This window comes from Sporisorium graminicola, chromosome SGRAM_6 (genome assembly GCF_005498985.1).
Source record: "Sporisorium graminicola strain CBS 10092 chromosome SGRAM_6, whole genome shotgun sequence".
NCBI classification, from domain to species: Eukaryota; Fungi; Basidiomycota; class Ustilaginomycetes; order Ustilaginales; family Ustilaginaceae; genus Sporisorium; species Sporisorium graminicola.
The window spans coordinates 814208-948087 of record NC_043736.1 but is presented as its reverse complement, the minus strand read 5'-3'; the positions used below and the strand labels follow the sequence as shown (position 1 = coordinate 948087).

At 55.9% G+C, this 133880-nt stretch overlaps 40 protein-coding genes across 40 annotated transcripts; 23 read left to right on the top strand and 17 right to left on the bottom strand.

Annotated features, from left to right (window-relative positions):
* Nucleotides 1-151: 151 nt before the first annotated feature.
* EX895_005453 (uncharacterized protein) lies at nt 152-1030 on the top strand (the record flags this gene model as incomplete). Its single annotated transcript, XM_029886045.1, has 1 exon — nt 152-1030. The coding sequence occupies one exon, from the start codon at nt 152-154 to the stop codon at nt 1028-1030; it is 879 nt and encodes a 292-aa protein (XP_029737897.1).
* A 174-nt stretch (nt 1031-1204) lies between these two features.
* On the top strand, nt 1205-1549 carry EX895_005452 (uncharacterized protein; the record flags this gene model as incomplete). Its single annotated transcript, XM_029886044.1, has 1 exon — nt 1205-1549. One exon carries the CDS (start codon nt 1205-1207, stop codon nt 1547-1549), a length of 345 nt encoding a protein of 114 aa, XP_029737896.1.
* A 6403-nt stretch (nt 1550-7952) lies between these two features.
* Nucleotides 7953-8719, top strand: EX895_005451 (uncharacterized protein; the record flags this gene model as incomplete). Its single annotated transcript, XM_029886043.1, has 2 exons — nt 7953-8393; nt 8492-8719. The coding sequence occupies 2 exons, from the start codon at nt 7953-7955 to the stop codon at nt 8717-8719; spliced, it is 669 nt and encodes a 222-aa protein (XP_029737895.1).
* Nucleotides 8720-15527: 6808 nt separating this feature from the next.
* On the top strand, nt 15528-16532 carry EX895_005450 (uncharacterized protein; the record flags this gene model as incomplete). The annotated part of the gene is made up of 2 exons (XM_029886042.1): nt 15528-15677; nt 15774-16532. The coding sequence occupies 2 exons, from the start codon at nt 15528-15530 to the stop codon at nt 16530-16532; spliced, it is 909 nt and encodes a 302-aa protein (XP_029737894.1).
* Nucleotides 16533-19832: 3300 nt separating this feature from the next.
* EX895_005449 (uncharacterized protein) lies at nt 19833-21375 on the bottom strand (the record flags this gene model as incomplete). Its single annotated transcript, XM_029886041.1, has 2 exons — nt 19833-19843; nt 20154-21375. The coding sequence occupies 2 exons, from the start codon at nt 21373-21375 to the stop codon at nt 19833-19835; spliced, it is 1233 nt and encodes a 410-aa protein (XP_029737893.1).
* A 3904-nt stretch (nt 21376-25279) lies between these two features.
* On the top strand, nt 25280-25684 carry EX895_005448 (uncharacterized protein; the record flags this gene model as incomplete). The annotated part of the gene is made up of 1 exon (XM_029886040.1): nt 25280-25684. The coding sequence occupies one exon, from the start codon at nt 25280-25282 to the stop codon at nt 25682-25684; it is 405 nt and encodes a 134-aa protein (XP_029737892.1).
* Nucleotides 25685-28723: 3039 nt separating this feature from the next.
* EX895_005447 (uncharacterized protein) lies at nt 28724-29749 on the bottom strand (the record flags this gene model as incomplete). Its single annotated transcript, XM_029886039.1, has 1 exon — nt 28724-29749. The coding sequence occupies one exon, from the start codon at nt 29747-29749 to the stop codon at nt 28724-28726; it is 1026 nt and encodes a 341-aa protein (XP_029737891.1).
* A 587-nt stretch (nt 29750-30336) lies between these two features.
* Nucleotides 30337-36093, bottom strand: EX895_005446 (uncharacterized protein; the record flags this gene model as incomplete). The annotated part of the gene is made up of 1 exon (XM_029886038.1): nt 30337-36093. One exon carries the CDS (start codon nt 36091-36093, stop codon nt 30337-30339), a length of 5757 nt encoding a protein of 1918 aa, XP_029737890.1.
* A 2066-nt stretch (nt 36094-38159) lies between these two features.
* On the top strand, nt 38160-39374 carry EX895_005445 (uncharacterized protein; the record flags this gene model as incomplete). Its single annotated transcript, XM_029886037.1, has 1 exon — nt 38160-39374. The coding sequence occupies one exon, from the start codon at nt 38160-38162 to the stop codon at nt 39372-39374; it is 1215 nt and encodes a 404-aa protein (XP_029737889.1).
* Nucleotides 39375-41380: 2006 nt separating this feature from the next.
* EX895_005444 (uncharacterized protein) lies at nt 41381-43039 on the top strand (the record flags this gene model as incomplete). The annotated part of the gene is made up of 1 exon (XM_029886036.1): nt 41381-43039. One exon carries the CDS (start codon nt 41381-41383, stop codon nt 43037-43039), a length of 1659 nt encoding a protein of 552 aa, XP_029737888.1.
* A 200-nt stretch (nt 43040-43239) lies between these two features.
* On the bottom strand, nt 43240-44627 carry EX895_005443 (uncharacterized protein; the record flags this gene model as incomplete). Its single annotated transcript, XM_029886035.1, has 4 exons — nt 43240-43630; nt 43710-44007; nt 44091-44340; nt 44475-44627. The coding sequence occupies 4 exons, from the start codon at nt 44625-44627 to the stop codon at nt 43240-43242; spliced, it is 1092 nt and encodes a 363-aa protein (XP_029737887.1).
* Nucleotides 44628-47548: 2921 nt separating this feature from the next.
* Nucleotides 47549-52208, top strand: EX895_005442 (uncharacterized protein; the record flags this gene model as incomplete). The annotated part of the gene is made up of 2 exons (XM_029886034.1): nt 47549-51662; nt 51796-52208. The coding sequence occupies 2 exons, from the start codon at nt 47549-47551 to the stop codon at nt 52206-52208; spliced, it is 4527 nt and encodes a 1508-aa protein (XP_029737886.1).
* Nucleotides 52209-52351: 143 nt separating this feature from the next.
* Nucleotides 52352-55192, bottom strand: EX895_005441 (uncharacterized protein; the record flags this gene model as incomplete). Its single annotated transcript, XM_029886033.1, has 1 exon — nt 52352-55192. One exon carries the CDS (start codon nt 55190-55192, stop codon nt 52352-52354), a length of 2841 nt encoding a protein of 946 aa, XP_029737885.1.
* A 391-nt stretch (nt 55193-55583) lies between these two features.
* EX895_005440 (uncharacterized protein) lies at nt 55584-56875 on the top strand (the record flags this gene model as incomplete). The annotated part of the gene is made up of 2 exons (XM_029886032.1): nt 55584-56516; nt 56606-56875. The coding sequence occupies 2 exons, from the start codon at nt 55584-55586 to the stop codon at nt 56873-56875; spliced, it is 1203 nt and encodes a 400-aa protein (XP_029737884.1).
* Nucleotides 56876-57389: 514 nt separating this feature from the next.
* EX895_005439 (uncharacterized protein) lies at nt 57390-58377 on the top strand (the record flags this gene model as incomplete). The annotated part of the gene is made up of 2 exons (XM_029886031.1): nt 57390-58285; nt 58347-58377. 2 exons carry the CDS (start codon nt 57390-57392, stop codon nt 58375-58377), a joined length of 927 nt encoding a protein of 308 aa, XP_029737883.1.
* Nucleotides 58378-58888: 511 nt separating this feature from the next.
* Nucleotides 58889-61537, bottom strand: EX895_005438 (uncharacterized protein; the record flags this gene model as incomplete). The annotated part of the gene is made up of 1 exon (XM_029886030.1): nt 58889-61537. One exon carries the CDS (start codon nt 61535-61537, stop codon nt 58889-58891), a length of 2649 nt encoding a protein of 882 aa, XP_029737882.1.
* A 924-nt stretch (nt 61538-62461) lies between these two features.
* EX895_005437 (uncharacterized protein) lies at nt 62462-69202 on the bottom strand (the record flags this gene model as incomplete). The annotated part of the gene is made up of 1 exon (XM_029886029.1): nt 62462-69202. One exon carries the CDS (start codon nt 69200-69202, stop codon nt 62462-62464), a length of 6741 nt encoding a protein of 2246 aa, XP_029737881.1.
* Nucleotides 69203-72624: 3422 nt separating this feature from the next.
* EX895_005436 (uncharacterized protein) lies at nt 72625-74253 on the top strand (the record flags this gene model as incomplete). The annotated part of the gene is made up of 1 exon (XM_029886028.1): nt 72625-74253. The coding sequence occupies one exon, from the start codon at nt 72625-72627 to the stop codon at nt 74251-74253; it is 1629 nt and encodes a 542-aa protein (XP_029737880.1).
* A 1646-nt stretch (nt 74254-75899) lies between these two features.
* EX895_005435 (uncharacterized protein) lies at nt 75900-77695 on the top strand (the record flags this gene model as incomplete). Its single annotated transcript, XM_029886027.1, has 2 exons — nt 75900-77053; nt 77236-77695. 2 exons carry the CDS (start codon nt 75900-75902, stop codon nt 77693-77695), a joined length of 1614 nt encoding a protein of 537 aa, XP_029737879.1.
* Nucleotides 77696-82528: 4833 nt separating this feature from the next.
* On the top strand, nt 82529-84682 carry EX895_005434 (uncharacterized protein; the record flags this gene model as incomplete). The annotated part of the gene is made up of 1 exon (XM_029886026.1): nt 82529-84682. The coding sequence occupies one exon, from the start codon at nt 82529-82531 to the stop codon at nt 84680-84682; it is 2154 nt and encodes a 717-aa protein (XP_029737878.1).
* Nucleotides 84683-85047: 365 nt separating this feature from the next.
* On the top strand, nt 85048-85941 carry EX895_005433 (uncharacterized protein; the record flags this gene model as incomplete). The annotated part of the gene is made up of 1 exon (XM_029886025.1): nt 85048-85941. One exon carries the CDS (start codon nt 85048-85050, stop codon nt 85939-85941), a length of 894 nt encoding a protein of 297 aa, XP_029737877.1.
* Nucleotides 85942-86113: 172 nt separating this feature from the next.
* Nucleotides 86114-87229, bottom strand: EX895_005432 (uncharacterized protein; the record flags this gene model as incomplete). Its single annotated transcript, XM_029886024.1, has 1 exon — nt 86114-87229. The coding sequence occupies one exon, from the start codon at nt 87227-87229 to the stop codon at nt 86114-86116; it is 1116 nt and encodes a 371-aa protein (XP_029737876.1).
* Nucleotides 87230-87794: 565 nt separating this feature from the next.
* EX895_005431 (uncharacterized protein) lies at nt 87795-88339 on the top strand (the record flags this gene model as incomplete). The annotated part of the gene is made up of 2 exons (XM_029886023.1): nt 87795-87810; nt 87897-88339. 2 exons carry the CDS (start codon nt 87795-87797, stop codon nt 88337-88339), a joined length of 459 nt encoding a protein of 152 aa, XP_029737875.1.
* A 529-nt stretch (nt 88340-88868) lies between these two features.
* On the bottom strand, nt 88869-90985 carry EX895_005430 (uncharacterized protein; the record flags this gene model as incomplete). The annotated part of the gene is made up of 4 exons (XM_029886022.1): nt 88869-89752; nt 89839-89870; nt 89968-90015; nt 90093-90985. 4 exons carry the CDS (start codon nt 90983-90985, stop codon nt 88869-88871), a joined length of 1857 nt encoding a protein of 618 aa, XP_029737874.1.
* Nucleotides 90986-97867: 6882 nt separating this feature from the next.
* Nucleotides 97868-99106, top strand: EX895_005429 (uncharacterized protein; the record flags this gene model as incomplete). Its single annotated transcript, XM_029886021.1, has 1 exon — nt 97868-99106. The coding sequence occupies one exon, from the start codon at nt 97868-97870 to the stop codon at nt 99104-99106; it is 1239 nt and encodes a 412-aa protein (XP_029737873.1).
* A 369-nt stretch (nt 99107-99475) lies between these two features.
* On the bottom strand, nt 99476-100345 carry EX895_005428 (uncharacterized protein; the record flags this gene model as incomplete). The annotated part of the gene is made up of 1 exon (XM_029886020.1): nt 99476-100345. The coding sequence occupies one exon, from the start codon at nt 100343-100345 to the stop codon at nt 99476-99478; it is 870 nt and encodes a 289-aa protein (XP_029737872.1).
* Nucleotides 100346-100933: 588 nt separating this feature from the next.
* Nucleotides 100934-101275, top strand: EX895_005427 (uncharacterized protein; the record flags this gene model as incomplete). The annotated part of the gene is made up of 1 exon (XM_029886019.1): nt 100934-101275. One exon carries the CDS (start codon nt 100934-100936, stop codon nt 101273-101275), a length of 342 nt encoding a protein of 113 aa, XP_029737871.1.
* Nucleotides 101276-101999: 724 nt separating this feature from the next.
* On the bottom strand, nt 102000-103589 carry EX895_005426 (uncharacterized protein; the record flags this gene model as incomplete). The annotated part of the gene is made up of 1 exon (XM_029886018.1): nt 102000-103589. The coding sequence occupies one exon, from the start codon at nt 103587-103589 to the stop codon at nt 102000-102002; it is 1590 nt and encodes a 529-aa protein (XP_029737870.1).
* Nucleotides 103590-103869: 280 nt separating this feature from the next.
* EX895_005425 (uncharacterized protein) lies at nt 103870-105888 on the bottom strand (the record flags this gene model as incomplete). Its single annotated transcript, XM_029886017.1, has 1 exon — nt 103870-105888. One exon carries the CDS (start codon nt 105886-105888, stop codon nt 103870-103872), a length of 2019 nt encoding a protein of 672 aa, XP_029737869.1.
* Nucleotides 105889-107667: 1779 nt separating this feature from the next.
* On the top strand, nt 107668-108288 carry EX895_005424 (uncharacterized protein; the record flags this gene model as incomplete). Its single annotated transcript, XM_029886016.1, has 1 exon — nt 107668-108288. The coding sequence occupies one exon, from the start codon at nt 107668-107670 to the stop codon at nt 108286-108288; it is 621 nt and encodes a 206-aa protein (XP_029737868.1).
* A 152-nt stretch (nt 108289-108440) lies between these two features.
* EX895_005423 (uncharacterized protein) lies at nt 108441-108856 on the bottom strand (the record flags this gene model as incomplete). The annotated part of the gene is made up of 2 exons (XM_029886015.1): nt 108441-108591; nt 108672-108856. 2 exons carry the CDS (start codon nt 108854-108856, stop codon nt 108441-108443), a joined length of 336 nt encoding a protein of 111 aa, XP_029737867.1.
* A 601-nt stretch (nt 108857-109457) lies between these two features.
* On the top strand, nt 109458-110113 carry EX895_005422 (uncharacterized protein; the record flags this gene model as incomplete). Its single annotated transcript, XM_029886014.1, has 2 exons — nt 109458-110011; nt 110095-110113. 2 exons carry the CDS (start codon nt 109458-109460, stop codon nt 110111-110113), a joined length of 573 nt encoding a protein of 190 aa, XP_029737866.1.
* A 737-nt stretch (nt 110114-110850) lies between these two features.
* On the bottom strand, nt 110851-112032 carry EX895_005421 (uncharacterized protein; the record flags this gene model as incomplete). Its single annotated transcript, XM_029886013.1, has 1 exon — nt 110851-112032. One exon carries the CDS (start codon nt 112030-112032, stop codon nt 110851-110853), a length of 1182 nt encoding a protein of 393 aa, XP_029737865.1.
* Nucleotides 112033-113820: 1788 nt separating this feature from the next.
* On the top strand, nt 113821-116301 carry EX895_005420 (uncharacterized protein; the record flags this gene model as incomplete). The annotated part of the gene is made up of 1 exon (XM_029886012.1): nt 113821-116301. The coding sequence occupies one exon, from the start codon at nt 113821-113823 to the stop codon at nt 116299-116301; it is 2481 nt and encodes an 826-aa protein (XP_029737864.1).
* A 3399-nt stretch (nt 116302-119700) lies between these two features.
* Nucleotides 119701-121959, top strand: EX895_005419 (uncharacterized protein; the record flags this gene model as incomplete). Its single annotated transcript, XM_029886011.1, has 1 exon — nt 119701-121959. One exon carries the CDS (start codon nt 119701-119703, stop codon nt 121957-121959), a length of 2259 nt encoding a protein of 752 aa, XP_029737863.1.
* A 339-nt stretch (nt 121960-122298) lies between these two features.
* EX895_005418 (uncharacterized protein) lies at nt 122299-123033 on the bottom strand (the record flags this gene model as incomplete). The annotated part of the gene is made up of 2 exons (XM_029886010.1): nt 122299-122414; nt 122484-123033. The coding sequence occupies 2 exons, from the start codon at nt 123031-123033 to the stop codon at nt 122299-122301; spliced, it is 666 nt and encodes a 221-aa protein (XP_029737862.1).
* Nucleotides 123034-123947: 914 nt separating this feature from the next.
* On the bottom strand, nt 123948-125078 carry EX895_005417 (uncharacterized protein; the record flags this gene model as incomplete). Its single annotated transcript, XM_029886009.1, has 1 exon — nt 123948-125078. The coding sequence occupies one exon, from the start codon at nt 125076-125078 to the stop codon at nt 123948-123950; it is 1131 nt and encodes a 376-aa protein (XP_029737861.1).
* A 444-nt stretch (nt 125079-125522) lies between these two features.
* Nucleotides 125523-127543, top strand: EX895_005416 (uncharacterized protein; the record flags this gene model as incomplete). The annotated part of the gene is made up of 2 exons (XM_029886008.1): nt 125523-127277; nt 127388-127543. 2 exons carry the CDS (start codon nt 125523-125525, stop codon nt 127541-127543), a joined length of 1911 nt encoding a protein of 636 aa, XP_029737860.1.
* Nucleotides 127544-129336: 1793 nt separating this feature from the next.
* EX895_005415 (uncharacterized protein) lies at nt 129337-130482 on the top strand (the record flags this gene model as incomplete). Its single annotated transcript, XM_029886007.1, has 1 exon — nt 129337-130482. The coding sequence occupies one exon, from the start codon at nt 129337-129339 to the stop codon at nt 130480-130482; it is 1146 nt and encodes a 381-aa protein (XP_029737859.1).
* A 250-nt stretch (nt 130483-130732) lies between these two features.
* Nucleotides 130733-133513, bottom strand: EX895_005414 (uncharacterized protein; the record flags this gene model as incomplete). The annotated part of the gene is made up of 1 exon (XM_029886006.1): nt 130733-133513. The coding sequence occupies one exon, from the start codon at nt 133511-133513 to the stop codon at nt 130733-130735; it is 2781 nt and encodes a 926-aa protein (XP_029737858.1).
* Nucleotides 133514-133880: the final 367 nt, after the last annotated feature.

Sequence of the window (133880 nt, the reverse complement as noted above, 5' to 3'; positions counted from 1 at the left end):
CCAATCCAATCCACATCCCATCTTTGCAGCGAAAGCATTCATAAGAGGTTTGCAATTGGTAACTGACGGCCTTGTCCGTTGACTTCAGCATCTTCAACCCACCGTCAGATCCACCAACGACAACCCGTCTCGCCACCACACCTCACACCTGATGCCCTCGATCATGAGACCACCTACCGGAATAAACGACGAAATGCTCGATGCCGAACGGCTTCGACAGATCGCGCGTCGCAAAGAGCAGAATCGCAAAGCGCAACGGCGACGCCGCGAACGCAAAGAGGAGTACACCATGCAGCTGGAGGCGCAACTGGCAGCCTTGAACCGTCGATCTCAGGCCCAAGAGGAAGAGTCTCATTACCTCAGGGAGGCGCTTGCCCGCATGCGAACCCAGAAGCTGACGCTCGCCGAACAGAATGCTCGGATTCGCCAGGCTGTACCCTCGATGCAGTTTCCGCATCCTCTGCCTCAGCGCGCTTCCATCGACCTCGGCGTTGACCACTTTGCACGTCTCAACTGCAACCGCTCTCAAAGCACCACAGCTACCGTGATGGCCCCCTTTACCTCCAACCATAACGTCGCTGCGCCGTGTGCCACCTCGTCTCAGCAGCCTATGGCTTCTGCCCATGCGCCATTTGAACCTACCATTGCTCCTGGTACTACGAGCCACCTTCCGATTTCGGTGGCGTCTACTCTTGCAGGTGCATCTTCTCTTGCCGGCGGAATGGCAGTGCCACAGCCCGAGCCTATCGAGGATATCGCCATGTCTCGATCGGACGATGCCATCCACACGAGTTCCACGACGCCCGTGACGCAGCAACGTGACGACTTTGTCACCAGCCCTTTTGATCTGAGAGTCAATTTCTCCTGTCACGACAGTGGACAGACCGAGTTGACCATGCCACCCGAATTTTCCGAGGCCGAGGGCGGTTCCGCCACCAAGATTCGACGTGTGTCCGACTCTGGCAGGGTAACCCGGGCAAGTGTTCCCACTTCTCCGGCTCCTTCGGCAGAAATTGCGCTCATTTCATGAAGGACCATGGCGCCGGTCACGACCTCATTTGCTGCTGAGACCAACGTGACACCGTTGCCCACTTCTCTCGACGACGTGATGGCAAGTTGCCTCGAAAGCATCCACTTTCTGCCTCAGGCTATCGCCGGCGCCCATTCCACGCAAAAGACCCACTTCGACCACACTTTTTCGTGGATGGCATCGCAAAATAACCCCTCTAGTCAGCTGGCTCTCTCCGACTACCGCAATCCGGCCTTGTCGAGCATCTCGAAGTCTCTCTGTCTCACGCCAGGCACGCTCGGTCTCGAAAACGCAGTGGCGGGGAGCAATGCTCGTGGAGACGGATGGTCCATTTCGCCCTGGATCAATATGGCTCCGACGCCTTCGGCGGGCATGGCGTCCGACGTTAAACAGACGTCCTCTCCGTCGTATGCCGACAGCCAACGTCTCAAGACGGGCATGGCCTTTGATAACAAAAAGTCGCTCGCCTCTCGTCGTGGATTCTCAGGCAGTCTGCAGCTCGAGACGCGCGTAACATGATCTTTTGCGCTTGGCCACCTCTCTGGGCTGGTAGTTGACCTTCTCGAAACTCGCTAGCATCCCTCGGGTCCTCCACTCTTGAAGCATGGTCTCGTCTCGCTCTTGTACCAGCATTGCCACGGACACTCATTTGTTGCTTTGCACTGTTGCGCACAAGCACTGCTGCTTTCTTTATAGCGAAACCATGATGCGCCTGTGTTGACCAAGGCGTCACCACCGTGTCTGACAGATTCCAACTTCTACTTCTTCGATACACTTCGTCGCCAGCCAATCTCGAAGGTTCTCTGCCAGGCGACTGTGCCGCCGACGGCATCCCTATAGGTGCCCAGGCAGGTTGCACATCCGACAGATAGCTGTGGTTAGGACCGAGATTAAGACTCGCCGTACCTAGCCTCGAATCAGGCGACACCGCTGATGTGGAGGTGCTAGGTATGTTTTCCGATTGTAGACTGTATGCTGGCTCATTCTGATGAGGTTCGTGATGCCCACAATGGTGAGGTATACTCACTTGATAGGAACACCCGTTGACCGGCTGGTTAGCACCGCGAGTCGGACTGCTCACCTCGACAACTCCCAAGGGTGGTGATGGCTGTCCTGATTTCTGACTTGCTCCCTTCATACACCTTCCGTTCCTGCCCGCCTGTTCTAGTCGTGAAAGGAAGAGCTTGAGGATCACAGCCTCGCGCTCGCACATTTCGTCCTTGGCGATGAACCAACCGCTGTGGTACTCTTCCAGATAGTATTCCAGATGAGACTTGAATCGCGCCGAGTCGGGCCCGTTTGGATCCATCACCAGTCCCAGTCCACAGATGAGAAGCGATTGAAACCACCTCTGCGTCCATATGTGCACACGCCAAGCAAGCTGCGAAGCTGCGCTGGTCACCGTTGCGTTGAGATCACTTACGCTGTCCCGCACGACCTCGGCCTGATGCAGAGCTGCATGCAGACACGCTTTCCGGCAAGCGGCAAATCCACCTTCGTTGCCAGTATCGGCCCGCAGCAGATACAGCCGAAGCAGTGCCACGCGTAGACCGTCAATGATGGTGTGGATCAGGTAACGATGCGTCACTAAGAATTCGTGGGTAGAGTCAAGCGACTTGTCGCAACGGATCCCGCCCCGCGTGAGGTCAGCCATGTAGTAAGACGGTAGTGAATTCTGAAAGTCAACAACCTGGTGATCCAGTGTCAGAACGCTTTCGAAACTTATAGGGCAGTCGAGTGTCTGTAGCATTGAGGCAATATGGCCTTCGATCTTCCCCAGCTTGAACCTGAAAAAGATCAAGGTATGCGCTGTCGGAAACTGCATAGGATATTATGGTGGCGCTGCAGCATGTGTTGGCACTGGTCGGTCTGCAGTGGTTTGGTGGTTGAGCGGTTGCGTATCGCAGAAGCGGTCGTCAATCAGTGCTGGCCGTAACGCTGCAATAGCCATTCCTCGATCAATGCAGTAGACAGTAGCCCATGCCCTTCTGCGAAATTCCACGTCCTCGTCCGAAAGCCCAAGTTTGGTCCCGTCTCGATGAAGACCCAGCGAAAAAGCTGTGCGAACCAACATAGCACCCTCGGCCATCGCTTCGCCGTGATGACGGTCCAAGTTGAGAAAGTGGCATGATAGGATCCATGCCAGGATCTGGTCAACATCCTCGCGGCCCATAAACGAGCTCATCAGCAGCGCTTGTCTCCCTGCGTAATGGAATTGTCTGGCAATCTGCGATTCTGACTGCTGTTCGGGGAACAGCACATGTTGTACAGAGAGTGTGGCAATCGCACATACCGCGCAGAGCGCGGCAAATATGTTGATGCTTTGGACGGTGATCTGAGGCTCTGCATTCCAAAAGTTATCCAGAGCATTGCGCACACGAATGTGCGGCATCGGCTGATGGATCCAATCGATCGCCTCAAAGTAATGTCGGATCAAAACCTTGCAGTGCTCGCGACTGATCAACGCGCTAAGAAGCTCGGACGAAGCCGGGGAACGTTGCCCATACTTGCTCATGACCTCATCAATGTCAGAGGAAGCTCACGTGTTGCGCACGGGCAGATCTGCTGGTGTGATTTCGGGAGGACTGCCTGGAAGACAGTCCAGGATTGACGTGATGTGACTCGTAGGACCGCCGTTGTACAAACCCGTCTCAGGATTCAGTCTTGCGCGAGCGTTGTCACGTTCCCTCGTCTGGCGGCGGGTTCGAGAAGTTGAAGATCGATAGGTAAGACTTGCTGTTGGGCCGTGGGGCGCTAGGGAAGATTCAATCCTGCGCGCCATCTCGGGATGATAGGCTTCTAGAAGCTGCTCTATGCGAGCCAGTCTTGACTTGATTTCGTTGTTCTCGCAAGGCGGCGTGCGGAACTCGCATTGCTCCGGGACGTTGCGAGCAACGCAATGCTGACATGGATGTTGGCGATTACACTTTTTCTTGCGACGTTGGCATTCAACACAAGCATAGCAGATGCGATTACTTCCTGCATTCCCATTGAGAACTACTGGAGGACGCGCTGTCGTTGCCCCCGAGGCCTCTTCGCTGTTGATAGCCGGAAAGGGTGGTCTGGCGTGCCTTGTTGAGCTGTCATGTGTTGGATCGACCACTTTTCTCTATTTCGGACCCATGCTGCGACGGGCTCAACGGCCACAAGGAGCCGCTAAAAGTTGGTTCAGTCAGAGCGAGTCAGAGCGTGTATCAAGAAAGGCAAGGATGAAAGAGCTGTAGGCGAGTTTGCGGAAGACAAGGTGAGCTGTAAGGATCGAGTGTCGGATTGGCTCACGCGCGCATTTCAGTCGCGCAGCTTCAATTGATCAGTGTCCCTGACCTTGCTCTCCTTGCCTGGACTGGCGCGACAATAGGGTGTTAGGGTGAGAAGCACAGTCACCCGCAGTAAGCCGCTATTTGTACTTAACCGACATCTTGACACTAATACAGTAATCTCGCGCGGGGGCGCAGGTGTTGAACAGGAGGACGTAACACCATTTTGTAACAAGTGTTGTCTCCATCTCAACTACAGCTTCCTTGCAAACCACGCCAACCATGCAAACCACGCCAATCACACAAACCCCTAACACGCACCACCACCACATTCACGACGACAGCTAGACTTCCCCACCCTTGGCCATTGCCACCCAAATTTTCTTTGATGTCTAGCTTGGCCAGCTGGACGGTCGGAAACCAAGACATTGAGGCATGCCATCGCATTACCAGTTATGTAGATAGCTTGCTTGTCATCAATCAGCAGCCGATCTCTGCCCAGCCACTTTCACCAGAGCACCACAGCCTTCTCATTTGCTTCACAATCGTCTCACTTGATGTTTTCAACTCAACCAATGGCTTATTAGTGTTCTCAAGCTCGTTCTCAACTGTCAAGGACCGGCTGCCTGACTTCCGAGCTCGTAGATAAACTTGACTTGGCTTCGAGGTCGAAAACAGACTCACTGCAAAGATCTCCGGTTTCATCCAATCAACACAGACAGCACCTGGAACTTGGACCACATACTTGCGCACTGTATCTGCCACAGTCACACAGTATAACGGGATAAAGGAAAGGGGTTTTTTTCTGTTTCCTTTTTTTTTTTTTTTTTTTTTTTGGCGAACACCGTTGTTAGGACGAGTGTGTAAGTATTCCGGTTCCTGCGACGATATGCATAATGCGAACGGTGTGAAAAACTGGGTGGGCCCTGCATAAGGTTAAAGTGCTACCTAATGTGCATGCGCGAATGCCACAGACGTTGTTGAAGGAGTGTAAATGTTTTAAGTGACAGATGGATCAAGTGAGATCCCTGTTTGATAGCACTCCGTTAAGCGATGGCTATGATGTAAGGTCCTGGGTCCTGGGTTTGTATGGCGAGCATGAGCACAAGTCCATCACAGCCTACTCTGACCGTCGACCGTTGACTCCCCCTTGGATAGCGGCCAGCAGGGGCGGTCACCAGGCCAAGGGCGGCCATGCCCATACTCTCTACCTAGCTGTGCTGCACTGAAAAGTGGGAATTGGCTGCTAGGCACAGTAGCGGCGTGGGGGAGTGGCGGCCGGCTGTCACCTACCAAAAATGGTGTTGCAGCCGTACTGTGTGAGATCTCGCACATTTGGCAGGGCGGCTGGGGCCGTCGCCAGCCATCGACGGCCACAAACTATGGGTAGGATCAGTCGAATTCGACAGCAAGACCCCGCTGCGTACGAGCTCGGCCCGCCTCGAATCCGAGGCACTTTAGCCTTCGAGCTCAGCTGACTAACGGTTTTGTTCACACGCAATTCAGTCCTGACCGAGGTTCTAAACGATGCGTTGAAGCAAGTTTGTACTGTCGGCGATCTGAACTTCCGCAGAGACACGGTGTCGCCAGCATCATTCGACTAGAAGGACGGGCCTAAATTTCCTGGTCGCCGGCGCGTGCAGACCGGCCCTCCGACCTGTCATCGACTTCGTCGCTGCTGGCGACGCTCGAGCGCAACAGGATCGAGAAAGCTTGGAATCTGGTTCTGTCCACCATCAAGGCAACGCTGTCAAGGACCTGCTCGCCGAAGCATCGCTGAAGGAGAAAAATCTTCCTCGCTCGCTCGAGGCGCTTGATCAGACCTAATTGAGACAGCTCGTCCCTTCGAGACCACCCTTCCATCGCCCTCTCCATAATCGCAAATCCACCTTGATGGAATGCCTTTGGGAGTTGCGTCGCTGTTCTGTGCAACGAACTGACGAATCAACGGTCAAGCTGTGCATATGCCTCGTATACCCTCTTTGCTGCCGACATGTACTTGATCTCTCGGTCGAGGAGCTGACCAAGCACGTCTGTTGTGGCAGCGGCAGTGAAGTTGCTCGGAGCCTCATGTTCCGCCATCGCGCTAACAGTTTGGTTTGAGGCATCGTACAGCAGAAGCGATGAGGTTCGTGCGACACTATGCTGCTTCTTGAAAAGCTTCTGCGGGAAGACTGTATGCCGCCTGCAAGCTTCTTTAGCCACAGCTCTCGCATGTCTCTTCCTGTTTGTTCCTCGACGGTGCCGTTGTTTCGTCGATGCTCCTTGAGACTCTGAAGGCTTTGCAGTGGTTGGCGATCGAGCCGAAGTCTCCGACAGACGAATCTTTTCGGCCCCAATCTATGTGACAGCCACTTATGTAGAACGCTGAACAGAATTTTCGAAGGTAAACTCACCCGATAGCCTTGACCGCGATGCCTGTAGCTGAAGTACTGCGATCGATTGCTAGTCCCTTCCGTATGGACGCCGCTTGCATGAAGGGCACTGAGGACTGCCGCAAAGATGATTGCAACATTCTCTGAGCCGTTCGTAGGTTCAGAAGGCTATACCTACGTTCGAATGGACTCGATGAGTTCGAACACCCCCGGAACCGCTTCGACTTCTTGTGGAGAGACCATGAGCTCGGTGTACAATGGTGTGGCTGAGCAAACGGCAGAGTTGTCAGCATCCATGGTGACAGCAAGTGTGGCGTCCAAGGCAGTTTCCCATCATTACCATCGTCCATCCAACACGCTATGGTTGTTCAGATTGTGCTCACCTTTCCTTATCAAGGTACCGATCATCGCAATGCTTTGCAACCTAGAATCATCCATGCCATCAAAGAAGAGTCCGGATAACGAAAAATGGGCCTTCTGGGATTCTTTAGAGTCTATCCATACTACAATCGCAGCTCCACGACTTGAACACCAACACAGCTCTACGAGGTGCTAGACCAGGAGCTCGACCTGTTCTTCCCAGAAGAAGTATCAAATGACTTGCAAGCGTTGGAAAATGCTCACAAAACCTTCCCACGTCACTTCCGCAAACCGATTATACCATCATACTATAATGAAGATGAACAGTGCGAAGTCCAGCAGGAAGAGTGGGATGCCTACCCCATGGCAGTCGTCGTCGATGTTGAACAGCCACGATACGTTAAATTCTTTCTGGTGGAATGGTTCGATCTGTACCGGCGCGCTTGCTGGTGTCGTATGAAAGCTGGCGATACGCATAGCAAGAAGCAAATCGAGTTTGCAACGCGTCTTATTAACAACGACGAGGAAGACCTAACCGACGACGAAGGTAAGAACCCTCTTTATATTCGGCGCTCGTGACTGATCACTGTCCCTTTTCTCACCGTCGACGGTAACAGCGTAAGTCTACACTGGTCTCGTGGTCACCAGCACGAAGCCACACGACTCAGCAGCTCACCCCGCAGCAACACAGCAGTCGACGGCTACTCCAATCTTTCCGCGCATTTGGCGCATCTTCCGAGCTTACAGCAAAGCAGAGCGTTTGGTCAGCACAGATTCGACCTGCTTGTCCGCAGCTACCAGTCTTTACGTGATTCGAAACGTGTCGACCGGTCTCCTCTTCCAAGACCCCCACCTCTCTAGCTCGATTGCCTTTACCGTTGCGTCGCTCTTCCACCGCGTTCAGCTCGTCATTCGCTCTTTCGACCCATCATGCCTCCCTCATCTCGACACAGCGCGCATTCTTCGCACCATCCTCATGCCGGTTCAAGGGATCTGCACCACTCTGCTGGCGGCCCACCACCTCCTCAACAAGGCGGTCCTGGCATGGGCCCTGGACCCGGCAACGGTCCCATGCATCACCCTCATTCACCCTACGCTCAGACCATGCCACCGCCGCCCGGTTTGCCTCCACACGCCATGAACGGTGTCAACGGACCTCCTTCGGCCCACGGTGGACCACCACCTCGTATGGTCATGGCAGATGGACCGGGCGGCGCCGGTGGCCCACCGCCTCCGCCGCCTCACATTCCTCGATCCTCATCAGCTCAGAGTCGCATCATGGAAGCTGGCGGTGCGCCTGCTGGCCCTCCTGCTTCGTCGTCTCCAGCGGTGCAGAAACTGTCGCTCGCTAACGAGGCTGCTTGGGTCTCAGTTGGTTCAGCCGCAGAAACCATGGAGGACTGTTACCGCGCTCTCTCGGCCTACGAGGCTGCTCTTCGACACAACCCGTACTCTGTGTCTGCTCTCAGCCCATCGCTGGCGTCCATCGCACCTTGGACAATTTTGAAAAGGCCCTCGACTACTTTCAGCGCGTGCTCAACATTGTGCCCGAGAACGGCGGCACCTGGGGTTCTATGGGCCACTGCTACTTGATGACGGACGATCAGAACAGCAATGACGATGGGCAAGACGACGTACATCTGGCATTAGGACATAAATATGCCGCGTGGTTTCTAGGAAGAAAACCTGCGAAATAGTGTCGCTAGCGAGGCATTCTTGCGACTAGGATCAAGGCAAACGAGGTCGGCTTTGCCTGCGCAAACGTTTCGCAGGCTAATGGACTTCGAAGACTATGTCGAAGACTATGTAGTCACAGCGGAATCGGATAGGCTAAGTCCTCCTCTGGTACCTCCCACGAGCGAAACTGTGCTCGAGAGGGATCGAATTGAGTGAGAACTCGCCAGTCGTTCGACCACTGTCTCATTGGCAGCAGAGAGGTGTCACCCTACTCAGTCCAGGAAGGTAAAAACAATGATAGTTTTTCCGAAGTGTGTTGCACACATAATACCAGTACTACCGACTCTCTTCCGGGTCGATGGCGGCTCAGCTGTTTTCCTGGTGCTTGATTGAGGCCGCACTCGCATAAGCACGCTCAAACCCATCACCTTCGTCAACGAGTTTTGCGGTAGCGTTGGCAGGTTTATGCATTACTGCATTCCTGTGAGTCCAGGACTTGCACGGTGATGCAGGGTAATGCGTCTGAGGGTGATGCGTCTGACTTTCGATGGTATCATCCATCTGAGCCGGTCGCATCTTAACTTGACGTGTCTGCAGATATGGTGTTTTGGCGGAGCACACTGGGAGCAATTCGGTGCTCGCCACACTTGCACCGAACGGCGTGCTAGGGCCAGACCAAGCAACTGTCTCCTCTATATCAGCATTGGTTTTACACCACGACCACCGAACCGCGCAGCATGGATCCGGCACCCATTACTCCCACCGAAAAAAATTCCGCCTCCACGCTTGGGGTTTGCTAGTGTTCAAGGCCGTGCTCGGCTTCGTGATTCTCAGAGATGGGCTCAACAATGCAGTCAAGCTCCCAGCATTTATTGTGTTGGATATGCTGCCGGCAGCCCTGTTGCTCATCATCGCTTATCGCAATATCAGCTTCGAGTGAGCTGTGGCCTTGCGCTATACATTGCCCTTGGAAGAATTCCGCAGCATGATCAGATTTCGTCCCATCTTGGATGCTAACGAGACCCACTTTCTTGTCAAAAATCTCTCCAATTCCTTTGCTCTGATGACGGCGGTTGTCACGAGCCCGGCTTCATCAACGTGGTTCCTTGGATGGACATTCAGGCTTATGACTCTCGGTCTCGGGCTCGGTATCCTCTACACATTGCTGGTAATGAGTCTGGCAATGAAAAATGGTCACAGGACGGCAAGACTGGCAAAGGACAGTGGTTTCCCACTGTCCCGAAGGTGGAGCCAACGTTGCTGTGTCTGTCTTGGTAGCAGTAGTGCCAGAAAGGAGGAAGTATGAGTCAGAAAGGGACCACCGAGGCATTTACGAGCTGGTCGTACTATATAGAAAAGACAGCCCTAAGTACAGGGACAAGACCGAGGGTGTGCCCATTAGGCAGCCATTACGTGTTCTTCGTCGGTGTAGACCAATGAGGTTCGACTCCGGCCGAACGATAAATAGAAGTGGCCGGCCTTCGACGTTTCACACGGTTGAGCGTTGCCAAGATAGCCTCACTGGGCCCCGGAACCGAAGCCCGGGACAAGCTTGTTTGGTACGAGATAAGCTTTATTAGATGCAGCAACGCACCGAGCCATGCACGATTGCCCAGTATATCGCGCACGGCGGCAACATGTAACAGACATCATTGTCGAAGGTACAGCTGCAGGTCATCCCCTACCTGGATCGACAGGGTTGTTCTGGGGCTGGTAGACCGGATGAAAATCGGTGATTGCTTTCGTTTCCCCGTCGTTCAAAGGAATCACGACATTCTGCTGGGTAGTCTCTCCCTTTTTCCTGACCTCGAACTTGGTGCCGTCGAGGTGGCAAATGGCTGACTTGGTTGGCTTTTGCATAGGCTCTGATCTTGTCAAATGCCGAAGCTGAGTTGCTGCCGGTTGGCTGCGTGAGACAAGAAGCTGCTCCACTGCAGCTGGGTGGTTGCGTAGCCAGTCCATTGCATCCTCCCTGACCTCTGCAGCTGAGATCCAATCAATTTGACGCTCCAGCAGCTTGGCTGAAACCCCCAGCATGGAGTTGACCTGCGTGGCATACTGGCTGGAGCGTAAGAATCCTTGTAGCTGCTGACTAGCTGCCTGTAACCGCACAGCCTCTGGCGCCGGTTCCAACCTCAGTTGAGAGATGTTGGCAACGATGTTGTCCAGGCTGACCATCAACTTACGTGCTTCCACCTCTGCATTGATGTGGGCACGGACACGCTGGTTGCTCATTCCGTTGTTGCACCTTTTGCACTTGATGCGAAAAGTATCCACACTCCCATTTATATCATAGGTGCCATAGTGGTGGCATCCTTGGCACCGAAAGTGCATGTTGATGAGCGCAAACAGGATCCTCGCATGTGCAGGTGTCCTGAAGTGCTCAAGCCGCTGCTCCAGGTCCATTACGGCCTGGCTCTGCTTCCAGCAGACAGTGGAGCTGTCAAGCGGTGTTGGCTTGCGGCCTGAAATCCAGCCCATGGCATTGTACAGATCCCTCACTGCTGTGCGCTGCACCAATGTAGATGGCTTGCCACGATTGCCACGGAAGAGCTCCTTCTTCTGTGCCACCGCAAGTAATGCATTGGTGTTGCGGAAGATGGCTTCCCTAGGAAATATGTGCGTAAGCAGCTGCTCATCACCTGCCTCTGCTGAGAAAAGATAGGCCGCATCCAAGGACTTGCTTGCTTCTGCTGCCTTTTGCGCTTGCATGAAAGAGGAGCTTGAATGGTGAGCTCAAGATGTAACCCTTCCCCCAGTGTGGCGGGTGCACGCCGGATATCCGGAAACCTTTGGCTGCACCGGCAGCACCAGCTTTGAGCAGGTGTGTAACCTTGCTGTACCCCTTGAAGTGAGACAGACCCTTACTGCAGTGATTCTACTTGAGCTCCACACTCCCCAAAGCCATGTCCAACTTGCATCCCCAGTGAATATTGCTTGTACCGTCCCTTCCTTGTCTTTGGCGCTATCACTGTGAGCTACCGTGTGTACACTGTGCAGTCAATGTCATAGATATTTGTGTTCTACAGTGGATGCGCTTCAATGCCTGCTGGATCGGTGAATCGGTCTATGGGCACCTTGATGCCAAAGGCAGATATGCGCACACTCTGGCATCCGATGTCTTGCAGCGCCTCTATCAGGATTGAGATGTCCACACGCAACCCTCCCCACGTTAGTGTGGTGGGATGTGGTGAGGCCAGGAGTGTAGCTGACTGCGGTGCTTGTCTGAGACGCTCCATCAGCACCACAATACCATTGTCCGGCATGTCTTGATCCTCAATGGCCCACTGATTGTGTGGTGATGGAGTCGATGGCGATGGCAGCTCTTGCAGGGTAGCATCGTCTGGATTGGAACTGGGACTGTGTGAGCGAGATGCGGTGGGCTTGGCAGCGGTAATGCCTCCTCTTGGGGATCAAAGATTGCGCCTTCTGTCTCACCTGCTAGCTGTGTCTCCTCTGGCGTTGTGAGTAAGTCGATCGGGATCCCAACCCTACCCTAGGCGGACGGTGTCGTTCCGTTGTTATAGCTAATTTACGGGGGGTCACCTTATGACTTTGACTGTACTCACCCAAGAGGGGGGCAACTACTAGCGGTCCAGACCTCTCTCTCCTCTGTGAAGGCTCCTAGCGACACAGTGGCGCTGCGAGAATTCCGAATCGTCGACAGTGCTGGAAGTGGCTTCGATGCATCGCTTGGACCTTCGGCCGCCTGCATTCGGTTCTGGTTTTCAGTCTCCGGCCACGCACGGCAGTCCAACCATGACGGCCAGTCAAATGGCCGCTCCGCCTGTGATGGCTGTTCGAGTGACGGCCGGCCTACAGCAGCCGGCCACCAGCTCGACCGTCCCCAGCCAAAAAGTTGGATTGGGCCGTTAGGCACTAGAGCAGTGTCTGAATTTCCAAAAATGTCACGCGTCCCGGTCATCCAAAATTTCACACCTTAACGGCACTACAGCAGTCTTATTGCAAGCGGCATATTTTTCAATTTGAGATGTTTACAATTTCGGTAGGGTGGCCGCGGCCGTGTCCACCGCAAACCGCCCCGGGTCAACGGCTAGGGCTAGGTTCTCGTGACTGATGGCTGTTTGACGGCTCAATTCTGCATAAATAGTCGACCAGTGAGCGAGCCCTACTCGTCTCCAGCCATCCATCCATGCTGCTGATTTCTCTTACTTCCAGGCTGCAGCTTTCTCTTTGGCCAGCTTCATTGTCGCTCATCCATTCGACCTTGTCGTGTTGATCGACCACCTTTGGGAACAATATCCTTGGGAATCAAGCAGGATGGTGATGTTGAATGCCGCTCCGGCCGTGTTCTAACTCAAACAGCCAGGTGGTGGGAAAATGCATATACGTTTCTGTATGATCCCTTTACAGTCGCTGTCGATACGAAACCTGAGCTTGTCGAGGATCCCTTTGGTGACTGCTTTGTAAGGAAACTCTTACATTCTGATTATCAAACATCCTGCTCATACAACGAGAAACGGCGACGCATCGAAACGATTAGCTTAGCATGGTTCACAGATTCTTCTGATTCCTAAATTGAAAGGGCCTCGAGAACTGCTCTATCCAGGTCGAGCCTGGTATTACCAGACCTGCCTCCCGCTGCCGAACTGACCTCCGCATACGCGGGGCAGGTGCCCTGGATGGTGCGGTCACTGAACTTGACTATGCTGTGCACTCCTTTGCAAACCAGGTCGCCCGGCAGCGGTTAGCCCAGGTACCCCCTCCCTTGCCCCGCTTGACCGTCTCAAGACCCAAGACATCCTATCAAGCCACCTGTCTGTGGAGGCTGCTGAGAAGGTCCGAAGGTACCAAGGCCACACCCATGGCGATTTTGTCCCCATGCTCCTCTCCTCTGATGGCTTCCCACCTTCCCAGCTCACCAATGCCTGGTCCTTTTGGTTCCACAAGGCTCCCAATCTCGCCCGCATTTTCCGCCTCCAGTCCTCCAGCCTCGTCCGCTTCCGATTCGCTTACCCCCTTCTGCGCTAAGGGAATCTTTGTAGATCTTTCTTTGCTCGACATCTCAGAACAATAGGGTTGCAATTCCATCGCAGGGATTGAGAGTAGCCACCTAGACTGGACGTAAGCGCCATATAAGGTGGCCGTGACGGTCAATTCGACTCTATACATACGACTATGATTGAGACCCCTGAATAGCAACGTTCGTGGGGGTGTCTCCTGCCTTCAGCAACATATGATCGAACACGTGTTCGTGAGCAAACCTGTCTTTTCTTACTGTGACCAACTACCTCTGGAGGTCTTCCAATGCCCAAGCTTTGCTGCAAAGGACAACTTTGACTTGTCCCGCCCGCAAACATGCTCCATGTCAGCATCTTTCTCAGTGAGATATTGGCGCCACCGCTCCACATCCTCCTGCAGCTTGGTGCATTGCTCAAGCCCTTCGCCTTTTTGGACCCTAGTTCCGGGCAGAAAGATTCAAATCATAGCCGGTTGGCCCGTCAGCCTCGTTCTCGGTTATCAAAGCAGTTCATAGATTGAGCTGAAATTTTGGACGACCGAACGCCAGTCAAGAAATATGATTAACGGTAGTGTGGGACGAATTCATGCGTCCCGATGCATGATCTCCGAGACGTCATGGTCAAACTTCTTGGTCGATCAGCCGTGCGCGCTCTGCCCTGGCGTTCAAGTGAGGTTACAATAATAACAGACGCGCTCGCGGAATGGCAGTTTCCGCGATGTTTGAATGGACGGGGTTGTCGCTGTTCCACCACCACTTTACTATTATATGGCCGCGTCTCCTTCAGTTCATGGTCTCCAGTCCCCTGGCTTTCAACATCGCGCTTCAGCATGGCTGCTCGAGTTTTCACCCCGATCATCAATGCCCGTGGCACCTTGACGCCTCTTGGCGTTTCGCGCAGCAGCGCCCGTGTTGCTTCAGCTGCGTCAAAAGCTCTGACTCGTTTCTACCTTATGGAAGAAGTGGAACATGTCGATCAGGAGCTGTCGAGCTGGAGGGGGGCCAAGGCAGGGACTGTAGTCAACTGCACGGCGGCCGGAAATACGCTGGCGGTTGCGGCCGTGCTGTGCGGTACCGACCTAGGACTCATTACCAACCTTCACGATTTGAGGCCGATGTTGCCAAACCGCTGCTCACTTTTTGACACTTGCATATTTTAAAGTGTTCTGGGTCGTGCACCCACGCAGGAGATGAACGAGATCACCAGCAAGGTGGGAGTCACCGGTGTCGCAATCAGTCGAAAAGCAGGGTGTTGCCAGCTCGACTGCAGGGCGTTTGCTACGTGTAGGCGACTGAATTCCTGGTGAATCTGGCTGTCAATCGAAAGCGACGTACGGCCGCCGGAACTACGTAAAAGAAGACAACAAAGGCGTGTGTAGGCATTCAGTCGCTCCAGATGTCCCGCTGGATTTCCGCTTTCATCGTTGCTGTGTTGTACAACTCTGTACGACACCACGAGAGATTAGGAAGTAAGCTCAGCAGCCGCGTAGAAGGCGCTTGCCGTGAATTTCGTTGCGGCTTGTACCCAGAGCCCTAGGCTACCACCAAATTTAAGGCATTGGCAGGTAAGAGCCCTCTACACCGCATTCGCTGAACCCTGGGCGTCCTAGAACAAGCTCTGTGCAAGACAGTCAGTCGCCATGAGCAATTACTCGAGGAACAGAAACAATCTCCTGGCACGGCGGTGACTGTTGGGCCCTGGCGTGCATTCAGACTTACCACAATTCTCTTTTTCTATCTCTATCGCAGAAAAGGTGTTCGGGCACAGACATCATATATATATCGCAGCCTCTTCGGGTCTGGCAGATGTCTCGCCTTTGTATCCACCTGAAGACCCCTCCTTCACCATGACTGACTTTGACAGCGCTGCTGCTGCTTTTACGCCCATGTTCAGCACTAGCGCAAAGGACACAACAGCCTTTCATACCTCGTCTGCACCCCTTGATTTCCCCTGTCTTCCCGCTTCCCTCCTTGACCAAGCACCAGAGTATGAATATGTAAGCAATTTCCATCTTGCCTGGCAATGTAACCAGCATGCACCTCTGCTGACTTGCCTCTTTTCCACATCTCTGCCACACCTTCCTTGCAACTAGTCGGTGCACACACGCATGAACGTTTTTAAAACCTGCAACTACAGCTCCTACATTCCCTCATTCACCGCTACCGCAAATAACACATTCCTGCTCGCCCCTCGCAATAGCACGCTGCCCATGGAGTCAACTAGCGACTTTGATGATGCTGTTCTGGCCGCCAACGTTTCCGGTTTGACATCCTTGACCGGTCCCTTGGTGGCTGCTTTGGCTGATGCAGGTCCTCCAGTGCTTCATCCAGGATACGCAGCCAACATGACACAGCAACATCGACAGGGCCAGAGGCTCTCCCTCGAAGACGACGACATGTACGAGGCGCAATCCGGATCATCTCGTGCAGTGCAAGGATCTCGAGATGCCTTCGGGGCCAACAACCCTCCATATGGCCATATTAAGCCCGCTCTCCACGCACATTGCAGCTTCACCACCATGGCCGCCACAGCAGGCTTCTCTGCGTCCCATTTCAACCCCGAGCTACGTCGGCTTTCGACAGGAGCGGGTCCAGGTCCAAACCGAGGTCCCAGCCGCGATCCCGTTGTGCCAAGGCAGAACGTGGGACGTGCGCGTCTCATGAGTTGGAAGAGCGGCCGTGCCGACGCGGGCGAACAGAAGCGACCGTGGAGCTCTCCCGACTCCAGAGATGTCCAAATTCACTTCTGCTCTGTCGAACCTAACATAAATCTCCTGCCTGGTGCAGAATCTGGGGCTTCGCACGACGGTGAAAATAATGCACGTGGCACAAACTTCAACACCGACGCGTAAAGGGGCAAAGTTGTGGTTATCTAATGATTGCGCATGTCAAAGCACGCATGGCTATCTCTGCTACTTTTTGGAATTTCTATTCGATGTTCGACAGATTACACGCAGAAATTTGGTAACTTGCGATCATGGTGTGATAGATGGATCGCCTCTTAGTTTGCTCGCACGCGCTTCGTTGCAGGCCGAAGTGACAAGCGATGCACTGAAGCAACTTCGCGCACTGTCGACGATTTGGAATCATCCCAGCGACACTGTGTCGCTCGGCTCCTTCATGGTGGGGGGACAGGCTAAGCCGCTAGATCTCCGATTGCAGACAGGCTCACCACCATGTCGTCGGCCTCTTTCCCACTGCTCAAGACAGTCGATCTTAATAAGATCGAGAAAGATTGGAAAGTGGTTCCGTCAACTAAACGCATCGTCAAGGCATCATCACCAAGGACCTGCTCGCTCCAAGCGCTCGATAAGAGCTGATTGATATAGCTCGGCGCCTCGTATCCACCCTTCCATCGCCCTCTCCATGATCGCAAAGTCTGCTTGATGGAACGCCTTTGTTTCAGGCGACGGCGGAGTCCCTACGCTATTCTGTGCAACGAGCTTGACGAAGCAGCACCCGAGCTGTGCATAGGCCTCGTACACTCTTTTTGTTGCCGATCGATGTTCGTTCTCCCGATCGAGGAGCTGGCAAAGCACGTCTCTAATAGCAGCGGTGGTGAAGTTGCTCGGAGCCTCATGATCCGCCGCCGTGCTGGCAGGTCGTACTGAGACATCGTACAGCAGAAGCGACGAGGTTCGTACAACAATATGCTGCTTCTTGAAAAGCTTCTGCAGGAAGACTGTATGCCGCCTGCAAGCTTCTTGAGCTGCAGCTCTCGCATGTCTCTTCCTGTTTGTTCCTCGACGGTGCCATTGGTTCGTCGATGCTCCTTGCGCCTAACCGTGTTCTTGGGTCGAGGTATCAATCTTGCTTTGTGCACCGGACTGTGATATCGGCTCTTCTTGTTCAATTCCCCCGCTAAAATGTCCGTTAGAAAAGTCGTAGAAATATTACCCCAAACCTCTAAACCCTAACAAGAGAAACAACAAAATGTAAAATAAATGGAAACGAAAACAAAAATCTGAGCACAATCTCGGGATTCTGAAAGCCGGAACGGTAATCACATGCTCCTATCTCGCTTTTTGCAACTTCGTCGTTATTGCTGACGCGGGAAGAATGGAAAGCGGCTCCTACCTTAATGGCGTTGCGAAGGTGGGAACCGACAATTGCGCTACGGTTCTCTATCACGGTTGCTGCGGTTTGGGCCATACAACTACCGCCTCAGTTAAGATACATGCGGCAAATCCGCAAAATGAGGCTTACTGATAAGAGGCAGAAGCTTGACTTGGCGAATGCGAAAGCGGACAAGAGTCACCATGCACTGAACTTCCTACTTGGTGAACGAACGCGACTATGTTTGCGCATATGACTGAGATGACTCTTGTCGCATGTGGTGCGGCGGCGCCTTCAAGAGGCTTCATCACATCGTATTCATCAGCAGGGTGTAAAGAACAACGCCCCATCTGTTGTTGCGCTTTTTGAGCAAGGAGAAGCGACAGTCAAACTCGTTGTCCGTCTCGACGTTGTTGGTATCTTCGTCTGGAAGGGTGAACCGGCAATTAATAGGGACCTTTCATCTTTGCGACAGCACGAGTGAGATCGAGTTTGGTTTGACTGCTGCACTACTGATTTTTGCTCCCTGTTTTCCAGTTTCAAGATTGATTTTCGTGTATCAATATGCTGCTATACCAATATTCTGATTTGGACCCCTACGGCTCATAGTGAATTTATGTTTGAGGATGGCTAGATTGAACTCGGAAGATTTTGTGCGCATCACGTCACCAAACGCTAGCTCACAGGTATCACACATTGTTAGCACTTGGGTAGAATGGATCCTGAAGGAAAGAGTAATTGTGACCGTAGCTGGTGTGTTTGTGAGCCAAAGACCGCAACCGCAAGATGCTGAGAATCAAACGCAAGCTGCCGGTCAATAGAGGCGGGGGCGGGCTAGATGGCCATGGTTTACCCAAGAACTTTGGGTTGGGTCGTTGGACACATGAACAGTCTTTGTCTTTGGGCCATCTTTCGTACTTTGGCCCTGCGAACAGACCGACTCAGGAAGCTGGAGGCCGCCAGACTTTAGAGCAAGGCCGAGGCCCTAAGGGAGCCCTGTTAAAATGGCGAAGTTGTTCGGTAATTCAGAGCGACTTGCTCCTTTTCTTCACCCAATTTTATGCCGCAGACGACAATGATTGCTTCCTCCTCATCAGCAAAAGGTTTGCGGACGGTGACGACCCTTGCGCTGCATGGTGCGGTCGGCGTCATGCTGCCCCCTTGGGGTCTGTCGACACTCGAGGCATTGTTCCTTGAACCTATTCGCGTCAACCCACCAGCCTGAATTGTATTCTGCTTGGCCTGCTCTTTATCACCAACATCCGCTTAACACCTTTCGCAGGACACTTTTGCGTCTTCTACCCCGGTATCAAAGCATTGCTACTCACGCGAAACTGGTTCTCAAGTTTCCCGAGATCGCAGTCACAAGCCCTCACCGACGCAGCCATCAAGCCTCAATTCAAGCTCAAACGTCTTCCCATCGGCCTCGACATTTTTGCCGATACCTCTTCGCACGACTTTGTCGCAACCTTGGACGGATGGGATCGGAACTGTCAAACTCACCCTACTCTCGATCGCTCGACTACATGCGTATGACACACTACTTTACCTTGGTTCCTCCAAACGTACTATGATGGCAGTTGGGTGGCTTTCGGAGGATCAGGAGTCGATTTTCACCGAGATCTCGATGCTAGCAAGATACACGATCGGAATGAGCTTCGAATGGGATGACAAGTGGATGATTTTCGTCGGGCGATTCGTTGCCCCAGCCAAGAAGTCATCCAGCTCAACAGTCTGCTGCCCCGACAAACGCAGTGGTGAGGGGAATGCTGGAGCCAGGAGAAACCCTCTACTGCATATCTATCTCTCGCTACGTACGCAGGGCAAGTCAACGCACACCATCCCGCCGTGGCTCACCATGTCCAATCCTGGCTACGGATCTCTGCCTTCCACTCGCGCTCCAACTGGGAGAAAGCCGAGAAACTTCGCGTCCACTACTTCGAAGAGGAACGCAAAGACTATCTTGCAAAGACGGAAGAGAAGAGCAACTCGGCCAAAACAGAAGAGAAACCCATCAGAAAAGCTGCTTTCTTGCGCCAATTCTGAACTTCAAGCGAAAGAAAAGGTACAAAAGAAGAGACTTGGATGTAAAAGAGTTATTGAGAGACTGAAGAGTGGGAGGTAAGGCGGAAAAAGGGTTTCGAGAGGTTCGGTGCCAACGGTTGAGAGTGCAAGCACAAAAACATTATGAGCGCCGAAAGCTCTATGATTGCTGCGAGATTTGTCTAAAGCGAGTCTGCGGAAAGAATAAAGAGGCGACGCTGATCGAGACAGAACAGCAGGACTGATAGAGAGTCGGCGAGGGAAAGGACTGTCGGAATTAGAAGGACCGAGATGGAGAAATGGGGGAAGTTGCGATCCAAGGGGAAGGTTCCTTCAACTGCAGAAAAGCGGTCCGTCTAGAGGTGCTTACTTACTGCATCGGTTGAAAGCACCAACACCCTTGATGCCTATGTCCCCCAGCAGGTTGGAAATTTGCGAGGGTAAGAAGCCGAGCACGGCGTTTCCAGCATCGCAGAAGAGTTCTTCGAGCGTCGCACCAGTGGTTTTGGCATCGAGCAACGAGGAGAGCTGCTTGTAAGCGCCATCGGTGGTGGGCAGGGGGATAAAGGCGCCCTTGCCGACACTCCAACCGGGGATGGTAGGCTTTGGGATCAAGACGATACCGGCCCAGGCAAGGATCTCGGGAGTCGACATGGGCACAATACGCTTGCTCCATCCCTTGGGGAATCGCTCGTTGATAAACCAGTCCCTGATCATCTGCTCGTCAAACTTGATGAACGAACCACGGAGCACCTCGTGAACGAAACCACTCTCACCGTAAGCGACAAGCATGCGCCAAGGGTTGAAGTCGAACTGGGGGTTGTTCTCGCGGCCATCCTGCCAGGCACGGAAACGCGAGTTGGAGAGCGACCAAATGTCAATGTTGCCGTTACCGTACGTGTTGGTTTCGTTGATGAACTTCTCCACCAGAGTAGGGTCAGCGTCCCAGCTGTTACCCCAATAGTGGTCTTTGCGCGTAACCGAACCATCGCCTTCTAGGATACCGTGGTGGTTCAGACCGTCGCCGAGTCCGTATCGGTCACCGATAGAGAGCTTCATCTGCAGAAGATCACCCATGCCGATGAATGAGATAGCGGCCAGGATCCCTGCAAGATCGGGACTGAGGTTGAGACCGTTGAAGGTGCCCACGATCAGCTCAATGGGGTTGATTATACCGTTGCGGGGCAGGTAGCCGTGGTTGGCGATCGTATTGAGACCAGGGCAAGGTCCACGCTTTGCACCCTTGGGGGGAGGCTGGTAAGGATGGGCCTCATTTTCAGCAGGAGGCAGGATGCCGCCATCGCGGCGAATGCCGAACGATTCATAAATGTGCTCAGGCGTGATGTCGCTGATCTTGGTGGCGAGCAAATCCTCGACGATAGGTACGTTGGCCGAGAGCTCAGCGACCTTGTTCTTGATGTCGGTGATGAGGTTAGTGATATCGGCCGGGTTGGCGGCCAGCAGACGCTTCTCCAAGAAGGAGGGACCACCGTTGGGACCAGGAGCCAGCAGAGCCCCGATGTTCGGCAGAGCCATGGAAGGCACTACCACGAACGCAGCCGAAAGCAACAGGGGCAGATTGAAGGAGAACCTCATGTTGTTGATAATGCCGTGTGTGGTCAAACGCTACGAGCTCGGAGGGTGTGTACAAAGGGTGGAAGGTGAGAGCAAAGGAGTTTAAGGAAGCGAGTGGAAGGCTTGAGATGAACGAAGGAGACTGGACGACAAAAAAGAGAGCTGATTATATACGCGATTGGGGTTTTGTTGCTGCGATCCATAGCACACAGGCATAGTCCAGCGTCATGGAAGTTCAAAAGGGTGGATCCCAGCCTGCTCACGGGTCGGGCCAAGCTAATCGAGCAGGTAAGCTTGCTGGCTTGGAACTCACTGGAATTGCCTGGAGAAGAGTGTCTAGGCACCCTTCGATTAGCACTGGTTGATGCTCTACCCAGCCAGATAAACAGACTTGCACCGCACAAGCTCATTCGAGACCCACAAAAGGAGTAGAAATGTACGACTTTACCAAGATACATCTGCGCCGACGAACAACGCTCTCGGTCTGGGATCTTGCAGCAAGACTTCTTTGGAGAGACGAAGCGCTTCGAAGCGGGTTCCGAGAGGCTCAGACGAGATGCAAGTCCGCGTTGCTGATCTTCAACTTACACTAACGATTCTACCGAACTTTCGCTGGCCAACGTGCCGAGCGGTGCAGAACAGAAAAGCAGAAGCGTCAACAGAGCACAGAAGACATTGTTTATCTCGCAAACGATATTGTTTATTTCCGAAAGCAATTCACGCTCGAGAATCGCAGGCTGAATGAGTATGTTGCAAGAGGGCGATGAGGCGTAGTTCAATTTGCAGCGGGACCCAAGAGACACTCTTGCCATGATTGCCGACTTACGCAAGCTCAGTGAGGGCTAGTTGCGAAAAGGGCATATCTAGGGAGAAGAGGAGCAGGCGTACAGATCTTTGGTGGCTAAACTCCCATTTTTAATGGACTGCAGGTTCGATCCAGGGTCTTGCGAGACAGAGGGCACAGAGGCTGTTCTGGTTTTCTAATCTTTACTGAGGAAGGATCCTATGGCGTACCAGTGCAGCCATCGCAGGAGAACTTGGCGGCGCAGAGTGCTAGTCAAACAAAGCGGTGCTATGGCCGCACACCACGATGGCGGCAAGGTTTGGTGTACTAGTCCTATGACGCAGCAAACGACGCCCAGCTGAAAGCACACCATCGACCAGAGGCGCATGGTGTGCTTGCTAATCAAACGGTAGGGATGGGGCAATTGAAACGCCTTTCGTTGCCAAATGGAACCATGGGGCCACCTTCCAACTGCATCGAGCTCGGTCCCCTGCTTGCACCAACTGTCGCAACTGCGCGAAGAGCGAGGTTGCAGCCGACGCCTCACCGCCGCCAACCTTGGCCTACGGGACATATTAAAACTTGCTTATCTGTCTGTCCGAAATCCGAGTAAAGTCCATCACGGGTAGCCAAACAGACCGAGATTGGTTTGTCACAATGTTGATCGATTCTGTAGGCGCTCGTGAGACGCGAAATGGAGCACACGGCGGGAACCGTTGGAACGGAGTTAGTTACAAGATACTGTCTTGTTCCAGTACTTCGGAAGAGAAAAGGAAATCTCCGAGAAGGGACGGCGTTGGTTCATGCAAGAGATAATTGCCAAGAGGCGAACGCTTGAGCACGTTCGCAACAGTTGGCTCAGCGACGTAAATTTCCCAACTACGGAACTGGCGAGGCTAGGAGCAGACGTTGGCAACATCCAACGGGAAGCCAGCAATTGCCAAGGGACACGGCGGAATGCCGATAAAAGGGAAAGGCAGGTCGATCGTTTAGCATCGCGAGGTCTAGGTTGCGCGGTTCGTAGCGCCACAAGCCTGGCTAAAGCGAGCTGGCTCGTCGAGCTGCAAGGACGATGGAAGGGTGCTGTGAGACAGAGAGAAAAGGCAATGTTGTTGTTTGACAGATGTCAGCGCAGATTGGTGGGAAGATCTACAAGACGCACAAAATTGCCGATCCAGAGACCCTTGGTCGCCGCCTGTCAAACAAGCAACCAGGCGACCGGCGATAGGACAGCCGGGACGATCCACGCTTACAGTCGCAAGAAATCACCCGTGAAGGGGCGCAACAGTATGCCAACAAGCCTGTCCGGTCGTACTAAAAAGGTGAACCGTCTGCAAACTCGCTAGGTCTGCTGCAGGTTAGGGTCTAGCTTGGTTTTTATTATTATTATTGTCTCTAATGGACAGAACCGCCTAAGACGTCAAGAAGTGACATATACCATCCGCATAGGTGGACCAGGCGCGACGTCAGACCGTCAGTGCCAGAAAGACTCGCTTGCTGCGATGTACCTACGCCAAGGTCCAAAAAAGTCACACACTATCGCCTAGCGGGTGCACGCCTTTGCTTGTTCGTCAAACGGTTGCGATAGGCGCAGCACTTGTCGCAATGCCTGCTTTGTGATTCGTCAGGGAACGTTCCAGAATTTTGCGGTAAAACTATTGTTGTTCGGTCTTGCTTTCACACGTGCTAGTGTGGTTGAGAGAGAGAACGATTACTAAATGTTATTCCGGGTTACATCGCATCAGGCCGCCGGTAATGCTCGCAGCTCGGCTCTCTTTTGGCCTGGACTTGTCAGAATGGTTTGTGTTTGTCTCATTGCATTGGCTGAGGTGCCAGCTCAAGGGCACTTGCAGTTCACACCAGAGGGGCTGGGCCTGGTTCGTTCTTCGCTTGGATGGTGCCGATCGTGCTCAACAGCGACCGCGGAGTCGCCGTGGCTCAGAATTGGATCCGGTCAAATCGGGTTCGCATTTCGGTGTGTGCAAGCCCCCACTTGAGCGGTCGTCCTAGCCGCTCCTCTTCTGTCCAACTCGAGATGAGATAATAGTGAAGAACACATGTAACACTCTTCTTTGTCGTGCAACACTATCTCCTTGACATTCTTTGCATCAGCAGTAACATCTTGACAAACAACAACATGTCGATTCCAGCACAACAGAAAGCTCCCGTCGGAGGCACGCAAAGAATTGTCACAGGCCATACAACGCACAAGGTTTTGCCAATATTGACAAGGAAAGCAAAATCGAGCGTCTGGCTGTCACTCCTGAACACGCTGCTTTTACTGTACGTCGTCCCTAGCCCCATTAGCTTTCATTGCATTAGCAGCCTTGCTGACTTGTTGTTCTTTCCTTTAACAAGTCATGTGGAGCACCAACCAATGGTCCATCGACAACTAGACCTCCCAAAGATGGTGCCGACAAACCCGTCTTCTCGGGCAAGTCGCACAGCGACAACGGCTCTGTTGTCCGATTCGTCGACACCCCTCCTGACGCAGAGAGCCCCATGCACCGCACATAGACTCTCGATCACGGTGTCTTCACCTTCGGCGAGGTTGTGCTCAAACTCGACTCGGCCAAAAAGACAGACCAGGCGACAGGATTTCAACAGCCTAGCCCAAGCCCTAGCCCCTAGGCGCAGGGCAGTCGCCGGGGGACCCTGCCAAAAAGGCAGCAATTTTGAAAATTGAGATTTACAACGGCCGCTCTGGAGAAGGCTGCTTTTGTTCCTCTATGGTCTGAAATTCTGCTCACAGCCGTGGACCTCTACTACGAAACCATTAGATCTGGACCGCTGATTCTGTTGATTACGGGCGCAGACGGTCGCGACCAGGTCTGGCGGCCCCTGGCAGAGCACTTGGCAGCGAAGTATACGGTGGTTAACTACGACAGACGAGGTTACTCTCAGAGTATTATCTCGGGCGCTCAAGATTACGAAAACCGTTTGGCAACGGATGCAGACGACGCAGCAGCACTCATCGCGCACTTGAGCCCAGACCTCGGGGCTACCGTCGTCGGCAATTCCTCTGGTGCCATCGTGGGCCTCAATGTACTGCTCAGGCACCCTGAACGTGCTCAAGCTCGTTTCCCATGAGCCTCCAGCGTTTGGCGCGCTTCCAGCCCCTTATCAAGACAAGGTGTAGGAATGGTCAACAGCCTCTACGATCTCTACAGAAAATCTGGCCCAATTGCTGCCATGGAGGCTTTCACCGGTGGTCTAGCTATCGGTGATGAGGGTGCACTGATGCGATCGCTCATGCATCCCGGTCATTCCGATGAGATCCGAGCCAACACTCAATTCTGGTTTGAATTCGAGCTGCGACAGTACCCCAGCTCCAAGGACGACTTGGACCGTGTCGTGGCACTCAAAGACAAATTCGTGCCAGCAGCTGGAGCAGCATCTGGAGACGAAGTCGGTGTTGGGCCGGTCGCTAGCCTCGCTCATGCCGCGGGAAAGCCAATCTTGCGTCTAGCCGGTGGCCATCTCGGTCACATGAGCGATCCTAAGGCTTGGGCCAAAGACCTTTTGGACGGACTCAGCAAGCAGTAATCGACCAGATCCAATCCCGACAGCCCGGACCCTGAGTGACACTCCTCACGTTGACACCGTCGTACAACTTCGGAAAGCTTGTTAGAAAGCGCAACGCAAACTTCCGAGAATTGTACGATAGACCCGTAGATCAGCAACTAGCCTGTTGATTGATTTACTTAGTCAATATGGTTCAATGAGTCGTTTAAGGCTCGATTTTCAAGTACAGGTCTGCGTCTCGGAGAGAACTGTTTGCGGATGATGTAGAGCTTAGGGTTGTGCGTGGAGAGGTAGCGCGAGCGAATGTGTCACTCGCGTTGGTACCAAGACCATACACGCAGGTTTGCCATCGATGCGTCACAAGCACGAGGCGTTGCAATCTTCTTGCGACCCGTGTTTCCATAAACTGCGGTAGGAACATGGCGTGCTCAGCGCATGCAGCCGGTCGTAAAAGAGCTCTGGCACTATGTGAATGGCGTCCTAGAAAACCGAAACGTCAACTGTGCACACTTAAGGTCATCGAATACGATCGAATCTCTTTTCCTATCTTCAACGTCAAGTTTCTTGCGTTCTTGTTTTTCTCGATGGGATGGGCGGCCAGCGGCGAGCATAGCCGGCTGTGGGGCCTCTGGAAACCTCCTCATCGCAGTCGAAACGATTGGTGAAGCCTCGGTCTCCTAACATCGGATGCAGCATCTTTCAGATCCATCTATTCGTGTGAGACATGCAAGAGGAGGAAAGTGAAATGCGATCGATCGACTGTCTGTCACAACTGCCAAAGAAGAGGTGGACTATGCGTTTATCTCCAGTTGCCGCCCGCACAAGCGTCAGGCGAGGACCCGAGCTTTGCCAACCGCATCGCACATTTCGGAAAGGTGATCCGCGCCGCCGGTCTGGATGCAAGCTGGGCGTGCAAGGCAGACGACCAACTTCACCACCCGCACCATCCGCACCACCGGTCACTCTGGCCATCTCTGACGTTCTCGAGCCTCGCACCGAATTCCCCTGCGTCGACGTCGGAGTCCATGATCGATTCGACCACCATCCCACCCATGTCCCCTCCTTCAACGCTTGGTACAGACAGCACTGGAAGAATGGCCTGGCCTCTCGTCACTGCGTGCAGTAACTCGACCTCTTGTTTTCGTTCCTTTGCCTTGCTTTTTACTTTGGATACGACGAACACCTCGACAATTCGTCAAGCACTGCACTTTCTGATTCCGATGATTAGGTCTTCTAGCAGGCAAGCTACGACGCCCTGGTGGCCTCTGGCTATCTCTCAGACCACTTTTGCGGTACTCCAGACTCTCATCCTTCAAGGACTCTATCCGAACGATGCTGGGAAGGCTGCAACACACCACGCAAATCTTGGATTAGCCATCCGCAACGCCTAGACCATAGGTCTATCATCACTTGCATCGGATGATACACGAGACAAGACTGACATGAGTTGGTCTACATCGCGTCCTCAACAAAACCAATTTGAGATCGAGATGGAACATCCTCTGTACTGGAGTCTTGTTTGCCAAGACGCTTATACAGCTTCGTCGTTCAACTTCACCTACAGCATACAGTTGAACCAGATCAAGACAAGGGTATTCTCCAACCTTCGCTGTGACACGCTTGTCGCCCTGCCGCAAGAGGACCAGCAAATTACGACAGCCAACAGCGGCTCCGAGCATTCAAAAGGTCTTGCGGAGACGTCGCAACAACCTCGAGCTTTCACATTACCAAGATCCCCTTCGCCCTGACTGCTCGTAAAACGACCGACATGCATAACGAGGGCACCTAACACGTACGCAGCTGTCCTTGAGCTGGAGAAAGAGAATCGGAACCACTTCAATGCACTTCCCAACTATCTTCGTCTCGATAGGCCAGACAACTTGAAACGGAAGCACAAGATGTCTTGGGCTGGTTTCAGGGCAACACCGAGCGATGTAATCTAAGCCGGGTCTATCTCCAACAGCTGCGCTGGCAGAGATTGTTCCTCAGCATCACGCTTCACAATCGTTTTACAGCTACACCGGCCCGTATTTGAGTCCAGCGTACGCCGATCACGAATTCCAAGCTTCCAGACTTTCCGCTCTGGCCTCGGCACGTGAAGTTCTTCTCTTACTTCAGGAAGTGGGGTTACCGGGACTGAGATGGTGGGTGTTTCTTGTACATATATTTACTGCCGCCATTGCGTACATCGCAAAGGTACACCAATAAAGCATCATCGGTGACGGGCACAGGCAACAAGCCGAAACATCCGCCTCATCAATGTTGCCATCGGTGTTCTCCACGCAGCCCTCTTGCGAAGCAGGGCTGTACATAAGGCTTCCCCGATTATCTGTGCCATTTTCGAACAAGATCGAAATCTGCCAGGCACTCGAGAGGGCAAGAGAAGCAAAGGTCGTCCTAAGCAAGATGATGGCGACACCCAAAAAAAACGTCTTTTGGTCACGCATCGCTTGATGCCAACCTTTTCTCGACACAAGCTTCCGGGAGTGGAAGCTGAACAGCAGCCACCGAAAACGTTGATATACGGCTTGGCCCGGATTGGTCATCGCTTCTTCATGCAGGTGCTTCTGGTTCGCTCACTCCTATGACTCTCGATATGCTCATTGCAGATTTCCTCGGAGCTATCAGTGCTTTCATGTCGTCGTAAAGCCCTCGTGTCACGTTGCCATGAAGCCATGTCTGATTGATGGTAAAACATTGGCGGGTTGCAAGACACATTGCAGCTAACATCCTCGGTAATCTCCTGCATTGCAACATCCTAACCTTAACCCTACCTCCTAGTAATCACACGATTGCTTGATGGTCTTGACACGAATTGTACTGCAGTATGTGAACCAGCAACCGGAGCTCGGACGTGCTGACACGATTTCATAATTCATGTCGTGTAGATGGGAACACGTTTAGAAAAGCGAAATTCTAGCGAGCAAAACCCTCCCTACTACGACCTCTGGGTTGTTGACTCTTGACCTACAGGATAGTGCTCACTCGGCCTGCCGGGGTTCGTGATTAGACACTAGACATCGTGGCATGCTGTAGCAGCCCAAGTTCGGCAGCGAAAGTTTAGCGCTTAGTTCCCTTGCCTCTCATCTTTGTGATGGGATGCTCGGGGCGATCCTGGTAGACTACCGCACTCCTTGAGCCTTCGACAATCTCGCTGACAAAGGCTTTGATTGACTTGCACTGAACATCGGGGTAAAGGAGCTTGGCATTCAGGTAGCCCAGGTATGCGGCGCGCTCCGGTGTGTTGTCGCCGCGGATTACCGTCGTGTACTTGTACGCGGTCATCGTGAGCTTGTAGAGAGACGGCAGGTCGGCATGATTATTGCTGACAACCTCTTTCAGCTCGACCATGGTAGCTTCGGCTTCTTCCTTGGAAAGGTACGACCTAGGAATCGTCTCTCCAGTTGCCTCTTCAACGCTGGCCCACACCTTGTTTTGTGTTGTCACTTCGCCGTATGCGAATACGAGCTTGTTCAGCGTTCGGGGATCGGCGATGATGCGGGCAACGTATTTGCCAATATCGGACACGTCAGTGACGGCAGTAGGCACGTTGCCATCAAGACCAAGGATGGTGTCGGGGAGGGAGATTTGGGTGTCCAACCTCTTGGAAGGAACCAACGGCAACGAGCTCTGGAACCACCAGCCAATGTCGATGGCTGTGTAGGGAAGGTAGAGCCGCTTGCACCGGTCGAGGAAATCTTCCTTTATGGAGCGTAAATCGAGAACACCTCGAGGCGGGCAGACAACGGCGAAGAAACTGGGAACGAAACGGCCAACGCCAGCGGCGTGCGATGCGTCGATAAGAGCATGCTCCTCAGCCATTTGCTCCACAGTAAGGCACGAGATGACGATGTCAACTCCCTCGAGGATGCCAGTCAATGCCTCGATGTCCTTGAAATCGACAATCTTGATGGAAACACCGCGACTGGCAATATCCTGGTAGACAGGCTTTGACGCAGATTCGGGCCGCACCAGGGCGATGACATCGAAACGGTCTGGGGAGTCGAGGAGAGCATTGACGATAGACATGCCCGTCTCGCCAGATGCGCCGCCGATGGCAACTTGGAGTTGTTTCTGTTGAGCCATGGTGTGCCGTTGGATCCGAGGGGGTCGGGTAATGACGTCTGTGCTATTGGTCGCGAGAGTCTGAGGATGCTGTTTGTGGAGCTAACTGGCAGATGATAGGAGTACTTATAGGTCTAACGATCTATTGCGCAAGTTCCGGTCTCTTAGATGAACCTGCCAGTTTTCTGACCATGGAATAACGTGCGGAGGACAGACTCCGAGTCAGCTTGGAGACAAGCTCTCTTTACTTTTCAGGCTGCATGTTGCACACTCAGCGGAATCTTCCTTTTGTCCATGTTTGGCTGTTCGCGCGCCACTGCAAATCGCAGATATTCTCAGTCCACCTCCGCGGAATTCTACCTCTTGGCGAATTGACCGACCTGCAGTACACCCGATCATTCATCTCCATCCCCGATCCGCGTTCACAGTCATGCTCACTCCTTCCCAACACACACCACACAGCTGCACCACGTCTGCCTGTGAAGGATAACATCTGAATTCAATCGTGAAAGAACAAGGGTATCATGTGCGTGCAAAGCAAAAGCTTCTATCTACTCGTCATCGTGTCTGAGCATGAGCTTGTCGTCATTCTCACTGCGTGCCACGGCCTACTGCCGCTGCCCTTGCTGCTGCTGCAGAGACGCTGGCTCCTCAACGTTCTCCACCAGCCCAGAGGTACGGCTAGCTTCAGCAGGCAACACCGCCTCCTCCTTCGCCTCCTTTGCCTCTTCCCCCTCCTCCTCCTCCTTCTTCTTCCCCGCCTGACTCGAACTGGCACTTACTCCAACCCCACCACCACTACCACTACCAGTCGTGTGGGGACGACCAACGCCCAGCTCTTGCATCGGCACCGTATTCGCTCCGGCCGCAGCCACCTTTTGCGACCGAGAGAAAGTCAACACCCCGAGCGCAGCCGATCGAAATCTCCTACTCCCACTTCTGTCGAGCTTGCTCGTCGGCGAAAACTCGTCCAGCTGCGAACCCTGCGAAACCTCTCGCCCCCTCCGAGGCGTCATCTGCCCAAACTCGCTCGCCTGCGCTGCTTCGCGTCGTCGGTGTTGTGCCTCGTATCGACTCATGATGCTGCTCAAGTTTCCTCGTCGGCGCATCGTCCCACCATCCTCTTCTTCTTCATCATCCTCCTCGTCCGCGTTCGCTGCCTCCTGCAACCCATCGAGATGAGCAGAAGCGTTCTCCGACGCGTTGCGCTTCTTGCGACTCCTCGACGCCGCCAGCCTCTCTTTCAGCGTGAGTCGTCTCTCTTCTTCTAACGCTTCCGCCCGCAAAGCCGCCTGCAACGTCACCGTCTTGTGCGTCGTACCGCCCGAGAAGCCGCTCGCGCGACTCAGCGCGCCCGAAGCATCGCGTCGGTACGTCCTGCGTGACACATTGCGTTCCACTGCCGTCGATGCCCCATCTCGCTTCTTCGTCGGCGAGACTTCCAATGTTTCATCTCCGTCAGCAGCAGTGGCATCCGCAGCAGCTCCGGCTGTGTCCTCACCATCGTCTTGATCCTTGCTGCGCATCCGACGACTAGAGCTACGACGAGGAACCATGACTCCACCCTCAGCAACACTAGCCAGCGGCTCCGAATCGCCCGTACCCGGTCGACGAGAGTCTCGCATCATCGTAGGACTTGCCAGCGCCTGATCCTCCTCACCACTGCGCCACGAACCATACGAAGGTACCTTCAGCAGGGAAGGACCTCCCGCAAAGCCCTGACCCTGGCGCGAAGGCGACGAAAGATTGCTGCCACGTCGTCGCAACAAGCCAGATGGCGAAGTTGGCGAGCAATCGGCTTGCTCACTACGACGCAGAGCCCGCTTGTAGTCCTCCATCATATTCTTCGGAATGCTGGCAGCCGGATCCACGGTTTCCTCGACCGCCTGTGTCTCCTCGAGATGACGAGCCAGCTGATCCGGCAGCACGATCTCCTCGTTGCCATTCAAGATGAAGTCTCTGGGTTGAGAAAACGTAGCCGCCTCGCCGCCAAGAGGAATTTCGTCCCCATGCAGCCTGAGCTTTTCGTCATCGTCCTCGTCATATTCATCTTCGTCCTGCTCCTCGTCCCATTCACCCACAATACCCCCACCACCCTGCGAACTGACCATCGCCGGTCCGTACCACTCGATCGTATCAAACAGATCCAGCGGCGCCAACGGATTGCGCGGCAGCCAAAGGAAGTCGTCCATCTCTTGGTTGTAGAAAGGATTGTTGTAGCGCGCAGTGTTATTCGGCGTGTCGTCCCAGCGCACGGGCGGATGAGGACGCACCAGCTCGCGACCCTTGAGCGACTCGTCGTAGTCGTTGTAGAACGATGGCTGACTCGACTTGGCCCATCCCTTGTCGATGCTGACGGCAGCGTGCTTGCTCTGATCCGATACCTGCTGGTACAGCGGATCAGTGCTGCTCTTCCCCTCGGCCCCGTCGCGCATCTCATACCCGCCTGGGCTCTGCGGCGATTCCTCATCAGCGACGGTAGCCAGCTGGCTTGGCTTCTTGCGCAGCGTTCCAAATTGACGGCGGCCCCGCGATCTCGAACGGCAACTCGACTGACGCAGTAGATGACCCTCCTCGTCTTGCTCCAGATACGGCGCATCGCCGTCCTCGAAGCTCAGGTCGTAGTCGTCTTCACTCGGCAGCGGAGCATGAGCAGCGACAGCATCGAAAGCCGAAAGGAATGGACGGTCCTCGCTCCTCGAGCTGCCACGACGGCGGTGTACCACGTGCTGCTTGCGAATGGCCGTGCGGCGCTGAAGAACAGTCGAGGGTTCGTTGGGTACCTCGCCATCCATGTGCTGATGCTGGTGCTGGTGGTCCTCGACGACAGGCGATTCGTGTGAGTTTCGGAAAGAATGAACGTATAGCTGACTCGTTGGCGGCAGGCCGGAAATGATTCGTTTACCCTCTCCCGAAGTGCGGTCGCGACTCGGGCGAGGCGACTCTCCCAGATTGTTCATGCCTAGCGAGGTTTTTGCGGCATGACGGTAATGGAACGCATGCTTGGCCGTCTCTTTCATCAAGAATCGAGGCGTCCTTGCTATACCTTTCGCGCCGAGGCCGACTGCATTGGAGGGTGCTTTGCCCTTGGCGTGCGCGGTGGCGAGGTAGCTCTGTGCATCGAGACCATTGGCGTTGAACGAGTCGTGAAGCCGTTGCCAAACGCGCTGGAAGGCCGAATTGGTGGGCGGTGGAGGCACAACGGAGGGGTATCGTCCTGCAGCAAGTGCATCCAGCGGAGTGCGGCTGTCGCCTCCTTCGTCGGCAGTGCTGGGTCCCAGACCGCTTCTCTGCATCTTCTGCCAGAGGGGACGAGAATCGATGCCGCACAGCGCTTCTGCCTCTTCGTCGTCCAAAGCTCGGCACTGCGACTTCCATAGGCGCGTGGCGATGAGCTTGGTGATGACGGTAAGAGGAATGAGCAAAGCTGACATGCCAATGTACACTGGCCTCCTTTTCGGTAGCACCGAAAAGAATATGAGTAGAACGGCTTGCATCACCACAATCGCATCAAGACTGTAGCGCAAGAGCCGGAGAAAATAGACAACGCCCTCCATCTCGTTGAATCGTCGGTAGTAGTGGTAAGCGAAGTTCTTCTTGAAGATGACGAGGGCAAGGGCGAGGTAGACCAACGCAAATGGGATAACGAGCGGGTTGAGCAGCGCAAAGATGAAGACGATGGCCATGATGTTGATGTGCAGAGGCAGCCAGTAGTACCTGTTAAAGTTGCGCGGGAGCGTCTTGATGGCTCGCAAACGAGGTGTCACTGTTTTCCTCGCACCCCAGTGCTGGAGCAGCGCAACCATAAAGCCCATGTGCTCGAAGCCCGACTGCAGCGCCAACTGAAGGATCAAGTACGAGACAAAGAAGGGCGCGGCGGAGGGGAAAGCACCGGCGACGGTGGGCAGAATGCCATCCGTATTGCCGACCTTGGTAAGCACGGTGATGATGACGGTCGATCCCACGCTGAAGAAGATGACGACGTTGCAAATGACAAACTTCCAATAGCGGATAAGGCACATGTCGTAGAGCGCGCTGAAAGTGACAAAGCCCTGAGCACGCTTGCTGACCTGGAAGATGAGCTCGGGTACCGACATGGAGGCGAGCGACACGAGCAGAGGCGGCAAGGTGATGGTGACGAAGCCGGTCACTTTGGGGTTATCGTTGAAAAAGTTTTCGAGGCCGGGGATCTGTTTGAGCTTGTCGACACTGAAGATACCAAGGACGATGGCATTGACGATGATGACCCAAAAAATAGTGAAGCCCCAGGTGACGATGCTGACGCCAAGGCCACGAACAACGTCGACGGTGAACGACGTCTTCATGAGACGGTCCCAGTCGAGATCCTTGACCTCGGGTGCCAGGCGCACCTTGACGACAATCTGGTCCTTGAGCTCGCGCCAAACCATGCGCGCTTGACGAGGATCCCGGAAGGTGACAAAGGCAGTCGAGGTGGGCTCGTAGCTGGCAGGCGGCCTCGAGCGCATCTCTGTCACGAGCGCGGTGAGAAGATTGAGCTTGGTGAGGAGATAATCGATGGTGGGGACCGTCTGGCCGCGGAAGAGTGCCGACAGCCTGGTGGCGGGCTGGAATGGGTCGAGCAACTCGCGCGGGAGTTCGTTGAGCGCCTCCCAAACAGTCTCGCTCATCTCATGATCGCCACTGCCATCTTGGTTATTCTCGATGGCTTGCGTCTGCTTGGCGTGCAAGCCGCGATTAGTGGGCGAGAACCGAGCGAGCCTCCTCGCGAGCTCTTCCTCCAATGCCTTGCTAGCCGTGTGTTGAGCCGAACCGAGCTTTTCAATGTCGGGATCGAGAGCTTCCGATGGCGTTACCGAACCCGAGTGCGAGACGCTGGCAGCTTCAACATGCTTGGAGTGCCTGCGCGAGCGGAAGGGACGGCCGAGGCGAGCGGTGTATCGTTTCAAGACGGACCAGGAGGATCGCGGTTGTCCATTGTGGTGGTAGTACGACGATCTGTCCGCGGTATTCTTGCGTTCTTGTCGGCGCATCTTGAGAGTACGGCGACCCACAGTGACGAGCACCTCTTGAGCGAGCTTGACGTGTGCAGCTTCGAGTTGGGTAAGCACCTCTTGACGACGAGAGAGCATGGAAGCGAGCTCGTTCATCTTGCGTACGAGCACGACGGTCTGAATAGGGCTCTTCAAGTGGCGGTCGGGATGCAAGTCGGGCTGAGGACCATTGGGCCCGTCGCTGTGGGCAGAGAATACAGCCGGTGATGTGGCCTTCTGTTCTCCCAAAGTGGGTCTATGGTTTGAATCGGAGCCCGAGGTGTGCCGAGCGTCCGTGTCCCGAGTGTGGCGAACGGCACCGGGAGCAGGGAAAGCTGTGTCGATGCTGTGACCATCATCGGACAAGGTGTCATCGTCATCAGGTCGCAGGAACTCCTCGAAGTAGCGGCGGATGCTGGCTTCGTCGCGCATGGTTCCGGGCAGATTCATGACCATCAAGGTCCTTTGACGCCACCCGTCGCTATTGTCAGATGAGATGCCTTGCGCTGTGGTCAAGTTTTGGTGAGGATCCCGATGCAGAGGTGAGGCGTTGTTGGTGGTTGTTGGATGTGCTGTATTGTTAGCGGTAGCTATGCGGGCTTCCGCTTTTGCCTTGATGGCCTTTTCTCTGGTCTTTTGAATCTGAGCTTTGCGCACCTTGAGCGAACCTGTACCGATCCACCAGAGCGCCAAGATCCAGGTGACGCTGAGATACCAGAGGAACACGAGATGGATCCAGAGAAGCGACCGACCCCTTTCGTTGGGAACGGTGGGACAGTCCGCTATTTTTTTTTTGGTGCATCCAGGCTTGGGGGTGTTGACGAGGAAGGAGAGCGAGGCGCGCGCCATGTCGGTGGTGCTGACACCGCGACTGAAGCTGATGTGGATCGACAGCAGGATGGGCGCTGTTGTCAAGCTCTGCAGCAGAACCCACCAGAGACAGGCGCGTAGGAAGCGGACGTAGACGACGGTGTCCATGCCCGTGTGATCAGCGTACCACTCGTCGGTGAAGGAGATGGCGCGTTTGACCCAGGCGAAGGGCCATCGCGGTAGCATGGGCGAGGGTGTGGAAGCGTGAAAGACGCGTGAAAGGTAGAAGTGGCCCATCTCCCAGTCTTCACAGGTATCTTTATCTCGAGCATGTGCTGGATTGTCCTGGACACCACCTGGAGGATGTCTTCGACTAGCATCTTTGCGCCAGAACTTGGTGAAGCGTGTGCGTGGAAGACGTCGTAGCTGGCGAAGGGATTCGTAGGTGATGGCCGAGATTCCACCAACGACAGCAAAGATGACGCAGGTGGAGACGAGGCCCTGAAAGCTGGAGTTAAAGGTCCTCCTGTCGGCGTCGGCCATGATGGATGTCGATGCCCGTTTGCGAAGGACGCTTGCTTATCAAGACGACGTAGTGATCGACGTTGATGATGAGCAGTTATAGCGAATGGCAATCAAAGACTGAGCATGGCGGTACGTGATCGGTGTGCGGGCACAGCGAATCGCGTGACCTCGGAACAATGTCGGACACCGCAAGGTCGAAGCAGCCGCTGGTGTTGCAAACGATCCAATGAGCAGCTCTCCCGCGCTCTTGATTGGCACTGTATGAGGCAAAGAGAGCGAGAGATGGAGTGCGGATAGGGTCGGTGACGAGACGAGATGCAGGAAGGAGGAGGAGGAGGCGTTGATAAGTGGGAATGGTGGAAGTTTCAAGCGAATGGAAATGTGCAGGAATGGGCCTGTCTCTCGACAAACACGCACAAGGAGCCTCCCATGAATCCATCATGCATGACCGAGTCGAGTTGCGTTTCGAGCTTCTGTGGAGTTCCTCCTAAAAATACACCCAAAACTGAGGCAGCAGAGTCGCAGCGTTGACAAAGCCAGTCAACGTCCGATTGTGGTTTTTCACCAGTTGAGCGCGTAGAGCAAGTTGGAGTTGCATTTCACTGCGAGTCTGCTGCAATACCAAGCGGCGCACATTCCGATATCAGATCACAGTTCACGCACGCACACACGATCGCACAAAAAGTCGTCAGAGTCATCACAGCGAAGTGCAGCTCGGAATGGCACGGACGGGAAGCAACGCTGAGCTCAAAGAGGGAGGAGATCGTTCCGTTCAACATCAGGCCATGGGATCGTTTCTCAAAATAATAGGGTCCATCGTAGTTCAGGGGCTACTACCGCCTAGCCTCCTGAGAGACACGGCCGTTGGTGGCAGGACAAACAACACGAGCGAACGGCCAAAAATTCTCGCCTGGCGGGCGCGTTATTCGCAAGCCGCCGATCTTGCTACGTCGACGTGCAGTAGTAACTTTATTCCAAGCAGCGCAGAGATCGCGAATGCCGCCCGCCAAGTGCGATAAGATCGGCGATACAGACTTGGCCCGATCAAGCAAGATGAATTTCAGTTATGCTTTGCCTTGATTTAGCGGAGTTGCGAATTTGGCTCGCACCTTTGTGTGCATTCCAGCCCTGGATCCCAACCGACACTCGGCAGGTCAGTCGCAACTCTTCCGTTTGCTCCCTTTCTTTCCCGGAGATGGTCGTCGACCTTGTCACAATTCGCCAAGATACGGTCTCGGTGATGCCGACAAGCAGTCGCTCCACGGCGCTGGGGGACGACGATAAGAATGGTCGGATTCTGCCGCCGACCTTTTGTCGGGCAGGGGAGCTTTTAGCAAAAGCCCCACCTAACCCGTCGTAACCGAAACCTACATCGCGCGGATGTCCCGAACCCATGGACAACGCGTTTCATCTTTCTTTCCGCCTCTCGAAACCAAATCGCTCATCAACAGCTTGCTCTATCCCTTCGGACCCTTCGGGAAATACAGAAAGAGGAGAAGGAGCAACGTCCATTGCTGTCTCTCCAACGTCGATCACAGGCGTGATCTGGTTCGAAAGAAAGCGACTGCGGTTTGACTCGGTCAGATCGACGTTCGAGATCGACGCCCGGCCTACTCACCGGGATTCTACCCTGCAAGGTTCTATTGCGTCCCTAGCTTCCATTTTTCCGATTTTATCGAACTCGGGTTTGACCGATTTTTTTTTGACCCTGTAACGCCAGCAAAAAGAAAGCCCACGGCAACGTGATTTTTGCAGCATTGCGTGACTGGTTGCAATTTGGCGCAACGTGTGCACTGCGTTTGCGCTGACCCAAAGGTCGGTTCCTCATCCCCTCTCTTCAACCACTACCACCACCATCACCACCTCTCGATTCTTGATATCGAACACTTTGCTCCTTTTCCCTCTAGGCGCAGAACATCGCTCGTCCTGATTCTTTCGTATCTCCAACAGATCGAAAGTCAGGCTCCAATCCTCCCTCAAACGTCTCTCTCTCTCTCTCGCTCTAGCCCCCTCTAAATCTCTTTGTCTCGTCGTCTTCGGCTTCCCTTTGCTCGGCAACCTCTCTCATCTCATCGTTTGACACCATGAGACCGCAGGCCATCCTACCAGATGCCCTCTCCGCTGTGGGCGAGACGCCGCTCATTCAACTGAATCGGATCCCACAGACAGAGGGCATCAAGTGCAACGTCATGGTCAAGTGCGAGTACTTCAACGCCGGTGGCAGCGTCAAGGACCGCATCGCTCGTCGTATGCTTCTCCAGGCCGAACAGGATGGCACCCTCATCCCCGGCAAATCGGTCGTCATCGAGCCCACCAGTGGCAACACGGGCATCGGTCTTGCCCTTGCCTGCGCTATTCGAGGCTACCGCTGCATTATTGTGCTCCCCGAAAAGATGTCAGCCGAGAAGGTCAACACGCTCCGTGCGCTCGGCGCCGAAGTTATTCGCACCCCCACCGAGGCTGCCCACGACGATCCCCGCTCCAACATCATGGTTGCCCGTCGCCTCGCTAAGTCCATGCCCGACGCCGTCATCCTCGATCAGTACAACAACCTCAACAACCCCACTGCTCACTGGGCTACTGCTGAAGAGATCATCGAAGCCATCAAGGCCGGTCCCGCTCCTCCTTCCTCCACCTCGCTCTTGCACGGTATGGCTGGCCTTTCGTTGACCAAGGACAAGGAGCCCATCGACGCCGCTTCTGCTCGTCCCCTCACCCCGGACTCGAACCGCGGTGCTGACGAGGTCAACGGCTCCACCACCACCTTTTCGGACAAGGTTGACGTACTGGTCGCCGGTGTCGGTACCGGTGGCACCATCAGCGGTGTTGCCTCGCGTCTCAAGCGCGCCGACCACAACCCGGACTGCTTTGTTCTCGGTGTCGACCCCATCGGCTCGGATCTGGCTCTGCCCGCTTCGCTCAATGCTCTGCCCGAGGGCAGTGATGGTTCGTACAAGGTCGAGGGTATCGGCTATGATTTCGACCCCAACACGCTCAACAAGAAGGTGATCGACGAGTGGTACAAGACTGAGGACGAGCAGAGTTTTGTCTATGCGCGCCGTCTCATCAAGGACGAAGGCATCCTCGCCGGAGGTTCTTCCGGTGCTGCCGTCAACGCTGCCATCAACTGGCTCAAGCCAGGTGGTGCTGGCTGGGGCAAGTTTGGCTCTCAGACTGGTCTCAACGCCGTCGTCATCTTGCCTGACAGCATCCGAAACTATATCACCAAGCCTTGGTTGGTTTCCGATGCCAAGCCCGAACGTCGCGAGGCCGAGATTGACTTTGACAACTTCCAGTAAATGCAGAGGAGCGCCCTTTGTGAGCGCTTCCTCTCGTTCGTTGACGTTGCTGCTTCCGTTTCCGGTTCCGTTTCTCCCTTTTGCCCTCTTTCCCTCCTTTAAGCTCGTCCAACTCTTTGTCAGCTGGCCGTGGTTGCTGCTGCTGTGCATCGCGCCACTCTCGTTGCTTCGCGCTGCATAGCCTCGCAGCCTCCCATTCGCGAGTGCTCAAGCTCAACACTATCTCTGATAACAGACCTCAACTCTCTAGGCGAACGTCCTGAATACCTGAACCGGGATGGGAGATGGAGTAACAGAGGGGGTCGGACCTCTGTTCTTGCAATACCCATGCGATGCTCTTTTCATCCCGGTTCGCCCTGTTTCACATACCCTTGGCTCTACCTTTCTTCCCCCTCTTTCTCTTTCTTTCTCATGGTGTGCCATTCCCTTTTTCCAACTTTGTCTTCTTCACCGCCCACTCTTTTCTTGCCAGCTTGGCTGCACTGGTCGAAAGACATCGCCTCCTCTCGCGGAAGATGTCAATCACCCATGCGGCCATCTGGGCTTGGCCTTTTTTAAACCTTTTCTTTCTTGCTTGGCCTTCCCCGGATCCCCTTTGTCACCACTCTTTCCCGGCCTGGCATGGCCAACCCGATGTTGGACATCGTGGTTTGGCCCTGTCACCGGCATTGTCGCCCTATCGTCCAGCTTTCTCTCTGTATCTCTCGCGCGGCGCTTCAGTCATGGCTTTCAACACTGCATTCTGATTCGCATTCTCTATCTTTTGTCGTTCGCAACCCTTGCAAAACACTCGCACACTCGCATCTGTACAACTCCGACATGTTGTAATACTACCATCCCCACTGCCAGCTAATCGCATCCCGTTCCTCTTCGCTTCGTATCATGTTTCTGTTATGTGACGGCTCTTGTGGCAGCGCATGGGCCCGGGGCTTCCTGAACACCGATACCGTTGCTCCTACCACCACCACCACCAGCAGTGGATGCCGAGTTATCCGTATTTGACAGACAAGCAAGGGTCTATCTTGAGAGAAAGCCAGGCCTTTGCTCTTATCAATTTCGACGTTGTCTCTGTTGTTATCGCGCACACCTGCAGCCGAGGCGCGCCTAGCGCGGCTAGTTGAGGCTTTACTGGTATCTGTGTTGGACACGCGCCCTCTTACGCCGCCCGCTCGCAATCTTTTGGGTATGTGGTCAGAAGATGAAGATGACCGGTAACCACGCCTCCGCCGAACAATCTTTTCTCGCTAAAGCCCATAACATGAGCTCGAAAGAGGAGAGAGCCCGGTGATTTCGAAGAAAGTGCCTCCGTCAAGACAGAACAGAGACTGAGGCTGTTCCGGACCGCTATGCGGCTGCACACGAATACTTCGATGTCGTTTGCACACTCACTCGGTCACTGCGGATCTAGATTGGCCTGCCAAGAACCACCCCGAGAGGCGCGGTGTGCTTGGTGCTAACTGATCGCCCGTTTGCGAACCCGCCCTTGCAGAACCTGGTTTGCTTGCCGCTCTCGCTCGTCAAGCCGAGCCCGCGGCTAAATTACCTCAAATGTCGTCTAGCAATCAGTTAGCGCGTGCAGCCTCCTACTTGCCACATGGCAGATATCTCTCACTATGCTCTAGCGATTCAGCGGCTTGCGGTTCCCAGCAACCAATGCTCTTCTTCTCGTGACCATGCTTATCGTGCAGATGTGATAGCAGCAGCTCGATCTGCGCGAGAAGTCGCCTCGTCTGCTGAGGTGGCATGCAAGTGTCATTAGGAAGGCATAAATCTGGCCCTTTCATCTTGACGGTCCCCACCGACCCAAACTCTATTCATACCCCCGTTCTTCCTTCGCTCATCTTGTCTTTCTATCTGTGCAGCTTTCATCGCTGCTCGCTTGATCCTTCATCTTTCTGCGCAGTCAGCTGCCGACGCTCGGTCATTCTCGCGATTTGCAGCGTATCCTCTGTTGCTTTTCAACCGACGATCCCACCGGCGGCTTCACCTCCTCATAAAGACCCAAGATGGAAGAGAAGCAAAGGGACGCCTACGATGATGCTTCCAAACCCGTAAGCTCCCTCTTGGAGTATCGACCGCCTAGCATGCTCAAGCAGGCCACTACTGCTGCCGAAGCAATCGACGTGGTTCCGCGCAAGCACTTCAGCACGTTCGGCCTCATCGGCCTTTCGTTCGCCATCCTCAACTCATGGACTGCAGCGTGTGCTGCAATCAATCTTGCGCTAGGCGCAGGTGGACCTGTTGGTGTCGTCTGGGGTATTCTCGTCGGTACCCTTGGCGCACTCACCATTGCTGTGTCCCTCGCTGAACTCTGTCATGTCTATACCACGGTCGGCGGACAGTACCACTGGACCTACGCCATGACTAACAAACGATACCGCGCTCCCGTAGCTTACATCGCCGGATGGATGGGCACCGCTGGTTGGATCGCCCTCGCTTCCAGCGTACCACTCTATGCCGGGTCAACCGTCATGGGTGTCATCGGCATCTACCTGCCTGGTTTCAATGCCAGCACTTGGAAGCTGTTCTTGGTCTACATGGGCCTTACCGTCTACTGCGGCGCGGTCAACATCTTTGGCGTCCGCATCTTCAGCAAGATGAACCAAGCCGCTCTGCTGTACTCCATGTTTGGTGCCATCGTCGTATTTGTCGTCTGTATCGCCGTTCCCTCCGCTCAGGGACATCGATCCAGCGCCAGCTTCATCTTCACCGATTTCGTCAACATCACAGGGTGGAGCGACGGCATCGCGTGGATGATCGGTCTCATTCAGGCGCAGTACTGCCTGGTGGGCGCTGATGGCGCTTCGCATGTGATTGACGAGATCGATCGTCCGCACATCAATGCGCCCAAGGCGATGGTGTTGGCGTGTCTTATTGGGGGTACGAGTTCGTTTTTGGTTCTCATTGCCGTGTTGGCGGGGATCAGCGATATGGAGAGCGTCATCAGTGCAGGTGCCGCTGGAATCGTCGAGGCCTTCTTCCAGGCTACGCACAGCAAAGCAGCAACGCTCTGCCTCAACCTCATCCTCCTTGGGACTCTTACCTTCGCCGGACCTGCGCTCATGATCACCACCAGCAGGATGGTTCAGGCGTACGCAAACGACGGCTGCCTGCCTTTTCAAAGCAAGCTGGGCTCGATCTCACCCAGATACCAGGTGCCCGTCTATGCAGTACTCTTCTGCTGCACCTGCTACACCGTCTTTGGCGTTGTTCTCTTTGGATCCGTCATTGCGGTGCAAGCCATCGTCAGTGCGAGCGTCGTACTTCTTCAACTGTCGTACGTCGTGCCCATTGCTGGAATGCTTTTTGGAGGGAGAAAACGCATCTTTAACGCTCAACGCAGTGACTGCAGCGACGACAACGACGACGACGACGATGATGAGATCCCCATTCCATCCGAAATCAAGTACACTCTCGGCCCCGTGCTAGGCCCTATCATTAACACGGCAGCTCTGTGCTACATCCTGCTCACAACAGTGCTCTTCCTGCTACCTTCCTACATTCCCGTCACTTCTCCTTCGCTCATGAACTACTCGGTCGTCGTCGTGGCTGCCACTTTAGCTTTGGCCGCGGCCAATTGGTTTGTATTTGCAAGGAAACAATACACGGGGCCGAAGGATTTCAAGGAGGTGCTGAAGAGGGCCCAACTTAGCAGAATAGATTGATACACTACAAATTCTTGTACAAGATTCCCCACCCTCTCAAAGTCTCATCGCCAACTCAACAGCCTGGAAGCGTGGCTTTCATGTTCGCTTCTGCACCGTCTGCGACTGGCGCACACAGCAGATCTCGGCATTGTGACAGAGAAAAGCTTCTTTCAACGAAATCGTCTGCTGGTCGGTGACTGGCTGGGCTTTGCTTCTCGTCACTTGTCGACATCCAACACAATCCTTCCAGCGATGCGACCATTGATCATATCGTCAAACACGCCGGGCAGATCGCTCAACCCTTTCAGGAGGAAATGCACCTTGACTTTTCCCCTAGAAGCGATCTCGAGCGCCTCGGTCGCGTCTTGGCGGTTTCCCACTGCGGATCCGACGATCTTGTGCGTCATGAGCACCGTCTTAAAGATAGACACGGGCAGGATCGAGTTGGGCATCCCGACGATCACCAGCGTTCCTCGTGGGCGGATGTAGTCGAGCGCCAGTTCGTAGGCAGCTGAACTGGCGGCGGCGACTACAGCGGCATGCGCGCCAATGCCACCCGTGGCTTCTTTGATGGTGGCTGCCACGTCCGAGGTGGTTTTGAAGTCGACGCTGTGTGAAAGCAACGAAACGAAAGTCAGCGATCGTGGTCCGCACAACGTCGGCAGCGGAAGGCAGAAGAAAGACTCACAAGACCTCACAGCCCAAGTCGAGGCTCATCTTCTTCTTGTCCTCTCCCGTGTCGATGCCGATGACACGCAGACCGGCATTCTGAGCATACTGAACTCCCAAATGGCCCAGGCCGCCACCGGATCCTGGAATAACAACCCAGTTACCCGGTTGGAGTTGCGCCTCCTTGAGTGCACGGTAGATGGTGACTCCCGCACAGAGAATCGAAGCGGCTTGGTCCAAGCTCAGCGTGTCGGGAATCTTGGTAAGGTAGCGTGCAGTGTGTCGAACGTACTGCTGGAACGTTCCGTCAACCGCATCTGGTGGTTGGTCGTTGTAAGTAATAGACTGTCAGCATTCTGGCATCTCGAGCGAGGAAGCATACGTGCATCGCTGAACTTACAACCGCTGGGTTTGTACTGAGCACAGTTGATTTCGTGTGACAGTCGACAGTATTCGCAGTTGAGACAGGCATCGGCAATCCACTTGATGCCCACCCTATCGCCCACCTTGACGTACTCCTCCGCACCCTGTCCAAGCGCGACCACGATGCCTGCGCCTTCGTGACCGCCGATCAGCGGAAGTTTGGGGGGTGCAGGCCAGTCGCCGAGCAGCGCGTGCAGGTCCGAATGGCACACTCCCGTGTACAAGACCTATGCAAGCACGGCGAAAGATCAACAAAGAGCACAGCCGCCCATGCCATCAGAGATAAGGAAGACAGTATCAAAGCTAGAGTCAGAGTTTGGCGGCTTGATTCAAGAGACCGAGCACCAGCTGTGATACTCACCCTAACAAGCACTTCGCCGGGTACGAGCTCCGACTGCTTGACATTGTCGAGCTCTTTGATCGAGATCTTTTCCGGTCCGCCATTCTCGTAAAAGATGGCCACTCGATTGGTGGGCGACACCTCCAGCTGCGTTTCTCGAGGATCTTGCCCCATCTTGTGCTGAGTGTAGATTCAGCTTTTCACTTTGCTGGTCAGGACGTTCAATCGGTAATCGATGGAAGTCTTCAGGAATGGTGCTGGACAGTGGAAGGGAAGACTGTTAACGACGAGGTCGGCAGGCCGCAGTGAAGTGTGAGGTCATCTGAAGCATGAGACCAGCTGGGGACACACGGTCTTATATATAGGCATGGCTGGACGCTGGGCTGTTTGCAGTCTCCTTCCGCAGTGTCAAACGACATCCTCTCTTCGGGCGCACGATCAAGGCGAAAGAGGCGAAAGCTGGACAATTGAGGCTCCGTGCGCAGCTAAATGAGCTCCGAGGGGGCTACTGATCCGCGGATCCACAACTTGACTGGCTACGTGCTATGGTTACCCCACGAAAGACAAGCTAGGCGCATTGTGACCACGGACCTCGGCTGTCGTACGTCTTGGCGGTGTTTCAAAAGTTGCATAGAAGCGACCCCGCTTTTCGTTGCGATAATAGCCACCGGCTATTGCGGCAACTCGTCATACCCGTGGCTGCTCGTTCACCTTTGCTGTACCTTGGTCTAGCAGCCCTGCTCGCACGTCTATCATAGCTCTGATGGTCATCCTGGTCGAGCGTCGCGTTCCCCACCAGCCTCTACGCTGCAAGCCACTTCTCATCACGGACGTTGCCAACTCAGAATCTGCCTTGCAGATCGTTGAGATGAACCGAGGTCGCAAGGCTCTTCTCCTCTCACGGCTTCCCAGGCACAGCCGCGTACGAAGATGGGTAAGAACACGTGCCAGTTCCATCGGAAGCATGCGTCCGAGCCACTCTCGACTCGCACTCACATGACTCGCTTCGTGCTTTCGTGATGGGGTTGCTTCAATTGCCTTCCTGTCTGGCAGGCCCAGAGACTCGCCTTCCCCAACTCCGGCTCCTTTCTGCTCTTGTCAGTCACAAGACCGTGACCGTTGCAGAAGATGGCGAGAGTGCCCACAACCGTTCAAGGCATCCCCCACTTCATGGCTCCACCTCGCACTCATTCTTTTGCACCCAAGACATAACTTAACTCAAATTGACCTGCATTATCAAGATCGACTCCCGAGCAAGCCACATCGGCATCTCTATGCCCGGTCTCTCTCCCATCGTGCCCGACCGTCATGTCGCAAAGAAAGCACTGTACCGGTCGATGCTCTGGAGCGGCTTCGGTAAGACAGCTTCCGAACATCAGCTAAGTCAGCTCAACAGCATACCAGATGGACCTAGCGAATCACCCATCCCTAGTGTTCATAATAGCGTGTGTCTATAATAACGTCGAGAAGTTACGTTTTCATGGTTTTAACTCCTGCTGAGAAGTAACCTTCTAGAGGCAATTAAGTAGCAATGATAACAAATTGATCCATATTCCTTGGATCTGCAATCAAAGTGGTGGATTTCACAAATCATAGAAAATAAAATAAGCTGCCATTGTGGCCTGATGGGAACGCGAAATTCACATAGTATGTCTTCGCAAAGCCAGCTCGCGACCCCTATGGTTCAAGAACATCAAGAAGTGCGCTGAAAGGGGCTTATGAATATGAGCAAACATTTGGCCAACATAGTCGGAACTGAGCCAGTTTTTTCACATAATGGACCAACTAGGAGCAAATTCATCAACAATTGGTCTTATCCAGTTTCTTTTGATTATTTGCCGCTGAAATACTTCCTCGACAAGTTCACTGCATCGCACGATTTCGAGTTAATTCTGGAATCATCTGTAGGCGGTGCTTCAAGCTTGAATCGCGTGAACGATTCAAGGTGATTGAGTGAAGCAGTTAAGCACGTTCATGTTTCCAATACATAGAAGGAGAAGTATTATACGACGCATTACAGTGTCGTTCAACAAGGAATCAAGGGAAGCACGTTTGTTCAGCAACAAAATATCATACCTTACGGGATGCATTTGACTAGAGCTATTCGTGTCAAAATCATAGCCTTTGGGTCGACTAATTATCCTTGCTTTTCCCTACTCTGCAAGATAAAAGGTGGGAACGAACCAGGGATCAGGTCATCAACAAATAAAAATCACGATCAAGAAGTCGACAGAAGTGCTTTGCGAGCTGAATACTTTATCAATGTTTACCATGATGCTAACGTTTAGAAGGTGTCGCTCTCAGCGGAATTGTGATTCGTTCGGTTGAGATGACGTGAGTTTCATCTATGGCCTTGCAAGCTGCTAGGTATAACTCTAAATCACAGTTTTCGAGGGGTCCGATGGAACCTTCACCTGGCCCTTCGAACGCTCTCCATTTCTGTTTATTTTGCCCAAAAAATTGCATGGCGGAGCACAAATCTGGGAACGCCCCCCCTGTGATGCCTCACTTCGAACAGAGGTGTGAAAGACCTAGGCCGAAGCGAAGGATACTGCTCCTGCTGGCTAACATCATGTCATTGGCATAAATGTCTGGTATGCTTAGACAGCGCAATGAGAGCGGCAGGTGTTACAGGAGGACGCGTAGCAGCAGAACCGCCATTACTGTCGAGCGAGTCGGCCTTCGCAGCGAAACGATTGGTTGGTATTATAATAATTAGACTTGCCCAGCTGCTGAATGTTGGGTGTGGACTGCAGACACTGGCCCCGGAAGTGGAGTCCCTGCGAACCTGAAGCATCATACTTCGCGCAATACGATTGATCTACAGTAGAGCTTGTGTGCATCCAGGGTTCACTAGCACGAAGAAAGCGGAGCAGGGGGCAACGCTAGCGAGAGTCATGTGGAGAGAGAGAGGAAAGGGAGAAAATTCCAAAGTACAGTTGCGCGCACGAATTCCGCACAGATCAGTCACGCTAATCAACCCATCAATCATCCCAGCCTTGCCTGCTCGCTACCATCACCGCCCTGTCTCCATCATCTCGGCTGCACGCTCAGGTCCTCAAAGGTGGGAACGGTACGCACGGTAATCACAAGCGATGCTGTACGTTGCGCACGCCTACGAGGCTTCGGCCGTCCTCCAGACCCTCGTGTTGCCCTCGTTCCTCCCCACGGGACCATGCTTGGCTGTGGTCAAACACTCTACCATTGAGTTTCTATCCCTAACTAGTTCGAGTCAAAGCAGCTCCTCCACGGCGGGCCTTCTCGAGCCTCTGCACACCGTCACGCTTCATGCGCGCATTCTTGCTGCTCAGACTATCGCAGAACCATCCACAGGCGCACCAAAGCAGACGCTCCTCGTTCTCACCGATCATTATCAGCCCAAACTCATTCATCTGGTACCTTCGACCAATCCGAACAATGGCGAGGTGGTTATCGAGACTGCTGCCACGTTGGCGCTCGATGAAGTAGCTCGCTCTCCTGCAGAATCAGCTCTAGGTGTTTGGTCCGAGTCTTTCTCCTCGACCACGCCTCTCCTTGGTCAGAGGATCGCCCTCTGTCACGTCTACAAGGGCGTTGCCAGGGTAGTGCCTCTCGCTGCTTCTGCCGGCACATCATCTTCGTCGCAAGCCCACGGCGATGCAGATGAGACCATGCAAGATGTCGCAAGCACGGATGCTCCCCTTCCAACCGTCCACTTTTCGCAGTCGTTTGGCGTCCGACTGCCACATCCCACTCTCCTGTCTTGTTCGGTGCTCAGCCCCATCTCTCCGGCCTCCCTCCCCGCTGTCGCACTTCTCTCTCAGTCTAGCGTGCCGTCCCAGATTCCCGGCTTCGGCGAGCAGTGCCTACCAGTGCTCTCATTCCATTCAGTTCAAGTCGCTAATCAGGATCTCTCGCCCTTGCCCTGGGGCCCACCTCGCAAACCTCCTCGCAAGGTCACCGAACAAGGCGACGCCGGCGACGACGAAGGGTTCGACGCTCAATCCTCTTCTGCTGCTACTCAGGCCAGTCGAGCCATCAGGCCCACCCAGATGGGCGACAAAGCCTCGACTCGCAAAAAGCACGGTCCTGCAGCCATGGGAGCTAAAGTGTCTGTCCAAGATCTCCGCAAGAGGGAAGAGGATTGGGCTAAGTCAGACCTCGCTCAAGCCCATGTGCCCTTGCCTTTTGCCGATGCTCTCGGTGCACACCTGATTCATGCCTTGCCTGCGTCGGTCGGTGGTGGCGTGCTCGTCTTTTCGGAAAACAGCATCCTCTACGTACCCCCGCCCGTCAACCCTCCCGAGTCGACAAGCGGGAACCAAAACGCTCAAGCAGGAGTATCCTCCACAGATGCGTCCGACATCAAAGGCAAGAGACGCAAAGCGAGCGAAGGTGCAGTCGTCGAGACTCGAAGGCCCTCTTCCGCTGCCTCTCAGTCACAGGCCGTGGCGACTGCAACCACCTCGGCCCCATCTAACGAGAACGGCAAACGCAGGCGTTCGTCCGGCAACGGCTCCTCGTCTAGCGCAGCCTCGCCTTCTAAGCCGTCGGCTCCATCCCCATCCCGTCCCAGGCTTCTGCGCGTCGGTCTTCCGCATCCCGTCCAAGTCGTCTCAATTGTCGATATGGGCGAGACCGTAGACTCGAGCGTCTTTTCTGTCCTCTTTGCATGCAGTTCTGGCGCTCTCAACGTGCTGCGAATCACCATGCCCAACAGCGCTTACGTCACACCCACCTCCCCTCTTCAGCCCAAGTCGATGAGAGTCGAGACGTTCGGAACCACTTCTCAGCCCGCTGGTCCGCAAGCTCTTTCTTACCTAGGTGATGGCCTCGTCTGCGTCGGCAGTGCCACAGGTGATAGCTGTCTCTACAAGGTCCTCGAACAGAGCGCCGCAGAAAACACTCCACTGCCGCCCAACGAACAGCTCCTCACACCGCCTTCCTCACCCACACAATCGCGGGGGAGAAGGTGTTCCCAGGGCGCGACTGTGGCTGCGTCTCTTGAGAACACTGAGCTCCCGACCGCCGGCTCACTAGCTATTGTCGAAAAGTGGCAGAATCTCGGTCCCGTCGTCGACTTTGTCGTCGACGATGGCGCAGGCGGCGATCCTACCTCTTCATCCGGTGCGCAGGCAAGGATCATCACCTGCAGCGGAGCTGGTCCTTCGGGTAGCATTCGAGAGGCTCGCAGTGGCGCTTCCGTTCAGGATGTCTCGTCGCTGTCTATTCCCAATGCGCAACAAATGTGGCCCGTCCACGCGGGCAACGCTACGTCGAAGTACTCGGTGGGTCTTCTCATTGGATTTGCCACCTCGACGGCTTACCTGCACTTTGATGCAAAGGGAGACATCGCCGACGCCACAGACCGACTTGCTGCAACTGGTACAGACTTGGCGCTGCCAACCCTTGCAGCTTCCACCATCTGGAGCTCTGACCACAACGCGCAACTGCTTCGCATTACTCGCTCTGAAGCTTCGCTCGTTAGCCTCAAAGATGACGGCATTTCCCTTCTGCACCAGTGGGTAACCCCAAAAGGGCTCGAGGTGACCGCTGCTAGTGCTAATCCATATGGTCAGGCGGTCCTTGCGCTGAGCAACATGACTCTGCTGCGCCTCTCCGTGGAATCCGGTACACTTGTTCAGAAGAGCGAGGTCCAGCTCGAGCACGAGGTCTCGTGTGTCGACATCAGCCCTCTGGTAGCAGACAAACCAGCGCAATTTGTCGCGTGCGGATTCTGGCAGACCAGGACCATTCAGATCTACTCGCTACCCGAGCTGACTGCCGTCGGCCAGTCCTCGGTGGTGCAACAGCGTTTTCCAGCCGTGCCACGATCTATCCTGCTGCATCGGTTCGCAAGCAAGCAGACGGACGATTACTCTGATAAGCATCCCAATGCCTCGTTGAGCCATCGCGACGCCCTCACTCCTCACCTGCTAATTGGTCTTGGCGACGGCACTTTTGTCTCGTACAGCTTGAGCCTGCCTACAGACGACAGTTTCAGCAGCACTGTCGGTCTATACGATGTCAAGACCGTCTCGCTGGGCACGCAGGCTCTCAAGCTCGATGCCCTCGAAACTGCCGCCGGTGCTCGTGTTGTAGCTGTCTCCGGCGGTCGTCCCACACTCGTCTACGCCGACTCGAAGCGCTTCTCGTACAACGCAATCAAGTACAAGGACCAGCGCAGCGTTGCCACTCTGTACGCCGGCCCGGAACGAGTGTTTGCCGCGTTTGCCCTTTCCGACTCGGTGGAGCTGGCTTCGATCGGTGCCTTGAAGCAGCGTGACATCCGCACCTTTCCACTTGGTCTAAATCAGCCTCTCGCCATCACCCAATGGGCCGACCGCCGAGTCATTGCTGTCTGCACATGGGCATTTCTGCCTCGCGGAACTGCCTCCAAGTCCGAGGGTCCACGCGGAGCAGTGCGTATCCTCGATCAGACCACGTTCGAGACCTTGGATGAATTCCGTCTGGAACCGGACGAGCGGCCCAACTGCATCACGGTGTTGCGGGCCCAAGGTCACGAGATACTCGTAATTGGATCTGGCTTCGTCTCGGAGCAGGCAAGCGAGACGATCCAAGGTCGTTTGGTCGGGTTCGACGTTTCCAACGGCTCGTCTCGTACCAAGGAGGAGCGCGGAAGGCTTCGCAAGCTTTTCGAACACAGCGAGACGGGCAACGTTTACAGCGTTCAGTCGATCAACAATCGACTTGCCGCCGCCGTCAACTCCGAGGTCAAGATCTACAGTGTGGTGGATCCTCGTCGGAGCGAGGTCCCAGCGCCTCGCATCCGGGTGCGACAGCGTGGAAGCTGGGCCTGCTCTTTCATCGCTTGCAACCTCTCGGTCATTGAACCTGATCGCATCGTTGTCGGGGACGCACTCCGATCCATGAATGTGCTCCACGTGCATCCGTACACAGCCCGACTCACTGAGCTTGCCAGGGACTGCGATCCCTTTTGGACGAGCGCCACGGACCTGCTCGACGACGAGAGCCAGACCTACATTGGTGCCGACATCAGCTTCAATCTGTACACGACGCAGAGGGTTCCACTGAGCGAAGAGGTCAAGGCGCGAATCCGTCGTGCAAGGGAGCGCGAGTCGGAGCGCGGGGTTCAGGCCCTCGACCCACGAACAATTCGAGACCCCGACATGATCGACCGATACGCCCACGTGATGCAGCGTAACGCAGTCTGGCACTACGGCGACATGATCAACAAATTTTGCAGGAGTAAGTTATGGGCAGTCACAGCTCGCATCCATCAAAGACATTGTACACTGACACCACCATTGCTTCTTACTAATCGGTCCCCGGTCACTACGAAACGGCACCAATTCAAATTTGTTCTGTCGGTGCTTTCCAGGATCGCTCGTTCCGGATCCTGGCTCGAATTCAGCCGTACGACCTCGACTGCTGTTCTGCACCGCTGCAGGCGCGATCGGTGTCATCGCCCACGTCCGAGACGAAGAAGCACACCTTCTAGCCAAAGTGGAACGGAACATTCTGTCGCTCCTCGAAAACTCGTCCACGGCAGCTGCAGCGGGCATAGTGGGCAACATTGCTCACTCGGACTGGCGTACGCTCCGAACGGATCACAGAGTTCAAGCGCCCGCAGGCTTCCTGGACGCCAACGTCTTGCAAATGTTTGTGGATGGCAGACTAGATCGCGACCAGAGGGATAAAGTGCTAGCTGGACCCCATTCGGAAGCGGCGGCGCTTGGAGTTGAGAGGGAGGTGGTCGAGCAGCTGATTGAATCGCTCAGTCAAGTCTGTTGATGGGGCTGTCTTGTCCAAACTGCACAAACTTCCCGATCAAATCTTCACTGACAGCAAGCACATTGTGACCAGAGGTGCGTTTGGATCGTATGGTGCAGCACGCAATGATGAACGAAGTTTAACTCCTTCTAAAAAACCGAAGCCTACAAAACAGCAGCCGGAGTGACACAGACACGACCCAAGCCATCGAGGACACAATAACTGCGACCTGCTGAAGCGGAGGTGAAGTTCAGCTGCAGAGGCGGAATGGCGTGAGATCCAGGAGACAAGCATCTGAGGCTGAGAGCGACGGTTCTACTCTGTTGCGGCAAGAGGGGTGTATTGAGGACGAGATGATCTTGGATGGGGATGAGACCGTTGAGAAGTTCAGCCTGCGAGAGGAGCAGAAATGACTTGAGCCGCGCCGAGTCGGCGTCGATCAGTCTGGTCCTTGCGAGATCGGAGGATGCGCCGATCGAGTCTCTGTTGTTTACGGTGGTGGTGTCGATGAGTTTCGTAGCGGAGGATGCCCATGACAAGGAGATGTCTGTGATTGCATCTTCGTGATCAGTGACAGCGGAAGGGCTGGACTTGTAGAGGATGGTCAGATCGAGGATGACGGTATCGCCTGCTTGGAATCTTGCGGCTTTCTCTTCGACATTCGAAGGTCGGATCGAGGTGGGATGGAGCGTTTTGGTGCCGATGGAGTCAGAAGGTCGTACGGTTCCGTCGTCGCCTAGGCTTGATTCCATTTTTACGTCTCCCTCAGCTTTGTCCCTGCCGCCGTTCACGTTGATACCACCAGCGCGTCGGAGTGTCGACAACACCAGCAAGCCTCCTGCGGCAACCTCTATCATCGCATTAGAACTCGACGACCAAGGCTTGATGTTCACCGCCGCAGGGTGATCTGCAGCGTCGAGCTGCGAAGCGGACTGACGGTTCAGGGCCCTAGCTTTGGCCTTGTCTAAAAAGCTCGTCGGCGTTGCTGGCTGTGAAGGGGTCTTTGTTGCATCAGGTTGAAGTTGAACGGTAGACGCGACCGTCGCAGTGGAAAATTGTCGAACGGAGCTGGTTCGCAAGGGCGGGGGAAAACCCATTCCCAACTGGCCGGGTCTAGGCGTGCGTGTGTCGTCTGCGTGATCGATTCTCGGCGGCGCAAGCGGACCGGTGCTGTATCGACCCTGATGCTGAGCGGCTGTTCGCAAAGAGGATGCCGAATACTGCACATTGCCCGCAACCGGCCCTGCTGTTGACTGAACAAGCCGACCAGTCGCGGAACCGCCGGCAACAACAAGCTTCTTTGCCGCATCCGACAGAACGGGAGTGAGATCCAGCGCGCAATTCCACTGGGAATCAAAGTCAGCCATGTGTTCTTCTTGTTCGCCTATAGGTCGACCGGAGACGGTGATGGTCACGTTTCTTGCGCTTAGCTCGCGTTGATCAAGCAAGCTGAATTGGCGGTGCAGAGCATGATCGGATTCGACAGAGACGTAAAAGAGCATGTTGTGCTGGCTGCCGCGCGTGAGCCGTATTGGCAACACCGACGGCATGGGCTGTAAAGGCTTGGCAATAACGCAATGCGAGTTGTGTTGGTCCGATTGCGCATCGTCGATCTTGATCTGAATGTCGTTGACAACGAAGGCCGAATCGGATTCGAACGGATTCTCGAGCTCTACGCTGAGCACCAGTCTGGTGCTGTCCAGATCAGCGTTGGGTTGTGGCAGTGTTGGACGGCGGTGAATGTAGGGGTCGTGCTGGGTGATAAGCGTACGCATGCGCACATTGAGCCCTGTTTTGAGCGGTAGGAGGAGCCTGGTGCTGCGTTTGTAGATCTGCAACCCATGCAAGTGGTTATCTGAGTCGAGCTGCGAAGGTGTAGCTGTTCTTTGTGAGGACGGGGTGCGTGTCAGATCAGAGCTTGACTTGGGACCTGAAGAAAGGGCAGCGAGATCGCCATTGCTGTCTGGTTTGGACAGCGACTTGTTGAGAGGTGCGTCGGCAGCTGGGATTTGGCTCCTACGCTTATGAATGGCATCGAGAGCGTGTGCGCCCGAGCGAGGCGTGACGACGGTGTTGTTACCACCGACCACGTCTTTTGAGAGATGGGCGAGGTAAGAGCCGAGGCCGCTGGGGCCATCAAGACCAAGAGTAGACGATGCTTTTGCTCGAGCTTGACTCTGGAGCGGAGACTCATCGGGATAGATGGGGCCCTCATGCAGAGGGGCGAGCAGCGAGTGTGCAAATCCAGAGCGGAGGAAAGCACTCGGGGACGAAGCAGGGATCAAATGCTCCAGCAACGTCGGATCCAGGCGGAGCGTGAGTGCGGCTGTGACGGACAATAGCGGCGAGAAGGGAGTTGCAATGTAGTTGATGGGAACGCGACAACGCCAGCGGACACTCCAGTGCTGCCCGTCGTGAGTCAGATGAGCATCGTGAGAGGACTTTGTCGGGTTGTATGACTGAGGATCAGCTGCATCCTTGAGCGTGCGATGCGGCTTTGGTGGTTGGTTGCCGGCCCAAGCGTTGGAAAAGGCACGGACGGCAGCATGCTGTGCTTGAGCAGGATCGGCATTAGGATGATGGGATGGTAAGAGCTGCAAGTGCTGATGCTGAAGCTGGACAGTGGAAAGCGGCTCGTACGGATTTGTAGACTTGGGCAGATGTGTCGAGGACAGAGCTTGACCAGGAACGTAATCTGTGAGGAGGTTGACGTAAAGGCAGGCGAGAAGGGCGGCGAGGTAAGGTGGAATCGCGTCATGACCCAGCGATGTGGATGCTGGCAGTGCAGGAAGCGGTAGACGGTATGAGAGGAGAGTTGGATGCGTCGATGACGAAGCTACAGGCAGGAGCGGATCAGAGGGCAGTGTCAAAACGGCTTCGACATTGAGCACCTCGTCGAAGAATGCGACCGCCCTCGAGGAGGATGGCGAGGACGACGGAACATTGAGCGATAGGCGAGCTTTGGAAAAGAGGTCAGCCAACGCGGCTGCTGCCGAAGAAGGCATCGCTGCCTTACCTAGAGGCGGTGTCTCCTACAAGAATGTAGGGACGAAGGAGGAGGAGGAGGTGATGGCAGCAGGACAAGTCGGAAGAATGGCCAGAATGTTAACTTTCTGCAACGTGGCCCGGGAGCGCAATTTCGAATTCGTGTTGAACAAAAAGGCGTAACACCCCTTTCGGCCCAATCCAGCGACTCGATGAATGACTTTTAAGCGTTTAACAGTGATTAGAAAGAGTTTGAACGGTTACTTACCCGAAAGGGCCGGTCGGCAAAGCGGTGAAATTGGATGCACGTCCGAGTCACTCGACTGTAACAGAGAGCGAGGTTTGTTTCACTTCTTCCCACACTCGCGACAACCATCACCCACTCCCCAATCGGATCCTTCTAAAGTCAAAATGTCGACATCGTCTGCCTCGAACGGCCGAATCGCCACACATCCATCGCCGTCGGTGGACTGGGAGAGACTCGGGTTCAAGGAGCGCGACGTCAACGGTCTCGTTCGCGTCACTTACAAGGACGGCAAGTGGGGCTCGCTCGAGATCAGCAAGGACAACCACATCAACGTACACGCCGCTGCTCCATGCCTGAACTATGGTCAGCAGGCTTTCGAAGGTATCAAGGCGTTCCGAACATCGACGGGATCGGTCCGAGTGTTTCGACCCCACGAGAACTGGACCCGAATGAATCTCAGCGCTCAGATGGCGTCCATGCCTCAACTGCCCGAAGCGCTCTTTCTGCAAGCCATCAAGGTAGCTGTAGCGCTCAACCTCGAGTTTGTTCCGCCTTACAAGAAGAATGCTTCGGGGGGTGCACTCTACATCCGCCCTCTGCTTCTGGCTACCGGTCCGATGCTGATGCTGGGCAGCCCGGACGAGTTTACCTTTTTGGTTTGGGTGACTCCTGTTGGCTCGCTGTACGGTAGCGGCGCCGATATTCCTGCTGTGGACGGATTTGTGCTCGACACCTTTGACCGCACGGCTCCCAAGGGTACGGGTCACACCAAGCTCGGCGGCAACTACGCACCCGTGTTTGGTCCCACAGCCGCCGCTAAGAAGCAGGGATACCCTATCACGCTTCACCTCGACTCGGCCAGTCACACCTATGTGGATGAGTTTTCGACGTCGAATGCACTGGCTGTGCAAAAGCAGGGCGACGAGATCACGCTGGTTGTTCCCGACTCGACCTCGATCCTTCGTTCGGTCACCAAGATCAGCGTGCTCGAGATCGCCGAAAAGCTCTGTGGATGGAAGGTAGACCTGCGCCAGGTAGCCTTCGACGAGCTCAAGCAGAACAAATTCGCGGAACTGATGGCCGCTGGAACCGCAGCGGTAAGTTCTGAGCGGCAGCTTCCTCTCATCTGACATACAGCGGAGAAGACCGACTGACTTGAGCATTTTGTCCTTTCTGTTGCTTACAGGGTATCACACCGGTGCGATCCATGTCGTACAACTCGCACAAGCCTCAGCTCGTCCACGAAAAGCTCTCGCCCGAGGGCCCCAAATACACATTCCCATCGGAAAATGAGGTAAAGCGCATCGACTTCGGCGATGGCAAGACGGCCGGTGAATGTGCCCGAAGGTTGTTCGATGAGCTTACCTCGTACCAGTGCGGTGACCAGCCAGACAAGTTCGGATGGCTCTGGCCAGAGGAGGGCATTGTTGCTGAGGATGCCAGCGTTGCCGCTTAAATGTTCTTCGTGTAGCACACTCCAAACGACAAGACAACTATGGATTGACCCTACAGTATATTTAGATGCGTCTGTGATACATATTTGCCCGCGATAATCTGTGTGCACCATAAGAAGGTCGACAGGCTTGATGCTGAAGCAAAAACAATGTTAAATTAAGACAAAGCGCACGTGATGCCAAAAATGGATTATCGAGTGCCCCTGCGTCTGTGCCACACTTCGTCACTGCACTGCGCCTGGACCACAAGCAAATCGCAGTCGCACTTGTGGCAGATGTGCAGTCTCGCTTTGGACTGTCACTACTCACCATCTTCTTCTAACCTTTCTCCTCGGCACTTCCGTCCATCACAGACTCATCCTTCCGCCTCAGCCATCTGTACACGCTCAGCGCACAGCCCGCTCATCACGCCCGCTTGCGATCAAGGCTGAGCCAGGCCCATCATCTCAGACTCTCCCTTGCCGCCATTGTCTGCTATCATCCGCCCCATCTCGGCGTGAGAGACTTCTGCCCACCATGGAGATGATCTCTTTCAACGTCGACCACGGCTTCCTCGAGGGAGTCGTGCGTGGATATCGTACCTCGCTGCTCACCGCCAACCACTATTCGTCTTTAACACAGTGCGAAACGCTCGACGACTTCAAGATGCAGCTCCAAGCCACCGACTATGGCAACTTCCTCCAAAACGAGCCCAGTCCCATCTCCACCTCGACCATCGCCGAGAAAGCGACTCGAAAGCTCGTGGCCGAGTTTGAGTATCTGCGCACCAACGCAACTCAACCGTTGAGCAAGTTCTTGGATTACATGACCTATGCATACATGATCGACAATGTCATCCTGCTCATCACCGGTACGCTTCACGAGAGGGACACGCACGAGCTGCTCGAAAGATGCCACCCACTGGGTGTGTTTGACACCATGCCGGCACTGTGCGTCGCATCCACCGTCGAGGAGCTCTACAACTCGGTTCTTGTCGAAACTCCACTGGCACCTTATTTCAGGGACTGCATCTCGGCCTCGGATCTCGACGATCTCAATATCGAAATCATTCGCAACACTCTCTACAAGGCCTACCTGGAAGACTTTTACCAGTTCTGCCAGAGCTTGGGCGGCACCACCGCAGAAACCATGTGCGAGCTGCTATCGTTCGAAGCAGACCGAAGGACTATCAACATCACCATCAACTCGTTTGGCACCTCGCTCTCTAAAGAGGACCGTGCACGCCTCTTCCCCAGCATCGGCAAACTCTTCCCCGCCGGCAACAACGTCCTCGCCAAAGCCGACGAGCTGGATCAAGTCAAAGCCGTGTGCGATAACATCCCCGAGTACCGCTCCTTCTTCGACTCTTCGGCTTCGTCCGCTGGCAACACAAATTCCGGCGCAACAGGCTCCGGAGAGGCAAACGCAGACATGTTGGAAGACAAGATGTTCAAGCTCGAGGTTCAACTCAACCGCATCTTGACCATCACCCAGTTCCAGTTCGGAGTCTTCTATGCTTGGTTGAAGTTGAAGGAGCAAGAGATCCGAAGCATCACTTGGATCGCAGAGTGTATTGCTCAGAACGCTAGGGATAGGATCTCGGATTTCATCCCTCCGCTTTGAGCACCTCTAAATGTATCGATCGACCTTAGCATTATTGGATCTTCAATGTTCAGTCATTCTTGCGCCTAAGAACAGGCAAGTCGGAAGGCGTTGACGAAGTTCCACGCCGGAAGAGGGAGGCGGGCTGATGGCAATGTCCTTGTCGCCATCGGAAGCAACTCTACAGAAGTGATTCGAGAGCTGCGTGAGATACCGTCAGAGAGGACCACGGCTCAACAAGCTCTTTCACACGGAGCCCTCGATCGCCACACACAGCTTGGGTACCGAGCTCACCATCCCAACCGCAATTGCACCTTGACAGCAGAATCTGCTTGCGTTGTGTCACGCATGCTCACAATTTGTTCAGACGAGAAACTGCTTTTCTCACACACGGAAAGAGGAGATGTATTGCAACACCCAAAGGTTGAGACGCTTCAAAGCGGAATGTCCACACCATCCAAGATAGCCAACCAGTCCTGAGTATCGAGAAAGAGCGAAGGGATGTTGGCGAGTGCTCCCGCATCGCTGCTGTTGTCACTGCCACTGCCACCCGGTGTACCAAATGCATCTGCTGGAAGGGTAGGGACAGACGTCTTGTCCCAATCCCAGCCTATCCCTGAACCCATGCCCGTGCCCGTGCCGGTGGTCGATGCAATTTCATCCGTTGCATCATGCTGCTGGTGGTGGTGGTGTGGAGCGTATCCAGCAGCGTGCGGGGCGAACGACGGCAACGCGGGTGTGTGTGTCATCGTCGCCGCTCCCCCGCCGCCATACATCGGCGCTCCTCCGCTACCGTGAATCGGCGCTTTACTACCGCCGCCACCACCGCCGTTGGTGTATGTGTCTACGGCATTCGCCAGATCGTGCAGGCTCGGCGAGGGCACTCTCTGCTGTCCCGCTCCCAATTTCTCTCTTGTCGAAGACAGGACGTCTCGCCTGGCAGCACTGGCGTGAGCTCTGTTTGTCTTACCGTAGTTGGTCCTAATAGCACTGGGAGGCGATCCAGCATTGCCAGCGGTGGCAGGACTCGCACCACTGCTGCTCGGCGACGCCTTGCCGACGACATCCGCCATGATAAACGTCGTCAAGTCACGCTGACTCTCGATGCGCCCAACACCAACGCCTCCTCCTCCGGTTTCGTCCGTCCGTCCGTCCAACCCGCCTCCAGCGTTGCGATGCTGTTGCTTCTGTCCCAACTTATCCATCACCCGGTCTCGCAGCTCGGCGCGACCATTGAGAAGAGCGTGGATGAGTCTTGTATTGACGCCCGCTGTCTGGTCACCCCGCTCGGCGAGCTTGCTGAACAGTGAAGCGATTTCAACGAGTTTACCCGAGAACCAGTCGAGGTCGACTGACGACGATGGAGGTAAGCGACTCGAGTTGTTGCAAATTTTGGATAGGGTCGTCAGCGTCGACGACCTGGAGAACACCGAGTCTTGCATTCGCGACGGGGCGAAGTCTCCTGCTCTATCAAACCCGCCACCAATTTGATCATCAGACGACTCTTCAGCAAAGCCCCCACCCCCGCTACTGTCGCTGCTGTGAAATTCGGCCCTGTTCTTGCCCAACCCCTTACTGTGACGCGCCAGCGTAGACGAGGACGCGCTGGTTTCCTGGCCCAGAATCGGCACACTCAACACCGTACACGCCAAAAACAAGTGCCGACTGATCCAGCTCGAGCTAAACGGAACATACGGCGAATTCGCCATCATCCAGATACTCGGTAGTAACTCGATCAACCTCCGCGCCAGATTCAACGAAGAGTACCTCGCAGCTACATCTCCAACCCACGGTAAGAACATGAGGTTGCTCGTGACCAGGCAGCGTAGCGATAACCAGGAGGACGTGATGATGAGCGCATCGGCAAATTCGCGGTGGAGCTGGTTGATGTGTGCATCGCTCATGCTGTGGTGCATGTTGCGGTCGAGAATGTCGGGTAGTTCAGCGAGGATCTGAGCAGGCGATCGACCGCCCATAGTCGAGCGCGGGAGTGAAGGGTCGAAGATGGCGCAGAGACCGCGGTCCATGTCGAGCACGCGCTGCACGGCTTCTTGATCCCTTGCTCGCTGCGACGACCAATCGCCCGGTCTGCGCGTGGTGAGCGAGGTGAGTTGTGCAGGAAGCTGTCGAAGCTTTGAAACATAGCGCGAGAAGCGGAAGGCAATCACTTCGCTCTCGAAGCACACCCCCGGATCTGGGGGTGGAAGCGTTTCTGCCTCCTCATCGATCATCGGTGGTCGACCCGTGTACAAACATGTCCATCTCTCGGTCACCACGATCTGTGCACCGATCCTCCTCCGCATCTGCACCATCTCTTGCTCCGTCAACTCGTCACAGTCCACAGCTAGCAGCTCGGCAGCCTTGACCGAAGTCTCGTCGAAAAGGTTGATGCGGATGGCTCGACGTAGGGATTCGCCATTGATTTGGTACGCTATCTCGCTCATACCCATCAGGGCAAAAATGCGCAGAGTTAGCGTCTCGAATCCAAACCTGTCCAGCGAAGCGTCCGTGATCGAGTCGACGTAGTGCAGCCACGGCTGCTGCTTGAAGTCGCCGAACGTGGTCTCGCTGAAGCTAGCACCGCTACGAGCGAGAGCGAGTGCATACGTGATCCAGTGGTCACGCTGCTCAGCTAAAGGGCGTGTCAACTCCAACTCTTGCTCCCTTCTCTGTGGGATGAAGAAGGAAGTCGACGCGAGGCAGACGAGTAGACTTGCTACCATTGCTCGCGAAACTCCCGGTGAAGGCGCCTCGGGATCCTGAGCGCCATCTTGCCGCGCTGCAGCTGCTGGAGATGATGAATTGATAAGCCGCGTCCATGCTCGCCAGAATTGCTTCTCCTGGACAGGAATCATGATGTGGACCAGCTCTCGCAGGAAGTAGTCCAGAATGCGCTCCACATCGCGCTTCGGCGGGAAGAGATGTGCTACTTCGGCCCAGACCAAGCGATTGTTGGAAGTCAAGACCAGATTCAATGTGTCGCTACTTTGTTGTGTTGTCGAAAATCTCGGTATCGATGCCCTTTTGGCAGAAGGAGGAGGGAGGATGGATGCTTCCAGTTGGTCTATTGTTTTGCGCAGCATTGCGATATGGTCTCTGACCGCCGCGCTCGAGTCCTGTTGCTGTGATGACGTCGATGACGATATTGCTGCTGCTGAGGCCGACGGCAGAGATGTGCCCGAGACGGCAGGCTTTGAACTGCTTCCCGAGTTTGCTATCGTAGTTGTGTTGCTGATCCTGGCCCTCTTCTGTGGCCTTTCATCCCACATCGCAGCCGCTGAGCCCGTTGGTGAACTCGTTGCACCGCCACCATCGTCGTCTACGTAGCATTTGTCCTGCGTACCTCGCAGATGACAGCTTGCGCAGGGCCGAACCCGATCGCATTTGGTCTTGCGCTGTTTGCAAGGTTGGCAATTGTATCGATACGCTGCCGCTTGCAAAGCTCTTGGTTTGTCTGCCATTGCGATGGCCTGCTCAAGGCAAGGATCGGCAAACGTGAGTACGGCGGTGATAGTGATGGTTGATTATGAGGAAGGCTTCAATATGCCCAAATCCCTAACTTCGCCCGCGGGAATGGCGCGGCGCAGGAAAATTAAGAGTGTTAAATTACAATTGTTCCTTCTCAGCTCACCTCTCCTGTGGAGCTCAGAACTCGCATCGCACCTTCTGCTACAGATTAAGCATGGCTTCACACGCAGGAATGGAAGCCGATTGGTTTGATGCTGTCATTGCTCCTGCGAGCGAGTGAACGTGTGAATGAGACGGATACAATACAAATGCTTTGAGTCGATGCTGAATGCGGTAGTGTTGTTGTTCATGTCTTTGATGCTGCTGCTGCTGCTGCTGCTGCTGCTGATGATGTGTTTTACTGTGTGCGTTCATGCTGGCGACGATGATGATGATGCTGGCGAGGCTGTTGAAGAGGCTGTTGATGACCAAACCATCTCTACAGCTGAGAGACCTTCATCGACAGAAGCGGCATGCAGATTGAGGCGTGGCACTGCGCACTATTTGCGCTTCTTGACGAATAAGGCATTGAGTGCGGCGTTCGATGGCTTCGGTGGGCTGGCAGGTCTCCGAGGCAGAGCTGCCAATCCTCGTGGGCTTCCGTTGCCCATCCCGTTTCGAATGGGAACACCAATCGGCACGCGTTCTCTTGGACTTGTTCCTGTCGGAGTCACGGGCCTCTTGGGAGGGCCCGCTGGCACCCCTTGTGGACTCTGACGAGGCGGCACGCGAAGCTTGCCTGAAGGCAGATTCTCGGCCGGCCCGTTGGTTCGAGGCGGTCGCACCGGCGCGCCTCCCTTTGGACTTGGGTTGGCTTGGCCGTTCACCGCAGCACCTCCATCGCCTGGTCTGGAATACTGTGAGGCTTGCGATCCAGTTCTGATGGATCTCTCGCTCTCAGCAGATACGCGGGGCTTCTTCGGCAAGATCTTCGGGTCGTCGACCACGATTGCTTTGCGTTTCTTTTCTCCTCCAGCACCTTTGCTCCCAGGCACACCATTGGGATTCTGCATCGGCTGACGTACGGGCGCGACTACTGCACTGACGGGCGGAGGGGCATACGAGGTCGAGTTCGTCGCCCTGAGAGGTGCCATCGAGGGTGGCCTGGCAGGGGGTGGTCCGGGAGGTGCCGTGGCTGGCTTGGGATGAGGCGCAGCGCTAGCAGCAGGTGCGTTGGTAACTGGCGGTCGCTTCTGCCCCATCGCAGCACGATCCTTGGCCAGCGTCCGGTCACCTCTCTGCAGCATGGCCACCGTGATTGGCTGGATCGCTGCTTGTTGCTCCGCAGTGGCCACCAGCCTTTCCCATGTAGGGTCGCCCCGACGAAGGTGCTCGGCATTACCAATGACGAACAGGTTGCTCTTGGCACGCGTCACAGCTACGTTGAGACGACGTCGATCGCTCAAGAAACCAATACTTCGAGGCTCGGCGGCGGAACGCACACAGCTGAGGATGATAATATCCTTCTCCTGGCCTTGGAAGCCATCGACCGTGTTGAAATCAATTCGATCCGCAATGTCGAGACCGTAGCGCTGCTGGAAGGTTCGCTTAAGCTCAAATACCTGCGCTTTGTACATCGTCACCACACCAATTCGATAGTCGAAATTCTCTGTGGGGTAGTCGGTCCGCAGTCGCTCGTATAGCGCCAACGCGACGTTCGCCTCCTCCTTGTTGATGATCGAATGCATGCGGCCAGGCGACTCGGGCGCCTTTGTCGAAAGGAACTTGAACGGCCGCGTCAGCTCGTATTTGTGCCACGGCTGGCGGGTCAGCTCCGCCATGTTTGGTCCGTCTTGCAATTTCGACTCATAGAAGGCCTTGGACGGGAACACGGAGATTTCGGGATGCATTCGATACTGGATGCTGAGCAGATGCACCGCCTGTGGCGATCGCTCGAACATCCTGACAAATAGCGACTGCGAGTAGCCGAGCTTCTCGGCCTCCTGAGAGATGACCGTGGGTGGCAGCTGATTTGGGTCACCGACCATGATGCACTGCTTGCAGCCGTACCGGAGCGGGATGATGGTGCTCAACTCGACAGCCTGCGCAGCTTCGTCGATGACCACCGTCTCGAAGTCAAAGGCCACACCGCTCAGCATCTCGTGACCCGCTCCGGAGAGCGTAGTGCAGATCACGTCGGCATCGCCCAAAATCTCCATCCTGGCGCGTCGACGGTCGGCGTCTCGCTGTCGATGTTGGCTCTGCTGCTTATCCTTTGCTTCGTCCAGCCTGGACATGACGCCTAGCCTCTTGGCCGACAGATTGCGGATCTCGGCTTCCAGCTGCGTCACTGTAGCCTGGCTCCCGCTGGCCCGCGCTTGCGAAAGTTCATTTTGCTTCTGTTCTCGCTGCATCTTGAGGTTGTGGATCTCAGCATGCAGCGCGCTCGGATCGGCCGTGGCGCCTCCGTTGCGGTTGGTGTCGAAAGCACTGCCGCCTTCTAGACGCTGATCGATGAGGTTCTCGAGCGAGATGTCCTTGACGCTGACATTCATGGTCTCGTCTCTTCCGACACGCACTACCTTGGGATGGATGGTCCTGCCGTCAGACAGACGGATTCCGGCTCTGGCTCGCTTGGCCACTTCGTCAATAGCGGCGTTACTCGGTGCACACAGCAGAATCTTCTTGGTGGCACCTACCTTGCCTTGAGCTTGACCGGCTTGCACGGACGTGGACGGGCCTTTGCGGTTCGAGACGAACGCACCGATCAAGGCGCAGATGGTCTTGGTCTTACCGGTACCCGGTGGACCCTGAATCAGCGAAAAACCTTCGGTGGCCAGAGAGCCCAGGATAGCTCGGGCTTGGGGCTCATTGACTTGGTATCCGTGCATCGCCTTCCTCACCTCGTCACTGCTGAGCGTCACTTTTGGAGCGACACGGCCGCGGATGACATCAGAGAAGAGGTCGTAGTACGGCGCCGCCATGAGGGCTGCAAATTCTCGGTGCAACGTCGTGAGCGAAAAGAGCTTCTTGAGTTCCCACTTGCTGCGATTCACCAGCGCCGTGCTGACACCCTGACGATCTTGGGACAGGCAGCACCGCAGCGTCAATTGATGACCTTGAGGATGGCGCTTGAAAGCTTCGACCTTGGCTAAAACAATCTTGGGCTGCTTGCCCGAGATGGCGGGCATCCTCTCCTTGAGGCGTACGATCTCGGTGTCGTTGAAAAACTCAGTGGGCGGAAGCACATCCGGCGGGATGGTGACATTAACGTCAACAAAGGCGTCGACCGTCGAACGACCGGCCACCTCGAGAGGAAAGCTGCGCGCGTTGGAGGTCTCGGCTTCCTCTTTGGCTTGGCGGAATTGTGCCCAGCATTCGAGCAAGAGGAGTGGGCCGAACACAGAACCATAGTCGTTGGCATTGGTAAAGTGCGGCTGGATGCGTCGGTACTCGGGGTCCTTACCGGCAAGGGCCGGAGGACGGTTGGTGTCGTGCGAATAGTCCCATGTCAAGATGCTTCGATGCAAAGCCGAAAAGTCGGGCGGGCTACGGAGGATGCGTTTGCGCTCGGCATCGGCACGTTCTCGACGAGCACGGTCGAGATGATGATCTTCCTTGACCACAATCTGACGTCGCTGCGGCTGGGCCGCCTTTGTCACACGAGGCTTGTCTACCTTGGCACGGAGCGCAGCCAGTCCCTTGGCCTCGCTCTCCTCGTCGCTCGACTCGGACGAAGAGGAAGATGAGGTCGTGGAATCGCTCTCAGCGCCGCCTGCTTTCCTCGCAGCTGCTGCTTTGGCGGCGTCGGTGGTGGGTGCCGGCATCTTGTTGATGAGCGCACCGGTGACGGAGCTAACAGCAGCAGGTGCCCGGACGGTGACGTCGTCCTCATGGTTGCGACCCCATCGACTCTCGTTCGACCGCGCGTTGACATTTTGCGGCTTCCACGACCTGCTTGCCCCGCCAAGCTCTTGACGCAGCTGTGCCAATTTGCCCGTGCTTGTCTTGGACATGCCGGCGCGCGAGGCGGCCGACGAAGCGCTGCCAGAAGGGTAGACGCCTCGAGCCGAGGCGCCACGATATGCGTTGATGGGCACCGAGGGAGCGAGTGCGGGTGCAGCTTTTGGGCGCGTGAAGTCGAGCGTGATGGGCTTCTTGGAGGAGGACGAGGCGCAATCGTCCTTGTCAATATCGATGATGTCCTTAGGGTTGACCTTGGCAAAGCTGAGCTTGGACTGCTTGAGCTTGTTGCGGCGTTGCTGTTGGCTCTTGCTGAGCATGCCAAAGTTGCCGACTCCGGCCCACCAGTGCGAATTGTCGCTTTCTTCCTTGGGACGTGTCGAGGAGGCGGTCGACGAAGACGGCACCCTGACAGCTGCTGAGGAGGTAGCGACACTTGTCAAAGACGATGCAGAGGAATCGGCCATAGACGTGGCGGAAGTCGACTGCGTCAGCTTGGTGTCTGAAGCAATGCTGTTAGTATCGTCGTCCTCGTCGCTGATCTCAATCACGCCAGAATTGGGATCGAGACGTATCTTGAGATCGGCGAGCTCATCGAGCGTGAGCAGCGTGTGTCTATCAGCAGCATCCTTGATGCCCATCTGCTCGTTGATGAACCCGAGCATCTTCTCCTTGGACTTGGCGGGCAGGTCGTACTCGACACCAAACTGGTCGAGCGCCTTGAGGATGAATGACTGCGTTTCACGAAGAATGTCCTCGTCGTTCATGCGAAGCCAGCTCGTGGCCGACTCGACGGGAAGGGCCAACGCATGCACCATCATCTCGTCCTCAGCCGGCTCCAGACCTTCCGTCTCTGCATCATCTTTGGCCTTGCCAGTCCACCGGGCTGGTGCTTCGGCAGCTCGGCGGACGACGTTGCGAAAGACGGCAAGCGAATCCACCATTTCCGAGGCAAAGATCGTCACGTCTCGGAACCAGGCCACCATCTCTTCTCGGGCTAGCAGGGTGGACCAAGAGGGAGTTCGTCTGAAGATGGACGCTACACTTTCGCACATGAGGCGCCAGATAGTTGGGGCCTTGAGCGCCACCGCCTGCAATGTGGATCGGTCTTCGATCAGGGTCCAAGACGTGCCTGGGCGCAAAAGACCATCAGTACTGCCGGCGAGCACGTTGACAATGTCCGCGAAACTTCGGACCATCCATTTGGCCAGCTCGTTGGCCTCGATGAGTTTGCCGGTTACGTGAATGAACTGCTGGAGATAGTCTGCGAGGGCGCGGAGGGACGAGGTATGATTGATCTGGAAGAGGATGCGGAAGCAATCAGCACGACTCTCGACCGTGGTGAAGGCTTGGCGGAGCAAGTTCTGCGCAGGACGATAGACGTCAGGGTCAGGACAGAGGTTGAGAAGCAAGAGGCTGTAAGCGTCGGCAGTGCAAAGCTGCTGCGCCTCGTCTTCGCAGGCGATCTCGCCAAAGTCGGCCAAACGCTCGCCGAACTCGGGACGTCGCATGGCTCGAAAGGCACTCAACATGCTAGCGACGGACTGTCGCACTCGTGTGACGTAGGAGTCGTAAGCGGGGATGGTGCCCGTGGAAGGCGGCTTGAGCGTGTGCGTCTGCAGGGACGGCGGCATGCACCAGGCAAGGCGTGCCAGAGCGCCCAAAAGGATGCTGACGCCCTCCTTCGACGTGCCAGTCAAAGTGACGCTGTAGACTTCTTTCCAGAGCATGCTGCAGATTTCGACCACGGGATAGTCATGACGTCCTACCTCATCGTAAAATGTTTCGGCAGCGGCAACAGACTTGCCATCACGTTGAGCCCTTGCGCGCATCCTCGACTTGTTGTTGTTGCTATGGGACAGCGACGAGAGCTTGACCAGAGCGCGCGAGAGCGTCTGCACGTCTCGCTCGAACGCTTGCGCAATGAGGTTGCGGGCAGCATGACGTGTGGGATCGTCCGCCTTGGTGTCGATGGACAAAGCAATCTGCGAGATGGAAGCAGCATAGAGATCGACGACCTGCCTGCTGTTGGCTTCGTCCGAGTGGCTGAGGACGAGATCGATGGCCTCGGTGAACGCGACTGCACGGCACTCTTTGGGGACGTGGCCTTGCTGCATGCGTTCAAAAAGGAAATTAGCGATACGCTTGATGGCTTCGCTGAAGAGCTTGGCTCCGTGAGGTCGGAGCGTGTCAAGGTGAGGACGCATCCAGCCAAAGAAGAGGCCCCTTTCGCGTGGGTTCGAAACGGACTGCGGAGATTCGAAGAGCGGTTTAGTAAAGTAGGGATTGTCGAGGATGCCCGAAAGGATGACGGTGGGGTATTCGTCGTCCTTGGCGGCGGAGGAGGCGTCATCGATATTGTCATTGCTGCTGCTGCTGCTGTTGATGTTCCACGTATCAGGGCCTCGAAGTTTCAAGAGGGTGGCGTACGCTTTGAGGACGTCGCCAAAGCGATCGTTTCGGTCATGGACATGGCTGAGGATGGTTGAGGTGAGGAGAGCAGCGAGCGAAGGAGCCGCGTTGAGCAGGATGGAGAGGAGCGACCAGTCTGCCTCAGCGCCGTCATCTGCATAGCGCGTTTGGACGCGTCGCAGGGCTTGTGTAAAGATGCTGAGACTCGCCATGTCTGGGGCGAGCGGCTTGAGAAAGAGCATTGGTCTGGCAGCATAAGAGCGGATCAGGGCGCTTTCGTCGATGCAGAGAGTGAGTAGACCGGCGGGTAGATCTTGAAGGTTGCTGAGCTGATCACTTTTCCAGATACTTTTGAGTTCAGCATTGAGCTTGGTAGCCTTTGGCGAGGCGACCAAGGTGAGCACAGCGTAGATCTCGGCACGCGTGAGCTTTGACAACGCTGGCTGCTCCGAGCTTAACTTGAGCTTTTTGAGGACATTGAGAGCGAGCTCTTCCTCGACCGAATCCAGGTAGGCAAAGAAAGCGTCGAGCTTGTCTGCCGGGAACGACGAGAGGTAGACGGAGCGAAGATGGTCCTTCGCTCTGAGAAAGCCCTTGTAGCAGTCGAGGCAGTTGGAATAGATAGCGGTAGTGATGCGAGCCTTCCAGCGATCGATGTTATCCTTGTTCCGAAAGCTGAAGGCGCGGAGCATGCAGCTCTCGAGCTCAAAGTCGCATGGTCTGCCTATCGAGCAAAAGATGTGAGACTGCTTCGCCTTTGTCGAGTCAAGATAGTCGCAGGCCGCCTGCAAGAGGTCGGAAAAGAGGTTGACGTTGGCCTGATCAGAGCGAACGCGCTCGAGGAGTTGCTGGACATTGTCAGGAAGCGATGAGGGCGCCTCCGTCCGAGCCGCCTGGGCGGCAGATTGACTGGTCAGCGAGGTCATGTTCCGAGGAGAAGCGACATGACGGGAAAGAGAGTCGGATCAGGGCGAGTAGATGACCAGCTCTGATAATCCAAGTTTGCGGACGAGCACAATAGCCGATAGGTGATCACTGCATTGGGTTCAGCTTGACGGAGGCTCTTGGCGGGAGGAACAAAGCGTCGTGCGACTCGAGTGATGAGGCAATGTGGGACCAAATTGCTTGACGGGGGTAGTGTCTGTTTGAGTCGACTTGAAGCCGGAAGCCGTGGAAAGTGCGGAGGATGAGATGCAGTGTTTGGTGGTCGCCGTGCGGAAACAGAAAGCTTGGAAAGGATGCGCAACAATGACAATGCTTCCTTTGATTTCGAAGTCGAGCTCCGAGAATTGATCGTGGTAGTGGTGGCAGTAATGAAGGCGATGGTTTGAAACTGCGCCGAACAATCGACCGCCTTTGATCTTCGCTCTTTCTTCAGTCGGTCGAGCCTAGTTCAACAAGAGCAAGGCTGTGATGATTGCTTTTGAGAATGCTCCGATAAACTGATGAGCAAGCAATCCGACATGTTCTTCGCCGCAGCTCAGCCAAACCAAGACAAAAAAAAAGCCAAGCTTATTCAATTGGCTAGGCACGAGCGTGTGGCTCTTAATTAGCTGTGAATGACTGTAGCAGAGTGCCGGCGACACATGAAGTGATTTTCTTAGGGGAAACAGAAGGCAGAAAGCGAGATAAAAATCACAACAGCAGGCCAGTCAAATCGGAGTTGACATGCTCCGATTTGTTCACCCGTTCATTAACGCGTCGCACACGCAACTCCACTCTGGTGTGTGACTTTCGACTTGGGACGCGACGGAAGCAGAAAAAGCCAAGTTACAGCTCCATTTGCAATTATGTTAAGGCGTGTCAACGCATCACCGATACAGCCTCTCTATGCGACAGCAATCCGCCAGATCGAGATTTCAATTCGATACCAACCTCTGCTCACATGTGGATCACGCGCAAACAAGCACTTTTCCGCATCGAGCCATCGGTAGTGATGCAGCAAATTCGTCCGCTGACTCGTCCCGCGAGAAGCTTGAAGCTTGACCGCGCTTGACGATTATGGTTCCGAGTGTCAAGCGAAAGTCAGGCTGAACCACGCTAGCACTACTCGACACTGGTTGCTGACCGATGGCATACCGAACACCGCTAGCCTCATCCGACGTCGAGGGTGGTAGCATCGTGACTGACAAGCAATGGGAAGGAAGGAGCACGCAGAGATGGCAGACCGAGCCAGCAAGCTGGATAAGTGTCACTTAAGCAAGGGCATGGACCCTGCATGCCAGGCACACACAGATTCCTAGTCTTGAGCCAGGACCTACCATCAACATGTCCCGAGCCCAAGTAGTAGGAATGATCGACAAGAGCCGCCTTTTGCTTCGGGTGCGCCTCCAAAAGCCATCGCAGCGGACGGCAGCCTTCCGAGATGCTGGCGGCGTCACAAGTCACGGTCATGAGATCTTGCCGCCCGCTTTTTAGAAAGATGGCGTCGGCGTGTCTTGGAACCGAGGCGGGGTGAGCCCAGCCAGTCGGTTACTCTCGGTCTGTCTATCGCGCTAACTAGCGCGTCAGGCTCTTGTTTTGCTGGTACAGGCCGTCACTGGGCCATGTTGCCAAGGTGGTTCCTCTGCCCAAGTCGGGCGATACGGCACAAGACGAAACCGAGACTCGTGCGGAAAAACTGACCATGGGATGAGGAACGTCGCATTCCTCAAAAAGTTCCTGTCCCACGAGCACGATCCAGAGCCATGTTAGAAACTTGATCGTGTTGTGCTGTTGACTTGGAGCTGGACCGCTCGCCGAGTCCCCTCGAAATTCTGAGTTCAAAAAACACCAATCTCACGCCGGGATCGGCACGGATGTCTTGCGACGATCGACTCGAGATCGCTGCTGCCCATGGTTGCTATTGATAACGGAATCGCTTAGCAATTTACACACTTACACGGCCCGCTCGAAACAACGTGAAAGGGGTAAGCGAATTCCAAAACATCGGAAGTCCATATCGGCGAGTTTTACTTTTGCCATGTTTTTCTTTTCTCTCGGATCGCCCATGCAGCGAATCTGTCTTGTAAGGGCGCAACGCTAAAGTTGGCGCGCGCGCCTTATGTGTGATGCCCTTTGAGTTGATTGAAATTCAGAGGCAAGCCTGCCCAGCACACCGGAAGAACCGACGTGACGGGATCCGCACCCACCGCTCGCTTCTCCGACAGTGTCCATCGAAAAGGAGTTGTCCATCTCCGATCCGCCAAGTCGATGCCTGCGATTGCAGTTCAAAACGAGATCCACTGCGTCCGGCTACTTGCATCTAGAGCTCGAGAGTGTGTTGCAAGCATCCGAGACGAGCCAGCGAGAGCAAATAGCCGGCAAGAGAGCGACCGAAAAGCTGGAAAGGGCGGGAAAGTGGAGCGTCAATAACCGTGGTCATTCGACATTTTGAGAGCGACAAGGGACAGTCTGCAGGGACGGAACGCCAAATTCCGCTCGTTTTGGGAGAAAAAAATTAAATAGAATTCGGGTTTGACGGTTCATTGGTAGAGGTCGTGCTACGCTGTTCCAAGGTAAGCTTGGCTACGACTCTTGCTCGGCCCTCAAGCCTCGTCCTGCCATCCGCCCCAGAAGGAAGGGAAGACGTATGAGCAAACAGAGCGAAAGAGCGACGTCGGCGTTGGTATTTTTGCTCGCTTTTCTTCTACTTGGCGTGGGCTGTGGAAGGCGCCCAGGACTCGGTATCGACGCTCGGTCGCATTGTCATTCTGCCCGTTCCATGATGGCGGCGTGTTCGCCGAAACGAGCACCACTCCCTTGACTGCCACTGTCCACGGCAAATGTCGTGCTTGTGCAGCTAGCCATTCCCACGCCGAGCTTGGTCATCTCGGTGCTGGCGTGTGAATTGCCTCTCTTGTCGCTCAACGTTTCCGAAAGCGTGGGACGGAAAGAAAGCGAGCAACCCATAGGTTGATGTCGGATCGAGCGACAACACACTGGCGTTGCAATGCCTTGCTTAGATTGTCGGCTACTTCCGTATCTGTTTCGGTCGACGCTGTTCCAGCGAGGCGTGCGAGCGTGTGAGTGACGATACAGAGTCTTTGAGTCTTTGAGCTCGGTTACTTGACAAATGAAGTCGCGCTCTTCCGCCGCCTATTTCTCTTTGGATTTTTGACCTACTTAATAGACCGTCGTCCTTTGCCCGTCATCAACCTCTCTCTCTTGCTCCTCCATCTTCCATCTCATCTTCCATCCCAAAAATCACCCTCTTTGGATCCTAACAAGCTATCGCCACACTTTCCGTCTCTCGTCCAGTGCATCCGCAAACTAGCATCGTAACAGCACTCCAAATCTCCCTCTCTGCCGCGACAGCTTGAAGCATACATACTATCGCCAGCAAACTAGCATCCGAATATCAGCAGCAATGTCGCACACACTTGCATCCAGCAGTCGCAGCTCCTCCACATCCTCCTTGACAGCCCTCGAGACTCCCGACTTTCTCACTCGCAACAGCTCTCACCTGTCATCCTCAGCCACCTCGGTCCACGATGAGCCCTTTGTATCCACATCCGATCTGGCTCCAAAGCTCGAGTCGGCGATGCCCGGTTGCCTCAACTCGACGCTCGACCACATGATTCAAACAGAAGGAGGAGGAAGCTGGCCACCCAAGCCAACCTATCGCGAATCGTGGCCTCACTGCCTCCACATCTATGACCAGGTCGCAAAGCAGGCTCCGCCACGCTTCGTCTCTACCAACTTGCGCCCCAACTACACCGATGCCGAGCTCAGACAGAGGATCGACGAAAACCGTCTTTGGCTCGTGCGGTCACTGGCTTCAGCCGACGTGCAGCAGGTTATGGCTGCATTGCCAGAACTCGACGTCAACGCTCGCCTGGGCTTCCTCGCTTGCACAGCCTACCTCATCCACCTCTATCGATGGGGCACATTACCCGTAGTCGCCATGGCCCAAGATGAGAAATCCATTGCTTTCCCTGCCATCATCCAGACTCCTTTTAGATGGCTCAACGACTTCTACGGCATCGAGTCCAGCGGCGGCTGTCTCTATTCCATGACGCTGGTCAACGTTATCCCGCACGGCGAGCAACTCGAGATGGCTTACTCCAACATGCGTCACATGCCTCAGCAGTCGGTCGTAGACGCAGAACGATACAATGCCTTTGTGTTCTACCAGATGGAACGCCTCTCGCTCGATCTCTACCGCTCCATCGCTCAGTGCCAGACCCTACTGGCTCAGGGCCAAGAGCAACTGGCAGCGGACGCGCTCAAGCAAGGTCACGTCGCACTCAAAGCTGCTTTCCGTCACTTCTTCGACACGCTGAAAGAAGAAAAGATCCAAAAGCAGGTGTGGATGTCGCACGCCCAGGGCTTCCACGGTTGGGGGGTCGATGACTTTGACGGTGTCTCGGGCGACCACTCGCTGCTCATCCGCACGCTGGATGCTTTCCTCGACATTCCGCTGCGCACCCAACCTGGTTGTCCCTTTGCTACGGCAAAAGTACCTGTCAAGTCGTGGGATGCTGCCGTATGCCCTGTCAGCGGTGCGACAAGTGCTTCGACAAGCGCACCGAGCGCACTCAGCGCGCCCGGTCTGCTCAGTCGACTGTACAACTGGATGTGGCCGTCGACCTCGTCTGCGCCCGAGACCAAGCTCGCTACCGTGCCATGCGTGGGCCAGAAGCAGATGAAGGAGATCCGATTCAGCGAGGTGCCCTACTCGAACGAGTACTTGCCCCGTGGTCAGGTCAACTGGATCCGAGCCGTACGCGAAGCTCGACTGCGGGCGCTTGCCTCGACCTCGCCCGACTCGCCCGTGACGCTCGAGATGGACGAGATGCTCAAGACGTTCAAGCTGTGGAGGATGGGGCATACGCGCAAGGCGGTCTACTACGAGGATCTTCATCTGCCCGAGCGCAAACCCATGACGGCGTCTGGTGGTGTCGGTGGCGGTGTCGCTCAGGACGGTGAAAGTTTGGCGCAGATGATGGAAAAATTGGAAGCGAGGTTGAGGGCGCGCATCGCTGCGACCAAATAAAAGCTTCACACGTTGTGGGAGACGAAGCCTCAGGCTTTCTATTTTCTTTCGTTCTTTGTATACCCTTTTGGCAGTCCGGACAATACATGCCTGCCACCCTCTAATTCGGTTTGATTGATTTGACCAGCCCCCGTGCCCGCGTTGGAGGAGCTCGCTTGAACCAGTGGTACCGGCAAGGGGACTTCTTCGGTGCCAAGACGGCGAACGGCGATATCTCGGCCACCTTCGACGGTATCTGACCGGGACGTCTGCTACAGTAGTTTGCATCGCGCTCAGGGTGCACGTTGACGACAGACTGGGTCAACTCGTGTGTGGGCGGACAATAGCAAAGGGTTGCCACGTTGCTGGGATGGGGTTCGTAGTGCCAGCGCAAAGGAGTTGAAGCCGAAGAAGCGAGAAAGCTCGCGTACCTGAATCGATGAGTCTCTGGAATGGCCAAGCATAGCGACAACGACGATGAAGGAATCGAAGTGCAACTCGTAGCACCGCAAAAGAGGAGTGGCGAGGACGTATGCACCGTGGATGCACGTGCAAGGGTTCCATATTTGACTGGGACGGTCGACTGGGAGAAAACCGCTACCAGCACACGGTTCCTGCGGACAACGGCCAGGCTTCCAGAAACGCGGTAGTGACGGGAAAAGGAGGAAAATCCAGCCGCCGGACCGCCTTGATTTTCATTTTGCCAACTCCGATGCCGTGACCGTGCCGTGCCGCTACAACGACAGACAGCAAATGCGATTACAGCAGAACGTTGCTGCTACCACCGGTACAAGGTGTGCGCCACGAAGAACAAAAGACTGCACTACAGTATGGTGCAGAGCAACAGGTCTGGTACACGTTCCTGAAGCTACACCGAGCAAGCACCGACACAAAGAAGAGGATCAAGCGAGACCACTTTGCAAGACTCTACACCGTAATTTGCTGCTGTTTCTCGACCGGTCAATTAGTGCGTCCCACCGAGTCACATCCGAGATGAACGACTCTCAGAAGCTTTGCAAACCATCACACGGAGATCTGAGGTCGAGGGATCAGAACGGGCAGGCGGTATCAAACGAGAAAACGTGTATGGAAGAGGACAACGGCAAGCTGTGTTCCGTGTTGCAGACACGTGCCAAACTCGACAGGTCTAATTTGGCCTGGCAACGTGAATGAGCGTCAATTTGGCTCCAACTCACTTGGCCTGCTCGCTTAACAGCTTTCGAACCTTCGCTTAACGCCTCTTTTCTTTTGCCTCTCTCAAAAGCATTGCAGAGCTTCCATTGGAAAGGTAGAACAGAGGCAGCTAGCGGGGTACCTGCAGCACTTTGTGGCCAACAGCAATATCGGCTTGCACGCCGGCAGGTACGCTAGAGCAAGTGCAATTCCTACCCCGCTCAAAGCATGAATCAAGTCTCGATAGCGAATCGGCTTCGCTTTGTGGGTATATCGCTTCGGCGGGCTCGCATGCACCCGCAAAACCCGCTCCGCTGGCTCACCACGACGGTTCACATCTCTGTGGAAAGCTGCGTTGCACTTCGAGCACAGTTCCCTCGAAGGGTGGGGGTTTCAGATATAAGGTGGGCCCACCTTTCGCTACCAATCCATTCTCAGTCCCTCACCAACATCCTTTCTTCCATCCTTCGCCTCCTCGTCCCCCTTTGTCTATGATGGAGGTGCCCACCCTTGCGGCCAACGGTCGTACAACCAGCACCGGTTCGGACGACATCGCTCTGGACAAGAAGACGTCCTCGGATGACAACCATGTCCAGGACCAGCTTAACACCACCTCGTCCTGCGAGGTGGTCAAGCCGCGTTCCAACAACTCTATCCTGCTTATCCTCGCTGCTGGTTGCGCCCTTCTTTCTGATGGTTACCAGAACTCGCTGATGACCATGACCAACGTTGTTCTCAAGACGCGATACGGAAGCAAGATCTACACCTCGGCAGTCTCCACCCGTATTTCTAATGCGTCGCTTGTCGGAGCCATCATTGGCCAGATCGCTGTCGGCCTTATCTGTGATCGCATCGGCCGTAAAGCTGGTGTTACCGTTACCACTGCGCTCCTCGTCCTTGGTGCTATCTTTGCCACTGCTGCGTACCCTGTCAACGGCAAGCCGGAGAACATGTTTTGGTGGCTCACCGTCGCCCGAGGCTGCGTCGGTGTTGGTGTCGGCGGTGAATACCCTGCATCCTCCACCTCCGCTGCCGAGGCAGCCAACGAGAGACTCGGCAAGAAGCATCGTTCGCAAGTCTTCATCATGGTCACCAACTTTGTCCTCGGTCTTGGCACCCTCGTTTCACTCGGCTTCTTCCTCATTGTCCTCAAGATCACCGGCTACCACGACACCAAGGACGCCGCCGGCTTCCGCGACCTCGGAATCATCTGGCGTACCGTCTTCGGTTTCGGTGCTCTGTTCCCACTCATCATCTTCTACTTCCGAATGATGGTCATCAACTCGTCGCTCTACCGCAAGACCGCGATGCGCAAGAATGTCCCCTACCTCCTCGCCTTCAAGCGCTACTGGCGCCGGCTCTTGGGCACTGCCGGTGTGTGGTTCATCTATGACTTTGTTGTGTTCCCTCTTGGCGTCTTCAGTGGTACCATCATCGCTACGGCCATCAAGCAGCCTACACTGCTCAAGATCGGCGAATGGCAGTTCCTGCTCTCCTTCCTCGGCCTTCCGGGTACGGTTTTGGGCGCGCTGCTGCTGCCCAAGCTCGGAAGCAGGAAGATGTTCATGATCGGCCTCGGTGGCTTCCTTGTTTTGGGCCTCGTGATTGGCTGCGCTTACGACCACGGCGTGTCCACCTCTGTCCCTGCGTAAGTTGATTAGAACACAGCACGAAAGGAGTGATTCGCACAATTGGAACGCAACACTGACCCCGCATTTCAATTTCATTTCCCAAATTTTTGCTTACACCGACCGCGCTTCGCCCTCGCCAACCTCGATGCACCCCTTCCCCACGTCTCGCCATCCTCAACACATCGCTCCTACCATCCAGTTTGGTCGTCCTCTTTGGTCTCCTGGCCTTCATGGGTAACTTTGGCCCAGGTTGCTGCTGTGGATTGACTTCCGCTGAGGTGTACCCCTCCGCTTTGCGAGGAACCATGTATGGTTTGTCCGCAGCGATCGGCAAGGCCGGTGCAGCGATCGGGACTCAGGCATTCATCCCGATCCAGAGTCACCTGGGCAAGAAGTGGGTCTTCATCATCTCTGCTATCCTGGGAACCCTCGGTATTGCCCTTGTCTACTTCTGTATCCCCGAAACGACCAAGTTTGACCTCGCCGAGGAGGACCGCAACTGGTTGGCCTACCTCGTCGAGAACGGCTGGCAGGGCGAGATCGGTGATGGAACCGAGGGTATCACTGACGCCCAGAACGCCATCGCCCGTGTCAAGAACAGCGACGCTAGTGACGAGAGCACGCTTCACGACCAGGAGTCGCTCGAAGCCAAGCACTGATCGCACTCTAAAATTTTAATTGCTCAAGCAACTAAGGATCTGATAGGTTTATAACGTCACTCTTCTCTATTTCGTCTGTACATGGTCTAGATATCTGGCTTTGACAATGGTCACAAGAATGGGAACATGCTAAGGGGGTGCTGTGCTCCTGCTGTTCCAAGTCGATTTGGTCTTTGTCTGTGAGAGGCGTGTTGGTGCACGACTCGTCCGGTGGTCATGACCACGTACAGACGAAATAGAGAAGAGTGACCTTATAAACCTTACCATACCCAAACATCGTTGTTGGAGGTTCTGCGCAATCTCAAAATCAAGGCCTTTGCCTTGAGCGACGGGAGAAAGGCAAGGACCTCTTCTTGTTACAAAAACTTCTTCTCCGTTGCACGAAGCGAATGATCCTTTTGGATACTCAGAGTCTGCGCTCAAAAGGGACCAAAAGATTCCGATGATCGCACACACTGGTACTCGGAACTTGACTTTTTGTGATGGCGTCCGGAGAACATCACCGAGAATTGAGGATCAGGATGACAACGCACTCTCACGCGAAGAGAACGTAATGATAACCGCCATACCGAGAATCGAAAGAGTGTGTTTGAATGCGAGCGAAGAGCGAATCGAAAGAGCATGAGAGTACGATGCGGCGCCTGAATTGCTTCGACAGGTCTTTTTTGTAACGATGCGAGACGATTGCTTTTCAGGGTAGCGCGATCGTCGGTTCGATACAAGTGAGATTTCTGGAAGCGTGGTCCCATGTGCAAGCATCAGTCTGCAGAATGCCCAGATTCTTGTAACCGCCAGTGGTCTTCGCCCGAAAGCTGTTGCTGCCTAGAAAGAGGAAACAAGTGTACCTTTTTCCGAGAGATCAGCTGATTATCAGCCTTCCATTGCGAAATATGGAGATACGACGGCAGCGATGGAGGTAGGACGTACTCATTGACAGAGACACTCATCCAGCTCCAAATGTCTTTGGAACTGCATTTCGGTTTGCCCAGCTCAACGTAGCTGGACGGATCCCAAGATGCCACCTCGTACTTGCCAGAAAAGCAGACGGTGGCAGTGATGTTCTCGTACAAGCTTTTGTTGATCTGATAGTAGTTGTTGACCGTGTTCTTGGTGCAATCTTCGAGCGCGTGGCTTTTTTTCTTGCAGACGCGGCGTTGACGGTTAAAGGGGCGGGAGTGTCAAGATTCAACATCGGTAATACGTACCAGGTAAGGCTCAAGGCCAGGTGGAGAGTCCTTACAGCATTGGCGACCGTCATCGAGCCCGACAAAAGGACAAAGAGGAGCAAGACTTTGCCAGTGTTGACGGCCATTTTGTTTGAAAAGGAGAGACGGTTAGTTTCGAAGTGACGGCGAAGGGGAGAAAGGTAAAAGGGAAGGGATTTAGAAGCGAGCTGAGCAGCCATGAGCAGAGCCTTGTTGATGCGTTGCCCTGATTCATCATTCCCCACCAACGTTCCTCATCTCAGAGACAAGGCTCGCAGATGCAAAGCGATCGAGGGTTTTATGAAGCTGCCATTTCGACTCCGCTACCTTGTTCGCCCACACAAGTGAACGTGAGGAGGCTGCGATGAGAGTCGACAGCGCAGAGGGATGTGCCCGCTTTATGGAATGCGCCAACAACGACTTGCCGTTCAAATTAGTGTCTGGATGTACTTGGAGATCTGTCGCCCAGCATTCGGGTTCTTGAAGCTAAAGTGGGGCAACAGGACCGTACACTATTGCCAAATCTCACTCCCTGTGCATGTCGCTCAAGCCCCTGAGTTGATCGTTTTCAGCTTGGGAACATCGCGCGTAAGTTTGTACAGCGCTTCACCTCAACCACAATCACATGCGCGTCCCAAAGGTGCTCACTTTCGTGGAAAGCAAGGAGAGTGCGTTTTCTACTTAGGATATATCTCAACCATTCCGATCAGTATCACAGTCGTCACAGGGTCGAATGCAGTAATCAGAAGAGACTAGAATTGTCTTTCTCCATACCGACTTGTCGGAGTCACATAAGGTCTACGTAACCCACCAAAGCAAGTGAGGAAAAGGAAACCAACAAAAATCGTTGCCCTTGGCTTTGATCTCGCTCGAAGGGCCTTGCCCTTGACTACCGTCGTTGCAGCAAGTCAAGGACCCACTGCTGAAATTGCAACTTTCTTCGTCGAAGCACTTGGCCAGATTCTTATCACCTGTGTCGCTGTAGAACTGGACGGAAATGGTAGCTTTGAAGTACCAGCAATCGTAACTGCAATGCCACGCACGTTCAGCCAGTCTGTAACGTTCCTAGGAATTAGTCTGTGAACGGACGAAGTCGGAGCTCAAGCCACTTGTATTGGCTTCTTGCCGGAGTCAAAATGCGCAGTGGTCACGGTTGAATCGGAGCACGAGATCAACAAAGCTAAAGAATGCCCAGTGAGGACTGTCAAAGCCGACGGAGCTTCAGGAAGAGCGATGACGTTGGCGACGCTCTCGGATCGTGTCGGCCGATCCCAGCAGCGCGCACAGGGGGAGCATCGGGCCAGCTCATACGGCATAGCGCCTTTTGCAGTACGCATCCGCGAGAGCGGATTGATATTGCCACCTCGTTTGGTCTGCAGAACCCACATGACGCTCGAGTGACAATCACATTCGGACATGACGGTGGAAGCGGCGGCCTTGGTCTTGAGCAACATGCAATGGTTATTTGAGCTCCGCTGCAAGACGAGAGCGTTGCGAATCCAACCTCGTCTGACCAGAGCTAGATTGCTGGTCAAAGGTCGAAGCTGGTAAGGCGGCTGAGTCTGCAGACGCAGTGCAGTTCAGTGCGGGGGTCCTTTCGATTGGAGATGCAGGTCGAGGTGATCATCAGAGGGTTTTGACGGTTTTGACGGGGTGCAGCACTCGCCCCGCACTTTTCTCCGCAAAAAGGGAAAAAGACTTGGGCCAGCCGATCATACCTCACCCGGATGCCCCGATGCCGGTGTAAAGACACAAGATTTGCACATAATCCGAATCGCAAGGTTGGACCTCCAATCGCAGCGAGTGTGGTCCCCTCCAAAGTCAAGACGTGGTTGCAGAGCAAAGCGAGTTGCCGGAATGCACGGCAGACGGGAAGAGAGTCTCGGCGTCTTGCGAGTAGCACAGTGCGGTGGACGCGTCGACGGCCTTCGTCGTTCTGAGGCGTTTGATAAGGTTGCATCGGACTGTGCCAGTGATAGAGTTGACCCGTGCTGGAGGAGCCTGCACGCACTGCATTCGGCGAGGCTGTTGTGTTCTGCATGCAGAGCGAGCGCGCACGCTGGCAACCACGGCTGTGTAGAAGTGGGTTCACACTACCTAGCATGGCTCATGCGCATCCAAATCGCTCGGTTGATCGCGCACAATTGACCGGCATCATTGGCCTTTGCGCAGACAACAGAGGCTACACGCTAACTTATCGGCCTTTTTCCTCGAGTTCTCGGCAAAGCGCCTCTCTGAACTGGTCGCCGTGCCTTGTCGACCCCGCACTCACGCGAAAAAAGGCCAGTCAAAACAAGTAGAGCCTGCTCGCGCGCCCACACCTTGTATCTGCGCTCAGTCCCACCGAGCGAGGCTTGGCAGTCTGGCTACGAGCAACGCAGAACCGACGGTGCCTCGGCAATTAAGATCTGGAAGGAAGGGCCGTGCCAGGTTGGTCGTCACCTCTTCGAATATTCTCCGAGGTCCCTTCCAGTTTCGCAAGCAGAGACAATCGCTCGGTTCTGCTGTGTGAAATAGTCCAGCCGTTCGAGTGGTAAGTGGATGTGATGCTGGCCGAGCAGCTGACTGAGGTCTTGGCTGTAGAACTCAGCGTCCCAGACCGTCATAATCGGCAGCGGGGTGTGGAAGCGAAAGAGCGCAGGCCTCGTCATTTGCAGCAGCAGCAATGTAGCAATCGAGCTTGGAGAGATAGCGGCGCTGCAGTTGCCTCGTTTCGAGCCTCTGGTGGGGGCGCTAGGGCAGTCACCGAGGAGGGGAAGACTAGACACGCCGCCGCGCTCGCTCTGTTTAACGTAAGGCAAGGTGAGCTCCGTTTTACACTCGCTTCCAGCCAACCTCGCAAATACGAACAATTTTTTTCCCTTTTTTCCGCGCATTATTCTGCTCTAGGTCAGCAGGCCGGCGCACAATCACTTACAAATGGTGAAGCGTGCTGCTGCCTCGCATTTCTCCCTGTGATGTAGAGCCAATTTTTTTTTTGTTCCTCTCTCTCTCTCTGGCCGTTATTTTTCGGGTCAATGGCCGACTGAACAGGATGGCTGTGTGCTGCTACGCCTCTGCTACCATCACACTTCTCACGACCGTCACCGCAGCAGCCTTGTTTCTCGACTCGCCCTCGCATCGGCTGCTCTATCACTTTCGACTCGCAAGGGCCGCCTCTTTTCGGCAGTCTCTCGCACTTGCACTTGCTCTGCTCCCTTCCTCCTCCTCCTTGCAGATTGCCCCACTTCGCCTTTCTCCGCCTCTTCGCCTGTCTCTCCCTCCGCCTTTCGACCTCGTCTAACCTTCTCATCGGCCTGTCCATCTGCCGCTGTGTACCTGTTCATCTCTTCTTGCCTTTTCTCTCTCTCTCTCGCTCTTTCTCTTTGTCTCTAGCTCCGCTCGTGTTCTCTTGTCTAACCGCTCATCCTCAAGAATCTTTTCCTCATCACCACCACCACCGCCAGCATCGTCCTCACACCAGGCCGTTACCATCCTTCACGCTTGACTCCATTCCACCGCTCGCTATCCTCCGACTCAGCGCGCGCCAGTCATCTCTACCGTGCCTCGATTGCCTGCTTGACCACTGGTGATCGCATTGCACCCTTCTCATCTCGGAGCATCCCCTCAGACTGCTTGCGTCGCGATCATGTACGCCTCTACCGTCCGAAGGTCCGCTAACTTCACCTTGGCCAACGGTGCCCAGATCCCCAAGCTCGGGTTTGGCACCTGGAAGATGACCAAGGAACAGGCGACTCCCGCTGTTGCCCACGCCATCAAGACCGGCTACCGCCACATTGACTGTGCATGGGCATACAAAAACGAAGATGCTGTCGCGGCCGGTATCAAGAAGGCCGGCGTCCCTCGTTCGCAGCTGTGGCTCACCAGCAAGCTCTGGAACAGCTTCCACGCTCCCGAGCACGTCGAAAAGGCCCTGGATGCTTCGCTCAAGGACCTTGGCACCGACTACCTCGACTTGTACCTCATGCACTGGCCCGTCGCCTTCCTCAACGCCAAGGGCTCCATGGTCTCCTCCATCCGCAGCACGGGCGGCCACCCCGTCGAGAGCACCGATCTCTCACGTGACTTTATGGCCACTTACCGCGCGATGGAGGAGATGGTCAAGAAGGGCAAGGTGCGCAACATTGGTATCAGCAACTTCAACATCCGACGTACCGACGAGACCGTCGAGCAGGCTGACATCAAGCCCGTCGTCAACCAGGTCGAAGTCAACCTCGGCGTTCACAACGAGGAGCTGCGCAACTACGCACACGCCCACGGCGTCACCCTCCAGGCTTACTCGCCCTTTGGCTCCAACCAGAACGTGGCCAAGTACCTCGAGGACCCGGTCGTCGTCGACGTAGCCCAGAGGAACAACATCACCCCCGCGCAGGTGCTGCTCGCGTGGACGCTTGGCAGGGACATCATCCCCATCACCAAGAGCGTCACCCCAGAGCGCATCGAGGAGAACTTCCGCGTGCTCGACATTGACCTGCCCGTCGATGAGATCAAGCACCTCACCAACGAGGCGCTCAGCCGTCCCATCGAAAGGACCGTCGATCCCACCCAAGGTTGGGCGGTCGAGGACGAGATCTTCGAGGACGGTGTCGACCAGACGCGCGAGAACCAGCTCAAGGGCGGCGCTTACGTGCCAGCACCTGCCCATGAGTCGCCTCTCGAGCACCGTCTCGAGCCACGCAACGACCCCGAGTCGCCCTCGCGCATGTTCCACACGGCTGCCCACCCTCTGGCCTCGTCGTCGCGCAGCTCCAGCCGCCGACCCACCGCGATCCAGGCCCGCCTGGCTCCCAACAAGGCCTCATCGTCGTCGCTGTTCCGAAACTTCGCCAGCTCCAGCCGATCGGCCGCTGTCGCCGAAGTCGCCCCACCTAGCGTATCCGAAGCACCTGCGGTCAGTGAGAGCCCTTTGCTGCGCAACACATCCAGGTTGGCGCTTACCACCCCCGGACTCAAGTTCATCGACGGAGAACAGAGCATCGAGAGAGAGACCAAGAAGATGAACATGTACACGGTGCGTAGAATGTCCACATCGACCCAAGCCCGAGCTTCCCTTTCCGCTTCCTCTTCCCCCATCGCAGCCCCTTTGCCGTCCTCGTCGTCGTCATCCTCGTCGTCATCCTCGTCGGCGGCTGTTTCGGTGGCGCGAAAGTATCCCGCCAAAAAGTCGTTCTTGTACGAAAAGTACCTGCGCCTCCTCACCGACAGCCAGATGGTGCTTGTGCTCCAGCACAACAACCTCTCTGTCGCCGAGCTAGCCAAAGTGCGCTCAGATATCGCAGCTATCAAGCTACCCGAGGGCCAGACGGCAAAGGCTTCGCTCACCGTTGTCCGCGCCGGTCTGATGAAGGCGGCGGCGAGACAGCTGTCGAAGGACAACGCCACCATGGAGCCGCTGCAGCCTGCCCTCAGCGGCCCGATCGCCTTGCTGACATGCGAACATCTCACTCCTGCGTATCTCAGCGCGCTGTTTAATGTGGTCGATAGAGCGCTCGGCCACGCACCTCCTCGAGCCCCCGCCATGGGTCTCAAGCATCCCGAAACCGCGGTTGCTAACCCGAGGTTGGTTCCTCTTGCGGCGGTGCTCGAGGGTAACAGGTTGCTCCAAGTTCCCCAGACCCGAGACGTGGGCAGGATCGGCGGTCTGGACCAGCTCAGGTCGCAGATTGTCGGCTTGCTCAGTGCACCTGCTCAGCAGTTGGCGGGTGTGCTTAGCCAGGCCAGCGGTCAGCAACTGGCTCTGACGCTCGAGGGTCGAAAGAGGGATCTTGAGGCCAAGCAGTAAGCCGCGAACAGAAAGCTCTCATCGTCCGCTGCGTAATCCCATCCCTTCTTAGCCTTGTATAGATTACTGTTTTTTATCATCCTGATTCGCCATCTCACATTAGTTTCGACATCAGTTCCGCGGGGCTCAACATAGTCGCGCTGTGGTGCTCTGCAATTCGTCGTGGTGAGCATACTGACCCCTGAAACCCTCCTTTTCCTTCGCACCACACCGCGCTTGCCGGTTTTCAATCTGCTCTCCCTTTTTCTTCCTCTTTCTGTGCAATGTAGGCGATCCGCGATGCGCAAGCGCACATCCTCTCGAGTGACGCCACGTCGTGCGTATTCGGCGAAGACGTAGCCTTTGGAGGAGTCTTTCGATCCACCATGGGGCTTGCCGAGACGTATGGACGGGACCGCGTCTTCAACACGCCCCTGACCGAGCAAGGCATCGTCGGGTTTGGTATCGGGATGGCGGATATGGGACACACGGCGATCGCCGAGGTGCAATTTGGCGACTACATCTTCCCAGCCTTTGATCAGATTGTCAACGAAGCGGCCAAGTACAACTATCGGTCCGGGGGACAGTTCTCCGTGGGCAGACTGACCATCCGCGCACCATGTCAGGGGGTGGGGCATGGCGCACTGTACCATTCGCAGAGTGTCGAGCAGTTCTTTATGCCAGTTCCGGGCCTCAAGGTTGTTGTGCCGAGGAGTCCGATCCAGGCCAAAGGGCTGCTGGCGGCGAGTATCAGGGACGACAACCCAGTGGTGTTCCTCGAACCCAAGATCCTCTATCGTTCTTCGGTGGAAGAGGTTCCGCTCGACGACTTCACCCTGCCACTCAGCAAAGCTGAAGTCGTGAAACCAGGCAGCGACGTGACCGTCATCTCGTGGGGCGCACCCCTCTACTCGTGCATCGAAGCGCTCCAAGTGCTCTCGAACCCACCGGCGTCGATCGCAAAGCACTTCCCGCAAGGCGTACGACAGGCCAACATCGAGCTCATCGACCTCCGAACCATCCTGCCGTGGGACAGAGAGACGGTCGCTCGCTCCGTAGCAAAGACAGGCCGATGCGTCATCGTCCATGAAGCACCCGTAACTGCTGGCGTGGGCGCCGAGATCGCTGCGCACCTGCAAAAGACGTGCTTCCTCAACTTGGAGGCTCCCATCACGCGCGTTGGTGGCTGGGACACTCCGTTCCCACATGTTGGAGAGCTGTTCTACAAGCCCGAGGCGATTCGGATCGCTGATGCGCTCGTCAAGTGTTTGACTTTCTAGAAGCATTTCTCAAAAAAAGATGGTTTGCAATGCATATGGTTTCGACTCTTTGACGTGTGGCCAAGCCTGTCGTGTGCCGTGGGTTGCTGAGTGGTACAAATACAAGTGGTGGATGCGATGGAAACAATCAAACGAAGAATTGCTGCAAGGTATCGAGGCGCACATCGGCGAGCTACAGGTTAAACACGCGGACGATGCCGGTATCCTTGGGCGCTTCATCGCCGGCATACGCCAGAACGTACTTGCTCGGATGCCACGCGAGCGTATTAATCATGGTACTCGCGCCCAAGGGCACCTTGTGCACCTGGTCGGTCTCGTTACTGTCCAGGCCCAGCGTCGGATTGGTAGCGTTGATGCTGATGAACGGATCCTCGCCGCCCGCGGCTAGGAGCTCGCCGTCGAAGCTGAAGCCGATGGCTCGCGCGGGGAAGGAGAGGGAGGTGAACATCTTGAGCGAGTACCACTCGGTGGCGTGCCAGAGGGAGATCATGGCGTCGGAGGAGGCGGTGGCGATGAAGCGCGCCAGCGGGTCGTATTCCAGGCAGAAGACGTTGGCGGTGTGGGTCGGGTGCGAGTGGATGCGTTTGTAATCGGACAAAGTGTGGTGGATGTGGACGGAGCCGGAGCCGGAGGAGAGAAGGAGGAGGGAGCCGTCGGGGGAGAAGGAGAGTTCGTTGATCTCGTCGTGACTGGCGAACACTGTCGTGGAAATGTATGTCTCTTCTCCGGGCGGAGCGCTCGACCTGCGCGTACACACGGTGTGAACCACCCTGTTCTGGCGCGTATCTACAACCGACACTGTATCCGTCTTATCGCCCACCGCAATGTAATTCCCCGTCGGATGATACGCAATGTTGATGTTCGCACCGGGAGTGCTCACTACTGAACCCGCCTCCGCGGGTGCCGCACGCACATCCCACACCCGTACCGTCTTGTCCGCACTCGCCGTCGCCAGCACCTCGGGCTGCAAAGGGTGCCAGACCAGCTGGTCGACACTCTCCGTGTGTCCGCGCAGCTCGGTGCTCGCGCGATAGTCCACCGACCGCTCGGGCGTCCAGATGCGTATGCTGCGGTCTGCCCCGCAGGTGGCGAGCTTGCGTCCATCGACAGACCACCCGAGCCCACGCACAGATTGACGGTGCCCCGAGCGCAGCTCTTTGGTCTTGAGCTGGCTGAAGTTGGGGAGCACGATGTTGCGATCTCGGAAGGAGGAAGCTAAAGAAAAGGGGAGGCCGTTGAGTGTTTTTGACCCGGAGCCGGGTGGTGGCGGGTATAGTGAGAGCGACATTGCGCCGTGTGAGCTGAGGTAGAGCCGTTGCCTGGCCCCCAAGTGAGTCCTTGAGATTCGAGGTGAGGAAGCAAGGGCCAAAGTGGATCAAGGAACAAGGGTCTAACTTCGAAAGCCTCCACTCTCTTGACCTAATGTGAGCTTGTCACGTGTGAACGACTTCTTCTTTTCGTACGAAACGCCCTTTAAAGTGCGTGAGAAGAACCTCAAAGATGCACCGCACCAACCACCTTTGCTATCTTTTCTTTTTCTTTTTCTTTTTCTTTTCCCGTTTCTTTTTTTTCCGAAGCAAAGGGGTCGTTGAGGAACCGGGATCCTGCAACTTCTTCTTGCGCCTGCCTGCCTGCGTGAGTGCGAACAACACAGACCCACACAGGCGCAAAAACAAAAGCAGCAGCAGCAGCAACTGAGAGCAGAGATGGTGCGGCGGCGATGCAGCTGGACCGAACTGGTGCTCGTTGGTCTGTTGTTGATCTCGTGCTGGTTCCATCTGCGCACTGCTTCCCCTCTTACTTCCACACGATCCTCATACACCTGTCCATCCCAGATACCACAGATCTTCAAAATGGCTACCGAACAGAGTAAGCACCTGCAGTCCTTCCTTTCCCCTTCCTTCTGTTGAGCAGCAACTGACTTGTTCTCCATGCTTCCTTTCTCGCGGTGGCAGCCTACATCATGATCAAGCCCGACGGCGTGCAGCGCGGCATTGTCGGTGAGATCATCAAGCGATTCGAGAACCGCGGCTACAAGATCGCCGCTCTCAAGATGGTCCACGCCTCCGAGGAGCACCTCGAGAAGCACTACAAGGACCTCAAGGGCAAGAAGTTCTTCCCGGGCCTCATCAAGTACATGGCCTCCGGCCCCGTCGTCTGCATCGTCTTCGAGGGCAAGGACGCCGTCAAGACCGGCCGTGTCCTCCTCGGCGCCACCAACCCCCTCGACTCTGCTCCGGGCACCATCAGGGGCGACTTTGCTATCGACGTCGGCCGCAACGTCTGCCACGGCTCCGACTCGGTCGAGAGCGCTAAGGCCGAGATCGCTCTCTGGTTCGGCGAGCAGAACCCTACCATCCAGTACACCCGTGCTGTCGACTCGTGGGTCTACGAGTAAACGCCGTCGCCCCCTTCCTTGCTGGCCATCGTCTTATCGGCAATTTACTTGAAGTCTGACAATAGCCAACAGCAGCATTTACTTATAATCTCTTTGCAAAACTTACCTTGTCTCGTGCCTGAGTGTGCTTGCTACCGACCTGTTCAACTCACAGAGGACAGATCGTCACATACCTGATTCAAATCCTCGAAGCGACAAGAGATTGTGGGTGCAACATCTTGGAATTCAGTCTCGTTTTGAGAGTTGTGAGACAACAGAGGAGTAATCATACTGGGAGTGGGCGTTGTTACACAGACAGATCAAGGCATGGCGGCTCAAGAGAGAGACAGAGAGAGAGCGAGAGGAATGTTTAGGCACAGGAAGGTACCGCTTCGGGTACTTCGTTCAGCTTAGGAAGAGAGTGGATGATATCGCATGGGGCATAAGCGCTGGGTCGGTATACTGTCGATCGAGGTCGAGCTCGTTTCACACCATGTGATCGTGAATGCTTGACGAGCTTCAAGGAACGTAGCGTCTGTACTTGCGGTGTTCAGATGATGCTGCGAATGTCCATCACCCTGTCGATGGGTCGCTGCGATCTTACGCTCGAACCAGACAACTCGCCTTCTTCCAGTTCGTCGTCGCCGTCCTGCATCGAATCGGCAGCCTCGTGCGAGGTGGCACGCACAGCACCGGCAACAAGTCGGCGGCCGCTACGCCGCTGATCAGGAGACATTGTGCCGCTGCCGCTGCGTGCATAGCTTTCGCGTCTCGGAGTGGAGCGAGACGAAGCGGTGGCCACTGGCACCTTGCTCGCCGCAGGAGTTACGGATGCTCTGCGAGATACGGTACTGGTAGCAGCAGCAGCATCATGCTGCTTCGCGTTTCCTGCAGCTGGCGCCACATGTGCATAGTGAACCTTGGAGCGTCCTCTGACCGTGATCGGATGGCTGACCAAGCTCGCCACCTCAACACCTCCGCCAAGCGTCAGTGGACCCTGCCTCGGGTACGCCAGCAACGTCAACTTGAGTGCATAGAACTGCTGGCTCGCTGCCCCACGTTGGCCGTTGTTCATCGTAGCTGAGCGGATCTGCACCCTGCGAAAGGCAGCAATGGTGCCCGACCTCGCCGCCGTCTGCTCGTTGGCCGAGGCATCGTTGCCGAGGGTGCCACCGCTGCGCAGCTCGACAGGCTGAACCGCCTCACGAGGGCCCCGCTCCCTAGCTGGGCCGAACTGGATCAGCGGCACAAGTCCCTGACGACCCTTTTGGAGCCTGCCGTCGTGGTGAACGACATGAGCAGTCATGTGAACTGCAAAGCGCTCGACCACAAACGGAGCACGGCCATCAGCTTCACAAATCAAATCGCCATGCACCTCGTCACGGCGTCGGCCTTTCTCATCTTCAAAGTGAAACGAGACATCCACCCTTAGGTCTGCGTAGAAAGACCACAATAAGCGTGACATGTCAGTGCGCCGTTCACTTCACGTCCTTGGTCTCGGCGAAGAGCTTTCAGCTTACAGTTACGACGGTAACAAGCCCATTTTCCGTCACTGGTGGAGTCGGTATCCGTTTGAGAGTGAGATGGTTGCCACCGCTGTCAGTCGTATGAAGCCAGCCATGAGACTGGCGAAGACGCCTTAAACTCACACAACGCTGAAGCACTGGTGTGAAGTCGATTTGAGCTTGCAAAGGAGTCTGTTCGTCGGTGGATGATGAGCGAGGAGTGTTAGCTGCGCACTTCCGATCCTTGATCAGCCAAATTTCGAACGCACTTCTCTGTGTTGTTGCCGCAACCTCGCCGGAGTGCGAGAGGGAGGATCGTTTTCGGAGTCACAAAAATCTCGCCGGTGCGACCCTCTTGTGGAAGTGGCAAATCTGGTCGTCCAAGCTCCACCTTGGACGTGCTTCCACTCAGAGCAGAGGAGTCGGGCAATACTGAGGATCCGATGAGGGGTTCGTCCGAGTCCTGGTCCTCACTGTCGCTGCTCATATCGGCAAGAGGCGACATGGAACGGAGGATTGGCATCTTGTAGATGAAGCTGTCGTCCTTGAGCTTTACCACTGGTTCGGACGCAGATGGCGGGCCAGCAAATGGAGGCGATAATTCATGAAGTCGAAGCGCCGGGAGGTCGAGGGACGAATCGATGCGGCTCTTGTTGAGGTCGAGGCGATGAGCGAGGGGAAGCAAGGTCAGCGAGTCGTCGCTGTGCGTCGAGGGCGACGGCAACTGCGATGAAGCATGGGAAATGTTTGCGGGGGACCGAGTGAGCATTCGAGACGGTTTCCTCGTGTTGGCACCGAGAAAGCTGAGACCGTCGCCACCTTGACCCAAGAAGAAGTCGGCTTCGCTGCGTGGCGACGGGACACCATGAGTGGCTGTGCCGAGATCGAGATGCAGAAGCTCAGATGGGAAGGGATTAGGCTCCAAGAGGAGTCCCAGCGCATTTTCAGGCGTGGCGAGGTGGGATGAGGGCAGACGCGAGGCGGTGGCCACGCCAGGGTATCCTCCGCCCTCGTTCTTGATCAGATCAGCGCAGAAAAGGCGCAGTCTGTCCGAAGATCCGTCCGTTTTTGAAGGCGCGCCGAGAAAAGCGCGGCTCGTTGAAGGGCGGATGGGGGTGTCTGCATTATCCACACCGTTGGAAGTGGACCGAAGGCAGCTCATCGGAGTCTTCGGGGGTCTGAAAGTTCAAGAAGAGGGGAGCAAAAGGATGATGGCGTTTAGTACGGCAAAGAGATGCTGCTGGCTGAGAGCGACTACGCCACATACTGGAAGAGAGATTTTGCTCTGTATCCCTCAGTACCTCGCGAGGAGAATGGGGAGAGAGCAAAGTAATCGTTCTGCTTGCGAGCCGGTGTCGCAAACAAGTAAGGGTTGCTTCTGTACTCAACTCCGTGGCGGGGAGAAGATCGGATGGGACCGAGGTGACTGCGAGAATGATATCCAAGCAAAGGAGGCAAGACGGGTCGACCGGCGCCGTCCAAAGTGCAAGCTCTCGGCTTGGTCGGCATCTTCATCTTGAGCGACTCGCTAAGCGCACCGGCACTATGCCCTCTGCCGGACTTCGATAGAGCAGGTCGAGTTTGCTCACGTCCCGAACAAGACTGCACCGCTTTCGACGACACGTCGAACGGCATGGCAAGATGTGTATCACGAGACACAGCCGAATTGAGGGCGAGGCGAACTGGAAGTGAGGGAGGCGGCGCGTGGTGCGACGAGTTGCGAGCTCTTTGAGTGGAAAGCGTGGGTGAGGTTTGCCAGATTGTGTTCCGGTTGAGTGAACGATGAGCCCCAGGGTGATGACTTAGGAAGGAGCCAGAGGTGTCTCTTTGGTGGCTAGTAGGTGAATAAAGGAACTTGCTGCTGTGCGAAGAAGGGGGAGGCGTTAAGAGCAAGATGGGATTCCAATCGTAGTTGCCCAAGCCTGTTGCTGAGGTATCGCACCGTTTTGTGGACGAAGAGGGTGTCAGACCGTTCGCATGCTCTTGTGGATGGTGAGAGTGGTTGTGGTCGTGGGGTCGATTCGAGGAAGGAGAGAGGAGAGGAGAAGGTCGCCTCGAGGAAGGCGAGAGAGACTGAGAATCTTGGAACCGGATGGTGGTAGCAATGTCCAATTTGGCGGTGACTAGGGAGGAGGATGAGGAGTGACGAGAAGGGAGAAGCGAAGCAGCGACGCTGTCTTTATAATTCCTTTTCGGCGTCTGCGCCTTTGCGGACAGCGTTTGGTCAACAAACGCAGGTGGCGAGATCGATTCCATCTCGCCGGGTGTGGAGGCAGAAGGAGAACAAGGGGAGCAAGTTGCGGCGGAAAACAGCGAGTGGCAAAAGCGATTCTCTAGATCGGAAGAGCCGTTCGAGGGCGAGGGCCCCAACATAAAGCTGTGTGAGCGATAGCTAGCGATAGTGCCTTGTCTCCGTCGGAACACTCGTCGAACCACAAGAGGCAGAGATGGGAAGTTGCTCGGCGAACCAGAGAATGCCGCCCTCACTCAGTTCCTTGTGTCTGTGTGCGTTTGGATCGGTGTCTGTGTCTGCGTCTGTTCTGCTCGATTTCCTGTGAAGCGGCTGCTACAGCCTATGCTGTGAAAAGCGACGGAAGGCAGGTTGAGGTTGGCGGCGAGATCGTCTCAGTTTCCTATTCTCTCGGGTTCAGAGAAGAGATGTCCACGAACCGCGCAAGCGCAGTCTCGTTTCAATGCTCTCTATGAGTGGGTGGAAAAGCAGGAGCAGATTGTTCCGAAGGCGCAACAAGCTCGACGGAGTCAGCAAAAGTCGACGGGCACGGTCGCATCGAGGCAGGCGAGCAGTGAACGAGAGACCTCAGAAATACCTTCGAGTAACAGCGTCAATGCTCCTTGACAGCTCTTGGAGTGCGATACAGCCGTCGATCCGAACGTGCAAAAGTCTAGAACTTACCTCTTACGCTTTGACTTGTGGCGGCTCGCTATCGGCAGCCGGTCAACGACGGAAACGAGCAGCCAGATGATGCGACTGCGTAAAAGCAGAGTTGAACTCCAAGCCGTAGGTTCAAGACTTGGTGGACAAGGCAGCAGTGCTCTCGGAATCGATCCGACACGACGCGTCACGTTTCGTTTCGTCTTGTCTCGAGGGAGGAGAGGCAACTGAAGCCTAAATCTGGACTCGTTTTCTTACGCTCCAGCGTGTGAGTCCGTCTGCCCCGAGGCAAAGTCGGGGAGCAACTTCCAAAGCAACACAGAGACACAACGGACAGACCCGGAAATGCCGACGATTATCTTCGACGCAGCTAAGCGAGAGCGTGACACCCACTCCGAGGCTCTAGACAGGGACCGAATTCGGGATGTGTGGCTGCAGCCCTGATGCTTCGCTTGCGATGACAGGGTATTGCCTCCGGATCGTGGTTCAGAGCGGGATCCTCGCTGTCTGTGAATTCAGAAGAGGTAAAGAAACAAGATCGTCTCGTTGTCAGACCGTGAGACAGAACAAGAACAAACTCAGAACCATTGCTGGAAAAGAGTGGCGCTCCTATCTGAACTGCTTTTCCTCCCGACCGTCTGCGCTTCTTTTCCTCTGCTGCCCTTCCAGAGTGAAGTGAATTCGTCTTCGGCTAGAAACACAAGCGAGAGTGGCCCTATCGCAAGAACATCGGAAAAGCCGGTGCTTCGGCAATGGATGCGAATCAACAGACCAGATGGCTAGCAGAATCTGAGTGCAGGTGGATCGTCAACTTTACCTTTGCGTTGCGCTTCGCTCGCAGCGAGGGCCATTCGCTTGACTGTTCAAAGCCGTGGAAGTCAAGGGACTCGATTCACTGTCGATGCAGTGGCAAATTTTCTTTTCGAAGGCAGCCGGAGTTCTCGACAAGTTTGGAGTATATGCGGAGCGACGCAGGCGCGGCAATGAATCTAAAAGAGCGGGGGTCTGCGAGCTGAGTGCACCTCTTCTTCGTTGCAGCAGAGCAGCTCGAAGACCGACAGGCCGACTAGAGAACTGCGTGAAAGCAGTCAGGTCACAGATGATGAGTCAACTCGTCACTTTCTCCGAGAACTCTGCTCCGCCTCTCCTTTCCTTGCCTTGCCTTTTCCCTGCCGCGGTTGACTTAGGCCTTCGACTTACCTTTGCGAGTGTTTGTGTGAACGAGCGCTTTCGGCTTCAAAGGTGGAGACTTAGCGAACTGGCAGTGTGTTTCTGCTGCTCTGCCTCGAAATATTTGTCTGAGTGCGCGGGGTCTTGGATTTTCTCCTTGATCAAAGCGCGACGGATGGTTACGGCAGAGGGGCAAACGCACAAAGGCAGCTGGATTTTCGATCTTCCCCTCTTTTCCTCCTTCGAGATAGCGTAGCGACTGCCTGAATACCTCTAACAGTCTATATAGCAGTGGTTGAGAAAGCCGATCGATGAATCCGCTCGCATGCCAGGATGGGTGCCCGCCACGGCTACCACTAACGCAGGAATTTGTCTTCGGCAGCGACGTGCCAGATCGATGGCGAACTTCGACCCTTAGCAGCTAATGCAGGATGCAAAATTAGGGCAGCAAGTGACAAGCGAGGCGTTGCTCTCCAAGCCCAGATACGCTCCGATCCGGGAACGAGGCAAGACAACCGGCTGGTACGGTGCTGCAGATCAAAGTTTTGGGTGCTTTCAGAGAGCGTCGACGAGCAGTAGCTGAATGCCACGATCGAGCGTGGCTTTCGTTCACGTGGATGAGGAAGGAGTGACAAGGATGACGAGACGCGACAACGGAGATAAGCGTGTCCCTTCTGTTCGACTGGAGTCTCGCTCTTCGCTACTTCACCACGGCGATAGCTAGACCAGGAGCTCGCTTGCCTTGAGCTCTCGGTGACGACGAAAGAAGACAAAAGGCCAGCTGACGAGGCGTTGCACAGACTCTGGGCTGCTTGTTTCGCTTTCACTGCTCTTTGCTTTCTACACGGCTGTGTGCGATGCTGTGTGTGTGCTCCTGATGTCCACTGGGTCGAGCTGCGCTGGGAATTAGGTGAGTCGATGTTGTTGCGATGCTACGCTGGTGCTCAGCAGGAAAGTTTAGGAGCAAGTCTTCTCGTCTTGGGAACTGCGAGTGCCGTTAGAGGTCCACCAGCCGCCCGTCTGTAAATCGTTTGTCCGTCCTTGTGTTACCGTGCGGCAATATGCACTTCGACCAACTTGACAAGGCTGCACTGCGGTCGGTCGTGGGCGCTGTCGAGGGACAGGAACAGACGCCGTTCTAAACGGATGGCTATCGCTTCTAGCCAAACGTCCGCAGGCTCTATCGCGTTGCAGCTGGTGAGCGAACGAACGAATGTGAAAGGAGGGTGCTGTGTCAACACGTGGATGCTGAACTCTTGCTGCGGAAGGGATAGACAAGGCTGTTGCTTAGAAAGGAGAGCAGAGCTACAACGACAAGGAAAGACATAGAGGGCGGCTCGAGGTGTTCCGATACTAAGTCGAGCCTTTTAGAGGCAGACGAGCTTGCAGCTGGCGTGGGAACCAGGCAGACAAGGTGGTGGCACAGCGACTTCTCAAGCTCTCCGTTACCAAACGCAGTTCCCACTCGAAACACTGCGAGGACGGCTACAAGCAGCCCCTATGCTCAGACCGAAAAAAACCAGATGCATCCGATAGGAAGGGCGTTGGCGACAAGCTGACGGCACAGCTGGTACTGCTTCTCCATATCAACATCTCCACAAACGTATACAAGATCCTTTTTAGTTTTGCTCTACACCAATGGTGTGCCGCATACAGCAAGAGGAAGCTGATAAAAAAAGTTCGCCGTTGTCGAGCCAAACTGGCAGATAACCTCTGCTTGCGCTGCGCAGCTGCTAAGCTCGAGTAAGAGATCGGTGCTTTGAGATTGCGTCGCTACTTCGAGATGGGCAGCAGTCGGCATTGATGTCCGGAAAAACTCTTCGAGGTTGTCACGCTTCGTCGTGATCAATTCAGTGATACTTCCGCATCATGACATCGGGAGCATTGCGTCTGAGTGAAACGACCAGCAGAACTCGTCCAGCTCTCCAGCTCGTGACCAGATGATGCAATGTCGGCTCGGACAGTTTAGGCGTACCGAGTCGAGAGCAAGACGGCATTTAGCCGGAACAAGCTTCATCTTGTCAGAGCATAATGGTGTTTCGGTAATCGTTCATCCGGTTGACCCTGTGTGACCGATTCTCCCTTCTAAAGCCTCGTCAAGGAGAGTTTCGCTGGCCCGTCATTGATGATTGCAAGACATTGCTTTAACATCTCAACAACGTTTGCTAACCTTGACGAGCCAAGATGGAGTTTATACGATGGCATGAGCTTACAGGCAAAGTTCTGGTCGAAAAGCAAATGGCAGGTCAAGTACTCATCTCTGACGAGCTTTCTTTTGACGAGCGCCGGTTCACCGGCTTGGACATCGCGAGCGGTCTTCCGGCAAAAGGAAATCCTCGATCCGGTTTCGCTCGTCAACCCTAAATGCAGATGCCAAGCTCAAAGTTGCGACCCACTCCACAACTCTTCAAGCCCACCGTAAAGACGCATGTGCCAAACCGCTGATCGTCAACGAAGACGGTGAACGGTGACAACTCGGACGGCGAGGAATTTATCCGCACTTGCGTCAGCATAATTACAGTATTAAATAAAATAATCGAAACGGCCTTGTATTTTTCGCATTCGGGATTCTTGAGGGTGTAATGATGTGCGCCTTTAACAACATAGTATTAGAGGGGTTTGGACCTGTATTGATCTGCAAACCGTGTACGATAGATTGGAGATTTACAACGTTGCAATGTCTCGTTGGCATGCACGCAGATGGTGTGCGACATTCCGAGAGAGAAGGGTAGGGAATGGCGCAGCGACGGTGAGCTACGGTTGCATGGGAGCCAGAGGGCCAGCCGACCTCTGCCGAACGAAAATAGATCGGAAAGGGGTCCAAAATATACGCGCCTCGTGACTCTCTACCGAGTCCGCAGCGACATCTGCCAGAGCCTAAGAGAGCAATGAGGACGGTGCTCGAGTCTCGAGACGGTTTCTTCATGCAGAGACGCACTTGTGACTACCTCGAACCCCGCTCCTACCGACAGTCTGGCGTCCCCGATCTGTGAGAGCACCGAGGAGATGTGTTCGAGCTTGAAATCGCCAGATTCCGTGGAGATCAATTTTGATCTACAGCACATGTCTGCGCGTTTGGAGGGCTGCCGAGAGCGGCACGCTTCGCTTACAAAACCAATGCACTGAGTCGGTCGGGAAACAAAACGGTCGGGTCACGTGTGCTTCGTGTGTCTTTCGTTCATGCACCAATGGAGCCAATATCGTTGAACTGCCAAGCACATGCGCGGTCGAGCAGCAGCTGAGAATAAGTCTGCCATACGTCACTGATGGAACAGGCGACTGTTCGGAGTGTTTCATAAAGCTGTTGGCACACGGTGCTTCCCGAACAGAACGAGGAATAGACGTGCACGTTTGTTCGGAGAGTTTAGGGAATTTTACCAACACTGTATTTGCTTTCGCAGGATCCGACGATGCTTAGTTTCGCCGATTGTTGGCCTTTCTCTGTTTCAGATGCCCTCCCCGAGCAAGTATATGAATGTCGACTGACCATTGTGATGGCAGCTGAGGCAAGTATGGCCAGCTGTGCTTCGCCCGGCGTGGGACATTGCTGATCCTACTGGATTTGTAGAAAAAAAGGTAAAGGAAAAGAACATTAAAAATATTATATTAAAATCAAAATTCGCCGCAAACAACAGGGTTACATGCAGGGTTTTGTGCTTCGGGACAGCGCGCGTTCAGAGTCATCCCGAGCCGATTTCTCGACAGCTCGGGCAAACTGAAAAGCGTGGCTGGTGAGAATCCAAAAGCGCCGTCCAATAACGCTTTATCGGTTAGCGAGCACAGAAGGGGCGGTGGTCCGTGTGGCGCTCTCACTCCTCGTCCGTCCCCTCCAACATCGTTGTGCTGTTGCCCGAAAGCCACCGAGCTGTCCAATGTCTATATATTCATAGCACCCTCCTCTACCCTTCGCTCCCTGATCTTACCCTCAACCAACGACAATTTACCAACACCACTCCAACTCCATAAGCAACATACATAGCAATGCAGGTCAGTAGGCCACTCGCACGTGCTGCCTCCGTCGCAATGGTCGGCGCGTACAGTGGCACCTGTGGCAGGCAAGCTATCTTGGCTAACATGGCCCGACTCCATCAGAACCGTGGAGCTGCCTCCTCGTCTCGGCGCGCCTACTCCACACCTTCGGAACCCGCTCCCAGCCCAACCTCAAAGCAAGGTGTACAGGCCAAAGACCGTCCAGGCAACCCAGGCCTCAAGCATCCAGACGGAAGCTACCTGCTCTTCCACCCGATCTACTCGGAGAGCGATCTCGACAGCGTCAAAGTCGTATACCGCGAGAGCAAGACGTTCGGCGACAAGGTAGCAAGGCTCATGTGCACTACCGCACGCACAATCTTCGACATGGCCACACGCTACCCAGACCACAACGGCGTCAAATTCCCGCCCATCAAGAAGGACGTCGAGAAGACGGTTGCTCTACCCAAGCATCTCTCCGGGGCTGGCAAGGACAATGCGAATGCGACCGACGTGCAAGCGACTGCCAAAGACGACGGAGCAATGACCCTGCAAGAGATGCGCGCCAAGGGTCTCTGTTTTGGGCCAGATGGTTGGCTCAATCGCATCATCTTCCTCGAAACCATTGCCGGCGTTCCGGGAATGGTCGCCGCCTCCTGTCGACACCTTCAGAGCCTCCGCTTGATGAAGCGCGACAAGGGATGGATCCACACGATGCTAGAGGACGCAGAGAACGAGCGCATGCACCTTCTCACTTTTATGGCGGTCGCAAAGCCAGGTTGGATCGCTCGCACGTTTGCCCTCCTCGCCCAAGGCGTCTTCTACAACTTTTTCTTCGTCTTCTATCTCATTTCGCCCAAGGTCGCACACAGATTTGTTGGTGTACTGGAGGAAGAAGCGGTGCTCACTTACTCGTACATCCTCGAAGACCTCAAGGAAGGAAGGCTGCCAGAGTGGGAGAACGTTCCGGCGCCCGAGATCGCCAAGCAGTACTGGCAGTTGGGAGACCAGGCCATGCTCGTCGACGTCATCCGAGCTGTGCGCGCCGACGAGGCGACGCACCGACACATCAACCATACGTTTGCCTCGCTCGAGTCGACCGATCCCAACCCATTTGCGCAGCGGGAGCCTCCAGCAAAGATGCGAGCAGAGACCTACGGCTTGGAACGCGAGGAAGCGCTCGAATGGGCCAAAGGCAAGGAGCTCGGCGATGGAACTAGTGCCGCTGCTGCTGCCGAAAAGACCGCCTAGCTCGGTTAAGCCTTTTTTTCTCGAGAACCACAGTTTCGATACCCACCACCTTTCATTTCGTCTAGTTGCAATGCATGTGTTCTCAGCTTTCAGCGTCCTTTCGTCGTGTGCCGAGAATAGCCGGATCCACCGTCTGGGCCCGTCTCTCGACCGTCTGGTGCAGAAACATGTTCTCTCCTTTTGTGGAAAAGGAAAGTGACTCTGAAGCATATCAAGAACGAACGAACGGAAGCCACTCTTACTCACATCACTGGCGAAGCCCAGTCTGGATCGCTCGCGAGTGCACCTGCAACATCTTGTTTCGAAGGACTTTTCCTGTCTTTGCTGTGATTGCTGTGGGACACACAAAAAGATACACCCGTTGCTTCTCTACTTCTTCTTGGCAGTCTTCAACCTGATGGTCTCGTCGTTGACAAAGATGCCTTTGCCCTTGTACGGTTCGGGTTTCCTCCAGCTGCGGATCTGGCTTGCAAACAGGCCGAGCTGTTCCTTGTCGGCACCCTTGAGGACGATTCTGTTGGGTTGCGGGACTTGGACCTGGATGCCGTGCGGGACAGGTAGCAGGACGGGATGCGAGTAGCCGAGACGGATGTGTAGACGCATGTTGGGGCCCAGCTTCTCCGCCGCCTGTTGCGCTCTCGCGGCACGTTCGATCTCGGCCTGCTTCGCAGCCTCCGACAAAAAGAACGACTTGCTCCCAGCCAGAGCGACATCCAACTTCGACCGACGCGGCAACGGGTCAGCTTCGATGCTCGCACGATACCCGACACCAACCATCTTGAGCGAAACCGTGTGTCCCTCCGACACACCCTCGAGAGCGTTGGCGAGCAGAGAGCGTGTCAATCCCCACATTCCGCGCTGCTTCTTCTGCGAATCGTCCTTAATGCTGAGCGTGATATGCTCGCCTACGGAATTGAGAACAATGCACTCGTGGAGTGGGACGATGACCTCGCCCTTGGGGCCCCTGACGAGCACGGAGCGCGCATGGCGGAGTGAGGGGAGCAGCGGTCGTGATGGGTTCGGGTGCGGAGGGAACGGCAAGACCTCGATGCTGGCCGAAGTAGGCAGGTCGAGCGGCGCGCTTCCGACGTGAGAGTGGCGCACGCTGAGAAGTGATGATGCAGATGGGTTGGCAATGCGGGCAGCGGAGGCAATACGAGAAGAGGAGGACGCGGAAGAGAGAAGGAGACCTCCGAGTTGCCGTATGAGGCACGACGTGGATGCTGTTGGCGCGACCATGATGTTGGAACGCTGAACGAGGGTGTCGGATCGAGAAGAAAGACAAAGAACGTCGGGGCGGCGCCTCAGAAGCGAAGCGTTGATAATGGTAGGACCTGGAGGTGGACGATGGCGAGGAGGGAGGTTGAGATGATGGTAATTGCAATCGTCATTCGCACATGGCGTCCAATTCTTCTCGCATCGCCCAAATTTTCCAAAGTCTGACCGGAACCGCTGTGTCGACTCAGACCCATCTCCCGATTCCTGCATTACTATTCGCCGATGCTTTTGGATCTAACTGTTAGAGCGCCAGAAATTGCAAATCTAAACCAGTTGTTTTTCGCTTCTGGCGGATCCGATAGAAGATACAGTTCTTGTCCTCATTCACGTGACTTACTCTTGGTCTCTGTCTGCGAAAATTCGGCAAGAAGCCCGATTTCCGATTTGCAGCGCACACAGCAATGGTTGCTGGAACTGTGCGAATTCTTTCGGGACTCTGCGGCGTGCGCCCCCCTTCGCTCGTCGTCGTCGTTGATCGTCTCCGCTACCACCTTCTCTTCTTCACCGCCAAACACCTTCTTCACCCTTACTCTAAGAATTCCGCCCAAAATGGCTGAGCGTGTCACCCTCCGCAAGCGCAACCCTTACAACACCAAGTCGGCCCGCCGACAGGTCATCAAGACCCCCGGCGGCCACTTGCGATACCTGCACGTTCAGAAGCGCGGCACCGTCCCCAAGTGCGGAGACTGCCACTCGGACCTGAGCGGCATCAAGGCTCACCGTCCTCGCGAGTACGCCACCATCTCGAAGCGCCAGAAGTCGGTCTCGCGCGCCTACGGTGGCTCGCGCTGCTCGTCGTGCGTCCGCACCCGCATCATCCGCGCCTTCCTCGTCGAGGAGGCCAAGATTGTCAAGAACGTCCTGAAGGCTCAAGCCAAGGCCCAGAAGTAAATCTGCTCGACTGCCTTCTTCCTGCCAGCACCAACTTTCAGCACTTCCGTTCGCCCGGTCTTTCTTTTGCAATCATCTCTCATACCGACTTTTACGCATTTCACCGACTGAAGAGCACACCGCTGCTCTCTGATCGCAACTACATCCACCATCACCCACCCAAAACGCAATGCTTCTGCTTCATACGATGCATCGCTCGTTGTGTTGACCCACCGCGACTTCTTCACAACAAAATTACATACACATCTTGTACCATTTGCCTTTCTCCTCCGACGCTGCGGTTGGAAACGTGTGTGGTGTATGTGCAGACCCAATCCAACGTTTCGACGCCTCTTGCTTCGATACGCCGAATCAGCAACCAGGGTTCTTCAGAGACGCCATTAAGAGATAGAGGGGGATTGCTCATGGACACGCTTGCAGGACGGCTTTCATCAACGTTAGGTGCGCGCGCAAGAGGTGCGAGCATCTCAGCCTGATCTATACGAGCCAGGTCTACGAAAGCTTGGCAAAAATGCAAGCATTGGGTCCATGTCATTGCTATCGGGATCATTCCGGCTTTTGAGAGCTGCCGCATAGTCCAATTTTGGCAAGCGAGCGTGTCTGTCTGCTGGGCAGGCATCCGCGCGACCTGGACGAGGAACATATCCTCCTGCTTCTGGACGACAGACCCGGGAAGAGCAGTTATAGCCCGAACAATTGAGTGAATGACAAACGACGCAGTGTGTTAGGCATGGCTGAAAGGCCGAACCTCATCCTCCAGATTACCCTCCCCCTCATCCTCCGCCTCCTCATCGCCTTCTTCGGCAATGGCTGTACCCGTCAGGGTCTGATCTGGATCTTGCTGTTCCTTTGTCCGCGCACGCTTGAGCTTACTTTTCGGCTTGGTCGGTTTGGCACTCGAATCTCCCTTGATCCCTTCCGTTACCGTTGCCGCTACAGCATCGCCGTGCTCTTCAGCGTGCTGATGTGACTCCTGAGCACGCTGCCGATGACTGTCGATCGCCCACCTCCTGACCCTCCTCAGAATATCTGCTTCCTCCTCGTCCGTTTCCACGCCTTGCTCTCGCGCCTCCTCGCCCTCCTCGGCTTGCGGCGGTACGATGACGAGCGAATCCGCCAGCTCGCTCGCCACAGCCGTATCCGTGTCCAGCTCGCTCTCGGTCTGCGAGTCAAAGTCGGTCGTCGGTGGGGTCTCGAGCGAGCCTCCCACAAGGTGGCGCGGGATCACAGCTGGTCGACGTGATTGCGCTGCGACGGCAACGACGGAGGTCGACATGTTGGAGCTGGAGACAGACACCCTTCGACCGCGTCTGCTGCGCCTTGCGAGGGGGTTGCGGTTCAGAATCCACGTGAAGCGCAGTCCTGGTCGGGAGGGGTCGTCCTTGGAGAACGAGGGGCAGCGTGAAACTCGCGCAAGGCAGTGCACGATGAGCCGCAGGAACGGATCGTGCACCAGCCAGACCAGCGCATTCGGGGTGCGTTGGAACTCGATCAGCTGCCCACCCGCCTCTGGCTGTATCGAGTCCAGATCCACCGTCGGCAGTGGTTGCGCTTTTCGCTGTGCCTCGATTTCGAATGGCGAAGTTGTGAAGCCGAACGACTCATCGAGAAGCACTGTGCCTGCCTTGCGATCTCTGCCCTGCTCGGTGGCGAAGACAAACACATCCCCCTCCGCCCATCCGCGGATCTCTCGATCGACCAACCAGATAAAGCGCTCCAGGTCACCAGCCCTGTCCTGCCGGATCATTTCATCGTCGATGTTGCCCGTCTCGAGCCGCTTCAATACACGCTGTGCATCGCGCAGACTCTTGCCGAAATGCCCCTGGTTCGCCGTCGTCGGATCGTGCACCGGTTCCGAGTACCCCACGCGGCTGCTCGACGGCACGGGAACGCTGTGTGGCTTACCACCTCCCGCAGAGGGGAACGTGGAACGGATCTCATTGCTGTGCAGACGGTAGTCCTTGATCGTGGGTCGAACGGCGTGTGGGTTCGAGAGCAGCCTCGCGTTGTCCGAGCGTCGTTGTTTGCGTCGTCCGAGTTGCGGTTCTTTGTTGGAAGCGCGAGAACGGGTGTCGCGTGGCGCGGAGGGTGGGTAGGAGGAGGAGGAGGAAGCCAAGAGGTGTTCTAGGTGGTTTGACTGCGAAGTGGTGCCTGAATTGCGCAGGATCGAGGGCATCCACATGGGTATCGGGCCGGCAGCAGTCGCCTTCGACGGCGCAGACGATGAGGAGGGTGCATCGGCGCCATTGCTCTTGCTGCCCTTATCTACGGTATGCGGATGCAATTCGAGCTTCTGATCCGCCTCGTCGGCCATCTTTGGTCTTTCTGGTCTATTGAATGTAGGTCTTGCGGGTGATGATGCCCGAGAGGCCCTCGATATGGTTGACAAGAAGGTGATCGCTGAAACGTCGAAATGCCCGTGCGAGTCCATGACTTTCTCTCCACCTTTTCACAAAAATGACGGCGATTTCAGCTCACGTCAGAAACACAAAAGACGGAGAATATCGGCGATTTCTCATTCCTTTCGCTTCAGCACGCCAGCTCCCTCCGAGAGCGGCATCGTCATTATGACACGCTTTGCAGAACACTTTGTATCATTGCATGCACGGCTTTGCCGTTGCCGACTGGGGTGGCAGTGCCAAGTGCGAGGGAGACCAGGGCGCAGAACTACTCGCACCAGTGAACCCCTTCGGTGTCGACAGAGGCGAGACATCACCCGCGACGCCGTCACCAAACGTGCCCGCGCTACACGACCGCTGCGAGTCATACGAACCTCCTCCTCCGCGTCCAGCAGTCACAGACGCATCCTGACTCGTCCCGTTGAATCTGGATCCAAGCTGCAGGTCGAGCGTGGCAAACAGGCCACGGCGGCGACGCATCAGGCGGAACGAGTTGGCCGATTTCGTCGAGGTGGCTGTGCTCGGGCGCGAGATTGGGTTAGACATGGTGGAGAGGAAGGAGCGTGCAGATTCGGCGGTGCCTAGACGTCGGGCTGTCTGGTCGCCCACAGTGAGCGACGGCTTGCGGGCGTGCTTAGTTCTGCGTGGTGTCTTTTTGTGGGTGGACCAGGTGTCGGGTGGGTCGAGAGCGCTGGGCGAGAGCAGCGCCGGCGCGGATGTTGAGATGACGATTGAGTGTGTTTTGTCGTCCTTTGCTTCCCAAGGGGGGAGTGTGGATTCAGACAGCTGCATCGCGCACTTGGTCGTCACTGCACGTGGTCCACAATCAGCCTCTTGTCCATCACCCACCCTCGACTGCAGCGGCTGACACTCGGTTGTCCTCGACGCAACGCTCGCCCGGCTCTTGCCTGTTTTCCTCGGCGTTAGACCTGTCGCACTGCCCAAGGACCCCCTCGAAAAGTCAGGAGGCAGCAACGTCGAAAATGTCTCGCTCGGCACCGCCAACCTCTGCTCTCTCTTCTTTTTGGTAAACAGCGGATAGTGCATGATGCACCCTGAGGCAAAATCCACCGTCCGATCGTACCCGCCTTCGTACCCATACCTGTCCCTTCGTGCAGCTGCAAAGGCTTGTGCCTCCTCCAGGTCCTCCAAGCTCATTACGTCTTTCGTGACACGTGGAGCGATGTCGCTTGCTGCCCGAGTGGACAGTGGAGAAGTCTCGAGCTTGTCGATGCGAAATACATGATCGGGCATGCTAGCTGCACCCTGGGACGGAATGAGCATGCTCTCGATCGTGTGGCTGGTTGGAAGGCCTCTGAGCTGGCAGAGCGAGGGAGGGCTTGCGGCGCGAAGACTGATGTCGACAGATGGACACCGCGTCGCCGGCTCGTCGAGCTGCTCAGCGTACAGATCGACCGGCTTACAACGGCACCCTCGACCATTAGCGTAGAAGTTGACACGACAAGCCGACGAATCGGAACCGCTTGGTTTCAAATCGCCTCGCGCAGCTCGCACCTCGACAAACCGCAACGACACCGGATCGTCATCCTGCCCCCTCAGCCTGCCACGCCCCATACTCGCTGGAGCGCTGGTTCTGTCCGACCGGTGCAGCAGTGCGAGCACAAAGTACGTGGCCGAAACAGCCAGCGTCAAGGCGCACACTGAGAGCACCATTACCTGGCTCGTACTGTTGACTGAAACGTTGACCCACGCTGTGCTCCCCGTGTTTTGGCCAGGTACCGTGTTGATCGGTACACACTGCGGTGCCAGAGAGCGGCAGATGTAGAAGGCGGTTCCGAACTCGGGTGGCCCTTTTTGCTTCGAGAGCTTTCCTGCCGTGGTGACGTTGCGAGCGGCGTCTCCAGAAGAGACGGAAAACTTGGCAGCGGATGTGGAGTATGGTGAACTGCCAACCTGGACGTCGCACGGAAGGTCGGTGAGCTGGTCAAACGTGACGGCTGTCGAGACGAGCAAGCAGAGTGCTCGTCCGAGACAGGAGCTCAGCAGCTGCGGTCGAGAAAGTCGGGAAGGGTACCATCGCGATGAAGAAGTCGAGAACTCTTGTACGAGAAGCACGCTTCCCAGGCTGATGAGGACGATAGTGATCGTAGAAGAAGGAACGCTCAACGGGTGGACAAGGAGGTGGATGACCGCTGACATCCACAGGACGAGGGCGCCGAAGATGTGGAACAAAGAGAGCAAGTTTGTAGTCATTCTCGACACCGTCGTCGCCAGAGCGTCACTGCAAAGTCAATTGCAAGACCCAGTCAAGTAAACGCCTGCATCGAACGGGCTTTTCTGTAAAGGAGGGAATCGGAGTGACGAGTCGAAAGAAAGGAGGTCCAGCCTGACGGTCGAGTTGGACGGAAATTTGGAAGTCAACGACGAAGGGAAAAGGTAAGCCTCAAGGCTGCGCAGGGCATGCGAGTGATATTGGTAGGTAAGGCACGTGCTGCCTTCCAGACACACTCTTAACACTTCATCCAGTTATCTTCATTCCGTACGCTTGTTGCCCCACGCATGTGTGACACATCTATTCAAGTCACGCTCGGTTGCTCAACCTACTCGATCCCAGGGCTCGCCACAATGAAGTTTTGCAAACCAATTCCGAGTGCGGTCGCTCGAGTCGCTTCAAAGGCGACGGACGACTGTCGTTTTCGTTGCAACCGAAGGGATGAAGGTGGGGGACGTTGTGAGTCGAGAGGTTTGCAACAGCTGTGGCGGAGCGGCGAAGGTGGGTCCTATGTATTGTCGTAGGATAGAGTGATCGTTCGGGCGTTGGCTGATGTCTTGTCCAAGGGAGCGTTTGGGTTAAGATGCAGTGGCATGCAGTTGGCTGTGCCTTGCTCTTGATCTCGGTGGAGTTCGCTGCCAACCTCAAGCTTTGCATTTCCATCTCGAAGGTCGACAAGCCTACCACATTGCTGCTTCATTGCGAGAGATTGATCACGAACAACGCGAGCGTGCCGACGGTGGCGACGGTAGCGACGCATGCGAGGTGGTGCCTCTCTGTGCTTTTAACTGTCGGGTTGCCGCTTAAGTCGATTTCAAGCATGAGAGAGTTTAGACGTGGGAGTGTGCGTCAAACACCAGCCGATTGTCATTTTGGTCGACGTACAAGATATAGCCAACCTGAGCTACCGCGCCGCGATGCCCAGGCGTTGTTCGAAGGATGCAGTCGAGTGAGCTACGAGAACATCATTAAGCCGACAAGAACGGCAGAAGGCAATCTTCGACAAATCCTCGCCAAGGCCGATGTTTTTCTAATACTATCTGTTACGCCATAGCTTTGCAACAAACGTATTTTCTTTTCATAGCGATGAATTTGTCGCGCGGCTGATTTGCCACTGCCAAGCCGTCATCGTGCTTCTACTCTGCACCGCCTTGGCCAGTTTCTTTCCTTTTTCTTAGGCAGGCAGAGCGACAGGCAGGCAGGCACACGGCCGCAGCTTTTCGTGTAATTTTGCCGTGACATCGACAGCAGCACAGCCCGCAACAAGCTCTTGCACCCTGTCAAACATCGGTCTAGGCTGTGGGCTCGAATATACGAAACACAGCCTCTTTTGTTGTGCAAGTAGGATCAAAGAGCAAGCCGACATCCGAACGAGCCGGTAGACACAGCCGGATGCAAGATGAAAGGGTTTGGGGTAGACAGCATCGCCCCTTGGCATCATCTATAGAGGCTGCATAGCAAATTCGGGTGCTGGATCGGCGACTTTTTCGGCTCTTGCTCGCAGCCGACATGAAGCTTATGACAGGGTGGATTTACTGTATGTTGAGATGGTGCAGTGTGAGGGACGAGCGAGGGCTGATGAGGTGCTTCGTCTTTGTGTGGGCGCGTGCGCATCATTTCGGAATGTGCTCCACTACCCGCCTCTCCCATAAGTAGCCGCTTGCTTTCCATCTCCCTCTCTTCCCCGCATCACACCACACCAACCACAAACACATACACGTATACCACACACTACCAATTCCCAAAGAAGCACAGAAGCAATGTCGTACTGTCCAGGCGGACCCGCTCCCAACCAGTCATCGTATCCCGGTGGCCCTCAATCGTCGTACCCTGGCGGCCCACAGTCCTCATACCCTGGTGGCGCACAAACGTCCTATCCCGGTGACCCGCTTGCCTCCTCCTCATACCCTGGCGGCCCACAGTCGTCCTACAACAGCGCACCAGGCTACGACTCGCAATCATCCGGCTACAACGCCTCGCCCAACTACGGCGCCCCCTCCCCCAACGCATCTCAAGCACCCTACGGTCACTCACCCTCGCCCTCGCCCTACACAAATCAGCAACAGCAGGGACCCACACAGTACGACGAGCACGGCAACCCCGTCGACGGCGAGCGTGGTCTAGGCACCATGGCGGCCGGTGCAGCTGCCGGTTGGGCGGGCAACAAGATGACCGGTGGCCATATGGGCAATTTCGGATCCATGGCGAGCGGTGCGATCCTCGCGCAGGTCGGAAAGATGGTCTACGAAAAGTTCGACGAGAAGAAGCATCACAACAACCAGCAAGGTGGTGGTTATGGCGGTAACCCGTACGGTCCTCCTCCGGGCGGTCATCATGGTGGCAACTCCGGTGGCTTTGCTAATTTCTTCAACAAGCACTGAGAGCGTCTGTCTACATTCCGGCCCGGCTGCTGTTCTTCCCTTCATCGATGTAACATGCACTTGTTCTGTTCTGCGTTCCCGCATCGTTTGAATGTCAACTCTCTGTTTGGATACCCTTAATTGCGTTGCGTGATGCGTGAAGCTCGAGTATCTTACTCCCGGACAAAGGCAGCAACGGTATCAATGCTCTTGCACTCGCTGTCTTCGAGACGAGCCACCTCTTTGCCATCGACGACCTTGGTAATGGTGGGGATGCACCTGATCGCATACTCTTTGCGAAACCTGTTCTCCGGCGTCTTCCACCTGTGCAGGTATACCAGCGTGAGCATGTCAGTTCAACACCTTCTTGAGCAGTACCTGTCATTGCCATCGAGGAAACTCACTCTGGCTTCTCGCCAACAAGCACGATATGCCCATCTACATTGCCGGCAGCAAACACTTCTTGGACGGCAGGCTGTGCGTCGACGCAGTCGGGACACCAGGGAGGAGTTCCCGAGCTGAAGAAGATGAGGTACTGGGGCTTGTCTGCCTGTGCAGGTGGGACGTCGGTTGAGGATGTCAATGTCATATTGTGTGGGTGTAAGGATGTATGGTTGAGGTTGATCGTGGAGAGTTGTGCCGATTGAATGAGGCGAATGATTTATTTATTTCGTTGGAAAAATGCGACTCCCAAAAAGCGACTTCGAAAATCAGCATTTTTCCTGGCGCACGGCCGATTTGTGTCATTTTCAAGCAAGTGTTGGTCTCGAACTGACTCTGCAAAGCTGAGCCTGAAACCATGATTTTTATTCCGCCGCTGCTCATTTTCTCTTTCGCGACGTGCCTCGTACCGCGTTGAGTGAATTTGCACCTTCGCGCGTTATTCTTGTTCTACTGTCCTGTACAGCATAGTGGCAGTGTGTGGAGGTCGCGTCCATGTGCAAGATTGGCTCAGCAATCTCTGCGTTCTACTATCATCCAACATCATCGCATTAGGCAGTCGCAACGGCCATCTCAGGAAGCAAGAGAAGTCTCGCAGAAGGAACAAAGACACTCCCACACTCGTTTCGCCCATCATCGCCGCCTGGCATCGATACACGCGCTTTCTAGGCGCTCTCGGCCGTCGAACCACTCGTCAGCCTTCCCTCCTCACTCCAACGCAGTCCATTTGGAGCGCGAAACGGATCACAATGACCACTACTCGCACCACACTCTCCAAGCGAGATGCAAACACTCTTGTCGCTTCGGATGCTGCCGATGCGGCGCAGGAGACACCGGTCAAGCGGTCCAGAAAGGAGGCTGCCCCTGTTGAAGATGAGTTCGACTCTTTCGATCAAGACTTGGACGACCAAGCTCTGCTCGCTGCGACGGAAGAGGTTGAATCAGCTGCTTCCAACCAGGCTTCTTCCCAGCCGGATCTCTCGCAGATATCCACACAGACCACTCCTGCTCGCACCAATACCACCGCCAAGCCATCTTCCTCTCCCTCTCCCTCTGCCGCGCCGACGCCACGCTCATCGGTCCGACAGGCACCACTCTTCCCTTCTCAGTCCACCTCAGCCTCTGCGGATCCGCTGCCCAAACTGCAGCCGCCGGCCGACATCGCGTCCGATCCACTCTGGCTCGAACGCCAAACCATGTCCCCCTCGTGGTTCGACCTGCTCCGCCCCGAGATGGACAAACCCTACTTCTCGCAGACGCTCAAAAGCTTCTTGGCAGCCGAAGACAAGGCGGGCAAGAAAACGTACCCTCCGCGCGAGCTCATCTACTCGTGGTCGCGCCTCGTCCCCTCCCCGCGCCACGTGCGCGTTGTCGTCGTCGGCCAAGACCCCTATCACGGCCCTGACCAGGCATGCGGGCTGTCGTTCAGCGTGCCCAAGGGTGTACGGGTGCCGCCGTCGCTGCGCAACATCTACAAGGAGCTGGCTGCCGAGTATCCAGCATTCCGTCCTCCCAGCCATGGATGTCTGGACGGCTGGGCAAAGCAAGGTGTGCTGCTCCTTAATGCGTGTCTCACCGTCTCGGCGGGTGCCGCCAACAGTCACAACGGCAAAGGGTGGGAAGGATTGACCAAGCACATTCTCAAAAAGATCGCTGACGAAGCAGCGGGCTCGACGGCGGCCAAGGCGGCAAATGCACACGCCGCGTCCAATTCAAAGATCGCAACCATGTTTGCTAAAGTGCAGAACAAGTCGCAGTCGGCGAGCGAGGACAACTCGACGACAGCAGCCGCAGAGAAAAAGGGTGATGGGGAGCAAGTGCAGAGCAAAGGCATCGTGTTTCTCGTCTGGGGTGCACCCGCCGCAAAGACGCTAGCAGACGCAGGTGTTTCCGAAAAGAACTCCAACATTCTCATCCTCAAATCGCCTCATCCTTCTCCCCTCTCTGCGCATCGCGGCTTCTTCGGCAACGGCCATTTCAAGAAGGCCAACGAGTGGCTCAAAGGGCGGTATGGCGAGCAAGGCACGATCGACTGGTCCAAGCTGTAAAGGTCACGCAAAACACATAGACAAGGGCATTGATGACACAGCATTGTTTCGTTTGTAAGGAGGGTGCAGAATTCGTGTGTGAGTCCGATGACAATCAGCCGGAGAGCGGCCAATCGAGCGACTCGCCAAAGTTCCAGTGTATCGACTTGACCTGTGTGTATTCCTTGATCGCGTCCACGCCCAGCTCTCTTCCGATGCCGGACGACTTGAACCCGCCAAATGGAACGGCGTTGCTTACCACCACATAGTTGTTCACCCACACGGTGCCTGCCTGGATTGCTCCACTGACACGCATGCATCTGCTCGCGTTGGTGCTGAACACGCCCGCACCCAACCCGTACGACGTGTCGTTGGCCAACTGGATCGCTTCCGCCTCGTCCTTAAACTTGGCCACCGCGAGCACGGGGCCGAAGATCTCCTCATCCACAATCTTCATGCCCTTGCTACATCCGCTGAAGATCGTAGGCTCGACATAGTAGCCACTTGCGAAGTCGCCGGCTCCCTCAGTCCACTTGCCACCGCCGATCTCGACCTTGGCGCCCTGCTGCTTGCCAGACTCGATGTAGTCGAGGATCCTCTCTTGGTGGCGCTGGGTGATCTGGGGGCCTTGGAAGGTGGCGTTGTCAAAGGGGTCGCCGATGTGGTGTGCGCGGAAGGCGGCGACGAGTTTGGGGATGAACGTGTCGTAGATACCCTCTTGGACAAAGAGGCGGGACCCGGCAGTGCAGTCTTGGCCCTGGTTGAAGAGGATGCCCAGTGCGGCCCAGTTGACAGCTTGGTCAATGTCGGCGTCGTCGAACACCACCACGGGCGACTTGCCGCCGAGTTCGAGCGTAACTTTCTTGAGGTTCGAGCGAGCGGCGCGTTCCATGACGCGCTTGCCGATCGCGGTGCTTCCTGTAAACGCAACCTTGTCGACATCCATATGGCCCGTGATGGCGTCTCCTACGATGGGCCCCAATCCGTTGATGACGTTGAACACGCCGGGAGGCAGACCGGCTTCGACGGAAAGCTGCGCAATTCGCAGGGCACTGAGTGGCGTCTGCTCAGCAGGCTTCAAAACGATGCAGTTGCCCGCCGCGAGCGCCGGTGCCACCTTCCAACCCAACATGCCAATCGGATAGTTCCACGGGATGATCTGCCCGCACACGCCCAGCGGCTCGAGTCGCGTGAACGCCAGCTTCTCGCCCTCCTTCTGCTCGATGGTTTTGCCTTCAATCTTGTCCGCCAGGCCGCCGTAGTAGCGGAAACACCCCGCAGTGTCGGCAATGTCCATGGTCTCGGCAATCCAGCGCGGCTTGCCGTTGTCGAGCGACTCGAGCTCGCTCAGCTCCACGGCGTGCTGCTCCAGAAGGTCGGCGATCTTGAACAGCACCGAAGCGCGTTGCGAGGGGGAAGAGTTGCGGCCCCATGTCGTGTTGAAGGCTTTGCGTGCCGATTGGACGGCGATGTCGACATCCTTTGCGGAGGCGGCAGAGACGGAGCCGAGAGACTTGCCGGTGGCTGGATTGATGGTTTCGAGCGTGCCGCCGTCGACCGAGGGGACGAACTGGTTGTCGATGAAGAGTCCCGTGGGGACAGAGAGCGTCTTGCCCGAGGGCGAGGCGATTTTGAGTGTCTCTGGAAGTGTCATGTTAGGTGGAACGGGGATGGTGAGATTGCGGGTTGGTGGTGGTGACGAGCAGAGATGCTACTAGAGGTCACAGAGGGAGATTGCGTATTTATGGGAGAAGCGCCCAAAAGACTTCCTCGTCAGCTCGGCAGTCTCATGCGTCTAGCCGCTCTGATACCGTGAATCTCAAGTTGGACGGCTCGTTATCGCTGCACCTGACCTTTGCGCTGCCTTTCCCCCGGCGGTCGACGGTAGAGATCAAGCGCTTCCTTTTCGCCCTGCGTTTCCAGAACTCGAACCGCGTCCAAACGAGTCGTACCAGACGGCTGAGCTACTCGATCAGCTTTACCGGAAACACCCTTTCCTGCCAGCCAGGGAGCAAGCAGCAAGGAAAAGAAAGCGGTCAGAACGAGCGAAATGGTCCGTGTGCTGGGGTGAATTTGCCGCGCTAGCCGCGCTAATCGCTGATGCCGCCAAGCTCAGAGATACGCAGAAAAGAAAAACAAAAGACAGGAGGATATCTGAAGGGAAGTTGTCGTTAACGAGCGAAGACCCTGAACTTCTGAGAGAGAGAGAGAGAGAGCGGACGACATTCAAATCCACTCTCTTGGCGATACCGCTCAGCCAGCATCCACACCTTCAGTTGTTAGTGATAGACGGCCTGCATCAGTCAAAGCACAACTGTCTTGTGACGTCTCTCTCGGGTGCTGTCTCTTGTTTCAGGCGAGACTGCGCCTCTTGATCGGCAGTGGGCGAATCAAGACCGTCTCTGCGCCTTTTGGTCTTTGATCGGCCAACCCTGTCTACAGCGGTGAACAGAAATCGGCGACGCTGCCCCCACCCGTTGTCACTGGCAGCTGATGAAGCGTGAGAATCAAGTGAAGCCGAAGCATAAACAAGGTTATCGGGAGGGAGTCAAAGTCAAGGCTGCAGACATGGAAAGCAGCTCGTCGGAACACGGCCAAAATAGCGCAAGCACACTTCGTATCGGATGTGATACCGAAAAAATGTCAGACGACAACTTGCGTCTTGACTTTACTCTCCCACACTCGCGCCGCCGCAAATCTTGCTTGGACCTCATCTCGGCTCGGCCTTTTCCTTGCAAGTCTCTGCATTCGCCGGTCGTCACAAGGTACGAAAGTGCTCGGCTCAGACGGTCACACCGCTTCAGAACATCCTCATTCGTGCCGCTGGTGCGATAAGCGCAGTCGACGACAACAATTTGACCGTTCCACTTGAGCGCCGCCACCACATCGATATTGAGCGGACTGGCTGGGATCCATCGAGGCCGCCGATCGCTTCACCAATATCCGAGCAGACTCACTCTCCACTACCAACGTCGATGCACTCTTGCAAGCATCCAGGAGATGGTGTTCACCGCAGCAACTTGCAATCACCTCCTCACACCATCATCATCACTTAGGTAGCAATCTCTGCAGCTCTACCGCAGACATGCCCTCTTCGATCGCATCGAGCCCTGCGTCTGGCTCAATATCACCCGCCAAACCATCACCAATAGCCGCAACAAGCGCAACTACGCCGCAACGTCGTATCTCGAGCGACGACACCCAACTCACAGCTGGGAGCTCGCGCAATCCAGATAGCTTCCAACAGGCCGGCGCACCTGCTCCCTTGGCTGGCAAAAGGTCACGCTCCGGCTGCCTCACCTGTCGAAAGCGCAAGAAAAAATGCGACGAGACTCTGTGCGAAGAGACGGGTGGTTGCTGGCGATGTCGCAATGCAGGCTACCAGTGCGAAGGCTTTCGAAGACCGCCGGTCGTCTTTGAGCCCGGCTCTGCATTAACATTCAACCGCAAACGCACAAAGACGTCACCTGCTCCTGAATCGCTCAACCGCCACATCAAGACCGAGGTTGTCGACTCGAATGGTCATGTCAATGGATCTGTAGAAGCGCACTCGAATGCTCTTGCATCTGCATCCCACCACGCGGCCATCAGTCCGGTCGATCAGGAAAGCTTGGTCATGGCCAACAGCCTCGCCGAATTTGCTGGCCTTGCTACGAGTTCAGTCAATTGGCCGCTTGCCAGTGGCGTTTCGCAAACCACACCCAAAGGCGACAGATCCGCATCCAGTAACATACCCGGTTCATACTCGTCGTCCTTCATACAGCCTTCGGCTGGCTCCCAGCGGTCAGCACAGCACACGCCGCAGCCGCTTCCATCTTCGATGTCACTGCAGTCTTCAACTGTGCCATGCGAGATTGTTGGAGATTGCCTCTTTTCCGGCCATCACTTATGTGCGTCATGCAGTGCTGTCGCCAGTCGACTTATGCAGCCGGATCCAGCACAGCTCGCAGCGCTCGATGCCGACTTGGTGCAGGTGCAGCCCATGCCTAGCCTCTACACTCCCATGGGATCGCGGCAGCAGTCGCCGGCGGCCTCAGATGCACCTGCAGACAATGCCAAATCCAAACTCGTCATGGAGAGCCTGATCGGCTACTACAGCACGCTCATCACGTGTTGGGTGCAAGGGTGTGATGTTCGCGGTATCGAGGCGTCGACGCTGTTTCGCCGCCTGGTGCCGTATCTGTTGGAAAGCGTAGATCGGCATCCTCCGTTGCGCTTGTCGATCGCAGCTGTGACGGCGGGCTATGTGGGTGGGGCTCGGCTCACGTGGCCGAAGGATGTGGTGGCGATCCATCAGTGGGCCAACACACTGCGTGCCGATCGCACGTCGATTGCGGACTGCGTCAAGGCCAATCTCAGCTTCACGTTCTCCAGCACGCCCGACACGTTGTGGTCCGTCTCGCCTGGCGCAAGCCTCTCGTCCGAGCCGCACGCTGGCAATGTGACCGCTCTCTCGCCCGCCAACGCAGAGAGGCTGCGGCGGGCGTCCACCACCCATGCCACGTTGGACGACCTGCTGGTGGGACAGGCGCAGACGCTCAAGCAGCTCGCTCTGCGCTCGCTCGAGCAGGCAGTGACGGACTATCGTGCAAAGACGACCCGAGCTGCCGGCGTCAGTTTCACCGAAAAGGGATTCTTGGCGGAATGCGGCAACGTCAACCCGCTGCTCATGACTGCGCTCAACATTGCGATCTACTCGTTTGCCGAGGAGGGGATGCAGAGCTACTTTGAAGAAGCAACCAGGATGCGTGGCTTGATCGATACGCTGCTGGGATCTTTCCCGCCAGTGAATCTGTCCAAGCTGACTTCGCACGAGCATCTGGGATTCCGCACGTATGTGTGGTCGGATGTGACGACGGCGATTGCGTGTGGAACAAGGCCGCATCTGCAGTTGTCGCTGTCGACGTATGTGGACGACGGGGCTGCCGATGCGACCAGTGCTCACGGTGATGGAGTCTCGGAAGGGCAAGCGCAGGATCAGACGTTTATCCTGAACGATAGCATGCTCGCCGCGCTGTCGGACATCGCGCGGCTGCGGTACGACTTTGACGGAGGCGATTTCGCCGCCACGGCACGCCGATTGCCAGGCTCGCCGGTGCCACACTGGGTGCACGAACGCGCGAAACGCATCCAGGCGCGTGTCGAGAAGTGCAAGATCGAAGGACCGCTGACGACGGGCTCGGCGATCTGCGCAATGATGACCAAGAGCGCGTGCGTGATCCTGATGCACACGCTCATCTATCGGGTCGGTGCGCTGCATCCTGTGGTGCGAGGGCTGCTGCGGGGCATGTTGGAGCTGTGGACCAGTGCGGGCGAGCAATACTGCCGGAGCGTGGGGTGCAGCAACTTTAACCTGCCCATGTTTGTGGCGAGCAGTGTGGCGGTGGACGAGGAGGACAGAAGGGTGTGTGAGCAGGCGATGCAGATTGTCGGGCACGAAGAGGCTGGGCCTGCTAGTGGCAGGGAGTTGATCAAGGAGGTTTGGAGGAGGACCGATGTGCAGGGCACTCCGTGCTTTTGGTACGATCTGATTGCGGGTGGTGACTATGCTGTTGCATTCTTCTAGAGCGATGGTAATGTATCTTTTAGTTGTGGTTGTGATGTTTGTGAGCTCACATTTGACCATGAAGAGGTCGCTAGCTGGGGTATACTGTTGCTACTGTGTTCAGTTTTCGAGGATTCACTCATCTGCGAGTCGCATACTTGACATGGGCAGATCGGGACGAAAAGCAGCGCCTTGACGACTTGATCACGATCAGACTTCCCACTGGCTCGGACTACTTGATCTCACTGAATGGGGGAGGGGGAGGAGGCAGCGGAGGTGCTTCCGCCGGAAAGCAACGCAACCAGTTTTAGGAACGAACCAATCTTGTGTGGTCAGCAGCAACGTTGCTTATCTTCCCCACATTCTCTCTCGCACCATCGGATACGGTCTGAGTGCGATCGGAGAGGCAGACAACTCTGAGCGTCTGGATCGGTGTCAGTGTCGAGATAAGGCACATGCCAAAGCTGGGTGAGTTGCGGAGGGGAAGGATGCCAAGAGTTGAGGAAGGCAGAGGTCCGAGGGTTGGGCGTGTGGCCAGTCGGACGAGACGGATTCGTCGGGTGACAGAGGCGGGTATGGACCGCCCATATGGGCTGGCTGCGCGGTCAGGTACGGACGCGTACGGATGGTGTGGGAACCATGAGTGATAACGAGCGCGTGATCGTGTGTTCCTGAGCACGCTGGGTGCAGACGTCTTGACAGGCTAGCGTACAGCCAGCCGCCAGTCACCTCACTGGTGGTTCGACGTCATTCAAGCGCGGCTATCGTCGTAACGCGACGTCTGTGTGATCAGATTTCCGAACATCCGCAGTGTGGTATGGCTGGTTTGGTAGGGTTCGGAGCGAAGCTGGCCGGACTGCGGCAGGAATTCTGCTTGCTGCTGGCGTCCGTTGCCACCCGACGTTGACTTGACTGAAGACACCTATCTGTCTATTAATATTCTTGGCAACAGAGGTGGAAGCGCAAAGCTAGCGCCAAGAAAACTCGGTTGCGTCTCGCGCCTCTACGGAAGCCTCTCTTCCGAGTAAAAAATTACTTGCAGAATTACCACGCGATTCCTGCTGTTTGGCTGCACAAGGAGAAATACACTAAGAACAGTGAAGCGATAGAACCAAGTTTCACACTGTCTCTGGGCAACTGTACGGATAGCCTGCCCTTCGTAGCGAGTTCTTTTTATGCGACAGTTTCTCGCTTGATTCTTAATAAATTGGCAAACCACTCGGTGTTCACGCCGCCACACCTGGCGCTCAGTCGCACACGACCAAGTAATGACCCCTGACGAAAAGTTAAACCGGCGAGTTGTTGTTGATGATGATGATAATGACGATTACGATGATGATTGTGTCGACGCCGACTATCTTGATTCGTGCTGTTACTGTGGAGATGAAAGGAAGTCGAAAAGCAATCTCGTCAGGGAAAAAAGAGGCATCGAGAAATGGTTTTTCTTCTTCTTTTCAGACTCAACCACCGGCTCAGAGGCTGCCGAAGGTCTGGCCAGCCTCAACTCCGCTTTCACTGGGCCAAGAGGGGGCGAAAAGCGAATAAATCTACTGTACATGGCAACTTGCCCAGTGCTGCAGATCGAAAAACTACAGTATTGTGCAATAATTTCAATTTGCCAAACTTGTGTCTGCAGCGCGACATTGTATTGACCGACACAAGATGTCGTTTGCTTGTGCAGACCCATGTTTTGGCTTTTTCTTCTTCTTCTTTTCTCTCTCTCTGCGTGTGCTGTGAGCGTGCGGGCGTTACGGAAGAGCGTCATCCGAACGGCGTTCCCTCTTGCAAGAGCTCCTTGTCCATCCGTCAGCTACTGTAAGGTCAACCGGATACACAAAACGCAGGAACGCAAAACACCATGCCAAGCGGAGAGAGCGACGACATCAACAATGTGGGTTGCGAGCACATTATCCTATCAGCGACTGGCGATAGCTAACGCGCATCCGGTCTAGCAACAGCCCGTCTTATTACCAATAGCTGCAACCAACGACACACTAGCGAAGGAACGTTACGCACCGCCGCCGGCCCTGTACACTCGCATTTTAAGAGAGAGGGAGAGAGAGAAGGGCACTCAGAACCGGAAAGGCATGTTGGTTGATCAGCGTTGCCTAGCTTGCTCTTTTCTGCACCCCGCACTAGACACGACTGCACCAACGCCTTGTATTGCCTCGCTTAAAGGCAGAACTTCTGGTTGGCTGATAGAAGCCTCGCTCGCCTCTAGTGATTTTCCAACCGGATTGATTGAAAGGCCCAAAAAGAAAGAAAGAAACAAGAAAAAATGGTGCAAAATCTATGCGTCCCAGCCTAGAGGATTAGAGACCTCGCCTACAGTCAAGGCATGAATCTCTTGGCCCTTCCTATCTCGCTCTCGCTCTCACACGGATACGCAACTTTCGCTCGCCACTTCTCAGAGCATCATGTTACCTGCGAAACGCCGGTTGATGGTTGTCCGAATGAACCTGGTTATGGTCTTGTTCCGTCCTGGTCAGCTGTTCTATCTATGCACTCCGGTTGCACACTGTTTTCTGGAAGCTGTTTGTAGACATAGTCGCTCTCATTGTCGATGTGGCAATACTGTACCCTCGTTGGAAAACGCGAACGGCGAATGGAAAAAGGCGACCGAAAAACTGGGTGGCTGTCTGACAGCTTGGCATTGCAGCAGTGTGTCGGTGATTTGTTCTCTTGGAAAAAAAATCGACGTCAAAGTTTGAGCCAAAAAGCTCGCTGTTTTCGCCTGGTTCAGCAGAGAAATGCAGCTCGCATGCAAGGTCCGCACCATCTCGAGCGTCGGAAGCTTGGCACCCATACTCTCTCTCTGCCTCGAACTTTTATCTCTGCTCTGCCCTTGTTCCCCCGCCATCTTTGCTTGCCTGTTCGTGATAAGCAACCAGAGTGTGTGCATTTGCCACGAGACCTGTCTTCAACCAGCGACCGAGGCGGCTGATTGGGTCTTGAGGCGTGCTAGCTAGCTGCCTAGGCCACCATCGCCGGTGCTCATGAGGCCATCTCTGTCCAATCGTAACCCTCGCTTGTCCTTACAGCGCTCTAGCCCCTCCGTGTGTGCCAGTGCGACGGGCCTGCGAATCTGCTCCGTCCCTGCATGGAAGTAACAAGTGTCTGCTGATTTCTTGGACCTCTTGGGAGCGCGGCTCACCGCTTCATTTTGCCACTGGTTGTTCTGCTTTCTCATTCGGTCCTCGATGATCAGGGCATCTTGTGACCTCCTTCGAGCTGCGATTGCGCGACCTCGAAATCTCGGACCTCGCCTTTCCGCTTGCTTGCTCGCCGTTGTGCCAATCAATCATATTAATACCCCCCCTTTCCGTTACCGGCCCCCTTCTCACCCTCATCTCATCTCCTTGCCCCCTCCTCTCCTCCCCTTGGAACGAAGCTCGACTTGGTTGTCGCTCTTCTTTCACCATGGCCGTACCCACCCCCACCTGGGGCCAGTTGAACAACGAGGCCATCGAGATCCACGAGACTCACACCCCTCACTACCAGGAGCACCACGGTCTGGGCAAGACCCACTCCGCCGACGATGAGAAGAAGTCGCCCCTCTCCTCGCAGGATGGTCTCGACTCGCAGCTGCCCGTAACCGGCTACTACGACTCGGAGAAGAAGGCCGTCACCGCTGAGGAGGACTATGTGCCCGAAGACCCGAGCTCGGGCAAGCAGTTTGATCTCAAGTACTTCCCCGAAGAGACCTCGCAGCTCACCATCCGCTCGCTCGTCGTCGGTACCGCGCTCGGATGCATCATCGCCGCCTCCAACGTCTACCTTGGTCTCAAGACTGGTTTCACCTTCGGTGCTTCGCTCTTCGGCGCTATCCTGGGTTACTCGATCATCAAGCTCATGCAGAAGACGCTTCCCGTCAGCCTCGGCGGAGGCTTCTTCGGTCCGCGTGAGAACTGCACCATCCAGACCGCTGCTACTGCCGCCGGTTCCTTGACGGGCATGTACGTCGCTGCCGTGCCCGCCATGTACCAGCTCGACCTGCTCCATGACCCCCTGAAGGACTTCGGCCGCCTGATTACCTTCTCGGCTGTGTCGGCATACTACGGTGTCTTCTTCGCCATCCCCCTGCGCAAGTTCTACATTCTCAAGCAGAAGCTCATTTTCCCTTCGCCCACTGCCACCGCCTACACCGTGCGCTCGCTGCACGCTCCTGGTGGAGAGCTGACGGCTAAGAAGCAGTCACGTGCTTTGATGTTCTCGTTCGCGGCTGCGTTCTGCTTTGTCGTCGTCAACCAGTACGCCTCTGGTATCCTCATGGACTGGCACATCTTCTACTGGCTCTACAAGTGGGGCTGGAAAAAGGCCCTCGTCGTCGACAACTGGGGTTGGATCATCGAGTGGACCCCGGCCTTCCTGGGCGCCGGTATGCTTTCGGGTATGAACGCATCCTACTCGTTCCTGGGAGGTTCCTTCCTCATGTGGGCTGTCATCGGTCCCTCGATCATTGCTACCGGACAGGCGATCGGCAAGAACTCTGGTATGGCTGACAAAGCCTACCCCAAGGAGCCGCTGCGATGGAGCTATACCTCGATGAGCTTCAACCCGAACACGATGCCGCTAAACCACGCTTCGCCCCGATACTGGGGTCTGTGGCCAGGTGTGCTGATGATGCTCGCCTACTCGTTTGCCGAGCTGGGCATGAACGGTCCTACCATCTGGAAGGGTATGCGTGCCGGTGCCATCGAGCTCTACTGCAAGATCGCTCGCAAGGAGGCTCCCGAGTACGAGGATGCCATCCCGGACCCTTGCGAGAAGAGGGACCAAGTTCCGCTCTGGGCTTGGGCCGGTGGCCTGGTACTCTCGATCATCTTCACCGTGCTCGTCTGCTCGCTTCAGTTCCACATGAACGTCGGCAACGTCATCCTCGCCATCATCCTCGCCTTCCTCTTCTCGTTCGTCGGTGTGCAGGCTTCCGGTGCGACCGACACCAACCCGGTGGGTTCGCTTGCCAAGGCGTCGCAGCTCATTGTTGGTGGTGCCATCCGTGGGCAGGGCAAGGTGGGCAACCCTGCGATGCTCGAGAACCTGATTGCTGGTTCGATTGCTTCGTCGGCGGCCTCGCACTCGGTCGACATGGTGGGCGACCTCAAGACCGGCCACTTGCTCCGTGCCAAGCCCCGTAACCAGTTCTGGGCGCAGCTGTTTGGCTCGTTCTTCTCGATCTTTGTGTCGACGGGTCTGTTCGTGCTGTTTACCAAGGCGTACCCGTGCATCACCGACGCCAACGCCGAGACATGCCCCTTTGGAGCCCCCGCCGTCGCCGCCTGGAAGGCCGTCGCGCTCGCCGTCGTCTCGCCCAAGCTCCCTGTCTCGCTCTCCTCCGGCATGACCGCCATCGGCTTCGCCATCATCTCGATCATCACCGTCGTGCTTAAGTACAAGGTGATCCCCGAAAAGTACCACGTCTACGTGCCCAACTGGAACGCCGTCGGCCTCGGCTTCGTCGTGCCCCAGACCTACTACCCCATTGCCATGTGTATGGGTGCGACGTCGGCGCTCTTCTGGAAGCGCAGGGCCCCGCAGTCGTTCGACCTGCTCGCCTTTGCCATCGCTGCTGGTTTGATTGCTGGTGAGGGTATGGCTGGTGTCTTCAACGCCATCCTCACCATTGTCAACGTCAACGGCAGCGTCTACGGTACCTCGGTTGGAGTGCCTCCTTGGTAAACTTCGCGGAAGGATTTCAATTTCTTGTCATGGGCATTGGCGTTTGTTATACATTCCACTTCTTTCTCTTATCTTTTTTCTAGTCTCATTTTATGAATGATGCCGTGTCAAGAATCAGCATACCCTACGTTTTTCTTCAGTCCCATCTCTATGCGCGAAGTCTGTGTTTCAGTCACATCTCTACGCCCGAAGTGTGTGCGGTTCAGTCACATCAATTCAGTCACATCTCTACGCCCGCCCAAATTGTGGGGTGTATGAGTGCTGAAGTCAATTTCTGAAGCAAGGTGTAAAGCTGCGATGAAGAGGTACAGCGTGACACAGTACAAACGTGGGGAGTGACTACTGAGCAGAAGGGACGGGGGCGACAATGGTCACGTTGCGCTCTTCGTGCGAGAGCCACGTCTGCGTGCCTACAAGGCTGTCGAGCGATCCCGGGCTGTCGACCCTCTCGAACACTGCAAAAGAAAAGACGAGTCAGTACTGCACCCACTCAAAGCACACTCGCTCGCACGCCTCGTACTTACTAGTCAGCACCTGCCCCTCCTCCGTCACAAACTGCCTCGGCACATACTGCGGCCCAATCGCCAAGTTCCTCTTAATCACCTCATTCCCCGTGTTGCTGCAGCTGCCCGAACAGTACTGCAGCCCGCTCGTGCTCGCAAACGCCACGTTGTACGCATCTCCGTCGGTGATGCCGTTGTTGGTGTAAAAGCTGCTGAGGGTGCCGCCCTGGCGCGAGTTCTCGGTACTGGGCACACATCGAGTGACGCTGCCGGCGCCGCCTTCTTGGGACGAGGCGTAGGGGTACTCGTCGCACGAGTTCGAGTCAGACGGGTTGTTGGCACATCGGTTGGGCGATTTGCAGGCGGTCTCGGCGCGATTCGTGCTGGCGTCGGCCGAGTCGCGGTGCAGTGTGGTGGGCTTGCCTGCGCACTGGATGGCGTAGCAGTCGTTGGAGCAGATGTTGGGCACGCGGGTGCAGTCCCAGGTCAGCGTGGCCGCGTGCGTGGTGGTGGTAGTGATGGCGGCGAGCAGCGCCAGCGTGGCGAGCAGGGACAGTGTGCGGGTCTGCATCGTTGTGATGAAGAGATGAGGAGGGGTCAGAGCAGGGGTGGTTGGGTGAACAATGCTCTGGGCTCAGGGTGGGGCATGCCGTCTGGTCGTATTTATGCCCTGTCGAGCTCTCCAGCAATGGTAGGGGGTCGAGCTCTGATCCCATTCACGAGGCGGACACACACGTTCCAGACGATCCGGCGGGCCCAAAGGGGAGGAGGGGAGCACCGGCACCAGACGCTGCACAAACTGACGATCCGGCCGTCGGTCAGTCAGCTCCAAGGGTCCACAATCAGACTTTCTTCCAGCGCCACCTGACGAAGCCCCATCTTGTCCTCCTACACTCCTCAGAACCCTATCTGTCCATTTTCACCTCGGCGTTGTGCGCGTACCGTATCTTCTAGTCTACACGTTCTGGTCGTCGGCTGCACTGCGGTTTAGGGTCGCCCCGCTTCTTGACCTCGGCTAGTGCTCACAATCAACGTGTTGCGCTCGCCAAGCCTTTCTTTTTTTCACCGTTTGGGGAAAAGCTACGCGCTCGTGTTGGCTGCATAGCAACGCCAGAAAAAAGCAAGCTAGTGGGTGGAGCTCGCGTACGGAAGCATGGGCTCCGAAGGTCGTCTAACTCTATGAACTACATCGATACGGGTGGCGAGATAAGCGTGCACGTTTGGGATGTGTCTTTGCCAAACGCTGTCTGCTCGACAGGAAACGTGTCAGTGCGGCAGAGAGCCAAGCGAGCCTGGGATGTGGGGGGGGCGAGAGGATGTTCGGAAGCGCTAACCATGCTTTGCCTCGGCTAGCGAGTGGCACCATTCTGAAAAGCGGATCCACAACCCGACTTCGCACGTTTCAAAGCTAATCCCGAACGAAGGCACAGTCCACCCACTGAAGCAGCAACGACTCGAGGCTGAATTGACGTCGAACCTCTTCCTTCACAAACCACCATTGACACGGACGACCATCTTGCCCTGGTGGTTGGGCTTGGCGTAGTCGTCCATCATCTTGTCCACCTCCTCCAACGTGTACGCACTCGTCTTGACCTGAATCTTGTGTTTGGCGACCAGCTCGCACATTTCACGGGTGGTGTTTGCATCGCTGAGCAAGCTGCCCTTGACGGTGATGTCTCGGAAGATCAAGTGGTTGTAGTGGATAGGAATCGGGTCGTTGGGTTGGCCGACGACCAGGAACAGGCCGTGGTTCTTGGTGATTGCCAGCCCAAACTCGTATGCAGGAATCACGTCGGTGCAGAGGATGGTCGCATCCGCCCTCTTCCCTCCCAATTCGGACGAGACCAAGTTGTCAACAGCTGCGGCGTCGTGGCCGTCGATGTTGCCCGAGTTGACCGCCTTGTCTGGCGGATAGCGGAGAGATCTGCACATCTCCAGCGGGGCATCTCGCGCGTCGAACAGCCATACGTTGAAGCCCAAGCATTTGGCCAACTGCACACCGAGGTGTCCCAGTGCGCCTGCTCCGATGATGGCGAGCGTCTGACGCGGTTGCAGCTGGCATTCTTTGATGGCCTGGTAGATTGTAGCACCGGCGCAGAAGAGGGGAGCGGCCGAGTCAAAGTCCAGCGAGTCCGGCAAGACGACGCAGGAGCGGTAGTCGGCGAGCATGTATTCCGCAAACGCGCCGTCCGCGGTCACACCGACCATGTCCTGTTGTTGGCAGTACTTGGGGGTGCCGCGTGTGCACTCATCACACTCGCCACACGGGTCGCGGAAGGTGATCGACCCCACGCGATCTCCCAGCTTCAATGGCGTGCTTCCCTCAGCTGCATTGGCCCCGAGCCCGACGACGACACCCGTGGGCTCGTGGGAAGGAATCACCGGCAAAGGTTTGCGCGCTTTCGAGGCGAATTCTCCGCGTGCCACCATCATCTCGGTATGGCAGTACCCAGCCGTGGCGATGCGAAGGAGCACATCGTTGGGTCCCACATCGGGTACGGGCACGTCGTGACGCATGACGTAAGGTGGGTTGGCGTTGAATTGTTCGATACGGAGCGCCTTCATGGTTCTGGGCACATTGGGCGATATTGTGCTCGAGCTCGTTGAAGCGGTCATCGTTGGCGTTTGTCACAACTAGTGAATGGGGCAAAGAGATGGTGAGGTTGGGCGAGAGCAAGCTCTTTCTGTCACAGAATGGTCTGTCTGTTCGAACTAAGACGTCTTTGAATGACGATGATAAAGGTGACTACGTTGGATGTCGTTCGACACTGTGCGGAGTTTAGTGACATGTCGGCCTCCACACGGTGTTTGTGCTGTAACAGCGCCCAAATCGGGAAGCCGATGTTAAACCACAATCTGCCCAACCACAATCTGCCCAAGCTGAAAAGTCGCGTAAATTGGTTCTTTGGATCAAAGTCGCGTTGTCGCGCGGTTAGGAAAGGCCGAGAATGGAGAACAACACAATCTCGTTCTGGCTCAGCTGCTTGTATACCATCCATCCTCTTCCTCTTCACACAACGACGTCGACCACCCAACGAAGCGAGCGAACGGGCAGCAGATATGGCAGCCACAACAGCAGTACCACCACCAGAACTGCGCAGAATCATCTTGCGCGTGTTCACCACCAAGCACTCTCTCCAGCTCCACTCATCTGCGATCTCGTTCATAACCTCGACGCTGGCCGAGCATGGGCTGCTGGACCAGCCACTAGAATGGGAGGAGGCCATCGACGCACTCGCTCAAGGCGTCGTTGAAGGCCAGTCCGATATTGACCCAAAGGCGCCTTCGACGTCTCGTGGACCGGCAGCACGTTCTCGAGAGGCCGACGACGATGACGGCGCCGGACCATCGGACGTGGTGACGGCTGCAGCGCTGGAGAAGGTGTACTCGAGGCTCGTCGTTGCTGATTCTGCCGCACACGCGGGTGCTATAGACACTGCAGCGAACGGCGTACCTCGACACGCGCACGAGCTTACGGATGGAGAGCTGCCGGATCCACATCGATACTTTGGCGTGCATTCTGCTTTTACGCAGCCCAAGCTCGCCTTTGATCCGATCCGTAAAGTGTTTGAGCCGGCGACGCTCGCGCCTACCGTTCTTCCGACGGCGGGGACACGATCTATGTTCCCGCGCCAACGGTATCATATCCTCAAGAGCGTCATTTCGAGAAACGAGAACTTTTGCCCGCCGCTGGCTATCCCCACTGCATCGGGGCGCAGCAGCAACAGCAAGGACAACCTCGCCGATGGGTTTATGAAGCTCACTTCAACCAAGAATCTGTTGGGCAGGCAGGGGCAGCGATTCCTGCTGTTTGGGATGCTCAGCACGTCGTCGGATGGAAGGTACGAGCTCGAGGATGCAGATGGAACGGTCGGGTTGGATCTGGCAGACGCGATTCCGGGAGAAGGCATCTTCACCGAGGGCAGCCTGATCCTCGTCGAAGGGGAGTATACCGTCGAGGAGCGCATTCGCGTATTCGCCATCGGTCATCCTCCGAGCGAAACGCGCGCACAGGCTCGATCAATCCACGCGCATACGGACTTCCTCGGCCCACCGCAACCGCCCTCGCTCGCCTCGAGCTCCGCACCGAGCGCGGGGCGAGCGACGACGGCGTGGAGAGGCGCCATGTCGGTGAAGGAAGAAGCGGCATTCCAGGTGCACGAAGCCAACCATTCGGAGCTGTGCTTTGTCATCTTCTCGGACCTGCACCTGGACCACGCCAAGACCATGTCGGCGTTCGCCACTGTGCTGCAGGGCTACGTGGACGCGGACTTTATCCCGTTTGCGCTGGTGCTGTGCGGCAACTTTGCCAGCCAGCAGTACTCGTCCGCAGACATGATGCAGAGGTACAAAGCAGGATTCGCCGCACTGGGCGACACGCTGTCGTCGTTCCCCAGCGTCGTCCGCACGAGTCATATTATTCTAGTGCCCGGCCCGCAGGATCCGTTCTCGTCGAGCCTGGTGCCACGCCCGGCACTGCCCGAGGCGTTGGTGCAGCCACTGCTGTCCAAGCTGAAAGCGCTGCAGGGGACGGTGCATCTGGCGTCGAACCCGTGCCGGATCTCGTACTTTTCGCAGCAGCTGGTGGTGTACCGCGACGACACGATGACGCGCTTCTTGCGCAACACGGTGCGCATCAAGGACGAAACGCACGAGCAGGAGAGAGAGCAGAGGGAGCGCGACGAGAGGGATCTCAAGAAGTTTTTGGTCTCGACCGTGCTGGACCAGGCGCATCTGGTGCCCTTGGCGCAGAGGATCCGACCGGTGCTCTGGGACCACGACCATGCGTTGAGCCTGTACCCAATGCCCACTGCTGTAAGTTGTCCCCATTCGGCCTTCGTATCTTTGGCGTGGAAGCATTGTTACTGACTGACAGACTTTTGTCCTCCTTTTTTCTTTCTTGCTTGGCGGCTGGATCGCAACAGTTGGTGCTGGCAGACGCATACGATCGGTACGAGTTGACGTACGAAGGCTGTCATGTTGTCAATCCTGGCTCGTTTCGTTCGGGCAATGCCTTCGCCTGGACGACCTACTATCCTGCCACACGACGGACCGAGCCGAGCGAACTGCCGTTGAACTGATTCCTCCCTTCCTCGAGCATGTTGCAATGTCAACCGTGTCGAACTTTGAGCCATTTCGCATCGACACCCCACCGAGTGCGTTGCAGCGTATCGTCGAGAGAAGAGAGAGAGAGAGAGAGAGAGAGAGAGAGAGAGAGAGAGAGAGAGAGAGAGAGAGAGAGAGAGACAGCGCTGCATGCCATCGGGGGTCATCTCGATTGTGATGGTGTTCCCGATTCGAGACCAAAATCGAAGAGCAACCGCGCTGTGAGAGAAGCTCATTCAACAATGACTATTTTGGGCAGGAAGCTCTTTTTTTTCGAAATCTTTTTTTCGGCAGGAGCATGTGGACATCGCTTGCCCACGCGGCGCGGCAGTTTCAACAGGCTCGATTAGGAAGGTGGGCCGGCTCCCCCCCGCCCATGGCCCACAGCAGTTCTCTTCTCTTGTCGACAAGTAGACGCAGACGCTGGTCAACGGCAAGACCGGCAGCTCTTGAATGGCAGCTGGCAGCTAGAGGATGACAATGACAGTGACAACGGCCACGTAGCATAGACAACCATCGAAGAGTGGAAAAAAAGTGGCGCGCGTGGACGAGCATCAATATTCATGGGATCGACCAGGACCCCTGTCTCGCTTGCCGCACTGTCTCAATCGTGTGCATGTGCCATTCAAAGCTACCCGGCGACTTGTGGACGGTTGGCTTCAACATCTCTCTCTCCCTCTCTCTTTCTGTTCACTTCGGCCCGCGTTGGACACTGGCCCTTTCTTGATGCACGCTCGCTCCTCGTGGCGGTGGGTGCCAGGAGCCATTGGCATGCTTTTCTTTCTGCACCCCGACACCTCGCTCTTTTCGCAGAGAGAGAGAGAGAGATGTATGCGGCACGCCATTCAACATCTCGAGCTCTCCAGCATGTGGTGCTACCTCGGTTTGGCATACAGTGGCGCACGGTTACTCGAACTTTCACCGGCGCTTAGAGTTTGAGTTTCGGTGCATGGATCCCACGACGAACGAGCCCACTTTCGAGCGTGTGAAGACAACCAGACGTCTGTCTGGCGATAACGTCTCCGATTCACGACGGCCCCCTTTGAATCATCGACGACTGCGATCGCGCTCAGTTGCTTCTCAGCCGCACGCAGCTCCGATTCGAGCAAGAATGTGGGAAACTAGCCGTCGGAAGTGGAGCACAAGACCATCAAAGTGGCACACCTGCAACGTCCCGCATCTGCTCTGCAAGAATGTGCAATGACAGGGCGCGGTGCGGCACGGCTTGATCTTGCTGGTTGTTTTCGTACTCCGCGTTGAGATTCTACAAAGAGCCGTCCGCGGCAATCCAGCCTGCCGCCCGACGCTTTGTGCCGCACCGCACAAAAAAAAAGGGAAAAAAAGGGAAAATGATGCGGAGCTGCACCTGTCAAGATCTGCGCAGTGGACGTTGAAGCCAGGCTGAGGTTCGCCGCGCTTGCCCGGTGGCTCTCGTTCCTACAAACTTCATTGCGCACCGCTCCAGTGCGCTTCCTCCGGTGGAGCGTACCTGAGCATGGTGGGATGTTCTGTAGCGAACCGATGCTGTAGCTGTTCGAGACGCTCAGCGGTAATGGTATAAGAATCAAACGTTGGTAGAGTCGGCGATTTCCTCTTTCTTCTTCCTCTCCTCATCGAGTTCTTCGCTCTCTCTCTCCACTCCACTCCACTCCACTCCCAAGCTTTCCCATATACTCTTTCCCCCTTTCCCCCAGCCACTTTTCCCCTTACACACATATACACACATACACGAACACCTTCTCACAACCACTTCGGAATTCTAGCCACTATGCGCGTTGGAACCACCACCCCCGTCGTCGCCGTGGCTGCGGCCGCCGCAGCCATCGCCAACCTGCCCTCGGCCTCTGCAGTGCCGCACCAGCAGAGCCTGTACAACGGGTACAACGGTCTTGCCGGCCCTGCGGCCGAGTTCTACGATGACAGCATCCCGTCGCGCGTCTCGCACGGCGTGTGGTCGACGCTGACCTCGCTGTTCGGCCAGTCGCACAACCCGGTCCAAGTCATCAAGTCGGCCCCGGGCGTCTCGATGCTTTCGTCGGGCTTCCCCACTGCGGATGCCGACAGTGTGGCTGCTCCGCGCTTCGTGCTGTACGGCGACCAGGATGTGGCGGGCCAGTCGTACGGCGCCCCGCCCTACTGGAACATCACCGGCTTCAACGTGTTCAACCTGGCCTTCTGGACGGTCAAGTACGGCGTGGCGGACAATGCAGCCAAGTTTGCGGCCAAGAGCGATGCGGATAAGAAGTGGTTCAAGTCGCGCTACGCCGGCGCCGGGATGAAGCTCATGGTCAGCGTGTTTGGCGCCACCGACACTCCGCAGAGTCTGGGCAAGGACCCGACGCAGCTCGGCAAGACCATCGCCACGTTTGTCAAGAAGAACGGCCTGGACGGCGTCGACGTCGACTACGAGGAGATGGACCTCTTCGCACAGGGCAGGAGCGCCAACTGGCTCATCGCGCTCACCAAGAGTCTGCGTGCTGAGCTGCCGTCACCTTACATCATCACGCACGCACCCGTCGCACCCTGGTTCAACACGCAGATGTACCCCGAGGGCTACGCCAAGATCCACAAGCAGGTCGGCGACCTGATCGACTGGTACAACGTCCAGTTCTACAACCAGGGTTCCACGTACGACTCGTGCGACAACCTCATCTGGAACTCGGGCGACGACTTCCCCCTGACCAGTGTGTTTGAGATCAACAAGTACGCCGGCGTGCCCCTCGACAAGATTGTTGTGGGTAAGCCCGCGATCGAGAGCGATGCCGATAACGGATTTGTCAGGCCGAGTGTGCTGGGTGCCTGCTTGAACGTTGGAGTCAACAACGGCTGGAAGGGCGGTGTCATGTTCTGGGAGTACCCGCACATGACTCCTCACCGCCTCAGTGTCATCACCGACGCCGCTGGCCTGAGCTAGACTTCTCTAGCACGCACTCCTGCTTCTCACAACCTTCTCGACCTATGTACATACCCCGCTCCCTTCACGCACCTGCACTTCCTCTTGATCACGGACAATTGAGTATTTTCTACCATTACTATTGCACCGACACTGCGCTCCCTTCGACTGTGTATAACGCTACTTGCACGGTTGTGATAGACAATCGCTGCGTGTGTGTACGATTCCCCAACCCTGTCAAAACTAACATCTCGCTCGCTCTTCTACTGAATTAGTGACGCTGCTGCTGACCCTGTTCCAAGCCCCCAACCCCCGAGCCCTGCTGATAGCTCGCTGGCAGGCCGATGGTGAGTGAGGCATCCAGATCCAACTGCGCCGCTCCAAACTGCTGTTGCTGTTGCTGTTGCTGCTGTTGCTGCTGCTGCTGCTGCGGGGTGGTTGTGTTGTCCCGGGTCAGCTGAAAGTGGAGTGCCGAAGCGTCGTTGAACAAGCCCGAGGCGTATGCCTGGTCGACAAAGTACGGTGGGCGCTCGTAGCTGCGCGCGTCCGGCAGCGCGCCGGCAGCGACCGAGAAGACGGTCGACGAAGCCGAGGCGGGCGGAGAGATCGAAGTGGAGGCCATGGCCATGTTGGACAGGGCGCCCTCGGAGGTCGGGGTCCACGAGCCGGGTGCTCCTGCGTGGCTGTTGGCTGCCGTGGTGGACGACATGCCGAGGAGCGACGCCGGCCAGTGCGACTCGCCCAACCCGGTGTCGAGGCTCAGGCTGCCCACGGCGTCGTCCGAGCCAGACACGTACCCGCCACTGCCTCCCCGCGACCGCTCTGCCGCAAGATGCGGTGACCACTCGGACCGCGCCGCTTCCTCGCCACCTCCTCCTCCCTTCATGTCGATGCGTAGGAGCGAGGAGGTGGATGTGCGCCGGCGCCGGCTCCTCGTGCTCTGTGCGTCGGTCCACTCAGCGGATTGCTGAGACTGACGTGCCCGCTTCGGGCTGTTGCTGCTACTACTGGCGACAACGACACTCATGCCTGCATCGCCCAGCAGCGAGCGCAGCGCCAGGTCCAGCTGCCCGATGGTCCCGCTCGATGTCGGCACGCGGTTCCCGTCCGGATAGAACTGCGGCTGCGACAGCAACCGGATCGTCTCGTTGACCCGCTCCTGTGCGCGCTCCTTTGTTGTTGATGACGACTCGGTGCGGGGGAGCAGCCAGCGCGCCGCGGCGAGGCAGCCGGAAGCCATGTACGGCGGACTGAAGCGCAGCATCGACAACGACGTCGCATCCTGGTCCAGCACCTTGCTGTTGAACGCAGCGAGCACCTTGAACGCCAGCTCGGTCGCCGTGCCCAACCACCGCTCGGCCTGCTGCGACGCCGTCGACGTGCCAAACGTACTCGACGCCGCGAGGTTGTACAGCCGCACCGCGCGGCCAAAACGATACAGGAGCACCAGGAAGCTAGCCTCGGCACTGCTGTACCGGTCGAGCGCGTAGCGCGGTACGCACTCGTCGCCATACGTGCGGAACCATGTCGAGAAGCACTGTGCCTCGTGCGCCATCAATGCATCCAGGCTGCGGCCCTCACCCCCGCCGCCGTCCTGCGTCGCAGCGCGCTCAAAGTGTCGCTGCGAGAGCGCAAGGTCGAGCTGGTACGCCAAGCGCGTGTCGTAGGCGGACATGGTTGCATGGTTCAGCTCGTACCAGCTGCGCACGTTGGGTACGTCGCTCTGCGCAATCAGTTCCGCGCGCCTCGACGGCGAGCGCGAACGTCGCGCCTCGCTCTGCTGGCTCAGTTCGAGCAGGCACAGCTGCATCCATGTGCGCTGCTGCACGCGCACCATCATCGTCTGGTGGCTCGCGTGCAGCAGATGCACGGAAAGCGGCGGCGTGTACGGCTTGGTCGCCTGTGTCACCGCCATCCCCGCCTGGAAGCAGAACGGCAGGCCGAGCTCGTACGCATACGCCACAGCGGCGGCCATTGTCTCGGACCGCGACGTGTCGCCGGGGGTCGCCCAGATCGCGGTTAGGATGAGCGCCTGCATGTGGTCGACGCTGCACAGCTGGCGACTGGCGGCGAATTTGAGGATCGCCGCCGCCGCTGCTTGGCACGCAGGGTGGAGAGCGGGGCGGAAGAAGCGGCTGGCGAGCGCGAGGATGGTCGAGAAGAGGATCGGCGACTGCTCGCGCGTAAACTGCACCGTGTGCACGCTGGGCTCGAGCAGCGCGGCGATCGGATTGAGCTGCGTCATGAACAAACTGTACAGGTAGCAAGCATCGCTCCAGCTGCATGCGTTCATCTGCACCACGTCGTCGTACACACTCGACGCCATTCCCACGGGGCTCGACGATCCGGCACATGCCATACCCGTTGCGCCGAACAGTGGCGAGACCTGCTGACTGGACGAAGAAAAGCTCGAAGGTAGCATGAGGTAGGCTGCGTCTTCCGAAGCCTCTGGCACGGCCAGTGCCGCCAGATCGAGGCCGAGCGGATAGCTGCTGCAGCGGAGCATCTGGCGGCGTGCGCGCGTCAGCATGTCGGGCGTAAGCACCACATTGCGGTTCTCGTCGGCAATCACCTTTTCGAGCTTCTTGCCCCGATGGTGCTCGCGAAACTCGCAGAACAGATCCAGTCGGTTGCACCGCGAACAGCGAGGGTCGTTCGGGTTGCTCTTCCAGCATTTGACCTTGATCGCGCGGCACTTGAGACAGGCCAGGTTCGAGCCTCGCTTGGCGGGAGTCGCTGGGCTGTGCGCCACCGCGCTGGTGCTGTCGCTGCCGGATTCGGAAGGCGCTAGCCGGTGTGGGTGCTGTTGCTGTTGCTGCTGTAGGGGAAGGTAGCGTTGACGATGCAAGTCATGCGTCTGCATCGCAGCGGGCAAGCGCATGTGGTAGTGCATGTCTTGTTGGTAGTAGTTGTTGTGCTGTTGGTTCGTGTCATGCTGAGCAGCGGAAGCACGAGGTTTGGATCCGCTCGCGTAGGGCGCTATCGAGGCTTCTGAGAAGAAGCCGAAATCGTCCATACTCATGACGCACAAGGGCCCAGCCGCGAGTCCCATGGAAGACGGTGCTTGCGCTGATCTGCTGGTCGACGTGTTTTGTGGTTTGGCCCGGCACAGCTTTTTACGCAATGCCTGTGAGAGCGTGCTTTTAGAGAGAGAGTGTGTGTGCGTGCGTGAAAGGCGAGTCGCTTGATCAACCTCTCCGCTGAGCTGAAGTTGACGAGTGTGTCCAAGGTGGATACGACCTTGGCGAGTGCAGCAAAGCGCGAGGTCGAGTAGACCTATGGTGAGGGTAACGAGGCAAGCGGGCGAGGTGGCAAGGACGGGGTGTATCGACGGGCCCCCAACTGCTTTTGAGGAGACGAAGGAAGGCAGCCAAGCTTCTAAGAGTAACTTGATCTACGAACGACCGAATCCTCGGACA